The sequence below is a fragment of the Sphaerodactylus townsendi genome, linkage group LG09 (genome assembly GCF_021028975.2).
Source record: "Sphaerodactylus townsendi isolate TG3544 linkage group LG09, MPM_Stown_v2.3, whole genome shotgun sequence".
Lineage (NCBI taxonomy): Eukaryota > Metazoa > Chordata > Lepidosauria > Squamata > Sphaerodactylidae > Sphaerodactylus > Sphaerodactylus townsendi.
Window position 1 is genome coordinate 54,086,896 of NC_059433.1, and position 144,179 is coordinate 54,231,074.

General features: G+C 41.5%; 1 protein-coding gene across 1 annotated transcript; it reads right to left on the reverse strand.

The window, feature by feature from the left end:
- Nucleotides 1-42,011: 42,011 nt before the first annotated feature.
- Nucleotides 42,012-110,157, reverse strand: RB1CC1 (RB1 inducible coiled-coil 1). The gene is made up of 23 exons (XM_048508544.1): nucleotides 109,868-110,157; nucleotides 101,391-101,512; nucleotides 99,375-99,504; nucleotides 98,174-98,300; nucleotides 97,922-98,092; nucleotides 94,138-94,340; nucleotides 90,235-90,670; nucleotides 89,156-89,326; nucleotides 82,412-82,596; nucleotides 81,654-81,840; nucleotides 81,452-81,533; nucleotides 81,096-81,157; nucleotides 78,662-78,765; nucleotides 77,756-77,882; nucleotides 73,166-75,078; nucleotides 61,769-61,922; nucleotides 60,946-61,054; nucleotides 60,612-60,852; nucleotides 57,480-57,534; nucleotides 47,840-47,898; nucleotides 46,565-46,692; nucleotides 44,292-44,362; nucleotides 42,012-43,266 (listed from the first exon to the last, which is right to left on the reverse strand). Exons 3-23 carry the CDS (start codon nucleotides 99,443-99,445, stop codon nucleotides 43,189-43,191), a joined length of 4,734 nt encoding a protein of 1,577 aa, XP_048364501.1. The 5' UTR covers nucleotides 99,446-99,504; nucleotides 101,391-101,512; nucleotides 109,868-110,157; the 3' UTR covers nucleotides 42,012-43,188.
- Nucleotides 110,158-144,179: the final 34,022 nt, after the last annotated feature.

Below are 144,179 nucleotides of genomic sequence, written 5' to 3' on the forward strand. Positions count from 1 at the left end.
GAATAATCGGGAATAATCGGTTTCAGTAATCGGTAATAGTCGGGAATAATCGGTTTCAGTCATCGGTAATAATCCTATTACACGCAGGGGGGCCGTCCGTACATGCAAGGGAACCGTCAGGACATGCAGGTGTGCGTCCGGACACGAAGGGTGGCGTTCGGACATGCAGGAGGGTGACCGGACACACAATGGGCCGTGTAATAATCGGTTTCAGTAATTGGTAATAATCAGTTTCAGTAATCAGTAATAATTGGTAATAATTGGTTTCAGTAATCTGGAATAATCGGTAATAATAGTTTTCAGTAATTGGTAATAATCAATTTCAGTAATCAGTAGTAATCGGTGTCTGAGAAACTGACAAAAAATAAACTATGGGAAGAAAAGATGGAAGATATAATGAAATTATGGACAGTGTATGAAACATGGATGGAAGAAGCCGGATTTAACAAAGAACTATGGAATAAGAGAATAAGAAGAATGAATCTCCTACTGCTTGCATAAAACAATTAATAGAAAGGGGGGAGGGGGGGAAATGAAAAAAATGTATAGATGAAATGAAGAGATTGAATGTAACAAATGCATAACTATTCTATACAATAAAAATCCAGTAGTAATCGGTGTCTGTAATCGGTAGTAATCGGTAACACTCTGGAGGGTGTCCGGACACGCAAGGGGGCATCTGAACATGAAGGGGTCCGTCCGGAAACGCAGGGGGGCATCCGGAAACGCAGGGGGGCATCCGGATATGCCGAGGGGCCGTCCGGAAACACAGGGGAGCGTCTGGACGTTTCAGTACACAGTAATAATCGGTTTCAGTAATAGGAAATAATCGGTAATAATTGGTTTCCGTAATCGGTAATAATCGGTTTCAGTAATCAGTAATAATTGGTAATAATCGGTTTCAGTAATTGGGAATAATCGGTAATAATCGGTTTCATTAATCGGTAATAATCGGTTTCAGTAATTGGTAATAATCCTATTACACGCAGGGGGTATCTGGTCATGCAGGGGGGCAGTCCAGAAACTCTGGGGGCATCCGGACACGCGGGGGGCCGTCTGGACATGTTGGGGGGCATCCGGACACACAGTCTGGTGTCCGGACATGCAGGGGGGCCATCCGGGCACGCAGGAGGGTGTCTGGACACCCAAGGGGGCGTGTAATAATCCGTTTCAGTATTCGGTAATAATTGGTAATAATTGGTTTCAGTAATCGGGAATAATCGGGAATAACGTGTTTCAGTAATCGGTAATAATCCTATTACAAGCAGGGGGGAGCTGGTCATGAAAGGGGGCAGTTCGGTAACTCTGGGGGCGTCCGGACACGCAGGAAGGCCTTCTGGACATGCAGGGGGTGTGTGTAATAATTAGTGTCAGTAATCGGTAATAATCGGTTTCAATAATTGATAATAATCGGTAATAATTGGTTTCAGTAATCGGGAATTATTGGTAACAATCGGTTTCAGTAATCGGTAATAATCGGTTTCAGTAATTGGTAATAATCCTATTACACGCAAGGGGCATCTGGTCATGAAGGGGGACAGTCCGGACACTCTGGGGGTGTGGTGTGGTGATAAAGTGTGGTGTGGTGGTAAAGAGGGTAGACTGATTTGGAGAACTGGGTTAGATTCTCCCAGCCCACACAGAGGCAGGCAATGGCAAACCACCTCCAATATCTCTTGTCTTAAAAACCCTACAGAGTCAGCTGTGATTTGACAGCACCCACACACACACACGGGGTCAAAAGTAGTCCCTGAATTTCAACTGATCTCCAGACCACAGGAAGATGAAGTATCTTGAAATGCATCCATATATGCTTTTCACATCATTATTTATAGCGCAGTCCTAAGCAGATCTGCACTCATTTCAATCCACTTACGTCAATGGGTTTAGAGAAGTATGACAAGCATGTCCAGCATCTCAGCGAAGAGCTAGAAAATGCAAGCACTAGGTTTAGTATACAAGTTTTATAATCTTAGCAGACATGGCATTAAACAAAGAACTTATCTAGAATCCTACATTATCTAAGGGCAAAAATATACATTAAATTGAAAATCCATTATTGGATCTCCTGACTAATTTTTTTTAACTTTAAAAGTAATCAGTGGAGGAAATAAAAGTTTGCATCACAGCCAGTTCTGGGCATGGAGGTTTCTTCCCCTGTGCCATTTTTCTGGTGGAAACTGGGAGACCGAAGGCCAGCCCCGATAGACAGACAAGACATGTATGCTCTCTTTTCCTGTCTTCTTTTCTTGTCCTATTATGACTAATTGCAGCTCATGCAAATGATGTGTATTGATATACATGCGTACCCAGAGGACCACTTCTAGTATTCTTCCATAGACTGTAGTTTATCTCAACAGCGATGCCCCGTTTTACCTCCCACTACAACATGATTTTTTTTTACTTCACAGACCTTGGCTACATCCCACTTTTCTGCTGACTCATGATGACTCACTCTGCATTCAATCAAATGACAGTCATCTCAATTAAAGATTTCTGTAGTCATACCATGCCAGATAACATTACCTACAATGTGGTGCTGAGAAACAGGAAGCACACTGAGTTACAGGTTACGCACATTTTTGCCCCAAAAACATGTTATTTGAGATGTGTGACGCAGCCTCAAAGGAGATGTCAGAAACAGCTGCTTTGGATGTCACAAAGAAATATGAAGATAAGAAGCTAATGGCACTTTTAATTCCTATAGCCCAGCACCTTTATTTTGGCTGGAAGTTGGAACTTCCCCCCCTTCTTGAGTAGATCTACAATAGCCTTCATATCTACAGCCATAGCTGCATCCCTCAAGAAGAAATCAGGCAATAATACAACTACCTGTTTTGAATCCTAGTTCTCTGTTCTTTGTCACTTGTGGTGGCAATGAGTTTTGTTCCTGGCTGGGAAGCCGACTGCTAGAACACTCATTAGCAGGACTGCACAGAAGCTTTAAAATGATATATAGTAGGATCTGGGATTTTCACCATAACTCTTTCTTAATGTTTGTGATTTTAAAGAATCCTTCTCCCTATGTACAGGTGTATCATCAGTTCCAGGAATCTTTTATTCAGAAACTCCATATATATATGAAACTCCACATATATATATACTGTGTCAAAATATGGCCCTTCTGATGGAACAGCCTGATTTTACCACTGAAGATTTTCCACAATTATGTATTATGTGCATTCAGTTATGTATAAATACTTCTCAAGCAGCACTTGAAATTAGAATGTAGACTCCATCAGAGTTGTAATGAAACAATCATAGATGTCAGGTAGGATAAATTAAATTGGTTATTTCAGATTCAACTGTATTGCCCAAGGGCAAGAGTTAATTTCAGGTGACTTTTCTTAATTATTCCACCATGAGCAATATGGTTTACTGCTGTCAGCAACACGTGCCTATCATGTCAGAGTTATATATAGCTTCAAATAATACAAACTATTAACACAGAAAAATAATCATTAATGTCAGTATTACAAGGAGATAATCCCATTTGGACATTTGGATATTTATAAAAATATAAATCAGTGTCATGATAAACTAGGCTGACAACTGAGTCAGGTGGTACATCAAGGAAACAATTTATTCTCTTCTTTCTTGATGTTGATTTCTTGATTAAACTTAACAAAATGTTCTTTTGTATCTGAAATTCTAAAATACCTGGAAAATGTGATCAAGTCATGGCACTCTTCTCCCTCTATTTGAATAGGATCTTTTGTCTAACTAAGAAGGGTTTTGGCATGCCATAAGTAAGGCCTCTACCTTAATCTATATGCTAATAGTGAAGTCTTCCAAATTTGAGCATATTTAAATCCAGTGACTGGCACTGTGAACGGGTAAGAGAGATCATTCTATAAAGGGCCCCAGGTTTGCAGAAACTTGTACATATACATGTACATATACATATATACTTATATATACACACATATACTGATACACACACACACACACACACACACATAGCATTCCAAGGCTGGGACCCAGCAAGGTGCAGTGGTTAACAGCAAGTGGATTCTAATCTGCAGAACAGGATTTGATTCCCCACTCTCCACCTGAGTGGCATGTGTTTCTACACTCCTACATTCCTGCTGGGTGACCTTGGGCTAGTCACAGTTCTTCAGAACTCTCTCAGCCCCACCTGCCTCAGAAGGTGTCTGTTGTGGAGCTTCCAAGCCACCTGGAGTCTCCTTACGGGAGAGAAAGGTGGGATATAAATCCAAACAACTCCTCCTCCTCCTCCTCCTCCTCCTCTTCTTCTTCTTCTTCTTCTTCTTCTTCTTCTTCTTCTTCTTCTTCTTCTTTATTTATTTATGTGACAAAAAGGCAGGAAAGAGGACAGAGTCCTTTCCAAACCAATTTTGGCCCTTGAAGGAAGACTCATTGAGGCCAGGCCTGAGTCTTTAAGATTGCCATTTTCCAGTTTGGGAAAATCATGGAGATTTTGTGGTGGACTCTGAGGACAGAAGGATTTGGGGAAGGAAGATACCTCAGCTGAACATTATGCCATTATGTTCACCGATCCAATCAGTCATTTTGTGAAGGGGAATAGATTTCTGTCATCTGGAGTTCAGTTCTGGGAGATCTTTAGTACTACTTGGAGACAGGTAACACTAGGCCTGGCAGCAACCTCTGAGTGACTTGATATCATCCCACTTGCATGATTCAGCTAAGCCTGGCTGCCTGCTACTCTTCCTATGAAAGCGTGGTATAGCTGTCAGAGTTCACAATAAGACCTAGGAAATCCTGTTTCAAGCATCCTTTCGGGTGGCATAAGTCCGTTTAGCCCTATGGAGAGTTTTCTAGCCACAGGGTTTTTTGGGGGGAGGGGGTATTTTCTGCTTCCCTGTACCACTGGAAAGTGCTCTGGAAGTGGTGTGACAAATGTGGATGTGGCATCATCCTCAGCCTTGGGATGTGGATTAAGCTGCCCATACGATGTATACTTTATATAAGGTAAAACAGTCAAAACTGTTTGGTTTGTTTGAAATGCCAATTCAGATTCACAACCGAAGCTTAGCCAATTGTTATTCATATCTTGCGTATTTTAATAAGGTTTCCTTTCTTACTATGAGTTTTCTGCTGATTTTCTTTGAACCAGTGGTATAAACAAGTCCAGTGTGGTTGCAATCGCATTAAGTTGACAGTATACCTGGTGCAGTGAGTCAACCATTAATCGTCATTGTTCCACAAGCATTTAATAGTCTTCCCTCTCCACCTTTCTTCCATTAATACAGGACGTAGCCTCCCAATCATTAGAGCTTTTCTTGAAACGGCAATTTTTAACAGATTTATCAGAGAAAGTTGATGAAAGTTGTGTTTGCTTTAAAGTTTCTAGGATCCTCTGATAATGAATCACAGTTCAGACTTTTTGCTTGTTTGATGGGGAAGTTATATTCAGACTTGACAGGGGCTGGTTATGTTCTTATCCATTTTGAAAGCCTATGCTCTTGAAACGTGAACTCCCTTGAAACAAACTCATATCTTGTCCTTCAAACAACTGTTTCTCCCTTTTCTCCTCTTCTTTTTTTTTGATGTTTCCTTCCAAAAAATTGGCTTGCCTTAAAATGGCTGACCTTGTTTCTGCAGGACTGGGGACAGCAGGTGACATGTGGGGGATAGAAGAGAACTTGCTGGCAGCACCCACTTATTTGTGGAGTGCTGCAAGGGGCTATCCTCTCTGCAATACTATTTAACATCTATATGTGGCCCCTGGCACAGCTTGTCTGATGACACTCAGCTTGTTCTGCTAATGGATGGCCAGCGAAAGGGAAATGATGTCATGGCAACTACCTTCTGCAGAGAATCAGAGGCTGCTTTTGCATACCTCTCAAAGCCTCCCCTGATATTCTGAAGGTGATGTGGCAATGGGGGGGGTGCTCTCCTCCAGTGGGAGGAGGATAGATGATTATATCCATGTGCCTACCTGTCCTGCAAGTTCTCAGAAACTGAAAGGAATTGGACTGTGTGGGAAAAGGAGGCCAGGGTATGAAATTGGCACTAACTGCCTGGCATCATTGGCTGGAGGAAGCTGCTTGCTCTTTTGAAATGTGGACTGATTATAAGAACCTGGAGGTTTTGTGGTCTCCTCAGAGGCTGTCAAAACAACTGCGCTGGGCTGAGTTCTTCTCTAAATTTAATTTCACTCTGAAGAACTTGCCAGGGAAAAGTAACTTGCTAGCTGATGCTTTGTCCCATCTTCCTCAGCATGCCAGAAAGTGGGAGGAGGTGGTCAATACTGTGTTCACCCCAAAGCAACTAGGATTGGGAGTAGTAACCCACAACCAAGTTTGAGCTCAAAAAGAGGCTACCCAGTCTCCTGAACTTGTTACTCAGGCCAAGGATGGAACTGCTGGATCCCTGATCTGATTGATACTTGAGGCCCTACAGAGGGATAAAGAGACTAAATTGTTCAAGGTCTCCCTGATGGAGAAGGATGACTTGTTATGGTCAAGAACCTGGCTTTGTGTCCCTGAACCTCTCCACAAACAGGTGCTTTCAGTTTATCATGACTCAAAGTCTGCTGAACATTTTGGATTTGTTAAGACTTTCCATTTGACTTGCAGACAATTTTGATGGAAGTATCTCCGCAAGAATGTGGAGGCATATGTCCAGGGGTGCTTTGTGTGTGCAATGGCTAAACACACTCAGGGGAAACCCCAGGGACTACTGAAACCTTTAGAGGCTCCACGTAGACCTTGGGCAGTGATTGCTATGGATTTAATTTCAGATCTTCCTTCCAGTCATGGGAGGACAGTAAACTGGGTGGTGGTAGATATGTTCTCCAAACAAGCCCATTTTTTGAAGCAACTCCATGCACAAAAGTTGGGCAAATTGTCTGTGAACCATATTTACAAACTGCATTCAATTCCAACCAAAATAATTTCAGACAGAGATTCAGTTTTGGCATTATTTTATCAAGTTGTTGGAAGTAGAACAAACTCTAAGCTCCTGCTACCACACAGAAAGTGATGGTCAGCCAGAGAGAGTAAACCAGATGCTTGAGCAATACCTACATTGCTATGTTAATTACCATCAGGATAACTGGACTGACCTGCAACCAGGGGCGTAACGAGGCAGCCCTGGGCAAACTGTAGCCCTGGGCAAAACCTGAGTTGGATGCCCCCACCCCCCATGGGTGGCCACTCCACCACGACCAAATTTTATTTTGCACCAGGACATTGGTGCCTGCAGGGGGTGTACTTTAGACAAATCAGTACCAAAATTTCAGCATGTCATCAGGAGACTGTCCTTATGCTACTCCCCAAGTTTGGTGGGGTTTGGTTCAAGGAGTCCAAAGTTATGGACTCCCAAAGGGGGTACCCCATCCCACATTCTTTGCTAAGGAGATGGGGGCTACGCTTTTGAAGGTCCATAACTTTGGACCCCCTGAACCAAACTGCACCAAACCTTGGGGGTGCCATCATGACAGTCTCCAGATGATACCCTGAAATTTTGGTGCTGATACGTCCAAGAATGCCCTCCCTGCAAGAACATCCCAAAATTTGCCCAAGAATCTTTGTTCTGCATTGAATTTTCTGCATTGCTGTCAAAGGGGGTTGCAGGCTGGGGGGCACATTTCTGAAGGCACAATCTCAAAACTTTCAGCATCTCATCAGGAGACTGCCCTCATGATACCCTCCAGGTTTGGTGCAGTTTGGTTCAGGGGGGCCAAAGTTATGGACCCTCAAAACTGTAGCCCCCATCTCCTATTAGCTCCCATTGGAAAAAATGGGGGGATAGGGGCATTCCTTTTGGGAGTCCATAACTTTGGACTCCCTGAACCAAACCTCACCAAACTTGGGGGGTAGCATAAGGACCGTCCCCTGATGATACGCTGAAATTTTGGTGCCACTAGCCTAAAAACTGTGCCCCCTGCAGGCCAAAAATGGAAAACCACTAACATACCCAAAAACGAACCCAGCATTTTGATGCCCCCCACAAGGTGATGCCCTGGGCAGCTGCCCACCTTTCCCAATGGGCATTACGCCAGTGCCTGCGACCATTTTCTGAGTACACCTATAACAATGCTGTTCATCAAAGCACCAGGCAATCTTCTTGAATTGGTCTATAGACAGGGGAAAATCCCTTAGCTTTTTTGGGGGGACAGTAGAAGGCCCCAAGGATTTACATGTTTGACTGGAGACAATCCAGCAGTCCTGGCCTCACATCTATAAGGCTTTTTTTGTAAAGAGATGTATGAATGCCAGGTGCAAAGATATTCATTTTGTAGTGGGGGATTTTGTGTATATCTCTACCAAGAAGATTAGTTGTGCTCAACCTAGCCACAAGTTGGGTCACTGTTATTTGAGACTATTTACAATTGTGTGTGGGATCAATGAGGTGACTGTGAAGATGAGCTTGTCTGAAACTTATCAGAATATGCATCCTGTGTTTCATTCCAGCCTTCTGAAATGGGTTCCACCTCCCAACTGATGTCACTCTGAACTGGAAGTGCCCCCTTCTCTTCTTGTTGATCAGCAAGAGCACCAAGAAGTTAACTGAGTGTTGAACTGTCACCTGCATTGAGGTCACCTGCAGTATTTAGATGCTTGGAAACATTTTTCCATGAGGGAAAATGAATGGATTGATCCATTTCATGTTAGGGCCCCCCTTTTGGTATCGGAGTTTCACTGTAAATATTCTCTCCATTCAGGGCCCCCTAGGTTGTCTTTTGGGGAACAGTATGTCATGATCAGCCACTGTTTGATCTGCCATGTTTCACCTGCTGCCCGGGATCTGGGCACCTGCTTCTGTAAAGCCCCCCCTTCTTTTCTGAGACCTGTTATCATCTCATTAGCCACCTGTTATTGCAGCTCGCTCAGTAGTGCAGTTGCTTAACTGGCTCACTAGGGTACTTTTGAAAGACTTGGGACATTTCCTCACTCAGGTGGAGTGTTTAGGAAACTTTGCAGTCATAAAAGCATCTTGGAGTCTCTTGGAGAAGTCTGGCCTTGGAGCTGTGCTGTAACCAGTTGGGAATTCCTAATTAGTTCAATCACAACTTCCAAAATAAAGTCACTTTTAAATTGTAGCTTTTGAGAAAGATTTGTGTCTACCCATGACTAATTGGTCTCTGATATTTTCACTTTTGATAGTCCCATAGTCAAAAACTTCTGCTTTTTTCAGAAGTAAGCTTCTGCAGATTCACCAGGCAACTGTTTTCTCTGGTGAAAACAAGCTGTCTCATGTACAAGGTTGTGCTTAGGCACAAAATAATCTTCGGATTTTCTCAGGGCAAGGTCTGCTCTTATCCCCATCTGCTGCACAGAGGAAGATATTGTAAATTTGCTCTGCTTGGAGTCCCATAGCAAAAATTACGGAGCAAACCTGGCCTTCTCCTGCCTCTCAGTTTAGTGGAGATTCTATATCTGGAGAAGAACTGCTTCCAAGCTGACCATCCAGCAGGCTGATTAAAATCAAAGGCAGAGGAAAAATTCTCATATTTTTTTAGCTGTATCACCTATCTGCTTTCCTTTCAAGCTTCAAAGGAAAAACTGCAGACTTTTGAAATGGCTCTGGAGATGATCGAATGACTGTCGAGATGGATGGCAGGATGACTTTTTTCAACAAGTATTTATTAAAGAACATTAAATAACAATTGATGACTTGTTAACATCTCCCAGCCTGAACTCTCTCCAACTGTCTCTTTTTTCTGGCCCTATCTTAGCTCTGCCCCTTAACTCAGACTCTGTCTTAAAAGCCCATATCATCACAATACCATTCTCAATCCATTAAAGACAAGGGTTCAAGGGTTTAGCTCAGTTTAGGATTGCACTGAACGCAGCTCCTGCTTTGTGATTTTGAATTGTTGGCTGCTGCGGTCTTCAGGTGCTTCCTCAAAACTTCATCTATCTATTTTATGTACTAAAGTCTTTATTCTATGAGTATACTGACAGAAATATGTGGTTAACATAACTCTGCTCTTGTAGTTGACCATATTTTAGTAAACACACAGGCAGCCCAAGACATATTTTTGCTTCTACCCAGAGTCTTTAAATATTTCTAATATTTGTTATGAAAAATGTTGGCTGCAAACAAACATCCTAGCCTATAAACTTGTTCATAGAAATATGCACAATAGCTACTTTCAACTAAAGAAAAAGAATTAACTCAAAATTATCCTTGCACATGAATATTATCTGATTTGGATTAGAATTTCAAATATGCACTCATAACTTTTCTCCATGACTTTTCAGAAGCTGCTATTTTTTTCTTCATTCAGTTCTCATTGAAGGGTGAAGAAAAACTGAAGTTTTGAAAAGTTAAGTCTCTGAACTTCCTGGCTACTGCCAAATCATACATTTTAAACTTAGGGCTTTTAGGGCTTAATGAATATATTGTATTTATTCTTCTAAAAGAAGTAGAAGAAGTGTTTGGATTTATATCCCACCTTTCTCTCCTGTAAGGAGACTCAAGGTGGCTTACAAGCTACTTTCCCTTCTTCTCCCCACAACAGATACCGTGTGAGGTATGTGGGGCTGAGAGAGTTCTGAAGAACTATGACTAGCCCAAGGTCACCCAGCAAGAATGTAGGAGTGTGGAAACACATCTGATTAACCAGATAAGACTCCACCACTCAGGTGGAGGAGTGGGGAATCAAACCTGGTTTTCCAGATTTTAATCCACCTGCTCTTAACCCCTATACCACACTGGCTCTCTAAAAGGCACCCAAGAAGAGAATGCAGGCAGAAGAATAGTGGAGGAACCAATCCCCAGTGCAGGGGAAGAAAGCAGATGAAGAGCTTTCTTTTGTAGAAATAAATAACAAGAACCAGCTAGTTAGGGACACAGGCGCTAAGACCTAGCAAAAGAAGGGAGTCAAGTGATTTACAGGCAGCAGAAAAGTCAAGCTATATGAGGGCAAAATAGACAGTAAGAATATTTCATTGATATTTTTCCTCATAAGCACTCAGTACAGGCAGGGAAATGATATTCTATACTACCATGGAATCCAGAATACGCTCCCTGACAATAGTGCTGTGTACACCAACTAGACAGTGCAATTTTCTTTGGTGGCCAGATTCATGATGCATGCCATCTTTATGTGCTAGCTGGCAATCCTCCTTTTGCCCCTGTTGAATTGAAACTCCATCTGCAGGAACTATGGAGGAGTAGCCACTTTCCTGTAAGTGACAGGAAAGAGCTCAACCCTTAACAAGCATGAAGTATTTGCTTAGTTAGATCCTTCCATACTAAGTAGCATATCAGGCAACAAGTGCTCTCCAGCATTTCTGGTCTTTCAGCTTCTTTCCTTGCAATATTCAGTGCCTTCAGGTCTTGCTTGAATGTTCTCCTCCAGTTGTTTCGGGGGCATCCTCACTGTCGTTTGGTATCAGGAGGTATCCACCTCATTGCTGTCTTTGGAACTTGATAGTTCTCCGTGTGAAAGACCTGGCAAGACATTTGAAGTCTGGTTGCAATGATGGTATGGAGTTTGCACATGCTGCTTCTTTGGAGCACCTCTTCATTAGTGATGTGGTCATAATATCCGATCTTCAGGATTTGGTGTAGGTATTTCTGTTGGAAGATGTAGAGTCTGTTGTTAATATTTGTTGATGCCTTCCAGGTCTCATTAGCATTATCTGTCTTGATCGTAGGTACAAGTCTTTGACAATGGTGATGAAGACTGCTGGTACTTCATACAAATGCAGGATCTGCCAGAGGGACCCTTGGTGAATGCTGTCAAAAGCTTTCTTGAAGTCAATGAAGTTGATGGCCAGTGGGTGTTGATGTTCAATGCAATGCTTTATGATGTTTCAGAGGGTGAAGATTTGTTCACTGCAGGACCTCCCACTGTGAACTCCAGCAGCAGTGGTGTAGTGGTTAAGAGCAGGTGTACTCTAATCTGGAGGAATTGGGTTTGATTCCCCGCTCTGCCACTGGAGCTGTGGAGGCTTATCTGGACAATTCAGATTAGCCTGTACACTCCAACACATGCCAGCTGGGTGACCTTGGGCTAGTCACAGTTCTTCTGAGCTCTCTCAGCCCCACTTACCTCACAGGGTGTTTACTGTGAGGGGAGAAGGGAAAGAAGTGTATTAGCCCTTTTGAGTCTCCTTACAAGAGAAAAAGGGGGGATATAAATCCAAGTCTTCTTCTTCTATTACTTCTTCTTCTTGTTCCTCTCTCAGGCATTGGTCAAGGACACTCTGCAATTGCTGGAGTAGGATCATGCAGAATGCTTTCCCAGAGTCTGAGAGGAATGGGATGCCCTACCAATTGGTGCATTCGGAGATATTGCCCTTCTTGGGTAACTTGATTATGGCACCTCTTCACCTATCTTCTGGGACTACAGCCCTTTGCCATCAGTTGTTGAACAGTGACATCATTGCTTCTGCCATTTCCTGCCCACCATGTTTCTGGATCTCTGAGAGTATTTCATCTAACCCAGCTGTCTTGTTGTTCTTGAGAGTCTTGATTGCAGTCGTTACTTCTTCGATGGTAATCTTGCCAATGTTTACTTGGAGCTCTTCTTAGGCATCTTCTGAATTGGTCATATGTGGTGGTCAGGCCTAGTTGGTTGAGGGTTTCTCAAAAGTGTTTAATCCATCTTTTGTTCAGCTCATCTTGGGTGGTTAGGAGCTTTCCATTCTAGTCCCTAATTGGGACATTAAAGCTGTTCCTAATTCCAGTCAGTTCACAGATGATGCGCTAAAGGGTTTTGGGATCATTTCAATCAGCTGCTCTTTGTGCCTCTGCGCCTTTCTGTTTCAGCCAATCCTTCTTGTCTTTTCAGCAGCTTTTCTTAACAAGTCTGTCAAGCTCTGTATACTTTTGGCTTCTTTCTTCCATTTCATCTGTGCCTTTTTCCTGCTCTCATTCCAGTTTTATGGCTTTTCTTTCATCAATCAGCTTCCATGTTTGGTCTTGGATCCAGTGTTTCTTCCATCACCCTCAGCATCTCCCAGTAATGTTTTGGGCACATTCTGTGATGGTGTCCCTTAGGCTACTCCAGAGGACTTCTATGTCTGCCATTTCTCTGAGAAGGTTGGGGTGATTATGCAGTTCCAAGGCAAAGGTGGTGGCAGTGGTAGAGTCCTTGAGTTTCTCTTCTGCAAATGGTTTCTTTGGTATGGACTTTCTTACATTCTGGAGCTTAAGCTTCATTTCTGCCCTGACAAGACAATGGTCAGATCCAACACCTGCCTTTCTGTAGATCCTTGCATCATGCATTGCTGACCTCTACTTCTGACTAATACTGATGAAGTCAATTTCATTGAAGGTTTGCCCATTTGGTGACTGCCAAGTCTTCTTGTGGATCCTCTGATGTTGGAAATATGTGTTCCCAATACACAACCCAGTGTGTTCACAGAACGACAGCAATTGCTCCACTGTTGTCACTGAGCTGAACAGAGGATGTGTGGGCGCCAATCCCATTCTCAAATTCTTGTCAGCTGCCAGCTAATTGGGTAAAAAGGTAAAAGTAGCCCCCTGTGCAAGCATCGGGTCATTACTGACCCATGGGGTGATGTTGCATTATGACATTTATAAGGCAGACTGTTATGCCTCCGGAGGAGCTTTTTATTATTTTCTCATTAAGCATCAGTTTCCCTATAGTTATAATGGGTTTAGTTCTTAGTATAGTCTTCTAAGGGAGGGAATTTTAGTGGACCCTGTCCCTTTAAGAAATCTCACTAGAGGCAGTCTTCCTGTTATTACCCAGTAATCCCCCTGTTTATCTCAGTCAGTCTAAGGTGCCTAGGGTAATTGGAAGGCTGCAATATATATTACTTATAAGGTGTATAGAGATAGCATAAGATAGTTAAGGTGTACAGAAAGCTGAATCCAGATAAAGGACACTTAGGGAACCCAGAAGAAGCACAGACATAGTAGACTTTCTTGGAAGCAGTCAAAGAAAGGACAAAAGTCTCAAGCTTCAAACTGTTCCAGTCAAGCAAGTACTTTATTTTAGTCAGACCCTGGGAGGAGTTCGGGTCTCAATTCTTCTAAGCAATAAACCTTGTTTTTGAACTGTTACACCTTGTTTGTGTGTCTCCCACTCTGTTCCACCCATGAGCAGGGCACCTTTAGATTGTTTTATTTGGGGGACTGAACACAAACTGTTTACACTCAGGATGCTTTGAATTGCCTTCCCCAGTCATCTACACTTTACCCCCAGCAAGCTGAATACTTATTTTCCCAACCTCTGAAAGATGAAAGGATGAATCAACCTTGAGCAACCTATCTGAAACTGACTTCCATTGGGATTGAATTCAGACCATGAGCAGAGCTTGCAGTACTGCAGTTTATCACTGTGTGCCACAGGGCTCCTTTTGGATTAATTATCATAATATTTTAATGAATGGGCTCATTAAAGTTTAAACTGGAATTAACTGGACCCAACTGACAGCAGACTCCAGCAGCAGAACTGGCTAAATAGGGGAGGAGTAGATCACAGAGAAGACTCTGCTCTTCAGCTCTGCCACCCCCCTCAGCCACCCCCAGGCACTTCAATGGCTGACCTGGGTGGCTCCTTTGTGCAGTCATGGAGCCAAGGGAAAGAAGACAAAATCCTCTCTTGTTTCTCACCCACTGTGGAAAAGGGGCCCCAGCTAAGTTTAGGACCATTGCTTCTAAGTGCATGCATATTCTATAAGTTCTGTTCTTTTGAAAATAGTTATTGTCCCATTCCAAATTTATTCTTCAGATCATTTGGTTTAACTGTGGTGCTCCAGCTGTGTAACCTACAAATGTCACAATGAATGTGTTTGGAATGCTGGCGACAGCAGGGAAGGGGTGGATAGGAAGTTTACACTTGGCTAAATAGCCCCCTATTCCACCTGGCATGAAGTATTTGCTGAACTGATGTTGTTGTTCTTTTTTAAATAGCATATATATTTATTAGGCTTTATGTACTTCAGGAAATTTAGTGGAATCAATACAAGCAGCAGAGATGCTCTGGCAGCCTAATACTTACCATGGTGCCAGCAACTAGAAGGACAGCAACTTAATATAAGCCACTCCATATACGGAATTTGATAATCAGATTGAAAATAGTTTCTCAGTTGGCAAAACAGTCAGTAGAGGACACTTGACTGCATCTCCTCAGTGGTTTGTCTTTCATCCCATTTCATGCAATGCCTCAATTGAATGCAGAGCTTCATTTGCACATGAAATATTGTTTATGTGGATCTGAGCTGTCCTGTTCTGTCTCAAACATAGACAGCTTGACCCTGAAACCACAATGGTAGGGAAACTTCCAGACCCTTTTAATGCCTACCATATGCATAGCTTGGTGAGACTATTCAGTTCCAGTAGCTAAATTGATGTTATACACAATGAAACCTATAAAGCAGAGCTGCCCGAGATTTCATAGTACTGAGCCACAGGACTAAAAGGGAAAAGGTAACCTTTGCATAAAGGTGATGGTGGAAAGTGGCGAAGTTGCAGCCAATGTATGGCTGCCTCATAAGGTTTTCGAAGCAAGAGACATTCAGAGGTGGTTTGCCAAAGTGGTGCAAAGGAGTGGGAAGGCTGGCCATGGGGGGAGAGATGTCTGGGGCAAAGCTGTGCCCACTGGCAAATCTATCCCACCATGGCAATGAAGCAAGATTTAAATCGTGCTATAAGGGATTTCACTCACCCCAAAGAGAGTGGAAAGTGAAGGTGGGGCTCCAGAAAATAAATCTGTACAAGAAATCTTACTGCTGTGGTAGAGGCGTGGCTGGGGTGTGGTGGGAGCATGGCGGGGGCGTTGTGGGGCCAGGCAGCGCTGCAGCAGGGAAACAAGGTGCACGCGTGCCCCGGGTTCAGTTCCCCCTTGCTCCGCTCCTGATATTTACATAAATAACTGAGCAACCTTTTGATGCTCTGTAAAAGCATAATGAAAATTCTGTTTCTCGTATGCTCATCTACTCTTTTCCTCTTCCAAGGAGCCTATGTTCATGCTCTTGAATCAAGCAGAGATTGTGACCTGGAATGGTATACAGGAGGCATGTACAGGTCAGTCCTTATCGATATGAGCATGGTTCAGCCAGTGCATGTACATAAGTAGGGCAAGACCATGTTATACTTTTGAGTGATTCCTCTGCAGAGTGCTGGATTGAGCCTATAATTAGTCTAAGAAAATCTGAAAGGAAAAGTTTTAAAGATTTGTGGGAAAGGCTCAAAATTAGCTTCCATAACCTAGTTCCCATAAAAACTTGTATCAGATTAGAGCTTTCATAATGAAACTGGAAATAGTTCCAAAATTCTCATCATCCAAATGTCTGTTTGAATTTTGGAGTCCTGAATAACCTGGCTTTGTTGCTGAACTAATGCAAACCAACTTAAATTCCAAGAAGAATATTATTCTCTATTAAAAACTAAAAGAGTTCACTTTTTTTGGACAGTGCAATCCCAGTTTGTGACACTCAACACTTACAAAAATTACAGTAAACAATTTTCCTTGTTCTTTCTTTTCTCTTTTTTTCTGTCATAAGAAATAACATACAGAACAGTGACCAAATATGGAAAACAATTGACATATAGTGGTTCAGGCCTGTTGGACTCAGACTAGCAGGGACTTCGTTCCTCTCTGGCTTTTGTCTTGCTAAGTCCCTTAGAGATGGACAGGCTTGCAACTTTGCTTTGCTGAGCCATCTCTTTTTCTCTTCCAGGGTTCCGATATAGCCCTGGAATACGGTGAACTACCTACAGCTTCAGGCTGTCCAATAAATCTGGGAAAATTGTGCCTTTTCTTCCTTATATGGGAATATCCCAACTCCTTAGCTCCCCTAGTGGACTCTGAGTTACAGCAGAACCCAGTGAATTCTTCAGTCTGGACTGAAACTATGGTACAGGGCAAGGAAGAAATTGTTAAAATGGGCCAGAAAGAATATTATTTGTCCCATGGGAGAGAACGCTCTGAGGGGATAAATTAACTACCATTTCTCCCAGAGCTGTTTCAGATTGGGAAATTAGTGCAGGAAGAAGTTGAAGCGCCTTCTGTCTGTCTTGCTCTCAATCCAAATCAAACCCCTGTGTTGCTTCAGAATCGAGTTTTCATAGGAACTCATAGCCACCCCAGGTCTGCAACTCTCATTCACAAATACAGGTTACACCTAATGTGTAATGGGAAACTGAACATAAATACTGAGAGGATCTGAAAATCCAGAAGTTCAGCCAAATAGTTATTTGGATGATATTTTAAATCTACATTTCTGAATTGTCCTTTTGGCTTGATATAACTGCAGGCCCACAACCACTTCCTGTCAAATCAAGGTAGAGCAATACATATCCAGTTTTCAGAAGTTTATTGCAAAACAACGGAAGTCTAGCAGACAGATGTTGTGATCTATAAAGATAGCTTCGTGAATATTGCTGTGAAAAGATGGAATAAAATGTTTTACAAATATAAACACCACATTTTTTACTTTTCACCCGACATTTTTTAGCAGTAAGTCTTACTACAAACATCTGATACTTTTCTCATTTAGACCTGTGGTTACAAAATCACAGCCATGGAATGTATTTTAGATAATAAGTCTCACCAGACCATAGCGTGTTGGGTAAAATACTGCATGAGGGGAGAAAGATTGTTCTATTTATTTTTTGAAAAGCAAAGTTGTGATTTGTGCTCTTATTTCATGCATTCAAGGCAAACAATAATATATTCAACTAGTAGAAACCCTGCAGCTGACTTACTGAGTTATGTAACACTTGTCATTTTGTGAATTTGGCACCTAGAATAAAGTCCCAGACAATTTGTAGAGGCATGTCAAAATAGTGGCATTCTACCTTTGAAGGCCTATTAACTTCACACAGAGGGATCTATGGGATTCTGGCAGTTCTGCTGGGACAGTGTTGTTTCTAAAGAAAGAAAATTAATTGAGAGGAAAACATCTGCTTTTCTGTGAGCCTTTTACAGCTGTTTGGTATATTGATTTTACCTCATGGCATTTCTGGATCAAAAGGGTTTGTGCCTTCATTTGCCACTTTCTTTTGTACTGGAAAACAAAAAGGCCATGAGGAAAGAAGGCAGTTTTGATCTGCTTGAAGTGCAAATGAAAATTAATGTTTGGTTGGACTGCTATAAAAACAGGTGCTGCTGTTTCAAAAACTCCACCCGCTCTGTGAGAACTGCCAGAATTCTTCCACCTCTGTAACTCCCTCAGGAAATGTAGCAAAGCCAAGCAGCAGCTTAATTTAGATCTGCTAGAGATGGAAATCCACATTTATTCAAAACATAATCATTGCCCTCATTTTTTGAAGATTTTTTAATAATAAATTTTGAAAGTAAAATTCAAATTTTCTACCTCAGAATTCATTGAAATGGTGTCATGAGCCAGTTCCTGGGCACTGACTCTGATGTAGAGCCTGAAAACACTGCATGCAGAGCTGGGTCCTCATGAGGAAATGCAGGCAACAGAGCCAATTCCAACAGGGGTGCAGCAAGGGGGAACTGTGCCCAGGGCACGCGTGCGCCCTGTGCCCCTGCCACGCCCCGGAATGCCCCAGAACTCCCCTGCCATGCCCCCTGCACCAGCGCATGCCTGGTGTGTAGTGTCCCCTCCCAAGACAATTTTAAAAAACAAGACAATTTAAAAAATCAAGATTAGTGGCCTTGTTCTCCATCCTGCTATGTTTCAGGAAATAATTTTGATGTAATGGGAGGCAGCTGGTCATATATCCTGGTTTCAATCTACCTCAATCAGTTTATCCAATGAATGATTGACATCGTAGTACACACATCCACTCCCAGCTTCTGCAGCTCCCGCAGCATTCTCTCAGGTTTCCTTTGCCTTGGCCTCATTAACAAGTGGTGTTGTATGCATGTTCTTCAGGGGTTCTATTGAGATGCATTCATCCCCCCCAGTTTGAGGCTGGAAGATTGTGGTTCAATTCACCCAGTTCTTGGGCCTATGATTTTCCTTCGCCATGGTGTTCCAGTTCTTATTTAAGACCCTACTAGAGCACATGTCAAGTTCTACGTCAAATGGTATCTCCCCAAACTGCACTTGGTTCAAAAGATGATGAGACACTTTCATGCCATTGGGCTCACTTAGAAGTAGGTTTACCAATCTAGACTTGCTGTAACCCTCTGAGGGTACTATGGGGTCTTGATTTTCCTCTAAACAGGTTGATGCAAATTCAATTAGGTTTATGGATTGGTTAGATTGCAGCTAGGTGGATTTGGACTGTCTAAGTGAGGTACAAGGCCACGTACCATCACTTTGCAGTTAGGACCGGCTTCAAGGGTTACGGTTAGCATCTTCGTTTGCCTTTTGCTCTCAAGGAGGCTGTTCTTCCAGAGAAATATTTTCTCTATGATTCCCACTTGCTCCTGCTTGGGGAGAGTCAGAAAGGATTCTCTGAAGTTGTCTTCTATAATCGCATTCCCTAAGAACGAATCAGTGCAGGCATTGAAAATAAAATACTGTTTCGTCTGGGTTGAGATGTGCTTGAGGAGATGTTATTTGAAGCTTCCAGTTCATTAGTCATATTCTTGGAATCATCCATTAATAGAGATGGGATAGAAAGCATTTGGAGCAACAAAGTTATGAACAGATTTTAAAGTATCCTCTTAAAGCAAGGAACCATTTAGAGTGGAACAGCATTGACGAAATGCTTGCTGAATTAAATAAGATTACCTTCTGGATCTACTTTGTGGCCTTTAAAGATTCCATTGACACCCGATCAATTTGTGTGGTTTCTCTCTGACAGAGTTTTTAAATGGGTTATAGCAAACATCCTCGAATTCCAGGCAAGCTGATGTCCTCTGTACTTACAAATGGTCACACAAACTTTGTTTGGGGAGAGCACAAGGTGACAACACCATCTCGTTTCTTTTTGATTGTAGAGAAGTGCCTTAATTTTGTCAATATCTGAGGCCTCAGGGCTAGCAGAGCATACCATTAAAGTGCCATTTACAGTTGGGCATTTGAAAGAAGAGGCATAGTTACTTTACAGGCTCTGTTGTTTTTCATGTTTGTGAGCATTTGGTTGGCAATGAGGTCAATTTTAGAGTTGAGTTTTTAGATCTTTGCAGACATCCTCCAGAGTTAAGTTGTAAGCTGACATAAGTTGAATGTTTCAAGCTCCCTAAGCAGCTCCTTACTAACACTTCTGTTTCCATTAGCGGGTGGAGCCACAGTGCTCGTGTTATTATTTTCAAATGTCTCTTTATCTGTTGTTTCCACAATAACATTGTCTGATCTGGCAGCCTCATCACTGTTTGGCAAGGCAGAAAAGCAATTCAACATAGGCACTTGGTATACATTAAAAAGTGTCCTATCTTTAATTGTTTGGCAACCAGGTGAGTACATTCCTCAGAGTCTCTCATGCGTTTGTGACTCTGTTTTAATATATTTAGAGTCTTATCACTAAGCCAAAGTATCCAATATCCTCACTTGGTCCAATTGCAATGTTGAGGAAAGGGGGTAAACAAGATTAAGAAACCGTTGAAATGGATATCTTGGAGTATATATTTATCACCCTGGTGGAACTCTTCAAGAATATCAGTAATGACAGACAAGCTTCCTCAAATGACAGTTTGCTTGCTAATTTCCCCTTTCACGAGAGAATGTGCTGAACTCAAGGATGTAGGTAAGGAAGTGGTTCTCGGGTTCAACCCCCCCATTCATGTCTGAAGCTCCGCCCACCCGTTTGTGGGTTTTAAAAACATTTTTAGTGTTTTTCAGTTTTTGGCCTGCAGGGAGCGCATTATTTAGGTTAGCAGCACCAGACTTTCAGGGATTGTTTGGGGGAATCTCCTGATGACACCTGCCAGGTTTGGTGAGGTTTGGTTCAAGGGGTCCAAAGTTATGGACTCCCAAAGGGGGTGCCCCCATCCTCCATTGTTTCCAATGGGAGCTAATAGAAGATGGGGGCTACACCTTTGAGGGTCTATAACTTTGGACACCCTGAACCAAACTTCACCAAACCTGGCAAGTATCATCAGGAGAGTCTCTTATTGATACCACCCAGGTTTTGTGAAGTTTGGTCCAGGAGGTCCAAAGCTATGGACTCCCAAAAGGGTGACCCATCCTCCATTGTTTCCAATGGGAGCTAATAGAAGATGAGGGCTACACCTTTGAGGGTCCATAACTTTGGACACCCTAAACTAAATTTCACCAAACCTGGGAGGTATCATCAGGAGAGTCTCTTACTGATACCAGCCAGGTTTTGTGAAGTTTGGTCCAGGGGGTCCAAAGCTATGGACTTCCAAAAGGGGTGCCCCATCCCCTTTTGTTTCCAATGGAAGGTAATAGGAGATGGGGCTACACCTTTGAGGGTCCATAACTTTGGACCCCCTGAACCAAACTTCACCAAACCTGAGTGGTATCATTAGGAGAGTCTCCTAAAGATACCCTAAAATTTTGGTGCTGCTATCTTAACAATTGAACCCCTGACAGCATGCACCCCCCAAATTTCCCCAGATTCTCCTTTTAAATCCACCCCCTTCGGCATGGATTTAAAGGGAGAATCTGAGGTCCTCAGTTTAGAAGAAGAAGAAGAGTTTGGATTTATATCCTCCCTTTCTCTCCTGTAGGAGACTCAAAGGAGCTTACAATCTCCTTTCCCTTCCCCCCTCACAACAAACCCCTGTGAAGTGGGTGGGACTGAGAGAGCTCTGAAAAGCTGTGACTAGCTCAAGGTCACCCAGCTGGCATGTGTGGGAGTTCACAGGCTAATCTGAATTCCCCAGATAAGCCTCCACAGCTCAAGCGGCAGAGTAGGGAATCAAACCCGGTTCCTTCAGATTAGAATGCACCTGCTCTTAACCACTACGCCACATTGAAAGTGATGCTGTTTCACGGTGGGTGATAATCCACTCCAAAACAGCATCACTTTCAATGTTGTTTAACTGGGTACCCCAGATTCTCCCTTTAAGGTGGATTTAAAAGGAGAATTTGGGCTCTCTAGTTTAAACAGAATTGAAAGTGATGCTGTTTGGGGGTGGATTCCAGCATCACAGCGGCTGCGGGGGGGGGGGGGCGCAAAACTCAGATTTTGCACTGGGCTCCATTTTCCCTCTATGACTCTGCCCAGAGGGGAGGGCAGAAGGAACTGCCAGCTGCCGGCTGGGAGCCCAGCTGGTGGGGAGCAGGGGAGAGCAGGGCGGGGGAGTCTGCCGTCCCCCCCCCCGCCTTGGAGAGCTGCTTTTATAAGCGCTAGGCCGGGGGCGGGGCTTGGGGAGGTGTGTCCATGCTCTAGGGGCAGGTGGGGGGGTGTCCCCACCCCCAACCCCCCATAAAAAAATCTATACCTACATCTCTGGCTGAACTGCACACATTGTGGAAGATCCATGTTTGGATTTTCAACTTTGTATTTGATCTGCAAAGAGAAGAATGGAGAACAGGGATTGGAGCCACAGCATAGGAAAGCGGGGGGGGGGGGTAAATACTTCCTCCCTCATTCAACCTCTCCCATTGGAAATCTCCCCTGGGCTTAAGACAAGCACACTGCAGATACATGGGGTTTTTTTCTTCCTAGGGCTTAAAACATCTGAGAAGGGGGCTTTTCATTGGGAGAAGTGTTAAATTCCAGCCACAGCACAATAGTCCCAATCCATATTATGACACACCACAGCTACTTTTGGTGATTTATAGCCCCATCTGGGGGGGGGGACTGAGGGAGCGGTGCAACTTTGCACAGGCATGTTTGCCCTTCCTGGGGCACTTCTGTGAAGAAGCCAAATGTGACAATGGGCACCCACTCCTCACCCACCACCACTCCCAGAAGTCTGAACTATCGCAAGGCTGTGCTGCCATCTGATGTCAGAAGGGGGAGGGGGGGATTAATGGGCTCTCACTCAAGGTTTAGAACCAGGAGTGCGGCATCATGGTGCCAGAGCTGTCTGACTGGGGTGGGGGTTGCATTGTTTGCTCTCCACATCACTTGAAAGCCCTCTTGGAGGCAGCAGGCTGGTGCTGCAGCTTTGGTTGGGGCTACCCATTATATATCTGGTAATTTTGTGATACAGATCCCTGGATTTTTTATGGGGGCTTGTTCTTCAGTTTACAGTTGATGATGGTGAGGCTCAAATGTTCCCATCTAATGTTCCTATGAAAGGATGAAAGGGACTGTTTGTGATATTTCCAGATAATGGACTGCAGGCCAAGAAAGTTGTCTACCTTAGTCTTGGAGAACAATACTTGGCCATGCGGTCTGATCATCTGACTCACATGGGAGCAGTGGACGTACTCATATATTCAACTCTTAAAATGCCCCTGATTAGATCATACAAATGCTGGGCTAGTCATAAAATGAGCCACGCACAAGTTGCCTACAACTGAAATCAGACAAGCAATTGGTTCAGCTGTTTCAAGATTATTTTTGGCTGTCTTAGCCGACAGTAGGAATGATGTGTGTCCAAGAAAGAACCTCAGTCACATCAAGATTGTATATCGCAGTTGTAAAGCTTGTCTTGTTCACTACTGGATAACAAAAATTTAGCTAAACAGAGACTTAAATGTAGGCTTACTAATAAACACAACTGAATAAATACATTTTCAGCTGAAACCACTGATGTAGTGTCTTTCAGTTTTCAGCCTTTCTATTCAAACGGAAATTCAACAATTACATCATGTTACTGTTGTTCAAAAAAGGCTGGATCTTCTCATCACTGGAAATCGCATTACTGAATAATTCACCTCCTAGTTTTCTGTGGAAAGTCTAGGTGAATGGTTAGAATCACATAATGCTCAGTAACATGTGGATCCGACGAAACTGTGGGAAAAGATATTCTGAAAAGTTTCTTAGATTCTAAGACATGTTCTCTGCAAATTAGGACCATGGCCTACTTTCCTTCACTAGGTGAGGCTTCTGTATTTCCAAGAGGGCCCTCAAAGAAAGTGAACTGAAAACAGTAATTTCTCATAACCATCAAGCCCATGTGACTGTGCCATTTTGTTTCTGTGAATTGTTAACAACAGAAATGTAGAAGTTCTTTTATTTAGAGATTTTATACTTGAAACCTTTCCTTAAATAAAATCTGTCGCCCCTTCCATTGTTGTAAAATATCATGTCATGATTACAGTCATGACAGCTAATGGGGGTTTGCTTTGTCCTTGAAAAATCCATCAGGGGAATGTTAGGATGGCATTTCTGGAGGAGTTAAATAGGTAAGAAGGAATGTTACTTTTGAAGTGGACAAGAGGTTCTGCAGATTCTTCTAACCACAAATGTTGCTGTTTGAAGAAGCTGCAACCACACTTTACATGGAAATGCTGCAAAAGTAGAAGCCTGATTTAAAACAAAACACTTTTGCTCTTTCTTCTTCTTCTGAAAGTGTGGTTTCATTTCATAATTCAAATCAATCATGGTCATGTAAAAATGGCTGCTCTTTGTTTCCTGCACACTGGATGAAGTCCTTTAGATACAGCCACTCAAACTTGGTGGTTTCCCCTGCCATTTATTCATCTTTTATAAGGTACTGGATCACTCCCAAAGTCTTGACTTGGCAACTATGCAGTGGAGACAAAAGTAAACTGTACAGGCCATTAAAACTCCATAACTGAGAACTGGAAACCAATCCATTCTAGCTCCACCATTTCTGATTCTCCAACTGGATCCTGTCTATACATTTCCAGATCTTTTTTCTTCTTCAGCAGAAGTGAAAGCTAGATTTTTTGTAAAAAACAGAGTCACAAAATTACATGGCATACTTGCATGATGGAAGTTGAGCAGAAGATATGCACTCCTGTTTGGCTATATTTAAAGACAATCATTCATGTGTGTGGACAACTAAATGGAAGCAAGATGATGCAATATTCTTTGTGTTTGCGTAGCCAGGGATTGAAAATTGTCATATGAGTCAGTGTCAGCATACCCTGTAGTATGTAGTACCAGGGTCAGTGCCAGCATGTTCTGAAGTGGGCAGCTGCCAGGTCCATGGTTTCTGGAAGGGCCCACTGCTGCTGACGCTCTACTTACTTATCTCTCGTGATGCCTGCACTCACACCCTTCCATTGCTGGCTGTACTTCCACATGTTCTGCCTAACACTGCTGCAAAAGGGCATGTGGGCAGAACATGAAACATTAGTATTCTCGGTGACTGTGCCATGGCATTCCTAACTGTACTCAACATCAACAGGAAAAGGATTTGCAGATAGCCTGGACACCTGTTTCTGCAGGTGGTTGGAGATTTTGTCAGCGGGAAGAAGGATGTGAAAGCACATGGGTGGATGTGGGAATGCCAGCCTCTAGGTGTTACCTGGAGATCTCCAGAAATTACAGTTCATTGCCAGACTCCAGAAATCAGTTCCCCTGGAGAAAATTGAAGCTTTGGAGTGTAGGCTCTATGGAATTGTTTCCCACTGAGGTCCTTGTCCTCTCCAGGTTTCACTCCCAAATCTCTAGAAGTTTCCCAACCTCAAGCCTATCCCCAATAGACTTGCTGCAGAGCTCCCCCTCCACCAATGGCTAGGAGGGACCAGACAACCCTAGGTGGATGAACAGGCAAGAAAAGAAGCCTGGTAGTGGGTGTAGGGTTCCCAGGGCCTTCTCTGCCCAGAGCCCCCAAACAGTGAAACCAGCCCTGTATGTAACTTAGATGACTTCTGCTTTACAGGACTGTAGGAAGTAGGAATACTAGTGTCATCTTTCCAAAAGCATTGATAGAAATGATAGTCAATATTGGGCGTTTTCGCACACACTTTTTATTCCAGAATAAAAGCGAACCGCATTGATTCCTTACCTTTTTAATGTAGTTTCGTCGCTCGATGGCATTCACACATGGCCCGGTAGTCACACATCTTCCACTTGCTTCGCAACTCCCGGGTTTTTGCATTCCTCAGGAATGCAGCGCAAACGACGAATCTGATTGGCTGGCGTGCAGTCCTGGGGCAGTCCGGGGGTGGGGCCTAAGTTACCCTGTGAGGTGGGTGGGGCTGAGAGAGCTCCGAGAAGCTGTGACTAGCCCAAGGCCACCCAGCTGGCATGTGTGGGAGTGCCCAGGCTAATCTGAATTCCCCAGATAAGCCACCACAGCTCAGGTGGCAGAGCTGGGAATCAAACCTGGTTTCTCCAGATTAGATACACGAGCTCTTAACCCCCTACGCCACTGGCCGGGGTGTTTTCTCAGTGGTTCTCTTCTCCCGCTCCGGGAGAAGGCACAGGAATACCTTTGTTCCGTTTCCCAGGAGGACTTTTCAGCACTGGATCCTTGAGAAAGAGAGGGGGACGAAAACAGTGGAATGCCCTCTTCTCTACCCTACTTTAGCAGGATGAGAAGGGAAACGGGGGAAAAAAACCCACACGCATCCCACCCCACCCCCAAAGGAGGTCTGCAGGCAAATAAGGCACCCATTGTGCATGACAGTACAAGAGAATATTCTCTGCTCCTCTCAAAGATGCAAGCCGGGCCTCTTTCCAGCCCTCCTTGAAAATCCGCATCCTTTAAGCAACATCTCCTAGGCTCCGCCAAAGCAAGCAGGCTTTCGCTTTCAGCCGCCCTCCATTCAGTTCCGGACAATGGGAGGGACAAAGAGAAAAGCAGAAAGGGGTGGTGGTTTTTTAAGCACCCTTCAAGAGGCCATCTGTGGGTCGAGCTACAAGGCGTACACGACCGAACGGGATGAGGGGGGGAAGTCGAGTGAGATGCAAAAGGAACAAAGGAATGTGCGCGCGCAGCCAGCACGCCCCGTCGCACTCCCATTGGATGGATCAAATCTCGTCACACGGTGGGCGTAAACCCTCGCTGCCGCCTGATCCACTTTCGCTCCACTTTTGTTTCGCAACTAGGCACCAAATTCTGGGGGGAAACTGCGTTTTCCAAGAAAGTTGCACAAGTATCGAGCGACAGGAAAAATGCGGAACAACGGCTGGAATGTGGAACAGAAAGGGGGTCGGGACACATTTCGGCTTAAGTGTGTGCAAAAAAATGTGTGATACGGCGACGACCTCACATGCCAGATCTGCAACATACGGTGTGTGCGAAAACGCCCATTGTTTAAAAACCTTCTTGTGCTGAGGCTGACACAGCTTGTGGTTAAGGTGTTAAACTAAATCCCATTCCCCAATAAATCTATTTGCTAGGTTATCTTGGTCCAGTTACACACTCTCAGTGCTGATCCTGGCTGCTATTTGGATGATAAATCTCCAAATAATGCTACAGTGACACAAATGTCTCTTGCCTTGAAAGCCCTACAGAGTCACCAAGAGTCAGTTGTGGCTTGACTGCAAACATTTTTTTGATGTCCATAGCAGGCTTGACCAGTGATATGCTGTTTCATAACTACAGCAAAAACCTTTTCTTATTGCAAAATGTAGTCTTAAAACTGAACATCAATCACAAATCTCTTCCTGGATCTCTACCTCTATGATAGAGGTGGGATCCAGCAGGTTCTCACCAGTTCCCAAGAGTGGGTTACTAATTATTTGTGTGTGCTGAGAGGCGGTTACTAATTGGATCCTCTTTTCCATCTCCACGCCCTCGCCTCCCCCTCTCTTCTTCTTTCTCGTAGCCCGGAGCTTGCCAGCTAGTAAGAGGAGGTACCCTTTAACTACTGTTGGGTCCAGGGGACTCTTTACTTGCTTGGTAGGCTATTTATTTTGGCACTCTGTCTGTTCATTTTATGATAAATTGTGATTTACCATGATGCTTGGCCACTTAAAAACTCTGTATTCCTGTATGTGAGAATGTTATGCTAATCTGTGTCTCTAATCCTGGATTAATTAATGTGAAATATTTGCAGAATATACAGTATGGATTGCAAATTCTAGTTCACAATGGATGATGTTCTGGTTTATTTTTTACTTTAAACAGAAGAAGAAGAAGAAGAGTTTGGATTTATATCCCCCCTTTCTCTCCTGCAGGAGACTCAAAGGGGCTTACAATCTCCTTGCCCTTCCCCCCTCACAACAAACACCCTGTGAGGTGGGTGGGGCTGAAAGCTGTGACTAGCCCAAGGTCACCCAGGAATAAAAAGGGAGTGTTAATGACTGATTTTAGGTATTTATGGGGCTAAAGGATTACAAAGCATTTTGTATAAGTGAAAGGTTAAAGGTACTAACTACTAATGCTTACTCAATTTTTTAAAAAGTCATGACCTGTGTATCCTGGCAATAGCCTTGATATCTAGCTCTTGAATATGCCTATGCAGTAGGAATGGTCCATATCTTAGACCACTGCTATACAACACTGAAAGATGCTTATCGGTCTTTACCACGAGCAGCTGTAGGCCATTCTGATCATTGCATGATTCACCTTGTACCTGCTTACAAACAAAGATTTAAAGCCACAAAACCAATAACTAAATCAGTGAGAACTTGGACTGAAGAGGCAAAGTTAAAGCTGCAGGCTTGCCTTGACTGTACAGACTGGAATATTTTTAAAGACACCTCTGCAGATTTGGATGAACTCACAGATACTGTAACATCATATGTCAGCTTCTGTGAAGATCTTTGTATACCAACCAGGAACTTGCGTATATATAGTAACAACAAACCTTGGTTCACAGCTAAACTTAAGCAGTTACGTCGTTCCAAAGAAGAGGCCTACAGAAAGGGTGATAGAATGCTGTATAATCAGGCCAGAAATGTATTAACAAAGGAGATCAGAGCAGCAAAAAGAAACTACTCTGAAAAGCTAAAAAATCAGTTTTCACCAAACGAAACAGCAAACATGTGGAAAACTCTCAAAAATATCACCGGTTACAGCAAACCACCTTCCCAAGCTGAAGGAAATCAGCAATTGGCAGACAACCTGAATGTGTTCTACTGTAGGTTTGAAAACAATCTACAGTCACCTTTCTCCACAACCTCTATCTCAGACGCACCAACAATAGCCAAACTTCCTACAACTGAACCCATTTCATTGGGTTTACAACCCCTGGTGATCTCAGAAAAGGAAGTGCAAATCTATTTCACAGACAGAAGCCTGGAAAGCACCAGGCCCAGACAAGATAACACCTTCTTGCTTAAAAGTCTGTGCTGTCCAATTGGCCCCCATTTTCACCCAAATCTTCAACAAATCACTAGAGATGTGCTATGTTCCTTCCTGCTTCAAACACTCCACTATTGTCCCAGTGCCGAAGAAGCCTTCCATCAAGGAACTGAACGACTACAGACCAGTTGCTCTAACATCTGTAGTTATGAAAACTTTTGAAAGGCTAGTGATGTACCATTTGAAAACCATCACGGATCCACTGTTGGACCCCTTGCAATTTGCATACCGAGCAAACAGATTGACAGACGATGCTGTTAATATGGCTTTGCACTATATCCTACAGCATCTTGAATCGCCAAAGACCTATGCAAGGGTCCTCTTTGTTGACTTTAGTTCAGCATTCAATACTATCAGACCGGACATTCTTCTAACCAAACTAAATCAGCTAGCAGTACCTGAGCATATTTGTAAGTGGATCACAAGCTTCCTAACAGATAGGAAACAGCAGGTGAAGCTAGGAAAAATTACATCAGACACCTGTAAAATGAGCACAGAGGGCCCCCTAAGGCTGGGTGTACTTTCTCACCCACTTCTCTTCTCTCTGTATACCAATGATTGCATCCCTCAAACGATCCATCTGTTAAAATACTGAAATTTGCAGATGATACAACAGTGATTGGTCTCATTCGAGACACAACGATGAAACCGCAGATACAGATCGGGAGGTTGAACAACTAGCCTCGTGGTGCCACTCGGAACAACAATCCTAGAACTGAGACTACACTTAAAACCCATGGGTAGAGGAAATGGTGGTAGATTTCAGGAGAAACCTCCTCCCATCCCACTTCTCCTCTCACAATACCTAGACAACACAATATAAATAGTAGAGACCTTTAAATGTCTAGGCTACATCATATCTCATAACCTAAAATGGTCACCTTAATATCAAAAAATGTCATCAAAAAGCACAACAAAAGAATGTTCTTTCTGCGCCAACTCAGGAAGCCTCAAATACTGCCCAAGGAGCTGCTGATACAGTGTTCTACAGAGGAATCATTATTGAGTCTGTCATCATCTGCACCCCTCTATAACTGTGTGGTTTGGTTCTGCAACTCCAACAAGATGCGCATTAATAGCCACAGACTTCAGAGAATAATCAGGAACTGCAGAAAAACAATTGCTGCTAACCTGCCTTCCATTGAGGACCTGTATACTGCACGGGTCAAAAAAAGGGCTGTGAAAATATTTACTGACCCCTCGCATCCTGGACATAAACTGTTTCAACTCTTACCCTCTAAACGTCGCTACAGAGCACTGCACACCAAGACAACTAGACATAAGAACAGTTTTTTCCCGAATGCCATCACTCTGTTAAACAAATAATTCCCTCGATAATGTTAAACTATTTATTATATACTTATTATATAATTACTGCACTACTTTTTTCATCATTCCTATTACCCATCTCCTCCCACTTATGACTGTATGACTATAGCCTGTGCTGACATTTTATTTTATTTTATTTTATTTTATGATTTTACATTTTATGTTTTCATTACTACTGATTGTTTCCTGATTGCTTACTAGACCTATATGACAATCATTAAGTGCTGTACCTTATGATTCTTGACAAATGTATTTTTCTTTTATGTACACTGAGAGCATATGCACCGGAGACAAATTCCTTGTGTGTCCAATCACACTTGGCCAATAAAGATTCTATTCTATTCTATTCTATTCTATAGGATCCATGTTTTAATGCATTTGTGTCTTAATCTAAAGTGCAAATTATTTTGAGTATTGAATGTATTAGCCCTTCAGAATATAGTTAACAAACAATGGTGATGCTGAATCTTCACTAAACTGTAGTGACCACTCATGATTTCACAGTTGGCATAAAATCCTGTTGTTTCCTATGTGGCTGGTTAGCGAAGGTAGAAAACGGGATAATTCTCCCTGTTGGGCTGTTTTAAAAACATGTTTTAGAAATATGGTAAAGTTCCTTGTTTAAGGAAAGTATCCTTCTTTTGATTTCTAAAAACAAAATTAAGTATTTGAAAGTATTAAGTATTTGACAGGCAGTCAATTAGAGGAGAAGTAGTTGTTTCTGTTGGCAGTAGACGATAGGACTTGCTATAATGAGTTTAAATTATGGACAGAAAGATACCAGCTGGAAATTAGGAACTTTTTTTACAGTAAGAGTTTTTTACAGAAACAGAGAAATTATTAATGCCCCACCCCTGGAATGCCTGACCATGCCCCCATTGTGCCCCACCCAGACCCATTGGTGCTACGCCACTGTTTGAATCCCACCACCATGGGAACCTGTTACTAAAATTTTTGGATCCCACCACTGCCTCTATCACATTTCTACCTGAATTACCAAAGGCAGATTGGCCCTTTAGCTTACCAAGAAAGTTCCTATAGGCTGCTGCCTTGAAGGATCACCAGCAGTTAAGAAGCAGTTAACCAATGCTGCTGGCAATGCCACAGGTGCTGTTCAGCTTGGATTTGTCCAGCAGTGATGATAATGGGCTAAAGTTAACAATTATTACTTCCTTCCCCATGACTGACTGGGTCTGAGCAGAGGGGATCTTGTGCATGGGCTGCTTAGGGCAGTGTGAGATATAGTGAGAGGTGAGCCCAGGTCCATTGGTAACTTCATCACCAAGAAAATCTGGCCTAACTTGCTCCTGGGCTGCTTTCACAACCCAGTCTTCCTCCTTTGGTTATTTCTTGCCTTTCAAAATTATTATCACTAAGAGCTAATCAGACCTTCCTCCTACCATTCTTAGCTTTAATAACTGCCTGGAATGGAGTAGCGTAAAGTGCTCGTTACAAAAATAGGTGTGTTTGTGAGTGAAGTCTTCTAAACAGAATGTGATGCAGCAGCCCTGTTAGCTTTTGTGTACTTTCATGGTCCCCTATTTCTGAGAAGCATGTGGCATATTAGTCCTTCTGATACATTTGGAGATGCTATGGATAAGAATGAAAAGAAACGAATATGTGTTAATAAATCAGAGGAGAAAAAGGGAAAAGAAAATGGGCAGAAAATAGACTGGTGACTAGGAGGAAATGAGTAGTGAAGTAGTGCTATGAACGATAGGTATGTGGAAGAAAATGTGCAAATGACAGGCTTTGAAGTGGTTAATTGCTCAAAATGACCCAGATTTTAGAGTTCTTCGTATGATAAATTCAGTCTACCATACCTTCTAAACATGGTTGTGTTGCTTCAGTGCTGCTGTGGCTCCTTGTTATTTGAATATATTTACCAATTAAGATTTGTGGTGGGCTCAGTGAAGTATATGCTGAGATGTGGCATAAAGAAACTTTCTCTTCAGGCAGACAGTGTGGGTGAGGTTCTTGGGTTCATTTTCCTCTAATTGACAAGTCTCTCTCTTTATCAGAAAAATCCAGGTATTCTCAAAGCAGAAAGAGGGTGCAGGTAGCTACACTGGTACAAAGCAGACTCCAAAACAAAAGCATTATTGTTCCTTTTAGTACATAACCAACCAAATGACACAAAACAGTGTACGAGATTTTGAAATTTCCAGAACTCTTCATCAGCTTGGGTGTTGAAAGCAAAACGAAAGCGGTGATAGTGGAGACAATACACCCTTCTGGCCATGATATTAAGGGTTCGCTGTTCAGAAACCTAGGCCATTTCAGCACGGCCGTAAGGGCGCCTCCACGCCAGCAGGAATTCCGCAGGTGTGGAGGCGGAGGCCGTTCGCATACAGGCATGCGGACGGCCTCTGGAGAGGCCGGCAGACGGCAGGCGGCTCCGCATGGAGCCGCCTCTTCCCCCCTTCCCTTTCCCATGTACCTCTCGTGTCGCCGTCCTGCTGGCCTCCTCAGCCCCGCCCACGCTGCCCTCCGACCTCCAGGGGTCGGAGGACAGCGAGGGAGGGACTTAGGAGGCCAGCAGGATGGCGACACGAGAGGTACATGGGAAAGGGAAGGGGAAACAGCGTGTTCCCGGTGGCGCGGTTCGCACCGCACCGCCGGGAAGACGCTTTCCCCTCAACAACAACCCTTTAAAGGGTTGTTGTTAGGGCAGCCTGACGCCGCCCTGGGGGAGGGGGAGCGCAGTCAGGTCGGCGCTGCTGCGTTGCAGCAGCGCCGCCTGTGCGAACGGTGGCCTGGGGGCGGCGTTTTTACCGCCCCCAGGCCGTCGTTTTTGGCCCGTCCGGAAAGGGCCCTACAGAATGTCTACAGGTCACTTTGCTTTTATTATTTGAATGATGAACTGAGGGACTCTTTGCATATTACAAAGTCACTGAATTTATTGGCCAATGGCAAGAGGGCTTTGAATCAGATGTTCAATTGAAGGTTTGTGATTTCCAGACTTATCTGCACCTTTTTTATTCATGACCAGATGCACAGACAGAAGTGTCTGCTGCCTTCCTCTCCATGCTATTTTCTCCTCCTTGAAGAGCCCTGTGTAACTGCTATCAGATCTGTTGCAAAAATTATATTACAAAGAAGAAGAAGAAGAAGAAGAAAGAAGAAGAAGAAGAAGAAGAAGAAGAAGAAGAAGAAGAAGAGGAGGAGGAGGAGGAGGAGGAGGAGTTTGGATTTATATCCCCCCCTTTCTCTCCTGTAGGAGACTCAAAGGGGCTTACAATCTCCTTGCCCTTCCCCCCTCACAACAAACACCCTGTGAGGTAGGTGGGGCTGAGAGAGCTCCGAGAAGCTGTGACTAGCCCAAGGTCACCCAGCTGGCGTGTGTGGGAGTGTACAGGCTAATCTGAATTCCCCAGATAAGCCTCCACAGCTCAGGCGGCAGAGCGGAGAATCAAACCCGGTTCCTCCAGATTAGATACATGAGCTCTTAACCTCCTATGCCACTGCTGCTCCTTACATGGCTGAACATAAGAGCCAACAACAACTCTGTGTAAATGGCCTCCAAGCCTCCACCGGCACAATTCATCCGGAAACAGCCATGCGGAAACAGACTCTGTTATAGTTCTGGAATCCAAGTTAAATATAGGGTAAAATAAGATAGAAAACAAAAAAGAATAACAAGGAAGAAAGGGGGGAGGCGGCCTCTATAGCTGGCCAACTGCTATCATCCCAATGTCTTGTTATTAACAGAGAGGGATATTAATCAAGTTTGTCCCCCCCACCACCACCTATCACATTTAGAGAACCTTTTTGGGAGGCTAGGTGTACTGCCACTCATCTAAGCCTGCTTAAGAAGCTTTCTCTGAGGGAGATGTCAGGAGCACTTCTCAATGACTCCTGGATCAAGGCACCATCTTCCCGAACTCCCTTCCCAAATGTTTATTGATTTCATTCTAACTTAAAAAACAAGTAAAATGGTTCCTGCTATTAGAGATAGAGAAATAACATCATGGGATGCTAGTTAATCAGTGCTTCTGTTGTAATCTTGTCAAAACTTTCTTTATTCAGAAGTCAACCCTCAAGAAGAAAGTTGTCTTCAGATCAGTTTCAGTGAGGGGACTCTGTCACAAAATGATAACATTGATCTTCATTGAAAATGATTATCCAATAGGTGGAACTCAGCGTTACTCACTTGGGCAAGGGCAGAAACATAACATAAACTGTAATGTGACGTATAAGCTACTCTGTTCACAAGGGCTTGGCCAACTGGTTGGAAAATTAGAATTGGCTATAAAAGGCATGTGTTCATTAAATGTGAACAAGGTGCCATAGACAAAGAAAAATAAAACACTCAATAAAACAGACATGAAGTGGAAATAAAGTTGCTTTTGTTATGACACTTAGTCAGCTGTTGCGTGTCAGAGAAATGTATTTCATCAGGAAGCCGAACCATGCTTCAAGCTAATTTTGTTGCAAGTAATTTTAGTTATGTACTACCAAAAATAGAAAACATATAAAAGGGGACTAACTTTTCCCCAAGAAAACCCAATACGGCTACCAGAAGCCACACAAATACCATATTTCAATTTAGCAAATTTTGTGCTATGCCTTACTCAACAGTGGGACAGACACACAGCATTTACTATTACATTAAAATTAAGATGTGTGTACTAACAGAGTTCACTTTTTTTTTAACAGAGAGGCTTTCTGGTGGCTTGAAAGCAATTACCCTAGTTTGCAAGTGATTTTTAAATTGTTTTGTGAAACATGAAGTTGTTTAATGAAATGACCCTTAATGGTGGACAGACTTTTCTGAAACACAACTCTTCTTCCATTATTGATCTATCCTTGCAGTTTATGGTTGTGGTGTGTTCTAAGACATAGTTTACCAAGGACAATGGTTAAGGGCAGTAAGGTAGATCAGTGCCCCAAATGAAATCACTCCAATACTGTCCGCTATGGTTTCTCTTTTAAAATCTTTTAAAAAAACATTTCAACCAACTTTGAACTCTTCGAAGTTCCATATTAAGTTAAGCAGCTGCAGAGCTCAAATCTTTCCCACTAGATCAGTGTGATTTCCAAGCATTTCACTTGGACTGTGTCACACCTGTGGTTGTTACTCAGTTCCTTATTTTTCAGGCCACCACTGGAGCAAATCAATAACTAAGCGAACAATAATAAATTGTTGCTCTTTTCATTTTCTTTACTATCACTTTATAGCAAAGGCATTTCTTGCCACTAATCAATGGGCAAGATAACAAAGAGCAGAAATCTGTGGTATTCATTCATTTGACAATTACAACAAAATGTTAAACTGGCCTAGACCAGGTAGCTTTGAAGGACAAGTTAACTCCATGCAATTAGAAACCACTTAACAGGACAGCTGAAGATTCTTATGTGAGAAAAAAGTAGGAAGAGTTGCTCTAAAAGAGAAGAACCATCACTGATCCACAGCACCAATAGTAGCAAGGAAATCAGTAGCATGATGAACTGGTATAAATTAAAGTGGAAATAACCATTTTAACACACCTGCAACTGAAGTGCATTACTTCTTTTTTTTCCATTTAATAAGATGGTGAATAACTCAGCTACCCTGAAGAAAAAGCTCACCCTAGAACAATTTGATCATCTTATATGGTCACACAAATGTATTTTGGACTTAGCTAGTGTCATAGCTCTTTTTGGTTACCTGGAATTAAATAATATAAAAATTGGACTCAGAGTGTTGCTACCCCATCATGGATCCAGTTCTCAATAGACTGCATTAGTTTCAGTCAAATCTATAGGTCTCTTGTAGGCTAAGTATTTTCCATTTTCGTGTTCCATTTTGTCCTGATGTTGTTTGAAGATGCTGTTAATATGTTCTATATATAAAGTTACAGGAGGGAGAAAATAGCAATACATATTAGAAAATATCTGGATGAATTCTGGAGTGCTCATGACTGCATCTCATGTTATAAAAAGGATTGTATTCATGGAAAAGACTCTATACAAAGGTATTAGAAGGGGAGGAGTAGCAACACCTTCATTTAGGTTGCTTCAACCTCTGCTTTACAGAATGTCAGGAGGAATTCTGGAGAGCTCTCGTGCCTATGTCTCCTATCCAGTGCCCCAGGACTGATTGTACTCAGGCAATGAACCGTGAAATTAATGAGACAAGAATTCCATGCAGACGGATATGACATCTTCCACTAAGTTTACAACAAAGGGACAAGTTCCTTTTAAAAATGGTGACGTCCAAAAAAGACTACAGAATATTTTTCTTTGTGAATACCTACTAATGTGAGTCATGAAGTATGATGCACAGACACACAACTACAACTGTGCTTGAGAATCAAGGGGTACAAAAATACAAAAATCAGTTCTAAAGTCAAATAAGTCCTCGCTTTGCCAAAGCAAACAATCCACTCTTAGTTCAATTTTCAAAGCCTAATATGGCTGAGGTGAAGATGAACAGGGTTAGGTACTCAGTAAATCCAGTAATAGTATTCACATCACTGTCACCCCATATTAAACTCTCCACTCACTATTTTGAGTTAATGCTGAACACAGATTTACATGTGTTAGTGAACAGCAAATATATCAGGGTCCTCACACCAAAAACTGACCCCTGGCATTATTACAAAGCTTCATAGGGGATGCTAATTTTACAGTAAGGTTGATTCCGCATAGCAAATGTATAATGGATTGCAGTTGTGATAAAGAAACCTGTTTTCCTGTTCACATGTGTTCCATTCAGGCAGCGATTGGAGGCCACAGAAACAATCTGGGGTGCCTTCATGCCTTCACATGGAGACATTTTTTAATGTCCAGCAAAACATGCGTAACTATGCAGGCCTGCAGAAATGAACCCCCATAGCCATGCCAATCATCCCATGATATGACAGGCTGCACCTGCATAGATACGCAGATGCAACCAGCAAATCATTTTTAAAGGATTTATGCCTATTAAAGGTTAATGATGATGATGATGTTTTTAAAGGAAAAGGGGCCTCCCTGAAATGATGTGACAATGGCAGGCAGATTCTCCCTGCCTGTGGATGGTATGGTGGAAGGGAGGGAAATAAAATGCCTTCTTGGCTATTTGTGCAGGAGCAACTCTAACCATGGATTTTTCAAAAGGATCACTAGTTTAGCAATTAAAAAAAAACAGGTTGGGGGAAATGGGGCCGGTTCATTTTGCGGGGTGGAACATGAGTGAAGTCCCCTCCCAATGGATTGTGTGCTGTCCTACAACTGTCTCTTTTGGCCCGTGCAGAATCAACCTAAGGGTTAGTAATTCAAATGGGAAGAAAAAAGATATGATAATGAAGGGGACTGTCATGACCATGAAGTATGTTTTTAGCTCTAGCCTTTAACATAGTTTCCTTCGCTTTGATAGGATAGAAATGGGAATACAAAAACCATTACCAAGCCCACCACACCTCTGTATAGCCTGAAGCACAAGAAGCAAGAAATCCAACATCATCTCTGGTCCAGAAGTTTTCATTTGTTCAGTATGCAGTTGGCATAAAAGTTGTTGACTTGAGAAGTGCTCATCAATGGCAGCTGCTGTAAAAGTGAAAAAAACACTTCAAGACAAGAAAATTGTCAGAAGAAAACCCAGAAGGTTATTACAATTTAAGAAATCATAGATATCTAAAGAAAAGCCACATGCCAGAGGCAAAATGAAAAGTACCTTACAGATAGGACACAAAAGAGATGATAGAAACTTCTTGGATTAACCTCAGAGATAGGAGTAGGCACAGAGGGGAGGGAGAAACAAAAATAAAGCAAAAGGCTTTTATCAATAGAAGTAAAATAATGGATATTAGAGAGAAAGACAAATAATAGACTTCTTGTGGTTCTGGTGGGTTTTCCGGGCTGTGTGGCCGTGGTCTGGTGGATCTTGTTCCTCACGTTTTGCCTGCATCTGTGGCTGGCATCTTCAGAGATGTATCACAGAGGAAAGTCTGTTACACATTGCAGTGTGTAACAGATTTCTCTCTGTGATACACCTCTGAAGATGCCAGCCAGATGCATGCAAAACATTAGGAACAAAATCCACCAGACCACGGTCACACAGCCTGGAAAACCCACCAGAAACAGTTGAATCCAGCTGTGAAAGCCTTCGACAATACAATAGACTTCTTTCCAGACCCAGATCACTACAGAAACAGCGCCTAAACTGAGAAAAGAGCTCTCACATCAAAGGCCAAGTGATATTTGTGACCCAAAGATGAGAAAAGACCCAGAAAACTGATGAAGTGGCTAAATGACAGTACAATTCAACTGCTTTGGAGCAAAACCAGATGAGCCATGAAATAGCAAGTACTACAGTTCTGTTACCTGGATGAATATTTCCTCTTAAGATTGCTGCTGAATTTTACACAATTGCTGGTTGGTTCCACTACCTCCATTTTGATTGTGTTTTTCCCTAGCATAAATCAAACCCATGACTGACATTTTTTATTTTTCCTGTTGTAAAATACATGCATTTTCCAACATTATTTGTATACCAAGGAATAAGTATTTTACACAGGTCCTGTATATAAATTGCATCAACCCCCTCCCCCCCCCACACACATATGCCCAATTCTATTCATCCCCATTCCCACATACAAACAGAATCTTCTTTGGAAAAGCACATAATCTGATGGAATCAGTCAGCAAGATGTCCTAAGATTTGGAGACCTATATACACTTTATTGAGAGTAAGATCCATTGAATAGAACTGAGTAGTATTTTGAGTATACCTAGTTAGGATTGCTTTTGGTCTTCTTAAACTATTAGTTTGATAGAACTCACTACAAAATTGTAACATAATGGTATAGCTATATAATCTAGCTCAGGGGTAGGGAATCTGCGGCTCGAGAGCCGCATGTGGCTCTTCTGCCCTTGCACTGCGGCTCCACGAGCCGAGCCACCGGCCCCATCATTGCCTGCCCTGCAGGCAGCAGGGCAGGCGCACCAACTGCCCACGGCCGGCTGGGCTGCACCGCGGGCTTCCCCTCTCGCCTGCCTTGTTGGAAGTGGGGCGGGCACTTTCCCAGCGGCTGGCAAGGCTGAGCCGCGAGCTTCATCCTTGCCCGCCCTGCGGCGCACCAATTGCCTGCGGCTGTCTGGGCCGCATCACGGGCTTCCCCTCTCGCCCGCCCCGTTCGAGCTGGGCGGGCGCTTTCCTGGCAGTCGGCGAGGCCGCACCATGGGCTTCCCCTCTCGCCCACCCTGTTGGAGCCACCGGCTTCATCCTTGCCCGCCCTGCAGGCAGCAGGGCGGGCGCACCAAATGCTCACGGCCAGCTGGATCGCACCGCACCGCACGGCAGGCAGCAGGGCGGACGCATCCATGCGCTTCTCAGAATGAGCAGAGTAAAAGGTAAAAAACCCCAATATATACAGTGTTATCTTTATTTTAAATGTCAAAAATTATTTGTGGCTCCAAGTGTTTCTTTTCCCATGGAAAACGGGTCCAAATGGCTCTTTGAGTGTTAAAGGTTCCCTACCCCTGATCTAGCTCAACAGTGTCATAATCAGTGGTTCAGCAGGTTCGTACCACTTCGGCAGAACCGGTTGTTAAAATGGTACTTGTAAACAACAAGTTGTTAAATTATTTGAATCCCACTTCCTGCACTAGTTGTTAAATTATGTGAATCCCACCACTGGTCAGAATATTAAAGATCTACAATCCACTTTGTCACAGAAATAATCTGTACAAACAAAGCAATAACTGCTTATTTGTTTGACTTTTTAAAAACAATGAGTACTTCAAAAAACCCCGAGAGAATTAGGGGAAAGCCAGAAGATAATTTCAGCAACCCTGTTAGAATGAGAATGGCTGGCCAATATCACTCAGGAAACTTCCCTTCAGACTAGAGTAATAATGTCAGGCTGATTAGCAGCCAATTTTATCCAAAGAGAAAGAAGTTAACACCTGTTTTCAGACCAGGGACTGAGAAGTACAAAAACAAAAGTGACACACCCCAAACGGCAAGGAAATATTGAGCAACTTAGTATATTCTCCTCCTTGTGCGTGCACTGTTTATTCAAATTATGAAAATACAGATCCGGTTTGGTTGTTGTGGAGGCCGATGAAACAAGGGGCAGTACATAGCAGACAAAGTTCCATAAGTTTGCCAGACTGCAATATCTAGCAAGTATGTAAACAAAATATTTTTCAGATGACTGTTCAGAATCATTACTGAACATGTTAGGGTTATGTTTGACAGAATTTCCATTTTAGATACACACCAAGGTTATAAAATGAAACACATGACAAATATTCTTGAAAAACCAAGGCCATTATTGAATGTTTATTCTAAAAGTATGACTTAATATTACTTGAACAGTTACTTCCTGAAGTTCTTCTGAGAGGCTGGTGTAAGCAATGAATAAAGTTCCATAAGTAGATGACTTTTCAGGAGTAGAGTTTACAAGAACGTATGTTCCATTTTGAGAGAAATTTAGGAAATGACGTCTAATTAACTGGCTTCAGACATTCTGAGAATTCCTCCCAAGTTGGATGTGCATATGCCACAGGCTTCCAGTTTTTCACTTGCCCACAAGTTTTTAGAAAGTGGACAAAGCTAGGTGGGATTTTTGCCCAGCAAAGCTGCTTCTTCTTTTTCTATTTAAATGTTTTTAATTGAATTTTTTGATATAACATTGTAATCATACATATGTAAACACAGTAAAACAAATATACAAGGTATAAATTAATATTTCTTGAATATATTTCATTGGTTTTAATGTTTAACTAAAGGCAATTTTGAAAACAGAACCAAATATTCAATTAAGATGATTTCTCATCTTATGATCCTAGCATTTCATCTTTCTCATTATGTTTCCTCAGCATACTAAAAGCGTAAATAAAGTTCTTTATAGTATCATTTAACAAATTATCTCATATAAACATTATCATTGAGTTTTACAATCAATTTCCCTCTTATAATAGTTTGCTAGAAAGCCATAACTGAAATGTAAATTCCCATATTTTCTCTAATGTACCTACTTCATCATTCCCAATTTTTATCGTATCTATGGGTAAATTCCTTATCTGATGTGCCATTTTGTCTAGAGTATAACATTGTTGTTGTACCTTTTCTATCCATTCATCTTTTGTTGGAACTCTTTCCATCTTCCACAGCCTCGCAAATGCAATTCTGGCCGCTACTATCAAATAGTATAATTAGTTTGTGTGTCGTTGTATTTCAACATTTGAGGAAAACACAGATCCCAGATATATAATCAAAGCAAGCAAAGCTTCTGATGAGCCATGAGAGACTTGATTTCCTGTACAGATTTTTAAAAGGAAAATGTTGCTGTGATTGGAATTTAAGATGTTGCAAAATCAGATGATACGGATGTATGCAGGCTTCACAATGATTTTTATGCTTCATCTTAATTCCATGTAATTTTTTTTACAAAAATTTTGCTGTGGAAGTAACTGCTACCGCAGCACAAGGATATTCGCTATATGACTGAGGGAGACTGTTTGTGACTGGCTTCAGTTCCTGCAGCAGCTATTTTGTGGGTGCACCCACCATGATGTTAGAATCCCAAAGGATTCGAATGACAATCAAGTTACAAAAATCAGCAGAATAGTGAACATATGAAATTTGCTTGAATTGTTATCTGGTTACAAGATTCCACTGTGTGTGTGTATGTGTGTTAAGTGCCATCAAGTTGCTTCTGACTCATGGCAGCCCTTAGAATCTGTCCTCAAAAACATCATATCATTAACAGCCTTGCAAGATTCCTAGGAGTAAATATAAGTCAGCACACTTTCTAATAGTTCTTACGTAACACAAAAGAACAAGGTACAATTAAGACATTTTTCAGACCAGAAAAAAATTTAGCACACAAACACACTATTTTGCCTTGTCCCAAGCAATTTATTTGAACCATTTTATTTATATGCTTTGCTGTGCAAACATGAACTGTCATTTAAATTATTACCTCAACCATACATTGAAAATTGCAGAATGCTGTTTCTTTTGGAATAATACAGGCATTTTATATTCATAAAAATTCTTATACATTTAAATTTTAAATTTACAAGAACAGTCTTAGATAGAACTGCTGTACCACATTGTTGTTTAAAAAGCATGCAGACCATTCAGACATTTACAGTTTCAAATCTTTATTGGTTTAAAATTCTACATGTCTTTTACAATACAATAATTTGTTACTTAAATGACCCTTTTTATAATTAATGTACAATGGATTCTTTTTTTAAACTGAACCTTGGTCATGAAATACAATTTCATCAATATGATTTTTCCAAACAGATTAATACAAGACTTTCTGTGGTTCGGGAAGGCCCAGGTGCTTCGTTTAAATACCAGAACACAGCTCCTCCCCTTCAAAATCTGTGATCAAATGTTCAAAAGTTCTTCTGAAGACTGCAGATATACAAATGACTGATCCAATATCAGCCCATCAAATAAATTTTCTTCTTCTTTTGTCTCATTTATATTAAAGGGCTTTTTAATGCAGTGAAGCAGGTTGCAGCTGTTATCTTTCATTTACTGAGGCAAACTCATGTTGAAGAAAATGATGATTATCCGCATGCAATGAATGCTCCTTTTTCAATAGCTGATGAATTTATACTTATTATAAAGAATCTGTTAAAGAGTGCAAGTACTTTGATAATGATTTCACAAAAGGACGTATGCTGGTAATAATGATAGCTAACATTTATACAGCTAATAAGAACTAATGTGTATTTAACAGGCAATTAACATGGCTAGTAAATAAGCCATGATAAAACAGGATTTGCTTTTTCAGAAAAATGAACTTGTTTGGTCCACACGTCTAAAGTTATCCAGGTAAAAAACTGGAACGGTTAGGCCAGACATTTTGATTAAGTTTTTGCTTCTAAAATAGAACACATTAAAAAAGGGGGGAAAAAACCTTGTGTATTGGGGGGGGGGGGCACTGTCATGTGACCTCAGTATAAAAAGATGATGGCCTGCTACTTGGAGTGATAAATGGGCACTGAAAGCCAAGCCAGAAAAAATGGTGATGAGCTGAGGATTCCAGCATATGTTATACCTTCTTGTTCCATGGCACTGCTTTTACTCTGTAGAACTTTGTACCTAGAGGAACTTTAAATCTGTTTTGTGCCTGAGAAAAACAAACATACAAAAAAAGGTTATTTAGAATGATATATCAGAACCAATCTTCAAAGATCAAATTATACTACCTTCCAACCCTTATTTGCTGAGTTGATGGCTTTGTAATAGTTCATGGTTTTGAAACAGATATTCTAGTGCAGTTCCAGCTGGCAAATCAGAGTACTTATGTACACCGCCAGCAATTATAACAGAACTCCTTTGCACCAGCTCAAGAATGGTAGTTGACTGTACATCAAATGCCCTTGCATTCTCAGTGGCCAATTCTTCTGAGAAGCAAGTGAATTCATGCATTCAAGGAAAAAGATTGCTCTCTGGAGCTAAATCCACCGAAAAGGAGGAGAATTCTAAAGAAGTGAAGTACTAAAAAGGGAGAAAGAGAAACTATACAGCTCCTTTGTTCAAACTGATGGAAACCAACACAATTTTGTGCTTTGCTTTTTTATTTATTTATTTATTTTATTTATTTTGATGAACATTAGTTGATTAGCTATATGCAGAAGCTCAACACATTTCCCAAGTAACTTCCCTGAGATAATGCAATTTCTACATTCATCACAAAGTACTCATAGCCTTCAAAGCTGACCAAGAGAAATTTCATTAATGCAGGTAGCTAACTTGGACTGATTTTATGATATATGGAAGTGCAATGAGCAAATTCACAACTGAATTGACAGTTGAGGTTTGAATTTATTACTTTCAATCAATTTTATTACAATCCTAGATCAACAAACAAAATTTAAAAAAATGTTACAGATAAATCATGTAAGACATACAATCAATAAAATTATTGACCCGTACACATCATAAATGGTAAAATTATTACTTACTTTCAATACTGTGGACTGAAGGGAAATTTTTCCCTCTCCCCAGCCCTGTGGCTGCAAAAAACAGCCCCTGGTAAGTCCAAAGCCATAGCTTACTTCTGAACCATGCTTTTGAATAGGATCCAGATACAATGCAACAACAGTAGGATCATGGCATCCTCTGAACCAATTTTCAATTAACTTTCCTTACCTTTTTAGCCTGGCAATATTCTTTTTCCATTACTTTCCCTAGCACCCAGGGTCTTCTAGATGCACCTGAAGCTAAAAGAAAAATTCCCATTACTCATGGCATGATTATTATACAAAATTACATTTTCAAAACAGTATGGAAATTGTCTATGAGTATAGTAACAAGCCTCTTTTAGTTCTTCTGATATAGTCTGGGATTCATGTCAAGATAGGAAAAACTTGCGCCCTGCAGGACATGAAAGTAACTGCTTCATAGAACACAAAGCTGACAGCATGGGGCAACTATCTATGCTTAAAAAAACCCGTTAATTGTATTTATAAACTATCTCCTAAAACATGACTCAAGATAGTCCCCTGTGCAAGCACCAGGTCGTTACTGATCCATGGGGTAATGTCATAACACAATGTTGACTAGGCAAATTTAGTTCATGGGGAGGTTTGCCACTGTCCTCCCCAGTCATCTGACCTTTACCCCTAGAAAGCTGCGTACTTATCTTACCAACCTTGGAAGGATGGGAAGCTGAATCAACCTTGAGCTGGCTACCTGAAACTGACTTCTGCTGGGATCGAACTCAGATCATGAGCAGAGTACGGACTCCAATATTGCAGCTTACCACTCTGCACTATCTTACATCAATTTTAAAACTTACTATTTAAAACAGTAAAAATGAACAAGGTAAACCAATCCAACACTAGCTTAAATTGTTCTACATGTGTGCACAAAACAGCACTAGCACATATTGTCCCTTGTGACAAATGCCCATATTTGGGAAGTGGTTTCCAGTGAGAGACTGCCCTGAAATAGTTAAGTCCTGCCCAGTCCTGATTGGCTGGAGGAAATTGCCAGGGAGAAGAAAAGGAGGCGGCTGGAGTGCTGAGGGTCTTTTTCCCTTGGTTCGTTCTTGGTCCAAGATCGAGAGCAGAGAGAGCAGATCAGGAAGGGAGATCTGTCACTGCTTGTGTGTTCTGACAAGAAGTCAGATTGCTCTAGTCAGGCTGAGGAGGCTTAATAGAGTGTGAGGGAAAGCCCTGGGCTTGGTGGAAGGTGAATCCGCCACTCAGGTGCTTGGCAGCTTGGCTGTCCAGACTAGTGTCTGTCCAACCCCAGTTCAAAGCCCAGTCAGGAGAAGACCATAAAGGAGGCAGTTAGGCCCTAACAGGGGACTGCAAGGGAAGGTGGCAAGTGTTGAGCCAGAGTCCTTCCAGTCTTAAGACTTGGGTGGTTGTGTGAACTAGAAAGGGTGTGGATCAGAGAGAATCTAGTGTCCGTGTGTGTAACAACTAAAAGCTGAAACCTCTGTGAGAGAAAGCTGAAGTAAATTAGAACCTGTGTGTATAAGAAAGCTTAAGAACCAGAACCTCTTTAAGAGAAGAAGTAAAGTGGCCACCTGCGTGTGACCAAACGGAAAACTTTATTGTAACTGACTGAGTAACCTCGCAAGTAGAAGCTCTTTACTTTCTGTAATCAACAAGCATTTAAAACCTCTCAAGTCAACTGAGAAGCCTTCATCTCTAGTCAAATAAAATTTACAACTTCTGTTTCACGTTACCATCGGTTCCAGTCTAATTTTGTCTGTGTGCCTGAAAAGGGAGGCGTCTGTCTGCATTTAAGCCAAACTGCTCTCTTACAGAATTTCCCCTCCATTTTTGTTAGAGGTTCTTATTTTTTCCCTTCTGGGGAGAGAGTGGGAGTGAGGCAGTCTGAGCTCAAAACCGTGTTACATTTTGGTGGCAAGCGGTGAGATAATATCTCTCCCTCACCCTTGAATACAAGTGTCTCTGTTACATCCCTCAATGCCATTCTCTAGATGCAAACTTCTGTGTTCCAGGCTAACCTGGAATGATTTAAAAATGTTACTGTGTGACAATTAAATACAGTGAAACCTCGGTTTTCATCGCCCACATTTCGGTTTTCGTCGATTGCCTGGGCGAAAAAGTTGATTTGGTTTTCATCCATCGCCTCGGTTTTTGTTGATTTCCATCGCTTGACGTCATTCAGAACTGCGCCAATAGAGGGCGACCCAAGACTGCAAGGTAGATGGCCCCATGGTGCCTCAGTTTTAGTCTGTTTCAGTTTTTACTGGCTCCTGCTGAACAATTACCCACGAAAACCGAGGTTCCACTGTATAAGTTTGATTTGTTTTATTTACATATATTTGGATGCTCCCACATAATCATTACAATTAAAACCTCATGTAATATTAAGAATTAAACCGTAACAATATTCCACGAGAACACACTGGAACATACTTTTATGACACTTACCACACTCACCTGGTCTGAGGTCCAGTGCAGCGAGAGATTCTGAGTGCAAGAAATACAAAGTTGGGCTAACAGTAAATAATACATAGTTGTCATGGCGTTCATCCAAAATAATGAGAACCAAATCGCCAACCTGAAAACTGAATAAAAAAGCAAATGCTCAAAAATAGACTTATTCATTCACTTTTGGTGCAGTATTAAACAGATCTGCCTATGGTGGTCAGAAAATCTTGTGTCACTAGGAATTAAAAGCAGACATTTGTACTGTATCCTGTAAACAGACAAGCGATATTACAAGGTGACAGTTCCAAAAGATCCTGGGTTGGATGCTGCGGATCAAGTCAGTGCATTCTGTTCTTTGGCCTATGATGAAAGCTCCTAATTATGGAATTTTTCCATGAGGACATGGTGTGTTGGGCATGGGAATAACATGAGTGTTTAGGGGTAGTGTGATATGGATTTTATAGGCAACTGTGACTCTCAGCCTGTTTGTGGTTCAGCTTTAAACAGACTGGTAAAATGAATTTTAGTGTGCTGTTAAAAACCTCGAATTCTCCTTTTCTGTCTTGGTTCAGGAAAATATTGTATCTGTCCCATAATTACACAGGAGATGTGAGTTAAAATAATGACAAAGAATGTATTAGTCACAGGCTTTCATGAATGGATCAAATGGCTGTTGTGGGTTTTCCAGGCTGTGCTGCTGTGGTCTGGCAGTTTTTGCTTTTAATGTTTTGCTTGCACCTATGGCTGGCATCTTCAGATATGTCATAATAAGATGTCTTTCTCTCCACAGAGAGAAATAATAAAGTATACAAAATCTATCTGAAATATGAATCTACTGAAAAGCCTCATATTATAAATAATACATTATCTATACATTCTGATTAATTTTTAAAAAATACTACAGTAAGACAAGAAAGAAGTTAAACATAATTGGAAGTTCCCTCTTTCTTTTTTTCTCTTCTTTCTTCCTTGTCTGGTTTTCTTTCTTCTTTCTTCTTTTTTCTTTTTCTTTCTTCTTTTCTGGATATCAACTTTTTTCTCTCTTCCCTTATTATTTCTTTACCCCTCTAGTTTGTTGATTTGTTATCATTATTAATTTTTTGACAGTCAATATATATACAAATGGTTTGAATAACACAATGTAATAATTAACGATTTATAAATGAAATGTAAATTTATTGCACTGTATTAATTTCTTTGTTGACATAAGCAATAAAAATGTATTATTAAAAAAGTTAAACATAATGAAATACTTTCACATAGTGCTCACCAAAACATACTTACTCTCTGATAGCTATTTTTTCAGAATGCCTAAGTGACACTGAAGACATGCTTTGAGACATCTGCAAAAATGATAAAGCATACTTTTATTATCTTAATCTAGCAAGAGTGGATGTTACATGTAGGCACAATGTATCAGGAATGACTTCATAGCACAAGCTGAGTTGAAAAACAAACCCTAGCAAACTTAAATTAACATACTCTTCAGAATAATTTCACCATTGTACACAGTAAGAATGCAATCTCATAGACCTGAAGGTAAGCTTCACTGAACTCAGCAGGACTTCTCTGTAAGTAAATCTGTACAGGATTGGCTTGCAAAGTATCATAGCAACTACTGACAAAGTGTGTTATCCTGAACTGCAATTTTCTTATGTTCTTATGTGATTTGATTATTCGCGTCATGGCTCATTTTGTGGTAGCTCATCTGTCTTGGCTCCCAACCTATTTCTGGGCACAATTCAGGGGGCTGGGGTCTTTCAAAGCCCTGTATTATCCAGACATAGCGTATTCCTAGGACTACCTATTAAATGACTGCCACTATCATTTTCCGAGGCCCTGCTTTGGGTGCCCCTTCCTTCTGAAGTTAGGTAGGTGGTAAACCAAGAGAGTGCCTCCTTAGGCATGACATCAAAACTGTAGAACACTTTAGGAGTATTCTTCTCTCGCCTTTCACTAGCAGTCAAAGGTTTTTTTTCTGTCATTCCTTCAGTGATCCTCCCCACCCTATGTTTTAACTACTGTTTTCTATGCTTTCATGCATGTAATTGGTCTTAAGTTTTTTTTTATCCTGCTTGTTTTAGCTGATAAGAGGCTCTGATAGGACAGATAGGCAGGATATAAATGTTGTAAATAAATAATAAATACAGTTCTACATATACCCCAGCACATGTGGGAACTAGCTCTCAATTGCTGCTTATTCTGATCAGATGCATACTGGTGATTAATACAATCTATGTTGATCATGGTTTAATGTGTGGTAGCTCCACAGACAATTTTGAGAACTGTAAAGCTGGGATAGGGTAGTAAGCTAGACTATTTCTTTTCTGGATTCCATTGCTTGTCATTCAGACAACAATAGCCTGTCCAGCCATTTTCCATTCGCTTCATAATTCCTGCTGAACATCCTGAAATGCTCTGGGGAATTCCCCTATTGCCTGCTCACTTTCCCAGAGAGGTGCCAGAAATAAATTCTGTGTTTTCCTGGAATCTTCCAAGCAGATCATAATCAGTGTGAGGTCATCTCTGGCCAGGCAGTTATGAAAACATCAGACCTTGCTAGTTAATGCAATGCTTTACAGGGCTGGGGTTGGATCCAACAATCTATCAGCAGAATATACTGATGGTTGCGAATTTTTCTGGTATTCCCTGATACCCAACAGTCCTTTCCAGCCCCAGAAAAGTTCATCCCTGGGTCAGTGGAACTCTCCTAGACTAACAGTGGCATGCGGCAGCAGGCTGCTGTGGGGAGGGCAAAGAGGACAAAATCGCCCTTTCTGCCTCATTCGTCAGTAAAGTTTTGCCTGGAGATGAAGGCAGTGATTTTACCTCCTCCATACTGCATCCTCCAAACCTTGAACCATGTGTAAGAAGTTCATCTTAGTGCCACCTTGTTCCACTGGCGTTTTTTTTTTTAACAGTACAACCTGAATATGAGTACATGTGGCCTGAATGGCAGTAGAGCTAATACCAAGAAAGAGGTGTGTGTTTGTATGTATGTGGGCACTAGGAGATGTGGTCTGGAAGCCAAGAGGGTGGCAGCCCGAAAAAGTTTGAAAACCACTGATCTAGATGAAGTGGTTTGAGTTCGTAATCCTAAACACTATGTTCAGGGCCTGTATAGAACTTACATCTTCACTTACTCTTTTTAGAATATCTAACTTTGTTTATGCAACTTAGCTAGTATCTTCCAGGTTCAGTCACAAATAGGACACAGCCCTGAAAAGTTGAGCAGAGTTGATCTGTCTATGTATTGCAACAGACAAGAAAAGGACTCTAAAATAGAATTTGATTAATGGGAAACTGAACCGAAATCCTTGATTTCACAATACATCTGAGCTGATACTACACTTCACAACTCCTCCTTGTTATAAATATCTAACACATAATCAGAGAATTATTATTGTGACATTAATGAAAGGAAGGTTTTGCTGAAGTATAAAAAATTGCAGTCATGGTCTTGGTCACTTCTTTATCAGTTTTAAACCCCGTCATTGTCATGACTAACGCAACTAGCAAAAACTGGATTTAAGCTATGCTTGTTTACTTCTGCAATAATTAATTAACCATTTTCTTCTTGTGAAAAATTCTGTGGGTTTTGACCAAAAAGCTCTCCTAAACCAGAGAAAACATTAGATCTAAACACCCATACAATTGCCATATTGTTGATGTATAATTTAACACAAATCAAGAGATGTAGCAGATTTTCCCATGAGAAATGATCACCCAAAGAGGAAAGAACAACGTACTGCTAATTATGACATTGATGACAAATTAATGCTTCATGCTTAAATAGGATTGCCAAGTGCCTGCAGGAAAAAAATGATCAGTCCCTCTTATAAAGGCTTAATGGTATGTTATGTTACCTCCACGCTTCAGCTGCCCATTTCCGCACATTAAACCTCTGTTAAAAGGACAGGACATTCTTCTCCAGGCCTTTTAGCAACCCTCCTTTTATGCATATTTGGAAGCAAGTTTTATTTACAATAAAAAAGACTTATTTTGAAATGAGATGGGGCAGCGTTAAGAGAACACTTCAGGACAAAAATGAGAAATAAAAAGTTTAATATAAACTCTTTCATTAGCTCATCTCCTCATTCCTATCATTACCATCCCCTATGTTTCAAAATAACTAGGGGCAGAAATTTAAGTCAAAAGTTGGAATTATCGCTAACTAGGATGATTTTAATTACAGCAGAAGAATAGAAAGGTCTTGGCAAGACTGGTTGATTAGTATTTTTCCCCTCGTGTCAAATTAAAGTTATAACTCCTGGATTGGAGGTGGTTTGGGCCCTCACTCAAGGCTGTTTTGTAGGAAGTGGGTTGGTGCTATCAGCCCAGGCATTGCTGAGGGTGGAGGGGCAAGTGCCGCCACTATGGCTGCCCCAACATCCTCAAAACGTTGCTGTTTTGGTCTGGTCTTTTCATTTGGGTTGGCTAAGCTGTCAGTTTGAATTACATCCCTCTTCACATTTCTTTGCACCTATCCCAATAAGGCTACCGCTTCTTACCTCCTGCAGGGTTTTAGCAGAAGTTTCTGCTTTCCGTATGCCAGCACTTGCACTGCAACAGATTGCTCTAACCTATAATCTGCCTGGGAGCTTCCAGGCATAGTTACCCAAGAGCTTGTAGACCTCCTTTAAGGTGCACTGCGCTATCACTTGTGGGTGTCACCACAGGAGGGTGTTCATCATGTGGCAAGGGATCACCTGATGCCAGGATCCATTCCCATGATGTGCCTCTGTTCAATTGCCTGGTTTTAACAAAGCTGTGCTCAAACAATTTTACTAAAGAAAACTGTGTTATTTCTTTCTTATGTCTCACCACCTATTCCCCCTCAGATCTGAAGCGATTATTTAGCAAATTTTAACTACAGAAGCCCTTGAACATATCTGCTTTTGAGCTCAAATATAGCACTGTGCTTATTGTCACAATTATCTCTGATGGAAGTGCACAGAATAAAGCACGTCTTATGGACCCTCATAGACTTATTATGTGCCTTTTGATAACTTATTAAGAATGGTTCATAATAAGCTTTACAAGAATGGCAGACATCTAGGTACCTCAAGCAATTCTGTGAAGTCCCAAAGGGCTGCATTTTGTAACTTCCTCTAGTGAATCTGTACATGATGCTACAAAATGAGATTTTTCAAAGATGAGTCCAAGTCTGTCCATATATTGATGTCATTCAGCTCCTTTTTCTTTTCAGTTAGCTCTTCTTCTGGGATTTTGATAATTACCTACTACCTGTGGTTTGGAACTGGTTGTATACAAAGTTGAACAAAATTTAAACAAGATTGAAAATAATAGTGACTGGCAAACAGAAGGACTTGCAGGAGGCGACAGAAATTCTACTCAAAAAAGAAATTTTAAAAATATAAATAATTTGCATCCTGTCTGCACATCTTTATATATAATATTTAGGGATCAGCTCCTGGGTGGGAAAAAAGTACATTCAAAGAGATTAGCCATGGTGACAATTTAAGATTGCAGAAATCCAAAGGTTTGCTGCAAAATCAGCTTCACCTGCTTAGCCAACTAATCCCTTTCTTGGTACATGCACATTGGATCACTACAATACACTACATAGGGCACGTGATGTCTAGGACTTCCTTTCAGTCTGTTTCCAGATACAATTCAAGAAGCTGGTGTTCACTTTTAAAGTCCTATAGACCTTGAAACAAACACACTTGAAAGACTGTATACTTCGTGAATCTTTATGAATCATGCTTTGCATGCTCCTGACTCTGAGATCAGGTTAAACGGTAACCTAGGAAAGAGCCTTCTTGGTCCTGCCACCAAAACTCTGGAACTCCCTCCCTAGGGAGACTCATCTGTCTCCTCCTGCTGTCAGCTTCCTCTACCAGACGAAGATATTTTTATTTTGTTTGGCATTCCATCAGTGATCTTTCCTTTCTGTCACGTGTTTTAATTGTTGTTATTATATTTTTGTATGTGTATTTTAACTCTGGTTTTATTATTGTCACAATGTGTTTTTGTTGGTTTGATGGTTTTTAAGATGTGGCTTTGTTATGCTTTTAAATGTGCTAGTTACCTTGGGCCGTTTCCGCACGGCAGCGGAAACGGCTGGGTCGGCGCTTCTTGCGCCGACCCGAAGACGCTGGGACCGTCCGCACGGACGGTCCCGGGAAGAGGCGGGCAGCCGGCGCCGCGGAGCGCCAGTGCTCGCACAACCCGGCTTGTCCCTGGGCCTCTGGCGTGTCGCCGAGGCCTGGGGACACGCCCCCCTGGCCCTGCGCGCCTGCTTTTATGCCCGTGTGGGAACGTCCAAGGATTATAAAGGAGTAATCATAAGCTAACTGTACTGTTCATTGACCAAAGGCAAGGAAAGTGTCTGTGCTCTTCTGAACAGGAGGTGCAACATAGCAAGAGAAGCAAATGTAGCTACTGTCATCATGATTGGTTAGTAGTATTCATATTGGATTCTGATGTCATGCCCATGCCCAGATAGTTGAAGGGAATTCTCATTTAGGTCAGCAAAGCACAGATATTAAAAAACCCTGGGGTGTGAGTCCACACATCACAGTTTTGGTAACTGCAACTGGCTCTTTTTTATAACCCAGATTACTAGAAGTCAAGGGGCAAGCTTCCAACCTTCCTGAAATGAAAGTTACTAAAATCACCCCTGCAAGGTACACCAGTTGCAATGTGTAGCTATGTAAAGTACTGGAATTAGACTGAAGCTACCTGAAGATAAATTATCATAAAATATAATTAGAGAAATTTATTAAAATTATGCAAGAATATTTTAATAAGAACAATTTTAATAAGAACAGTAAGGACTTAAAATAACAAAGGCTAAACCAAAAAGGATTAACTACACATTAAATAGCAATGGTTCAAAATACAGATGCTACCATTCCAATTGGATTCTTCCAGTATTCAAAAGGCCACTCTTTCTGGGCATCAGCACTTCAGGCAGCATGTCTAAGCAGCAAGATATCACAAGGTTAAAATGAAGTGTCAAGGAGTTGTGGTAAAGGCATCAAAAACTCACAAAACTAGGCTTAAAATCTTAAATTTTATGGCCAGGGGCTCTGAGTTGGTCAAGGCCCAGTGGCCAATCAGATCCGTGGCTGGTTATGTAAGTAAATCACGTAAGTGAGATAATATGAGTGAGATAATATGTATCCGCAAGCTAAACATGCTCATTTCTCACAGATGACAAGGCATTAAAATAATCTGATAATTAACTGGAACGTGGCTCTGCTGTTCTCAACTTTGGAGACCTAGGGAGTCATTACAGAACTATGTCTTCCTTTCCATATCTGATTCTTATCTCAGTTTCAAAGGTCAGGGAGCTGTGGGAAATATCTTAAAGAGATCACACAGCAAGTGAAAACTTTTTCAAAATGTTTTCAGAGTAAGAATCACTAGGGAACATGATGCAAATAAAATGTTTTGCAGCTGGAAATAAAATATTTTGGGCTAAAATGTTACAGAACCCCATAGAGGAAACGTTTTATTTACTGCCTCAAAATGTTTTATTTGGATTGCGCAGAAAGTCTCCTTGTTAGGGAATGTTAGTATTGTTAGTATTGTTTTTGATATAATAGAATAAATTGTAAGATTGCATTTGTATCTTGTTATCCAAATGGCCAGGGTACAGGACCAAAGACAGAAATCTGGGGATCTGAAGAGAACATGAGATGCTCCTGTCCTTCAAAAAACTAGTGGGAGATCAAGCTAATCCCATTATGGATGCCTGGGTCTCATTTCCCAAGTGTTTCCCAATGTGGAAAATTGGATTGATTTCAGCAAATGTAGCTAAATTCTGAGCCCTGAATTGATCATTAATAGTTTCACTCAGGTTGGATTTCTGACAATTCAGAAATCTACTACTTTTATTTATTTTTTAATTTAATTGCAATTTTAAATGCTTGAGCAGGGCTATTATATCCAAAAGAAGATTGTAGATTGTGGTATTGTGAGTCATATATAAGTCTTATAACCTGCACAACCATTTTTGTTTTATGAAAACCCTTGACTCAGCAGTGGTTAAGAAAAACAATGTCACTTTGGTTTCTGTTATGAGATTGTTGTAGGAGTCATTCTACTCTACTACCTGCTTGGATTCAGTGCCTTAATTGGAGCAGTGGTAATCATAGTGCTCGTACCAGTTCAATACTTCGTAGCCACAAAACTTTCACAAGCTCAAAGAAGTACATTGGTGAGTATTTTTAGGCATACCATTCAATAAGCTTTTTCATTTATTTAGTGATGTATTTATCTGCTACTTTTTGGCAGAAAATCCTCAAAATACCTCAGAGAGACAAAGGCCCATTTCAGTGCATCCAAATATCAGATCAATATTGATCTAACAAATAAAAATGTCAACATGATATACAACAAATAGAAACAGCAGTATATGCAAATTAGAAACAGATAGCCCAGATGCCAATAAAATTTAAATCAGAATCAGCAGAAACTATACAAATGAAAGACCATTCTGCACAAAAGAGACCTGATCTAGAAACCCTCCCAGGGGAGATTTTCCCAAGTAGAGGTACACCTGTTAAGAAGGTTCTGCCTCACATAACTATTTAAATCCCTAGTGACCAGTGAGCCCATAGCAGGTTGATATATGTAATGAGAAACACTTGCAGACCTTGAAGAACTCTGCTCCAAAACTTTTTAAATCTCTATAGGTCAAAACCAGCACTTAAATTACATCCAAAATCAATGAGGCATCATAGTCTCAAAACAGCTAACCTCACGAACAGCTTGGATAGCTGAATTTTAACCAGTTACAGCTTCCAAAAACTTTTCAAAAGCAGCCCCATTATAATATAATTATAATTATAAATTATAATAGTCCAATCTGAAAGTTATCAGAATGTAAGTATATCAGGCTTAAATGTATCCACTAATGATTGCAATATATATATAAGCTTAAGCAGGTAAAAGACATCCTTAGCTGTGGGTTGTTCCCTGAACATCTAGGAGCAATGTGAGATCAAAATGGATGGTCAGGCTGTGCAACCTTCAGGAAGGTGGTGCAAATTGTACAAACCATAGCCATATATTTGTTCTAGTGGGTTTTCCAGGCTGTGTGGCCGTGGTCTGATAGATCTTGTTCCTCGAAGCAAGTGTTTTTAAGATGCACCAAATTTCCAGCACAGCTGCTGGCAACTTTCCTCAGAATAATCCCTAAGTTTGATGATGTTTAGGTGGAGAGGTCCAATTCTATGGGTACCCAGTTTTCCTCCATTTTGGTGTTCATAGAATTGGACCCTCCCACCCAAATTTGGATTTCCAATAGAATATGGGGGCACATTCTTTGGGGGGAGGGCATAAAATTCAATCCTTTGATCCAATCTTCACTACAGATGGGAGTTATTTTAAGAAGAGTCACTGCAAACACTGCAAATGTGGTGCCTTTATTTTAAGAAACAGCCCCTCCTTGAAAAAATTCGACTGTGGCTGTTTCCGCATGGGTAGAAAACAGCACCCTAGGGACAATAAAAACACCATCCCTGGGGCGCTGTTCACACAGCTGGTGCTGCTGCATTGCAGCAGCGCCATGCTTACCTCCCTCAAGCGGTGCAAAAACACTGCTTTCAAAACTCGCTCAATGAGCAAGTTTTTTAAAAAGCAGCATCTTCCACCTGCTGCCGTGCAAACAGCAGCAGGTGGAAGGCGGGCGGCCCCATAGTGCCGCTTCTCTCTACCTCGCTCGGGCTGCTGTCATCACTGTAGAGAAGCCAGGGAGACAGCTACACCTCCTGGTCTCCGTTCCTAGAGGCGTAACCATGGCTATGGGGGCGTGTCCCCTGGCCTCTCTACAGGGACGGCAGCCGAAAGGTGAGAGGGGGAAAAAAGCAGCATGCCTTGTGCGAAGGCAGCCTCGCAGGCCGCTGGGGCACTGGGGCCATTTGCAGAATGGTATGAGAATGGCCACAGGGGGTGCACTGACTGCAACTATGTTGGTGCACCCACGCTCGCTCGCGTGGAAACAGTGATAGACTTTAATGGATTCCCAAAAAAATGGGTTTCCAGAAAAAAGCCAAAAAAGCCATTACTGGTTATGGGTATTCAATTTTTTTTGGCTTTGCTAAAAGTTTTGCCTCTAATAAGCACAAATCTGAAAAAAATCAGTTAAAAATCTGGTGCACAGTTCTAACACATGAGTTTTGTTGTGGCACTGAATCTGTGCAACTTGCCATGAGTGACTGACTCACAGTTGCTAACAGAGCACTGGGATCTGCATATAAAACACTAAATATCAGGTTGGTACTATGAAATGGGGCAGCACCAGCTTTTTGTATGCATTTGAGTTGGGGAACAATTCCATCCTGTGTCTTTATTCTTGACTATGAATTCAGGCTTATTATTTCCTCTAATCAGTGCTGAAAAAAGCTGCTGTATGTATTGTTAGATGAAGTTAATACCCAGGAATATTGATAAAATGATATATCTATCCCCAAATAGGTATTTTCACATATTTTAAGAAACCAAAAGATTGATACAGTAACATTTTGGTTGCTGCTGAACAAAAAGGAGGCAAATTAACAGTAAATCTCTAAGCAGGAAACAGATGAAAACCCATGCAAAATTCGCTTGCCTCAAATGGCTGTTATCACAAAGCAGAGAAAAGACTCATCAATGGAGCAAGACTTCCTTTGGTTGAACTGTCCAAAAGCAGTTCTGCTTTTCTTCAGAGGAGCGGAAGCAGAAACTTGGAGAGTAACAGTCCTGCCCTTTGCTTTACCTTTCTTATTGATCCTGTGGTCAGAGAACGTGAAAGCTTCCTTGTAATGCAGACCACTCTGCAACTACTGAGAGCAATTTGCTATAACTAGATCAGCAATTAGATGAGAATACATTCATATATGAAGATGAATACATAAACTGAGAATCCAAAACACACCTCACAAATAGTTAATAGGAGAGAATTACTCACTTTTTCTAACAACATTATCCTCTGTTTTTCTTCAGACAACATCTGAACATTTTCACTAAAAGAAGAAAAAGTCAAATTTGTTAGCAAGAATTTCTCTGCCTACTTGACATAAACTTGGATCCAGAAAATTGAAAGCAGTGGTCCTCTTGTTGAATGGATCTTCCTTTTTTTCCCAGCAGCTCTCTTTTTCTCCTTAAAGTCTTTTCTGGGGTGTGGGGTTCCATTGGGGACAGTGCGGAATATGGTGCAGACAGACTACAGAACAAAGGAGCAACTGGAATTCACTCCCTGCTTTTCTAACCACTATAACCTACATTTATGTAAAGAGATTTACATTACTCTAAAATAAACATCAGAATTAAATTAACCCTAATATTTTAGGATAAGCTTTTCTAAATTTACTGGACATCGTACATGTGCCACACTGTTAAATGAATACAATCAGTTTAAGCGCCTGGTGAAGTTTTATATGACATTGTTTGGTCACAAGTGCAATTTCACAAGTGGTTAGATGGTTGGTTGTTTTAGTAATACTGTGTCGCTTGCACTGGCTCCCGGTTGAATTCCGGATTGTCTTCAAGGTATGGGTGCTTACCTTTAAGGCCTTACGCGGCCTGGGACCCTCTATACCTCCGGGACCGCAGATTACCCCATATGTTCCTACTAGGCCTCTGCGCCAGCAGAGGCCAATTTGCTGGTAGTCCCCTGCCTCAATGATAAGCTGGTTTCCACTGCCAGGACCTTTACAGCCTTGCCCCTGCCTGGTGGAACACTCTTCCACCAGCTGTCCTGGCCCCCTGCGGGACCCAGAGTTCCTTCGCGAGGGCCTGCAAGACGGAGTTGTCCCACCGGCCTTTGGAGTGTCCAGCCGCTGACTGTGTGCCCCCCCTTCACCCTCCTATGTTTGGGCCTATTACTTCATCTATGTGACCCTATGCTTTTCTCCCCTCCTGGGAGGGTCTAATAGGAATTGCGGGCATTGTTTATTGTTTATTGTTTATTATTTGCTGCATTTTAAATCTAATTTAAATTATTTACAGTCTATATGTATCTGAAATTTTATGTTGTTAACCGCCCAGAGCCCTTCGGGGATTGGGCGGTATATAAGACTGATAAATAAATAAATAAATAAATAAATAACATGTGTCTAGTGACACTGAGTGGGAAAGGTATCTACCAAAATGAGATAATTTAACAGCTACTCTTTTAAAAAAATAGTTCATCTTACTGTTTCTTCATGATTTTGATATTTTTGTGTTTATGCAATGAGGGTGTAATGTGTGCAAATGCACATATACATTTTAGATGTGAATACATAATGTTTGCCTTTAAGCCTAAGAGGTGATGTAACAACAATTAAAGCAAAATCCAACTGAGGAAGCAACATTAATACTTTTAATTACACACAGTAGGAGATTACTTTAACCCTCTATTCAACCATAAACTTCTGTAAATAAATAAGCAGAAGTAAAAAATTACAAAGATGTTTGAGGGGTAGGCAAAAATTAAAGGTGGAATAGCTATATCCATGAAATAAATAAGGCATAACTGCCCACACTGTATTCAGTTAAAATACAAGAATAATTTATTAAAATTTGGAAGGCATTCATTATTTGCTGTAATAAAATTAAGCCATTAGAGAATGTGAGGGAAGAAATTCTTAGATGAATTTAAAATGTACTAGCAATGGACTTGAATTGGATTTACTGTTAAGATACATTCATAATGTATCTTGTACTGTGTACAGTGGAACCTTGGTAATTGTCACCTTTGGTTTTTGCCGGTTTTGGTTTTCGCTGGTCGCCCCCAGCTGTTTTTTTGCCTTGGTTTTCGCCGGGCGCCTCCGTTTTCAGCTACGCCATCTGCATAGCACATGCACAAACGGTGTAGCTTCAGTTTTCGACGGTTTCAGTTTTCGCCGAGCATTGGCGGACGGATTACCGGCGAAAACCGAGGTTCCATTGTATATTAACAAGTGGGAACCCACAATGACTTGTGGGAAGCAACTTATTTTCCCCTTCCCCTCTCCCAAAAGCTCTCATAGCAGCTCTCCCCTGTTTCCTTCACTCCTTCTAGGTTTGTCATCCTTTAGGTGGAGCCTGGAGATCTCATGGAATCATAACAGTTATATCAACCTGTTCACCCAGATTAAGTTCATGTCATTACACAGGACAAAAACCACAGGTCAAGAAAATTAAGGACTGATTTCAATATGCCCTGAAGATGTATAACTTTCTGACGAGTGAAGCTGATGAACTAGAAGAGGACAGTATGTAACACATACTGGGTTACACTCCAATTTAAGGCACACCTTCAGAGCTTTTGGGTGCTCCTTGACCAGGGCCAACTGCCTGATAGGCATGCAGAAGTGGCGGTGAGGAGTGCTTTTTAACCAGTTTCAACTGGTTAGTCAATCATGACTTTTCCAGGGCAAAATTATCATGCAACATTTAGGTTATATAACTGCAATATGTTCTACATAGTGCTGCCATTGAAAAATTTATCGGAAACCTGGTGCAGAATGCTGTAGCTAGGATGTTGATTGGCGTGGGTCGTAGGGACCATATCATTCCAGTATGGTCCATCTACACTACCTTTCACTTTGTTCCTGGGTCGAATTCAAAGTGCTGGCATTGGTCTTTAAAGATCTATATGGCTTGGGACTAGTGTATTTGAAGAACCAACTACTCTCATAGAAACCTACGCGCCAAAAAGGCCATCTTGAGATGCACAGATGAACCTCCATCTTCTGAGATTAGGCAGCTAGCAACCAGAGAGGGGGCATTCTTGGTCATGGCACCAGAATTCTGGAACTCTCTTTCCAGAGACATTCGCCTGTCCCCTTCTGACACTGTTTTCCACTAGTGGGTGAAAACATCCCCTGTTTTGGTTTGAATTTCCTCTGGAGAAGCAAGGAGATGAAGGGAGGAGGAAATCCTGCGGGTCGGGCTGAGTTAACTCCATATGCAAGATACTGCTGCCTTCCAGAACAAGGCAGGCACTAGGATCACCATGGAGCATTGAACTAAAAATAAGGGCCAGGAAGAAGTGGTGGATTAATTCACAAATCTCTTGATATCTTTTGGTACATCCCAAAATGTACGCATTTCAACAAATAACTTCTCTACTTACTTTACAGCCATCATGCTAGTTTCCATTGCAGAATCCATTTTTCCTTCCTCAGATGTATCTGAAGTCAATCGCTCAGCATCTGCTGTAAAATCTGCTGCACAAGCTCCAGAGGGTTCTGAAGTAGGTGGTAAATAAGTTGACAGAACAGAACTTCCACTTCTCAGCTTATTCACTTCTTCTTCAAGTTTCTTCTTCTCTTCAAGTAAACGAGCTCGGTCTTCAGAAAGGGTTTCAATCAGATCTAAGGCCGGCAAAGGTTATTATTTAATATTTATATATATTGCAGAACAATTATGTGGATCCCACTTACAGTGCAGTACAATATTCTGCTTACCCTTATCTCTTTCTTGCTGTTGTGTAATCGTTTTTAATTTGTCACTAAGATCATTTATTATGTTTTCTTTTTTCATTTTCTCTCTCGTCAGAACAGTGTTGAAAGTAGTCTGCAAAGACAAATATAACATTATTTTAAATAATGCAACATGCAAGCACAGAAAATAACAACAATACTGATTTCTACAACTTCCCAAATCACACTAAGGTAACTAAAGAAGTTACATTATTTAATATTTGAAGCATTTGTTCGGAATGCATCCCAATTTGGATTTTCTCCAAAACTATATCACTGATCTATCACTAACATGATATCATGAAGTACAGGAGTCCTAAATCTACTGATGTCCAACAGTTGCTTTGAATACTACAGAAAAACAGTTCTGAAATGACATTATTTACTCGCATCTTAAATAGGGAGATATGGGGATAGATCATGTGTACTTGCCATGGGGGAAATGAATGGGTCAGAAACCTGCATAGGAACCTTTCAAAATGTAAATTGAAATGCAGAGAGATTTCACAACAGCAGTGACTCATTAGGTGCATTCTTATAAAGCCTATATTACTACCAAAGACTGGCTGACAATCTTTGTCATTATAGAGATATATCATTAAGAGATAAAGACAGGTCTTGTTTCATTTATAAAGGACTTTATAAATGAAACAAGGATACCATTAACATCTCTTGGAATTTTGAGGTATGATTGTCTGCCCCCCTAGGCTGTCCCTTCTCATTTCCAAAAGAAAAAAAAACCCAGCAGCTCTAAATTATTTTAATCCTGCTGGTCTCCAACAAGCATGCACAAATCTGTCTGTTTTACCTGCTGTTCTGCAGTGAGTGATGTTCGAATATTTTGCATTTCCTCGTTTTTTCTTTTCTCATGTTCTTCAAGCTGCTCCAAAAACTTCAGTTTCTCCTCCTGGAGTTTTTCTTGAAGTTCAGCAACCAAGCTTGACGCAGATGATTCAGCCGAACTTTAAATATAATCAAACAGCTTAATGTATCCAAACATACAGAGACAAAATCTCAATCTACCTCTTTAACTAAGTACCGTAATCCTAAACAGAGTTAGACCAAGTCACTGAAATCAGTGGGGTTAGAGGGCTGTAAACTTCCCTAAGGATTGTGCTGTAAATACAATGGATAGGCTTGCACAGTGGTAGTGAGCACTGTCAGCTAACTATAATCTGCTAATCTAGTGCCAAAAATAAAAATTTCAGTATGAGGTATAAAGGAAGCCATCATTTTACAGAAAGAAATAAAGAAGGGAAGCCAAGTTCCCAGAACTCAGAGTCTGAATTCAGACACTACACCATACTTTTGTTTGTCCATGGTTGGGACCAAATATAGCTTGCTCTTGTGCTATCCCTTCTACCTCCCCTTATACAATACTTTCCAAATTAACGAAGCCTTCCATCAAATTCCAAATTGACCCTGACATCTGACTGCAGGCACCTGGCAAACTAGAATTTGGGTGAAGTTTTCACACACCAGGAAATTTTAAATACGCTTCATGTTCAAGGGAAATGGGATTTGTGCCTGTCACAGAGGGCTGCAGTGAAATCTGGATATGACTAGTTGAGTGCTCACTATTCTCCTCCTTTAATTTTACTTAAAAAATATTCAGAGCTATGTAACAAACTACCATCTTTTATGTTAACAGCTGTAATAAAATGCCATATTAAAAACTAAGGGGGAAAAACCCAAACCACATATTTCAACTCTTATATTTATAGGCTGAAGGAGAAATGATGATTGTAAACAGTTTATAAGTCTTAAACTTGTTTTCCCCCTCTGTATTATCATTCAGTTGTGTTTTTCCTGAGCTCCTTGAAGTGCTATCCAGCCCCGTATTATGCTGTCATGTACAGCCATGTGAAGTAATGAGTCTGATATTATGATGGAAGAGGTAACCCCAACACAACTGTGAGAAGACTGGAACAAATGCTACCAAGACAACGAAAGACTGTGTGACAAGAACAAATACAATGAAGGCTTAGCAGTCAACCTGTTGAAGTTCTTGAATGCTACAAATAAGGTAAGGAACAATCTGCCTCTCAAAGCAGTGACTATCACCTTCCCTGCAAATAATTGTGTTTGTACTGCCACTACAGTGATCACTTTTCTACATAAAAGAGACACAATTGCACGAACGTTGACTTGTGAATTAAGGCACTGCCAATATTGCTCATTTGTGATCACTACCCCTTGTTTACATAGTAGACAGTTCCCAACATTCTCCCTATCAGTGCAAGAATGAAAACTGGATGACACATTACTCTTGGCAGCCTTTTCTTCACAACCAGATTCCACTTCAGCATCTTAACAAGGACCACATGACACAGAAGGTTTTCCAGGTCTATATTAACAGAGGCAGTCAGTGTTGATAGGGAAACTTTCTGCAGTGTGGTACATACATTATTTGTCATAAAGATTACAAAGAGAGATCAGAACTACCCAGATGGAAATGGTTTAGGTATGGCACATGAAACACATATACCAGCTCTAAAAAATGGGATCCAGGACAGGAATAATGATAGGGTGATGCTTCATTTTTCAACAGATTTCACTCTGGGATTCATCTGAGCAGAGACAAAAAAAGCTTTTTACTCTGGACATGGAAACTACGGGGGCAGATCCAAGCCCACCCTCCTAACAGGTGTGCATGCTTTATTATTGTCCAACATGAAGATTAAGCAGCCATTCCTTACAGAAGCAAGTCCTGCCTACATTCAGGGATGCTTGATTGAGGCCATCCATGGAATCCATGGCTGGTTCCAGACAGTTCTGATGATAGTTCCTATTTACAACTAGCAAAGGAAATGATACAGAGGAGATGCTGCCAATAAGTGCAGCTGCCCGCTAGCAAATTTTTATTACATTAACATGGTTTCAAACTAGCGGCAATGAGAAACAGAAACATTGTTGTGAGAAATCATGAAGCTAATATATATATGCGCACTGGGGAAGAGAAATCCTCTTCATATGAATGACAATTTTGTAGCATTTGCTACTGATAATTTTCCTGCTCAAAAAAACAAAAACAATATGGTCTCAACAATAACTTTAAATATACAAAAACCTTAGCTCAATCGGCAACGAAGCTAACACACAAGCGTTAAAATCCTTCAAAACTGGATTTCGGGTCAGGGGAGGAATGTTTATGTTAGCAGTACCACATTTAAGAGTATCTTTAGGAGACCCTCCTGATGATACCACCTAGGTTTGGTGAAGTTTGGTTCAGGAGGTCCAAAGTTATGCACCCTCAAAAGGGTAGCCCCATCTACTATTAGCTTCCATTGGAAACAATAGGGGATGGGGGCACCCCCTTTGGCGGTCCATAACTTTGGACGCCCTGAACCAAACTTTACCGAACTTGGGTGGTATCATCAGGAGAGTCTCTTGAAAAATCCCTGAAATTTTGGTGTGGCTAGCCTAAAAACTGCGCCCTCTGGCAGTCAACAAAATAAAACTCCTAAAATATTTTTTAAAATACACCTCACTTGCGTATAAGTCAAGGGGGGCTTTTTCAGCACAAAAAAATGAGCTGAAAAATTCGACTTATATGCGAGTGTATACAGTAAGTAGAACTCTGCACATTTATCAGACCTCAGAAATATAGGTCAGTAGCTAAAGAAAAAATGTTAACAGTGTATCAAAAATGTGTAAAATGTTTGCCATCGAAGTCTCTTGAAATACGTTTGAACTAATATTAACTGAAATAATTAGTTTACATTCTCTTTGGTTCTTTCATAGGTCACTCCTACTAGTCTGAGAAGTGTCTTCAAGTAACTTGACAGTGTGAGTGGAAAACAAACACTAGGCATTCTGAGCAACATGTAGGACTCAAAAAAATCACACATCTAAACAAATAAATTTGGGTTACAAGAATTACATGCACTACTCTATTCTTCACTATTGCTGCTAAGTCAGAATAACTCAATAACTTGGGCTATTCTATGCACACTATTGGTCATATTTGATCTACAGAAGTCCCTTACTACAGAATAGACTGTAGCCGAGGTACAGCAGGTGTTTTATCAGGTTAGGTAGGAGGTATAAAGTCTGTTTCTGTTTTGTTAAAGAGACTATACACTGGTTCAGGAAAAGAAAAAAGTGGTCATACAAGTTGCGGCTGAAATCACAGTTGTGTCATTCCACTGTTTAAAGAAGTTTCAATTTTCCACTTGCATTTTAGAAGTTATTTTAAGCAACGCTTCTGTCAAAACTTTTACTCTGTGCACTATTCAGCATGGCAGTTTGTTAAAATAGAATTTTAAGTACATTTAAAGGCTATTAGTAGAACTTGCCTTTTGGGATCATTGCTCCTGCCATTTTGTGCCAGCTTCAGCGCAGATGTTCAGGTGTGATGGCTGCAAATGGCAAGTTCTGCTGAGTTCTTTACATGCACTAAAAATGCTGTGTTAACAAAATGCCATAAGTGGCGCTTAAAATAACTTCTAAAATGCAACTGGAGAATTGGGATGGGAGGGGAAAGAACTGGGCAGGTACTAGGACCGCAGCGGAGCCTTCCACTGCAAAGAACGTCTAGGAAGTGCCTGCAGCTTAATTCAGCATTGAGGTTCTTTCTATGAGACAGGGTATTGTTTCATCTCATGAAATAAACCTGATATCAAAAGGATGTCTTTTACAGTTTGTTTTTCTGAACTGTTTGGATGGTTCAGTACTAATTTTTCTGTGTGATGAGTTAAATCCATGCATATAAAGAGACCAATAAAGTGCATAATTTCAGCTTGTACTCCAGAGGAAAATTATCCCCTCAGTATCAAAGGTATTTCACAGCTCATTGACTGACACTTCTGTTACAATTAATTACATTTCATTTGGAAATCTTATTACAAAATGTACTGTTCAAGAGAAGTCCTGCTTTGCACATTACAGATTACTCTCAAGTAATTTTATGGAATTCAAAAGGAAGAAAGCTTGGCATGATTGTGTATATCACATGTTGATTTGGCCATGCCTTACAAACTGCCTTGATCCCGCCAACTGAAACTATTATTTTGTTTTAAAACCGAATTTGAAACAAGTGGATTCTCTTTTCTGCAGTCTGCTGAGGCAAAAATATTCCATCTGCAACAATACTAAGAGGAAAAAAGTATATATATATTAATCTGTCCACAAAAAGGCTGTTATACATTAGCTTCTTTCTAGACAAATATTTTCAACAAAATTATGTTTAACCAGTGCTTGTAAATTTTTTTGTCAAAATATACTGATCATTAATGGCACAATATGGTACATGCCTCTACATCTGTACCTCACTATATTACATCTCAGCTTGAGATGTCTGAAGAATTAGGACTGTCTTCAGAGAACATCTCCTAGAGTACTTCTGTATCCAATATCCAAGAATTATACAAAAGAGATTGAAAGATGAAAGTTTTCTTCAAATAGGAATCTTGTGAAGAAGTTGTGGTTTTAGAAAGAGAAGGGAAAACTGTACTCAAAGGAATTGTAAGAAACAAACCACCATGAGTAAACAAAATATCAATATAACTATTTCAGGCCATAGGAAGGGAGTCCATCAGAATTTCAACAACAATATATCAACATATATGGAAAATAAAACAATAGCAAACTATTGGATCACTGCATTCGTTTCTCATGCAAGTGAAGTGATGCTCAAAATCTTACAATAAACACTGTTACCATATATGAAATGAGAAATACCAGATGTTCAAGCTGGATTCAGAAAAGGAAGAGGGACTGGTAATCATATTGCAGATTTACATTGGTTATTGGAGAATATGGGAGAATTTCAGAAGAACACCCATTTGTGTTTCGTAGGTTATAGCAAAGCTTTTGATAGTGTGGATCATGAAAAGCTCCTATTAGTTTTAAAAGAAATGGAAGTGTCCCAACATCTAACTGTTTTGATGTGCAACCTGTACTCCAGACAAAAGGCTATGGTTAAGACAGAATATGGAGAACCTGAATGGTTTTCCAATTGGCAGAGGTTCAGACAAGGATGTATTTATTTATCTGTTAAATATGTATACAGATAACAAGGAAAGCTGGATTAGATGTAGATGAAGGTGGAATGAACACAAGCAGAAGTAATATTAACGATTTGAGATATGCAGATACTACCACATTACTGGCAGAGAATAGGGAAGGCTTGAAACAACTACTGATTAAGGTTAAAGGAGAAAGTGTCAAAGAAGGATTACAGCTAGACATCAAGAAGACAAAAGTATTGAATACTGAGGAACTACACAACTCAAAACTGGCAATGAAGAAATAGGCTCAATCATCAACCAAAAGGGAGACTGAAACAAAGAAATCAGAAGACTGAGATGGAGAAGGGCAGCCATGAAGGATCTAAAAAAGATATTTAAATGAAGAAAGATGTCACTGGCAACCAAGATCAAGTTAAGTCATACTACAGTATTCCCCACTGTTATGAATGGGTGTAAAAGTTGGTCAATTAAGAAAACTGACATGAAAAAGTTGGATTCCTCTGAAATGTGATATTGGAGGAATTTTATGGATACTGTGGACTGCCAAAAGATAAATCAGTGGGGTGAAAATCAACTCAAGCCTGGACTTTCCCTCAAAGCTAAAATGACTAAATTGAGGCTATCATAATCATATTGAGGCTATCACATTTTGAGAAGACAAGAGTCACTTGAAAAAATAATAATGTTAGGAAAAGTTGAAGGCAGCAGGAAAAGAGGAAGATCCAACCTGAGAGGACTGACTCAATCAAGGAATCCTTGGCCCTCAGTTGGCAAGAAGTGAGCAAAGTTGTTAATGGGGTGTTGTGTGGTTTCCAGGCTGTATGGCTGTGTTCAAGCAGCATTTTCTCCTGATGTTTCACCTGCATCTGTGGCTGGCATCTTCAGAGGATCTGATGGTAGTAAAGCAAGTGGAGTATATATACCTGTGGAATGTCCAGGGTGGGAGAAAAAGCCATTTGCCTGTTAACAAGTGTAAAGGGTGCAATTAGCAAGCTTGATTTGAATGTGTTGGGTGGGATCCTGATTTGCATGTGTTGGGTGTTTGGTTGGATCTCACCAACACAGGCTAATTACACCCTTTACACTTGTTATCAGGCAAATGGTTACCCCCCCCCCCCCAACATTCCACAGATATATATACACTGGAATACAAAGAATACACTGGAATAAAAATTAGAAGCTTTATTTAAAACAAGTGCAGAGTAATCAGACAAAATAACAAACTGGGAAACAAAGAATAAAATCCTAATCTCAAACCAGGGAGAATAATTACAAACTTTCAGCAACAATTTCAGGCACACGAGAATTAAAAGTATTACCTTCCTGTCTCAACTCTGTCTTGAGTTGTCCAGGCACTCCAGCCCTCCCTTGTCTAAGGGTCCAAATGGTTCCCTGAAACCTGCAGTAAAGTTCCCCAGGAACCCATGTTGGTTCTAACTCATATATTCCTTTTATTTCTAACGCTCCATGTGCATATTATCCTTGACCCAATCAAAACGTAGAAGAGCTTGCTCCAGCCATTATCCCTTCCCTGCTGAAATGACACCGCAATTTACTTCTACTGGAGATGGCAGGCAATTATCTGCAGCTGACCACTAACATTTGCACCTCAGGAAAGGAGAGTCATAGCATTGAAATGTAGAGCAATTAGCTAGCTTGGACATGTCCAGGCAGGCCTGAAACACAAAGAAAAACAAATCTCCATAAAGAGAGAGACTTTTTGACAACCTGCATGTGTGCTCTTCATTCTAGCCTTCCCTTATCCTGTTTAGCACTATCCAACCCACTTGGTCAATGCACAGAAGAAGATGGATTCAAGGAAATGTTAATAGATATGTATGGGCCTCTTGCTTGCTATGATGCATGTGCACATCTTGGGGTAGTGGCAGATGGAAATATATAGCAACAATATGCAACAGAACAATGACAACTAGGATGAGTGAAATACAAAAAGATGTTGCATGCTGCATAGGCATCATTTTTATAAATGTAGTGTCATAAATCGTAACTTAAACCAACACTATAGATGTTAACACCCCATGTGTAATAGTGTACAAATAAATTATAGTAGTGTTACATGTACAGAACAATTTAAAATACATAAAACAATTTCACATATAGAATCTTGTACAAGTCCATACAATAGAGTTACTCATAGACCATATCATAAACGTCTCTTTCCATTGTTTCATAGGTATTATACCATATGAAATCCAAATCTTGATGATCTGTATCGAAAAATACGGTATTACTTCAAACGTCCAGCCATTGAGTAACTTCCAGCGTAACTATCAAGCTTATGCGGCTAATTGAAAGCTTCCGGACTATTGTAACCACAACTGCAATTGATAGCACCTGTATCTATGTTCCTCGGGAATCTCCAAAGCCGTTGGTAATGGACTATGATGGATAATTCTCAGCTCTGTCGGATAATTTCCAAAACGCACGCGTTTGTGCTCTTCCTCAGTGAAGAAATCCTCAATCAATAAGCATATTTAGCCCTATCGGGACTACATTCCAAATTGAATGGTACCAAATGCCCCTATTGGCTATAGGAAATAGGGGAACTTGGTACCATTCAATTGGAATGTAACTTGTAACAATTGATATGCAACATCATTTTGTATTTCATTCATCCTAGTTGTAGTGGCAGATGGAACAAAGCTATATAAGCCCTAAAGCATCTGTCAAATAACAGGTTAGGCACGATCACCTGGCAAGAATAGATAGATCCCAAGTAACTTATTAAAATCATGAAAATAAATGAATGTCAAATTTATACAAATGTAGTAACATGAGTGATCCTGTTCATACAGTCACACTATTGTGTATTCATGAGAGAACTGACTAAACAATGCAATGATACTTCTTAATTGAGGCAGCGCAGAAAACCATCAGGTTGTTGTTACCATATTTTTAATGTAAGTAATTGAATTGCTTTCTATACCATGTATTTATAGCTATTTCTCTAAACCATCACATCTGAACAAGGAAAACCTCATGAAGTTATTCCATTTCAGACAAAGAAAACAAGAAATGCTCAGTAAAACGTCTTCCAACGTATACAAATACTTGCTGAACATTGAAAACATTTGCAAGTATTTTTGCTTATTTGTTTTTCTTTCTACTGTTTATGGCAGCCAGACATTTTCCTAATAAGAGTTGTAGCTTGAAGGTTTTCAACAACAGCTACTCCCTGAACAATTTACATAGGCAAAAGCTGACATTAGTCATTATTGCCTAGGCTCTACCGGATGATTCAAGCTATAGCTTAACAAAGCTGAATACATGAAAACAGAATCAAAGACAGGAAAAGTTAATCCAGTTTCTGCTCACCTGTTTAATTCAAATAATTCAAATAGCTTTAATTCAAATAGCTTTTCTGTAAAGGTTTGAAAATTAAGAAGTAATAGAATTTTTTAACTGTAGATTTTTTTTAAAATCATGTTCATGGAACACAACCGCTAGAACATATCTGCTTTTCTTCATAGCCTCCGCCATTTTTGGAGAACTGTTCATTTTATTTCCAGTATGTAGCACTCTGGACAGTGAAATCCCATGTAGAATTACTCCAGTCTGAACCCACTAAAATTCTACTGCACATGATTTTACTGTTGGGTTTATGGCCAAGGTTTAATAAACCTCTGCAACTGCACTGAGATAAAAGAATATAACATAGCAAATTCCATTAATCAAATACTTACAACTCCTTTATCCAGATACATGTATTAACTACTGTCCCATACTTTTATTCTTTTGTTGCAAGCCCTATGCATGAGAACGCATACAATTGCTATGATTCAGAAGTACTTGTTTGCATTTCTAGGAATTTCTTTCCCTTTCTCTGCAGCACTTTCCACACTGCTGCCACTGAGTGTCAGAGGATGCTCAGGTATTGCACTAGGACTAGGTGATACACAGATGTTGCAGTGAGACGGGAAATCAGACAAATTGTCCTTTCTGTCCCTCTTTCTTTCACACACACATAGACACAGAGAGATCCAGAGCATCTCTCGATCCCTACAAGCTGCTATTAGGGGGTGAAATGCAGTAATGTATGCCAGACAATATTTATCCCATGAACTGTGCTCCATTTGCACTTGTTCAGATCCATGCCATGTTTTTTTGATTAAATCGTTTAAGTTTTTCAATTTCATTACAACCTTCATGGGCTAAAGCCCACTTTGTCAGATGTAATGTTGCAAATATCAAAGTTAAATAGGTGTATATAAATTTTATTTTTTGTTTTTGCTTTTTAAAAAAATCTGTTCACTGTTGCATTGTTTGTTTTTATTTCCCACTGTTTATAATGGACTGCACTTTTGTTTCCCATCTAGTCTGGATGACATTTTCAAGAACCCAGCCACTTCTTCAGTGAACCACACAATGGCCTTTCTTACTGTAGCCCATATCACAAAGCCCTTGTTTATGCAGGTACTGGGACCTTCCGCACAGTCTGGTGGGTGAACAAATGGAAAGGGGCTCTTTCCTTCACTGGGGGAAAAACTCAGTTGGATCCAACCCAACGAGTGCACACATTTGATGAAAATCAGTTGAATCACAGAGCTTGATGGAAATTTCCTTAAGTGTGCATGCGATGTGATGAATGATAGACACAGATACTGACTAGTGAATCACATGTGTGTGCACTCAGCACAAATATCACACATAAGCCGTATATGTACTAATCACCAATATAAGACATTAACAGCAGTACACTAACAGGCTTGGGGCAGAATTAACACTACACCTAATACAGAAATGAAAAGCAACAGGAGAAACTTTGCATTAACTACACAGAAATAAATGCACTAGGGGGAAAGTCCATATTTTCACTCAGATGTATAAACATACACAGTAGCTGTGCAATCTGCAAAACATCAGAATGAAAATAAAAGTCTTCATTCTAAAGCGAACAGAGCTAGTTCAGACAAAGAGAATCTGACTGGGAATTGATACTTATAGAGTCAATAAAGAACTTTCCAATTCGGCATTACTATTTTGATCTAACTTGAAATAAACTGACAGAATACAGATTGCTGTCTCTAAACAAAACAGCCAAATGTCAGACTAACAAATATTAATTCAGATAGATTATTGCTACTTTTCCTATTCATTGTCATTGCAATTATTTTGGGATTTAGCTTAATGGATTTTATACTAGTAATATGTATTTGTTTCATTTTTTTATTAATCAACAAAGTTGCAGAAACATTTTTAAGTGAAATTGTTTTAGAAGTATCCTTTAAAAATGTGAGCATCTCATACAAGCATGACTGGAGCCAATAGCTTCAAATGACAAATACGTAACTAGTCAAAGAGATCTAGGTGAGAACTGATCTTTATTTTATCAGTATTTTCACTGCATTCCTCTTTCTTAACTTCCCTGTGACTGACTTAAATATGATTAAAACAGTAAGGTAACATTGTCATATGAGCAGGGTACTGTTTGTATGAAGAAGAGGAGGACTAGTAGTTTGGATTTATGTCCCCCTTTTCTGTTCTGTAAGGAGATTCAAGGGGGCTAACAAACTCCTTTCCTTTCCTCTCTCCACAACAGACATCCTGTGAGGTAGGTGGGGCTGAGAGAGTTTCAAAGAACTGTGACTAGCCCAAGGTTACCTAGCAGGAATGTAAAGTGGGGAAACAAATTTGGTTCACCAGTGAAGACTCTGCCATTCATGTGCAGGAATGGGGAATCAAACTTGGCTCTCCAGATTAGAATTCACCTGCTGTTAGCCACTATGCTACGCAGGCCCTCTATGAAAATACGAAGGGTATGAAAGTTGTCCTACAGCAATGATCAAAGCACAGAGATAAATTTTCAGATATTTAGCAAGTTTCATACTGGTATGGAATTCTTATGGGGACACTTTAATAAGAAAAAAAGAGGTACTTCAAACCCAAAATGAAGATGATACCCACTTTAATTAAATCAATTCAAGAACGTCAAGCTTCCAAGAAGTAAAGAGAACAGTCCAACACTTTTCGCAATCGCAACATGTCCTTACTAGACTGATTGTCAAAGAGCACAGAATGAATGCCCTGTGTACACCGAAAATAAACCATGTGAGGATGGAATTATGAACCGAGACAGGACAACTAAATTTGCAATCTAAGGACTGTAGCAATAGAGAAACCCCACAGTGCTTACTTCACTGACGGCAAGCATGTATATTCAGCATTGTTGGGTTTTTATTTCAATAAATAGGATAAATTAATTCATACAGTACCTCTGGTTAACCTGCATCTCAAGTTGCTGAATTTTTTCCAAAAGTTCTTTTTCCACAGCTTCCCTGTGCAACTCAAATTCTTTCAGGGCAATTCGTACTGCATCTTCTTTTTCACCATTGAGCTTCTCGACAAGCAGCTTCCTATCTTCCTCACAGTTAGTGACCAGCAGCTGTTTCTCCTCTTCAAGCTGACTCACAGTGGCTTCATACCTTTTCTGCTGTTCACAGAGAGCCAAATTCTCCTCTTTTTGCTTTTCTAGGGTAGTCACCGCCAATTCTAGTTTACCTTGCAGTTCTGTTATTTGTTCTTCCAACCTTTTTTCTGCTTCAAACGCTTTCTGATGCAAAGAAGTTACTTTGTTCAACTCCGTTTTAAGCAAATTTGTTTCTTCTTCATGCCGGCCAATTAATTCTGAAATGCAATAATCTTTCTCGATAGTCATCAAAGTTCTTAGTTCCGCTAATCCTATCTGATATTCCTCATCATTAATTTGAATTAGATGGTTCAATTTATCAATCTCCTTTCTTAAAATGTCAGTTTCCTTGTCAATGACAGATTTTAAATTATCCTGCTGCTGAGTTTTGCTTTTTTCTAAGAGTAGTTTCATTTCATCTGTTTCTGCTTCTTTCAAGGCAAGTTCAACTTCCAATTTGCACCTCAAGTCAGACAATTCAGAAACCTTAAACTTTAGTTCTTCAATCTGTTTCTCTTTTTCTTGGACTTTTACAGCATGAGATTCTTGCATGTGCTCAAGTTGGCACTGATTTTCCTTTTTTAACTTGTCCAAACAATCCCTGTTTTTCGCTATTAGCACTTCAAATTCTTGCGTGTGTCTGACATGAAGACTGGCTTCTAGTTCCTTCAGATGATCTTGCTCCAAACTCTGAAGTTCTGTTTTCAAAAGGTACATTTTTTCATCTGTTTCTATATGAAGCTTTTTCAAACTTTCTAACACACTTTCACGGGATTCCCTTAATTCCTTAATTTCACAACATTGATTCCTCATTTGGCATTCCAGTTCAAGCAGCTTCTCCTCTTTTTCATTCTGTAAACACACAACGGCTTCCTTTTCATTCTTTACGACGGCAAATTCATCATCTTTATCATGCAAAATATCTTCAAGATTTTTCAAGTCTAACTTTAATTTTATAATCTTTTTTTCGTTCTCCTCACTGTCCTCAACTAAGATATTCATTCTGCTTTCATATTCCATTTTTACAGACTGCAGTTCGTTGCGATGCTTATCTTTTAGTGTCTTTTCAAGAGACATTTTAACTTTTTCTATAATATTTCTTATTTCTATTGATGTACATTTTAAAGAACTAGAAAAGTCGCACTGTTCTTTTTCTACAAATGTTCTAAAGTGACAAAGGTCTTCTTTGAAGTTTCTTAAATTTAACTGTGATTCTTGGGTAGCAACTCTACATTTCTCCATGTAAACATTTATAGCAGAATTTTCTAGGACTGCTTCTTTTGTACAGATGTTTGTGTCTTGCATCCGCCTGCTATCAATTGCATTGATAACTGAGGAATACAGAGACTCCACCATCATTTCTGGACTTTGAGGATCACTTATCACATTTGGAGATGTTGGATTTTCTTCTATTATAAATTCATTCACTGCTGACATGAAGTCAGATTCTGGACTTTCTGCCAGTGAGTCCAAGTCTAATGAACCTTGTTTCAGAGAATTGCCTATACTTGGGTGTGCAATTGTTTCAAAATCAAATGTATGAGCATCAATACTGTCAGGAGACAATTCTTCTATTGGACCTGCGGGGCACTCTGGAGGGCAGAGAGGACCCTGAAGGCTGAGTGATGGAGGAGTTCTAGGAGAGGTAGCAATTGTTCCTGTTGTACTTTCCATCCTTGGAGTAATTACAGATTGTGGGGAAGCTTGACTGTTGGAAATCTAAAATATACAAAAAAAGGCAGATTTAACAAACCAGCTTTTCATAATCCTTTACCAACATAACAAGCTGTGGTCCAAAGTTATATAATGAACTCTAAGCTAGCAGTAGCAGTTCTTCCAGACTTTCCCTCCACATTTCCAAAAACAACCATACTCCCATGTACTCCATAGAGAACTACCTCAAAAAGGTGAGGGGTATAACCTCAATACATGCTAGCTAACACTTATGCAAAATTCTTCTACGTAGTGGCTAGGTTGATTCATTTGTTATAAAGTCTTTATGGTAGGCACATGGGTGCCTCAAGGGTTTTGAATGAGATGTACACCTGAAGGTCAATGCCAGAGGCATTCATTCAGAGGCATAGAGGAAGCCAATTTTGATCAGAACCACAGCCTGTGGGGAGAAGGGGCTTAGGCCTCCCACTTCATTCCATTTTCTTAGCCTGAAACAGCACAAGGAGCTGCTATTTGCCCTGCTGGGAAACCATTTATGTATTGAGAGCTACATGTAAATTTCCCTAGTGGAGCAAATTGCAGCTTCCAGAGCTATTTCACGGGCAGGGAAACAATGCAGGTGGAAAAGACTTAACCTTTCTTTTCCTGTGCACCATGGTTCCAAGTTGAACCAGGCCCCCGTGGGAATGGGAACTGTTCCCTGCATGGAACTCCATCTGGACTTTATGACATGTCAACCAGCCTTAAGACTATGTCAAAAACCCAGTTTTAATACTTGCAGCATCATGCTGGGACACTGAACTACAAGCCAGTGTACAGCTTATACATAAGTTTTACAAAAACCATAAATGTGCAAATACATATATGGTTTCAGAAGACCGGTGAACTGTTTGACAGTTACCTGTCGGTTTTTTCCCAAGAAAAATTTCTTCTAAGAAGCAAAAATATGAAAGCTTTACAAGGCTGTAATGCATAAAAATTCTAAAACAAAGTTGTTGTTGTTTTTTTAAAAAAAAAACCAGTTTCCCCCTGGAGTTAAGTTTCTCCATATGCTATTTCCCTCAGATGAAGCTGTAAAAAAATAGCCAGAGGCCCCCTGATGAGATAACAAGGATGTGGAGTCACAACAGATGCTTTTAGAAATATACATCTGACACTTAAGTATGCTTAATTTTGGTAAACCTGAAATAAATATACTAAATATCACTTCAAATAAATTTTGGTATTACCTAGGACTCTTCATCACATAGTTTAACATGCCACAAACTATGGAAGGGGGTGGGGGGAGAAACTAAGGCATCTCTTAGGTCAAGATTTCAACATATCCAATATTTATCTTGTGTTCATGATGGGAAAATGTTATGACAAGATTTCCATGATGTGGAAACACAACTAATGGTGAGATTTAAAAGATTCAGCTCATCCAGTGTTTCCATGAAAAATTCCCAGAAATATTGATAAGATATTTCAGCAAAGTTGTGGACAAAAATGCTGCTGACAATAGACAGCAAAAGTATAATAAAACACAAGGGGCAGATAAGACCAGGAAGGAAGTGAAAAATTAAAGGTCTAGTTCTAATTGCTATGATTTTTAATACTGCACCAAGTTATGATCCTGACACAGAAATTAACATAATCATATTCATCTGCATATCATACAGAAAACAGCAGAGCTTTTCCATGCTGTGAAGGGGCTTTTGTATCAAGCCCCAGAGGATGCTGACCTGGAACAACATACAAGCTCACTATGATTCTCTTCCAGCTCAATTTGCAAATAAAATTGCTTGCATCTGCCACAACGTGGACTGGCTCAGCATCAGAGTGCTATTCAAGCAGACTCTGGCCCTAGTTGTGTGAATGACTGTCAGTTTGTGAGGTCTGAGGAAATGGACAAGGTTATTTGAATATGCAGCCCACCACTTCCAGTCTTGACCCTTGCCCTTCATGGCTAGCAGTATAATCAGAGTTGGGCTGGCTGAAAGGGACATGGTGGTAATAGATGCTTCACTGTGGCAGAGCACACTTCCCACCACTTTAAAAGAGGTAGTTAAGAGAAACTGCCTGAAGAAGGCATCCCTGGACCCAAAGGCCCAAAACATTACTGCCCAGTGACTATTATTCTATTCTAGGGCACGGTGCTCAAGTGAATGGTGGCTATACAGCCAGTCTTGGGGGGAAAATGATCTAGACCTATTTCAATTTGAATTCTGGCTTGACTTTGGGATGGAAATGGCCTAGACTGCCCTGACTGATGACCTCTGCCGGTAGACAGAGTGTATCCTGGCAATTCAACTGGACCTCTCAGCAGCTTGCAATACCACTGATCATTGCATCCTTCTGGACATGTAGGCTGGATTGGGTGTAGGGAACTCCAGAAGACAGTGCTGGTTGTCCCCATTTTATCCTCCATCCTATATAACACCTACATGAAACCACCAAGAGAGGTCATCTAGGGATTTGGAATGAGTTGCCAGTAATAAGCATTACATATTCTAGAGATTATTTTTATAATTGCTCATAATTGATGAGTCTTGCCTTTGTTTTTGTTGTCTAGGTTTGAATATGACAAATATTTCTGCTATGAAATGAACAGAAGCAACACATCCTCAATTCTAAATACATTTCCTTAAAATAACTGAATCTAACTTCAAAGTGACTGTGATTACTATTACAGTGCTGTAGTTAATTCTTGCATATAGTCACATGCATAGCCCAAGGATACCTTTTGTTCATTCAGCAGATCTGTAATGGTCTGTGACATTTCATCCAAACTTTGTGCTGCTTTGACCAGGTTATGTAGAGCAAGTACATGCTGATGGAGAGGTTCAAAATCACAAAGTATGGGAACCCTTCAAATACAAAATAATTTTAACACCAATTGCATGGATGTTATAAAGTAACACACAGTATTCACAAACATACGTAAAGAGCTTCTCTTGCACTTTAGAGTTTCAATGCACATATTTAAAGAATGTTCCATACTTAAAGAATGTTCATGTGCACATGGAAGATTTGCCACTTCCTTTTTCTGACTGACTCAGCTCTGGAGGGTCGTCTAACTTTCAGAAATGGGTTTCCTCAGGGTGCAAATACTCAAGTGGGGGGAAAATGCTGTCAGAAAGCCTTGGTGGCCCAGAAATTTTTTTAATTTTATTTATTTTCTCTTTATATTTTTATTTAAACAAACATTTAATATTGTATAGGAAATAAATACGGTCCAACTTTGACTTTGAAAATAGTAATATTTTACACTTACTGTGCCTTTTTTGCTTTCACCTCTTTCTGAGAATACTTAAATTATTAGAAACCACTGTTTTAAGAAGATGGAATATTAATATTACCCAAGAAAAAAGATTGGGACCAAGCAATTTGAAGGTGAATGAAATAACCACTTATTTCTATAGGTGTTTCTTTCATCTTGTCTGGCAGTTCATTCATTAACATCCCTTTCAACTGAATATGCAAGATTTGAAAAGTGTGTATTTGGAAGACCTAAGTAGTTGTAAAAGAATTAAGTTCCAATTTTTCCAATAAAGGTTCTGGAAAGGGAAATTCTGAGGTAGAAATGGCTCTTTTATTATGTACAAGCATTTAGATAAACTGAATTCCTTGGTGCACTTCGTATTACCTGAGTAATGGTTGGACTTCTGAAGGACAAAAGGACTGCAGAAACTGCAAGTCAGATAATGAGATATCAGGAAGTTCACTATCAAATCTGCGAGGTTTCCGAGTCTATAAATAAATTGTACATATCATAGATATGAATGTCAAAATCATAGAAATTATTGAACTCAAACTGCTACTACATGTGCCTAGAAATACACCTCAATTGTTTATTTTAACTTTTTTATTCAAGAAGGATCCTTCTTTTTTGAACACACTAACAGCGCAATTCTGGGGGGAGGGCAAAAGGACTCTGGATGCAGCATAACCCCTGTAGATGCCACTCAACAAAGCATAAATAACATCTATGTGACCCACGGACACTTGTGCCAGGGATGAAGAGCCAGATGGCCATGCAACGTCTGGGTGTGGTGTTGTGGTGCCGGTACTCCTTTGGCACAGGTTGGAGCCCATGCTGGTGCTGATGGCACATTCTCCAGTGCAGAGCCAACATGTCAGCTTCCTGTGGTCTTTTAGCCCAGGAATGCTTCCTTCTGCTGACATACACTTATGCTGACAAACAGTATGGCAAAGCCCAAGCGGCCTTCCAGTGGCAGGGCTGTGCTGTGCCCACTCAATATCCATCTACACCCCATACATCAATTTGTCTATCTGTAATTTCATCTATGATTCCTGAAAGACTTTAAATAGCTCATTTTATATCAATAACCTTTTTTTTGGGGGGGGGAGTAATTTTATAATATTATAAGCTACCATGAGCAGGATTCTGTAGAACAGCCATATGAATTCCCTAACTAAATACCATTTTTCCCCTTAAGATAAAATGATCAGAGTCACAATATAAAACTAAAAAAAGGACTATAAAATGCAGAAGGCTTTCAAAACTCACAACTCATGTCTCATTTTGAGCTACCAGACAGCCTGCAGTACTGCTTCTCACAAATGTACTGTTATTGTTGTCGATTCCTGCCTGTTCTTATTTTTCCTGCTTCTCATTATCTTTGTTTTCACCATACAGACAAATGTTGGTTTGGATCAACCATCCTTGAGGGAGCCTTTTATCAACATTGGCTGGAGGAAAACTGAGTGGAGTGACAGCATCCACCCCACTGTGTGCCATGTTATGACTGCAATTTATGTAGAACCATGGGAACCCCACACTGGAACTCTCTCTCTCTCCCTTTGAATGTCTATCGCCTATGACTTGCATGCATGATACATAGGACTATGATTGTATTAGTCTGGCTGTTCATGCAAAAAGCAAAGAAAAAGAAAAAAATTCTAGCACTATTAGTCAGTAACTTAGCATGCAACTGTGCAAGATCCTTGAACTTCATCTGATCACCAAAACTCTGGGATACCAATGAAATTAAGAACATCTAAACCTAGCAAACAAGTCCACAAAAATTATGTGTCCACATTATTTGCTTGTAAATCCTTACATATTATTATTTTTTGGTCAAAAATAAGAACTTTATAAAGCCTGTTTGGTTGGCATGAGGCAATTCTTCACAGGTAATCAAGTGAGCAGCTATTCATATACCAGGATTATCTGCCCAAATATTTAATTTGAAATGCACACAGCAGCGATGCTGAAGATCTGCTACTACCACTCAAACAACTTTTGACACCTATGGGTCACTTATTGTGAACACAAAGGCTGCTTCATCAGAAGCATGTGACAAACTGGAAATTATGTTCTCGAAGGCTTATGCCACAATAAATGCTAGCTTGCAACAACAGTCAAAAGACCCTTCAAAACTCTGTCTCTGGAATATGACATTGTGGAACACTACCAGTAGAATTCTTTTAGAGCTAACCACCACTGGATTAATACAAAGAAAAAGTAATTCTGTGATCTCATTCTGTGAACCAAAATGGTAAAGGGTTTAGAGTCCATGCCCTACAAAGAGGCATAGGAAGCTGGGGATGTTTAGTCTGGAGAAGCGTAGGTTAAGGGGTGACACAATAGCCATGTTTAAATATTTGAAGGGATGTCATGTCGAAGCTTGTTTTCTGTTGCCTCAGAGACTAGGACATGGAGTAATGGATTCAAAGTGAAGGAAAAGAGATTCCACCTAAACATTAGGAAGAACTTCCTGACCATCAGGGCTGTTCGACAGTGGAATTAACTGCCTCGGAGAGTGGTGGAATCTCTTTCTGTGGAGGTTTTTAAACAGAGGCTGGATGAGCATATGTCGGGAGTGCTTTGATGGTGTGTTCCTGTATTGCAGGGGGTTGGACTTGATGGCCCTTGTGGTCTCTTTCAACTCTATTATTCTATGATTCATTTTTGGATTAAGCCACTGAAAGAACACACCCTTTTCTCGCAAGCTTGGAAAATGCTAAATGTAACATCACATGTAACATTCTTAGTTTCATGTTACGCTAACCTTCCCCAAACCAAATCCAATGTCTTCACTAAAAATAACACTTACACAAAACGATGGCGGCCAGGCATCAAGACCTCTGAATAAGCGATTTCTTAGAAAAGACTTCCCTGTACAAAGAAAATAATGTTATCTTTTTAAAGCTCACATGCAAAATGATGGATGAATTTTTTTACAGACAACGTGGCACACAGATACATGGTATGGTATTAAGCAGCTTCTAATATGGGTGCTATGTGTTCATATATAAACCTTAATATCTAGGGGGGAAAGCAACAGAGAAAACACTCTGAAAAAATCTGGGAAAAATACTGCTCAATCAAGTACATAACTAGTACTGGGATTTTTGCCAGGGCTTAAATGTAAAAATTGAAACTTTTGAAATAAGCAACACAGATACTTACTAAATAATTTCCCAAAAGTTTCCCTTTTGGTCTTTTCTGCATCATAAAGATGTTTCCCATCTTTTATTAAAGAGCTAGCCCACTGGAAGAAAAAGAAGTTTGTGTTTATATATGACTAGCTACAAACAAAAATAATGTGTCAAGAGATCTCACCAAGTTATCCATGGGTGTGAAATCTAGGTTTCTTATTCAATTTGCTTACCTCCTTGTAGTGTTTTACAAATGTCTTTCTCCTTACGACTTCAACAACAGCCAAACAGTACATCTGAGGGACGTTACTAAGTTTCTCTACAATCTTCACTCGTTCTAGCAGCTCTGTTACAAGACGGAGCAAGGCTTGCAGTTTCTCTCCATCTTGGTCAGCATGAAGCATTACAAAACAGCACCACCTAAGAAGAATAAAGTCTCAATAGCACCCTGGACTGAAATTCACCCCCGACTGAAATTTACAGAATTCTCCATCCGAAATTATTTTTTTCAAGTAGAGCTTTACATATCACACAAATTAACATATTTCATTTATTCTGCTTATGCAACTTTTAACAAGTTAAATTCTGTACACAATACCAAATTCTGTCCTATGAAGAATCCACATACCCATGATTCGATTCTATACTACATTAATATAATGAAGATTGTTCTTCCTGCCACCGAAACATCCTGGTGGCATAAATCCAAATCAAATCTCCCAAATTACTGATAATAGATCAGGGAATCTATGGGAATTGATCTTTGTACTCTGGAGATCAGTTGGAGCCCCACTCTGAAACTGGAAACCATAACTGTATTTATACAGCATTAAGACTATATAAGGTAGTTCTCATGAAGGAATCTGCACCACTGTTCTTCACTCCAGATTTTTCAAACTTCTGTTTTAGTAATTTTTAGACTATTAGTTATGATAAACTCAACCGGCAAAGGCTTTGAAGGATGGAAATGAAGCACTGCAGCAGCACTTACTTCAGTCTGACTTGTAAATTATTTGCAAGTTCTTGTTTGGCAGTAGTACATTTCTGTTTAATGTCTAAAAGTTTCCTGTGGTTAGTTAACATAATCATCAATTGATTTGCATGACTTAAACACAAATCAGGTAATACAGAAGGATCTTTCAAGTTCTCTGCTCTCTTCTGATTAGCCAAAAATCCCTATAAGAAAACAGAAATTTAAAATTCACTACTCTGTAAATAAGAATTGAAACATACATAAACTCAAGAGACATTTTTTTCATGAAGAACAGGACCAAAAAGAATGGGATCATTCATAGTACACATCTTTATTTAACTTTGATCATTTTCTGCAACACCGGACTGCCTAAAACAAACGCTAACTATTTGATGCCTTTTAAATATTAAATAAAAATACAAATAAAACCTGAATGTAAGTATGAATTCAGAAAAAAACTGAAATGTGCCTGAAAAGTTATCTAGATTAGGGATCTAGAAACAGAGCTACAATGTGAATTACATCTTGTCAAATGTCAAATGTCTGATAACTTCTGCACATTCAAAAGGTGGACAGTACTGCTTTTCAGATCATTCAACACTTTGTGCAGAATAAAATAGTGTTCTGTTATCAACAGTGAAGTGGTTCCTTGACAACTTCAAGGATTCCTAGATAAAAAAGATTATCTGTATTATTTTGCATCAGAGTTTAGGCCTGGTTATGGAATAGCCTTGGTTCAGCTAGTGGATGATGAAGGAAAGGGAGAAGGATAGAGGAGGTACAATCCTGTCGATTCTTCTGGACCTCTAAACAGCTTTCAAAGTTGGGACTGGCAAGAACTGTTTTGAGTGGTTTTAATCATATTTGAAAGGCAAGTTTCAGATGGGGGTGCCAGGAAACTATCAGCCTCTTGGATCCTGGAGTTCTCCAAAGTTCCAAACTGTTCAATACTAAAGCCTTTGTATTCCCTGTCTTCTTGTTCTTTCAATGACTTTATCCTGTTGTATTTTATAGGCCTGAAATGTGTTTTTAAATCCCTTGGATTAATTTCTTTTTAGAAAAGTGACTCACAACAGCAGATTTTTTTAAAAGGACTGAAAAGCATAGTAATTTGACATCTTTTATTTATTCAAAAATAGTTTTCCCTAAATTTTTCCCCATCTATGCAGGTACATGTTTACCCAAAACTGGGTGATGCAGGAAATTACATCTGATGTCATCTCACATTTTTAGGGTGCAAACGAAGACTAATTTTCAATGTTACTGTCACCATGATTTCAGTTAACACAACAATATGATTGTTCCATATAGACTACACAAATGGTGAGCACAGCAGGCAGGACAGCTGGCAAACAAAAGGTTTGTCAAGTGATTACGTGAACTGATCTTTAGTGGCAGCTCATCAAATGTTCTAAAGACAGAGCTTTTAGTAGGGGAGAAGATTCGGCTCTAAACACATGTTTTAAATGGCAAAGTTCTAAGGTTTAATACTTAGCATCTCTAGTAAATAAGATCTCAGACGGGGAAACAGAGAATCCCTGCTGCCTAAGATATTAAAAGAAAAACAATTTATTCTCATTTTCAATAAAAATGTAACCAAATATAATAGCCCAATCCAACTTGAAAACTTTGTACTGGATTTAAGAACTCAATGAAACTATTCTTATTATGCATTGCCACCTACTGACCATACTGATCAAAAGATCTAACGCTCAAATTACGTAATAAAAGTCAGTCATAAAAAAAAATAGTGTTTTTTTCTGTAAAAGTCATGCACAACTGGCACGTACACAACGAGGAAAAACATTTTTCTTCCACTAGTCAGAACTGAGTTGCTAAAAGGGTACACTGTTTTGTCAAAGAATGATATTTTAACATTAATGTCCCTAAGCATTTCAACCATTAACTAAATTAAGGCACAAACTGAACAGTGTTAGAATGTTGTGGGTTTTCCCGTTTGTATGGCTGTGTTCCAGTAGTATTTTCTCCTGACGTTTTGTCTGCATTAGTGGCTGGCTTGCCACAGGAGAAAATACTACTAAAACACACCCACACAACCTGGAAAACCCACAACATTCTAGTGATTCTGGTCATGAAAGCCTTCGACGATACATTGAACAGTGTTACATACTGTGTAATTATACTCCAAAATTACTTTGGTCAGGATTCAGATACAGCAGAAGTTTCAAAATCAGTCTAAGATATAAAGAGGATCACACTCTGCTGTGTAAAGTCAAACATTCCACAACATGCCCAAATTTTTGAGTACACCAAAAGTAGCTACCGTATATACTTGTGTATAAGTCGACCCGCATATAAGTTGAGGCACCTAATTTTACCACAAAAAACTTGAAAAACTTATTGACTCGCGTATAAGTCGAGAAATGCAGCAGCTACTGGTAAATTTTAAAAATAAAAATGGATACTAATAAAATTACATTAATTGAGGCATCAGTAGGTTAAATGTTTTTGAATATTTATTTCAAAGAAAAACAGTAAACTAGCTCTGTAAGTGGAAAAGAGGGTCAACAAAAACAATATGGTCTCAACAATAACTTTAAAAGTACAAAAATCTTAGCTCAACCAGCAACCAAGCTAAAACACAAGAGTCAAAATCCTTCAAAACTGGATTTTTGGTCAGGGGAGGAATGTTTATGTTAGCAGTACTAACATTTCAAAGTATCTTTAGGAGACCCTCCTGATGATACCACCCAGGTTTGGTGAAGTTTGGTTCAGAGGGTCTGTAGAGGAAGAGATAACTTCTCTCCTCTCTGTGTGGGTCAGGACCTTGATAATACTCACAACTCGGAGACAGAAAATCCTTTTAAAATATTTTTAGAGGTTTTTATTGGCTTCATAGTCCATTTACTAAACCACAAAATAATGGCAGGTAATCAGTTCATCGAGAGCCAGCAACTTAAAATCAAAACATAAAACACATCCTTGGACATATAAACGTTAAGTCCTTAAGCAAGCAAGCACCAAAACATAGTTGCAAGATAAGCAGCTGTAAGCAAAAGTAAAGGAAGGATAGCTGAATTCCTCTTGAAAGGCAGTTAAGTAAAAATTATCTCTCAAGTGATCTATATCACCCAATCAGGAATTTGAGCCAATTAACCTAAAACAGATTGTATGACTCATCATTCCTATTGAGTGCCAAACATATATTTTGTTAGAGAAACTCCATGCAGCTGGTCCATGGTCTTCAATTAACTGTTGCTTAGTGCTAAGTAAAAACATTGGGTAAAAGTAAAGACAATTATTGTGAGAACGGCAGCATCAGAACTCACAACCCTCATAGCTTTAGCTGGGCTAATAAGGGCAATTCCTCCACAGAGTCCAAAGTTATGGACCCTCAAAATGTAGCCCCATCTACTATTAGCTCCCATTGGAAACAATGGGGGATGGGGCACCCCCTTTGGGGGTCCATAACTTTGAACTCCCTAAACCAAACATCACCAAAATTGGCTGGTATCAGCAAGAGATTATCCTGATGATACCACCCAGGTTTGGTGAAGTTTGGTTCAATGGGTCCAAAGTTATGGACCCTCAAAATGTAGCCCCATCTACTATTAGCCCCCATTGGAAACAATGGGGGATGGGGCACCTCCTTTGGGGGTCCATAACTTTGAACTCCCTGAACCAAACTTTACCAAACTTGGGTGGTATCATCAGGAGAGTCTCTTGAAAAATTCCTGAAATCTTGGTACTGCTAGCCTAAAAACTCCGCCCCCTGGCAGCCGACAAAGTAAAAACCCTAAAATATTTTTTTAATTTACCTGACTCGCATATAAGTCGAGGGGAGCTTAATTCGACTTATATGCCAATATATATGGTATGTGGATTTCAGCCAATGGGTTGGATCCAGTCAGCTTTTTCACTGAATTCTGCATGGGCCAAAAACAGCAGTGTGAAAATGGTTGTGGCGCTCCGCCTCCCTGCTCCCACCCAGGGGCTGCAACTCTGTCCCACCGCCCTTAACCTGGGTGTTGGCCTTTCCAGTCTCAGATGGTTCCAATTGGCCCTGAGGGACAAAAAGCAGTTGCGCCCACAGGACGGCTGAGCAGGGCCTTTGCCCTCAGCCTCCCGTCTCATCACCCTCTCCACCTTGCTCAAAATAAATGGAGTGGGGATTGCTTCATCCCTGTCCCTGCCCCTTTCACACCTCCAGGGCTCTATAGGGAGCTATGGGTTTGCGGGTACCCTTCCCACCATCCCTTCTCCCACCTCTGCAGCCTCTCCCCTTTCTCCACTCTGTTGTTCCCCTCTCCTTCTCCACTCTCCCCTCTACACTACCCAACCACACCCCACACAACATAGTGACCTCCTTTCCCCTCCACTTCCCTTCCTTAAATGCCTTTCCGCCTCCTTAGCTCCTTATCCCTCCCACCTGTGTCACCCTTCCAGCTGTCTTTCCCGTCCTCCGCCACCTCTCGGCCTTCCCTAGGCCACGCTCCCGGATCCTCCTCGGCTGCGCGTTGAGGAAGTGGCCGTTCCGCGTCACAGTCTCCTTCTACCGGCCCGTGCCGTCTCTCGGCCCCAGTTCCATTGCTGTGGCAGCTGGCCCTGCAGCTGGTCCCGGCACCGCTATGGCTCGCCTCTCATCACTCGCCACCGCCCCATCTCTGGCGCTCCAGCAGCTGGTCCCGGCACTGCAGCAGCTCGGCCCTTAGCCGCCCCAAGATGTTCGGGCAAGTGGGCCGCAGCCCCAGAGCCCAGACAACGGTGTAAACCCTTTTACACCGTTTTAAACCATTTTACACTGTTTTCACACCACTGTTTTTGGCACATGTGGAATCCGCCACATTTAGTTTCCTTCTTTACTGTAGCTCTCAACCCAAATGGTTTTTGTACATTCAGATTCCATGATCCCTACCATAGCCTTTTTGCTTGTCAAAGACTCGTGCTTTCTCTGTCACCAGCATGTTCTGCTACATGCTAGACATGGCATCTTTCTTGTTATTGTACTAGCAAGCTGAAGATTGGCTGAAGATGTACTACTACAATAATGCAATTTATGCCAATATGCTTCCAGAGCGTCTTATGGTCTTTACTCAATTGCCAAAATAATATTTTCAAGTGCTGTAAAACGATGCAAATCAGAATTTGAATGGCTGCAGATAAAGCAACATAAAACAGAGTTGCACTTACCTGCAACTGATGTTCATGAAGCATCTTCTGTCCAGGCGCACATTGAGACTGTGCATGTGCAGGCCTGCCATGGAAAGGGCTTCTAGCTTCAAACCACCCAAGGGCACTCAAGCCTTCATTGGAGCTGTTTCAACCACTCTCTGCCTAAACCGTCACGTGCTCCAATGGTACAATTCCTTCTCCCTCAGTTTCTTCTTGGTTGCTGACACAAGGCCTTTCATCAGCATTCTTATAATTTTATCTCAGAAAAAAATTATTCCTGTAGGAATTGTTTCTGGTAATTTTCAGTCTTTTGGACTGTTAATTACAGATCAAATCTATTTTCGACTTTCAGGAGATTCATTTTTATTTAACCTCCTGAAGAGGTTAATACTGCACCAATGGCACAAAAAAGCCTTTTTAAAAAATGCGCCCAGTGTGGGGCAAAGACAGTGTGGGGCAAAGACAGACAACCACAGCCTCTCTCTATTGTACCTCGATGAGGGTCATAATGAGGGTAGATGGGCGTCAAGCTAGCCAATAGTTTATGCCTTAAGGCCCATAAGGGCTTCAAATGCTGCCCTGTAGGAGACGATGATAATATTTTTCTGAACTGCCTACCAGCACCCAGTCAGCACCAGAGAAATTGTCCAAATTGTCACCAGTGCCACTGACAAAAATCTGCACTTGGACCCATGCATACTCCCCCTCAGTTCCAAGGAGCCTCCTGGAACTGATGAACAATGAAAAGCACCTCCTAGTTTTTTTAAGCTTGAAGAAGCTTCCATGGCAGGCCTGCACATGCAGTCCCAATGTGGGATTGCAAAGAAGGCCAAAGATGTACCTATTTTCTTTTATCCCCCTCCCCCACAAAGTATTTGAATCAATTCAAAATGGAATAAAAATCTAAAAAGAACAAGGAACAAACTTTAAGATAGTCAAAGTAGTAACAAGGAACTTCTATTAATTATGGAAGTTTAAGTTTAAGATAGTCAAGGAAGTAATGAGGGACTTTCATTAATTATTATTTTTACTCTCTCAGTTTTTTTTTCTGTTTTGAAATCCAATTCTAGCTTTAACAACAAGAATTTGTTTGTTATTCTCCTGGTATTGGTAAATAGCACTTGTCTGTAAAATGAGTACGATATCATCTACTTGAGCAGTAGTACTCTCTCGTACTCTCAAAGAACTAAAACTAACTTCTTTCTCAAGTAAAAGAGGGTGTATGGGAACAAAAGCTGTCTTTCTGCCTTCTCTGAATCAGAGATGTACTTAACTTTTTGCTTGAAAAAATAACTAGTTACTGAATTTTGTTTCAATGTCTTCTAATGCAAAGCTGTACTTAATAGGAATAACAGCATTTTCTCAGAAATACAGAAGCAAGCCCTCAATATACATACATTAAATTAATCATATTCTATCTTAACAGTTCACCAAAGAATCTACACTTTTTTCCTCCAAACTTCTTTACCTTCAGTTTGGTAACATCAAGTGAAAATATACTAATCCAGGAAAAACACACATTACCTAGCCTAAACAGATCTAAGGTATAACAGTATTAAACTACAATAAATACAATTAAAACAATTTGTATATCTACTCATCATTCATTAGAAAAACTCTGATGTTTACCTGAGCAAGTTCTTTTTGTTCATTCACCAGCCTGCTACAACTAGCTATCATCTGATCCAATGCATAAAGCCGGTCTTCAAGCCCCTTAATGGCCTTCATGTTCTGATTATCTAATTTGGCAATAGTTTGTCGACATTCTGCCAAAAAGGGCTGAATAATCCTTGGATCAAGCTGTAAGACAAAAAAAAAATCTTATTTTGTATTTTTAGGAAAAAATCCTATATAGGATAAATGGTCATAAATACTGAACAAGCTGGCATAATTTCAAAAATTCTACATGCCTTTTAAATCTTCAGATTAAGTTGTGCATTTTCTTCAAGCAATGAAACGTTATTTCTACTTGCCATTCATTGGTCACTATTGTTAGTAACTGAGCTGGAAGCTACCTAGCAGATAGCATGGCATACAAAAATAAAGTATTTTTTTTTCTTTTGAACTTTTGAACTTAACTTAGAGCCTTATCACGGGGGGGGGGGGGATCTGCTGGTGGAAGCGTTATGTGGCCTCACCTGTGGATTTGCCCTCTTTGGAGTACTTACTCCCTCAGAGAAGTGATTCCCCTGGCATGTGGATGCTACCCGCCCCATCCCGGATTGGGTGTGTGGTGCTGCATGGGGCACCAGCATCCCACCACCCCTGCTGCCACCAGTGTAGTGAGAGCACACCAGAAATTCAGATTTATACTGCCCTCTTGGTGGAAGTTGCTGAAGGAAGCAGGTGATATTTGATACACCCCATAGGAGCATGGGAAAGGGGGAGTGCTGCCGAGTGGATACCTGAGTTGGCAGCAGAGTTTTCCCAACCTCTCAGGGATCACCAGCATGAAAGAACAGAGCCTGGCAAGTCAGTTCTCTCACAGCATATATAAAGAGAGTGAATGGAAAGGTGCTTTATTCTTTTCAAGAAAAAGAAGGGCTAGAGAAAGCTGTACCACTACAACTAACAGATCACCTGACTCAAGAGTTTCAGCTAAGAACTTCTCACTATATTACTCAGAGAAATATAAAAAGTCAAGATTGAAAGCCACAATTCATAAATCAGAATAAGATACTTAGAAATTCTTAAATGTGTTAACTTACTCTGTTCATAGAATCAAAACATTTCCTGACCAAGGATTCAACATCATTAGGTCTATCTTGAACATTTATCCAGTCTAATAGGGAGACATTGAAAGATGGTAGGTCACTCTCTTTCAACTCTGCTGAGATTTCACTGCCTTGGACTGAAGGGTTTTGACTGGCTTCCCTATTTTCATTGATTCTTTCAGAAACTGTGCCATCTAAGGTTGAGCGTTCTACTGATTTGCAACATGAGGCCAGCAGTGATTGTCTGTTCATTTTAGACATGTCAGGAGAAAGCACCACTTCAGCCGACTTCTCATTCTCAGTATCTTCACCTTCTGTACCTTCATGTTCAACAGAAGAATCTAGCCGTTCTAAACATTCCCTGTAACTATGTCTGGTTAGGCACTCCAGCAGTGGGATCTTGGCCATTATGGAAACAGCAGCCCCTAAACTTGGAAGAAGAACATACCAAAAATTGTAAGTATAAAACAGAAATAAACTGGTAAGTGGCATTCAAAAAGCACTCTCATTCACGCAAAAGAGGAGGGAAGGGCGTTCTTCACTGATTTTCCTTTCTACTTCAGCCCCCAGCGGCAAACACCACACAGTTCCAGACAAGGCCCAAACATCAGGATGACTTTTCAGAGGTCTGCAGTGGAAAGCGGAAGATAGGAAAGCTACGTTTCATCAGCAAAGCACTGCTGACAATTTGTTGGCTCTATGTCGCAAATTCTGATTACATTAAGTTTTGATTGTGAAAAGATTGCATTCATTCCTGTAGCAGCAGGCAGAATTTAGAACCAACAGCAGCGTTTTGCCTGCCTAAACTTGATTATGGCTCTCTTTCTGGTTGCAAAGGCAGCCTGATTAACCCAGATTGGCCTGCATTGAGTTTGGGAGCTAAGCATGGTTAGGCAGAGTCAGTACAGTAGACTCCCATGGAAGACTGTGGTTGCTATCTCTAGGAAGGCAATGGCAAACCACCTTTGCTCATCTTATGCCTGGAAGGCCCCATGAAAGAGGTCACCATGAGTCAGCTGCAACTCAGTGACATGCTCTTCTTATCTTGACAGCAGCTTCTCAGAGGAACTTCTGGAATGACATGAACATGATATGGGGAACTGCTGCTGGAGGTAGAATGTGAAAAATACAATGACTAATCCCACTCTTTTGCATACATGGAAGTTCTTTCCATCAATGCAAAGAACCATTTAAACCTTACTACTGTTTATCAAATAATAGAATGTTCAGAAAATGGGAATGTGTAAAAGATTCAAGGGTAAGTAGGCAAACCACTTTTCCAAAGGTTGAAGGTATGCTAAAAACCAAATCTTATTTATGACTTTATGTTTTGAATTTCAAAAGATCAAAATGCTTAAAACAACATAAATTAGACAGAGGCCATGACTGCTGATGTTCATAACTTTTAAATGGAGCATGACAACATGGTTTCTGTGACTGTTACTATGCTTTTCATACACACTACTCCAATTAACATACATGATTATGATATTTGTGCTTGAATGTCAACCAGCACCTATGTTTGTTTGGTTGGTTTTTTGGCCTACAAGAACATCTACAAATGATTTGAGAAGAAAGATTCTCAGTCTGTCCTGTTACTAGGAACATCAAGAAAGCCAGTTGCATTAGCTAGACCTCACAGGCTCATTCCGCACATGCAGAATAATGCACTTTCAAACTGCTTTCAGTGCTCTTTAAAACTGTGCGGAATAGCAAAATCCACTTGCAAACAGTTGTGAAAGTGGTTTGAAAATGCATTATTTTGTGTGTGCGGAAGGGGCCATAGTGATGTTCTCCATCACACTCCTGTTTGTCAATGTTTCGAGAAAGGATCTGCAAGCTCACTAAAGTTGCTGACTCCAGCAGGCTTTCGAAACAACACAGTGAGGCTTTGGAAACAACACATTGAGCACCTCTCATCAAACAGACTATTTTATCCAGAGTAGTATCTGTGTACTAGATTCATGACTTTCATTTTTGAACAACCATTGTGGCAAAGGATTTGATAACCAATGCACCCATGTTTTAGTAGTATTCAGTCAGGAGACATGTTCAGAATATTACTTGTTGCCAAAACCTTCGCAACAACGATGTTACCCATCTTAGGTGTAACTTGCATTGTAGGAAAAGATGGATTTGCAAACATTTCAATCAATAATGTTCTCAGCATCACATGGAAGCTCTTATGCAAATATGTTAAATCTCTACTGAATTTACACACTGTTGCTTTCATCTTCATTACCCCATTTCAGCCAAGCTAGAACTGCTTCAATGTGAATCATTTTATAATTTCCAATCATGAACCTTTCTTCATTTCAGTTGCAATGCATGCCCTGAGACTGTATAATAGTGAGTATGTAATGAAGGCTAATGCTGTTATTGCTGTTCCTGACATCTATTATTGTATTTTCCATTTTGCACTGTGATCAGGAGCTACTTGGTTGAATTTCTGTTCTTTTAACAATAAAGCTATCTTTAGTGAACATTCATCTCAGCCAAGAACATACTTTGGGTTTTACATGCCCAAACCTTTGGAAACAAGTGGTTTGCCCATATTTCTTCAAAAATGCATTATAAACATTATTTAGCAACATATTTAAAAACTGTCCTAATCAATAGCTTCAAATGGTATTTTAATATATAAATTAAAAAATACATGGCATAAATATTAAATTAACATTTAAACACTGACATAAGACCTAAATTTTATCTTTGCAGTGCTTTCTCAATTTGCATTTTTCAGAGTGTTGTCTATAAAACAATTAAGATTTTTTAAAAGAAAAGTCTACAGAATGAATTATCACCATTAGAACATCAGAAAGAGCCTGCTGGATCAGACCAGAGTCCATCTAGTCCAGCACTCTGCTACTTGCAGTGGCCCACCAGATGCCTTTGGGAGCTCACACACAAGATGTGAAAGCAATGGCCTTCTGCGGCTGCTGCTCCTGAGCTCCTGGTCTGCTAAGGCATTTGCAATCTCAGATCAAGGAGGATCAAGATTGGTAGTCATAGATCGACTTCTCCTTCATAAATCTATCCAAGCCCCCAAAGCTATCCAGGTTAGTGGCCATCACTACCTCTGTGGCAGCATATTCCAAACACCAATCACATGTTGCGTGAAGATATGTTTTCTTTTATTAATCCTAATTCTTCCCCCCAGCATTTTCAATGTATGCCCCCTGGTTTGAGTATTGTGAGAAAGAAAAAAATTTCTCTCTGTCAACATTTTCTACCCCATGCATAATTTTACAGACTTCAATCATATCCCCCCTCAGACGTCATTATTTAATTATATGTCCTAAAATCCATTTAGATGGGTTGCATCCAAATCAGTTTTCACCAGCTCCCCTATCCCACTACAGACCAACACAATGCAATCCTCTTGATGGAGGGCCACCAGTAGGTATGATGAGCAGCAAAACAATGGGGTTTGCACTGTGCGTAAAGCTCAAGTACTGGTATCCTGGATATAATCCGCACATAATAAGTCTGAAACCTGAATCTGAAAGCTCCTGGTAACCATGCACACATTGGGTATTGGTCTACAGAAAGCTTTGCTAAATAATTAAGTCAACCATAATGGAGAAATTGTATCAAACATGGTACGGACAGAATATAGTCCAACATGGATTCTACATATTTGCATAGTAATGCAACTGAGCCATCTCACTGGTATGATATTTTAAGAACAACTATATCTGGCTTTTATTTTTAAAACTTGCTTTCTTAACAGTCAGTACAAACCTGATTTATTATTTCAATGGGCATTCAAACCCCACAAGTGAGAACAACTACTGAATAAAATTTACTATAAATATCAAAATCATAAAACCTTCATTTTGAGTAAAGTGACTGTGTGGAAGTAGCTTCTTATGATGAGTCTAATGGCAAACCTACTGTGTAAGTTTCAGCTTAATATCATCTATGGAGTGTAGATAATTTGAATATGCACTTTCAAACTTGAAAAGTAGCTTTTGGTAGGAATATGTGCAGTCTTCCAAATTTGCCATGATGGCAGCCCAGCCTTGGTGCTGAAGATGTTCATCATGGACCAGACCTTCACAGAAGGAACAAAGCTTCTTGGCAATCTCATACATCTCCTACGTAATAAGAAAAAAAACCCTCATAAATTAAAACTGAATAGATTGACTTTTACTAAATACTCACTATGTCAAAAAATATGATTCTTTAAGAGTTAATGCCTTAGCCTAAAAAGCATATTGCAATGAAACAAAACAAATGGAACGTCACCAGAGTTCCAAAAACAAAGGCCTCTCCAGCTTTTATTTCTTCACACGTGACATCAGGGGTTACATATCAGGGGTAAGGGGATAGACAGAGAATTAGAGTAGGAATAGCAGAGAATAACTGTGCAAAACTAAAAAGAAAGTGTTCAGTTAGTGGACATACTATTTGTGCTTTTGCTGATAATTCACACCCACTGAGCTTCCCCAAGCAAGTTCTTACTACACAAGACAATATGTAACTGCACACACGCTCTCTAGTTTAAAAAAAAATTAATTTCTTCATATACAGCCCAACAAAATCTTTTTAAAACTGAAATTAGCATTTGTAAAAAAAGGGGGGGGCCTTGTGTGCAAAGTCAGAGGGCTACATATGGCACATGATGCTAAGGTCTACTACATTTATGAGTTACACACTGGAAAAAAAAAACCCTCGATGACCTGTCCCAAAGAGAGGACATGTTCGGATATGGGAATTTACCAAACTCTGAAACGGCAACTGAAGGCACCAGTAGAAAATCCAGTCTATTTGTTCTTAGCTACTCTGTAATTAATGAGTAATGAAACTACATGAAACATGGTGAACTATAATTCCAGGGAATACAGCAGGGAAATATCTGATGCAACAAAATATCTTTTAAGGTAATGACGTCCCACTTGTCTCTTAGTTCCTGGTCTTTTCAATAAACTGACTTCATTCCATATGAGAGCTTATCCTCTTAAAAGGTTTAGAAGTCAGGTTCATCTTATGTATTGACTGACAGCCAGTTCATGACAAACAAGAGGGAAAACTTTCTTATAACAAATCATTAACTTGTGAAGTCTGTTACACACTGTGTAACAGACTTCCCTCTGTGATACACCTCTGAAGATGCCAGCCACAGATGCGGGCAAAACGTTAAGAACAAGATTCACCAGACCACGGCCACACAGCCTGGAAAACACCACAACCAACTTGTGAGATTGTTTACTATACAATGTCATGAACACCAGCATAAGTGAATTAAATAAACTGATGGACAGTGTCTTTTAACAGCGATTAGCCATCACAATTAAAATTAAACTTGTATGCTCAGATTTAACGTAATGTACCATCAATTATCTCAAAGAGAAACAAGAGAATATGGCTAACTCTACCATGGTCTACTTAAGTTTCTATGTAGCAGCTAGCTAGTAGTTCTGACTAAACAGTTGTGTTTTATTCAAAATTTACTAAGGTTTCCAATGCCACCAGTTTTATGTATCCAATAAAGAACATATAAATACAGCAAAGGCAACTAGTATTTAAACTATTGTTTAACCTTACATTGTACCCCCAAACAATTTCCCTATGCCCACTAGTGCCCTAAGGAGATTTTCCCTCCAAAAGTTCCAACTGTCACTACTCTTTGCCTGAGCAGCCCTTTGGTCTGTTAATATTGTGATGCAGTATGAATGTGGTGATTTTATTTTATTTCTTTTCTGTGTTTTTCCCACCTTTACATTTATAATAAATTGTAAAAATGTTCTTCAGCTGCTCAGCTGGGCACCTCTCAGTCAAGCAGAGAAACCGTTCTGAGGGAACAAAAAAATAACCCCTTTTCCTTCTGTCGGGAAAAAAATGAGAAGCAGGAACCAGAACAAGAAGTTTTTATTTACATATGCCAAGAAACAGTTTTTGGCAAAGGAATAGATATTAATAAACAAGAAGCAGGCACTGAGTGGTTACTATATTCAAGATGTTATAGTATCTCATTTCCCAAGTGCTACAGTTTGGCTCAGGTCACTAGTTTAATCTCTTCAAGATGTTACATTCAGTTTATTTTCAATATGCACACCAGTTTTGGTGACACTATATTCAGTTGGTCTTACTGCTGGTTTGAAAAGACCTTCCTTTCTACCCTCAGGTAAATATTTCAAAAACAGTTTCTTAAATCACTATATTCTAGACCAGTGGTTCTCAACCTGGGGGTCGGAACCCATTTGGGGGTTGAACGACACTTTCACAGGGGTCACCTAAGACTCTCTGGATCAATGTTCTCCATCTGTAAAATGGATAAATGTTAGAGTTGGGGGTCACCACAACATGAGGAACTGTATTAAAGGGTTGCAGCATTAGGAAGGTTGAGAACCACTGTTCTAGACAATTCTTTCCAATAGATATGTCTAGCCTACAGTATGCTTAACAAACCAGGAATTCCAGCCAGTTCCTCTCTTTATCTCTACCACTACTCTGATAAGCTGAGTGGGGTTTTCCTCAGAGACAAAAACAATCATGTGTTTATTAGTGGCACTGTTTTTATGAAGGCCAGGGAGGTACCGTGTTTCCCCGAAAATAAGACAGTGTCTTATATTAATTTTTGCTCCCAAAGATGCGCTATGTCTTATTTTCAGGGGATGTCTTATTTTACTGTGTTCTGTTCGTCGGGCATGCTTCCAAACAAAAACTTTGCTACGTTTTACTTTTGGGGGGATGCCTTATGTTTTGCACTTCAACAAAACCTCTACTACGTCTTATTTTCAGGGGATGTCTTATATTCGGGGAAACAGGGTAGTAGTTTCTCCTTTTAATCTAATCCTCCAGTCCCTCACACAGAACAGAGCCGAATCAATCCACATCTGTTCGCCATGTCACTGATCAGAACTCCCTCAAAATCTTCTCCCATAGCCTTTAGAATTCTGCTTTTCACAGTCAGTCAATCACAAGCAGACCTGACAACTCCTTGTGAGCTGCGGTCCTTCTGCAGAAAATAAGGGTAAGTGTTGGTAATCGTCACACCATACAACAAAACACACTGAAATAATTTTTTCCCCTAACCAGATGTAAATGATCTTGTTCACTATATGGTGGACAAACAGGTGCTTTAATTTTTACTAGAGTGCTTATTTGAGTCACCATTAGAATGATCAGAAATATTGCCTTATGAAGGATTGACCACACCCAATACAAAATAAGTTTAGTATATCACTGAGAAGAGCTGTAAACGTTACACTCTGCTATGTACTGAGCGATTTTATTCCCAGCTCCAGCACACCATGACTTAATTTAGGTAAAATCACGCTTTCATATGATTCTTGAAATAGGTATGATTTAGGTAATGTGAAACACACTGCTCCTTGCAGTTAATAAGAATTTGTCATCCCAGGATCTGAACCTGATTTATTAATCACATTCGTGTTTTACTACAGTTTCTCATGATGTATGACTGCAGACACCCTGGCTTGTTCCTTTCTGCAACTTTGCACTCTTCCTGGGATGCAGAAACATCTGCCAAGAGCAGCTTTAAATTAGAACCTCTCAAGCCTTTCATTGCTTCTTGATGGATAACAAGGCAAACAAGGATTTCAATGACCCTCTTCACAAGGCAGCCACAGTTACAATAAAGCATAACACTTGAACTGAACTGTGCTCATCTATTTGAATTCAACCAACTGTTAAAGATTGCAATGTTGCTTACCACAGCAAGCTGTGTCCGTGAAGCTACTGTGTGAAAAACTGCAGGCATCATAAGAGATTCTTCAACTTTTAATTCCATCTCATTTTCTGCTGAAAATGTCGTTTTGGGGATAGCTGGAGGACGTTCACAAAGGATCATTTCTTTGTTGAAGAGAAAAATTGGGTTTGTGTCCTGCGTTAAAATAAAACCTATTATTTCCCTTCTCTTTCCAGATCTCTGTGTGACAAGAATGAAAACAAAATGAATATTTACCGTCCCAGCGCTGTAACTACAAACTTTCCTGTCAGCTGCCATACACTCTCCTCCATTGACAACCAGCACCTGATGTTGAATAGCAATTTTGTACTTTGTTTGAATTGCTTGTTTAAGGTCCGCAACACTAAAATGATAAAAAGATAGTTAAACCTCATTTATGTATATCTCTAACGAAATGCAGATAAATGCCAAACATGAGATACTTAAACTTGTCAGTGGCAAAGATGGACTGCCAGTTCCAAGGGGGAGGGGTGGGGGCGGAATTGGCAACTGAAAGTGGTGCAGGGCCGTGTCAGCAGATTTGCCCACCCTGGGGCACTTGCCCTGGCAAAGGGGTGGATCCGCTAGTGGAAGCCATGGCCCTCCACAGGGGTTAAACATGGAGCTGAATGCCACATTACCATCCTTGGATCCCAACCACTGGTACAGCAGGAATGGTTTGGGGACATGGCTGAGGGAGGAGTCAACACTGGCCAACTTCCACCCAGTCATTTGCCCATTACGCCAGCACCCAGGGCTGTGGACTTACACCACTTTTTCAGCGGCGTAAATCCATTAAGCCCAATAGGGGCTTTCCAGTTTGTTTTTGGCCTCCCCACACCACCAGAAAGCCCCCTCAGGAATGGTGTGGCAGAGTGGCAGTCATGCTTCATCCAGGTGCCTGGCCCTTTGGATAGGGCTGCCCATCTTGTTTCTCAAATACCAATGACATTTTGTCCTTTGCAATTATAGTAGAAGTACAGGACAATCTCTTCTTCTTGCTTTAAAAAACTGCCAGAACATGAAAAATCTAAGAAAAATCTAGAAATATTTACAGTACGTCATCTACGTAAAAAACAACAGCAAAGTGCACTTCCCTAACCATTTCAGATGTTCTTCAAGTACTACAAAAAAGTTGTAGGATTACACTTATAAGTGCCTTCTGAAACCAGTTTTGCTTTAAGTTTAAATTCTAGACATCAGATTGCATGCAGCAATCCATCATTAGAAGGTACTGATGACTCTGGACCTTCAGTTTTTTCCCTCCTCTCCAGGAGCCATTTCAAACCCTAGAAAAGTTGACTGCTACTGCTTTACATAGTGTTTGAAAAACATCAACAGTTTATACAACAACTTGATAGGAAAAACAGTCAGTCACTCTTGGTAAAATTAACCAAGCAACACACCTTCACATAAAAACCAGACAAGAATATCTTACTTTTGTACTGCAAGTTCTGTATCAAAGGTAAGGGTGGTTCCAGTGTTAACCAGAAATACATATAACTTCATGGTGACTTCTTTAGGTTCCTGAAGTTTATACCTTTGACTCTCTGATTATTATTTAGCAACTGTAAAAAAAAAATCAAACCACTGATTTCATGAACACACAATAAAATCACTGTAAACTTAAAAGTAGTTTAAGGCACAAACCAGAGTTGCTGTGCCAAGAACAAAGACATCTACATGTTGCTGACCACAGAGAAGACATAAAGAAGTAAAATATGCACATGGCATGGTGTGTATTCCCTTACAAAGAGTTATGACTACATCCTGGGTCTGCAAGGGATCAAAGAGATTAGTGTGTTGCTGCAAATCCAACAACTGGCAAGCGGTAGCAGGATTTATGAGGCCACTCAACAGCCAGTCTACCTGACCTTTTCTAATCTCTAGAATGCTACAAAGAAAATTCATATCTTCTAGTAATGTTTGTGATATTAGCCCATGTCAGTGTATCCCTCCTTCCTACCACCAAACACTGCCAAACTACCTGGCATCAGGAGTGATCTTCATACAAGTATTAGCACATCTCACATCTCCACTTTTGGAGATGCGAACAGTTTATGCAAGGCACTACATGAGCATTCTCTGGTGAATAGATACACGTGAGACCTTTTTTCCACACATGGAGGCACAGGACTGGATTATCCCCTTAAAATATATCAACAAACCATCTTGTGGCCATCTTGGAGACATCTAGAAGATATACTTTATCTACTTCCCTGTTTTCAGGTTTTGCTCCCTGCAGCATCTACATGGGAAAACTATGGTCCACTTGTGCAGTGGTGGCTGCCAGGTCAAACTACACAGTGGGGAACCCACAAGAACATGCAGGGGTCACCTCATTTCCTCCTCTACCCCCTCCCCTTACTACTTCCTCTATCCTCTTCCTGGCAACTTCCATATTCTTATCTTTTCCTACTTCTTCTTCTTTTCCTCACCCACTCTCCTACTCTTTAACTGGCTCCCACCATCTTCAGCCTCACCCCTCCATTTAATTAGAAAGTTTCACAATAACATGTGAAACATTCTAATTCAGTTCTACTAAAGTCTATCACTTAGCACTGATTTATATAACTGCTATTTTTCACACAACTAATTAACTGGTTAGAAACAGCAGAGAGGTTTTTTTTAAATAAACGTAAAAATTAAAATGCAGATTTAAGTAGAATTGCAAATGTTGCAATATTATGTTTGAAAGATCAAAAGCACAATCATGTAAAAACTGATAAAAATCCATGGCAAAGCCCACAAGCTTGGTACCCATAATCTCAACAAATTTGCCGCCTTCTGTGCAGCAAATGCGAAGAGAAAATTGACAGTGGTTTTCAAAAAAGGTTTCCACCTGCCCATAGGGACATTATACGGTATTATGCAATTCTTCCACCTAAATCCAATTTAAAAAACTTAAAAAGAGTGATTACTGGTTTTATACCCTGCCCTGTCTGAATACTCACGGCAGAATTGTTTTCAATAAAAGACATCAGACTATGAAGACTTAGAAAAAAATATGAAAACACACACAATACATAAATAATTGCTTTGAAGAGAAAGAAAACAAAAACTCCTCCTGCTGCCCAAATTGCCCCATAGGCCCAACAGGCTCATGATGCACTTTTGTGCAGCATAAATTTGCAGGTCTGGGGGCCAGCGTTCCTGGGTTGGAATGTCGGCTCCACCTCTGAGAACACTCCAGCCTATCCCCCCATCCCGCTCCCGTCAATGCCAGTGTTCAAGAGGGTGCTGGTAATGCTCTGCAGCAGCCCTGACTTCTGGGTTTCGCCACCACAAGATGAGGGGTGACTGGTCACCTGCAGGAATGCTCCTTGCATTTAGAAAGGGGGGGGCAGACATATTGGCACAGCCCTCCACTGCTCCCTAAGGGCATTCAGACCCTGGCCCATATGAATTGGTCTGTTAACCTGAATCCTTACTTCCCTGAGGAGAAAAAAGGTACCTTCAGGTACTGCATGGAGGTACAAGGGTCTTTAAAAGTGGCTGGATTTCAAAACCTCTTCTTTTCCTCATTTGACTTTGGCAAGAGAATGAAGTTTCTATTAAACACGGTGCATCAGAGACCTGCGTGGGGAAAAAAGAATGAAGTTGTAATTATTTTTTGCAGTTAAGTACTTGTTCCAGATTACAGAATCCAGCATAGTTGTTTCCTGTTGTCATGTTAAACCAAAGTGTATTTGTGTAGAAATTCCAGTTATTCAGAATTGTGTGCCAATTCTTTGCTACTTACTATGAAAACAAAATGAATATTTACCATCCCAGAGCTATAACTTTCCTCTTCTCTGAAACATGTGTGCTAAAACAAAGGTCCACACACATGGAGCTGGTAGTCGGAAGATAAAGCACTGAAAGATATCAGTAGCAAACTGATCTTTCAGCACTGGTCTATGTCTCAGGGACCAGGAGTCTCATGCACAGGATGGAGTTAAGTTATCAAGGGGGCTACTCAGAAATTACAGAGCACTTACGCAAGCACTGAACTCTGCTTCTCAGGACCATTCCTCTTCTAGATAAAGCAATTATAGCTTTCCCCCACAAGCTATACATGCACAGGATGGAGTTAAGTTATCAAGGGGGCTGCTCAGAAATTACAGAGCACTTAAGCAAGCACTGAACTCTGCTTCTCAGGACCATTCCTCTTCTAGATAAAGCAATTATAGCTTTCCCCCACAAAATCCCAATCTATTCCAAACCTATCTCTTCAACACCCCTCCCCCCACCATCCCTTTCTATATCCTAGGACTGTGTGAATTCTCCATGTGTTTGCATTTACCAATTCTTGTAAGTTTATTATTTTTACTTTTTTCCAAATAAAACTGTTACCTATGATTCCTGAAGATTTCAAAGGAGAAAAACCTATTATAAATAAAGGTGGTAAAGATCTTGCCTCATCTCATAAAGCAAGATCTGTCTCATCAATTTATCACTCTAAAACAGACAGACTACATGCTGCTTTTGGAATAGAATGTCTGAATTTTACTTCATTGCCTTTTCCTTTCCAGGGCTTTTTTGGTCTCACTGGGACTAGAAACTGCAACTATCGGGAGACTTACTACCACAAACTTGCATAACTCATTCAGACTGTTCAATAGCAGTCACTCCACAAAAGTCAGTATGGCATAATAGTTTGAGCAGGGCTCCTCAGATTTTTTGATCCTGTGCAGTGCTTTGAAATTCTGACACACGGTGATAGATACGGCAATAAAATGGCCACCACAGGAGACAGAGAAAGCGAGAGACAACCCACCCAAGTGCAGGGGACAAGGGGAATAATTTTTTTAAAGTACACTAGGAAAAGGAGTGCGAAAAAGAATAAAACCAAAACTCTGGTGATGGCAACTGCTGCTGAAACAATAGTCGATTCCACGTGGTATAAATATAATAGGTTGACAAAGGGAAATATCCCAGTTTGGGGAAGAACTTCACATGGATCCCTTCCCCAAAGTGGGATTGGCCCATTATATTTCTCTCAACCCAGTTTTTTTAAGAAAGTGCCGAAATCACAACCTTTCTGAAAAATCACTGGTTGAACCCACTTCTGTGGGAATGGCATGGGCACCCAATAATTTTATTTTTCCCACCCTGCCACCCGTTCTCCCATCTTATGTCATCTCAGTTTCATTTCTACTGAGCTGCCATCTGGTGTGACAGCCCACCATTTCAGAAATGTCTCCCAAACAGGTTTTCTCCCCTTGGCAGCAAATGTAAGCGCCATTTCACCCAAATATGAACAGCAATGAATTCCTTTTCCTTTTTTTGGTGCTCAGAGCATGCAGCTAGGCAAATGCACACGTTTGGATGTGGCTGGACCATATTGCCTTGCTCCCTTTTGGGACAGAATTTATTGTTTTGTATATCACAACATTAAGGGAGGTTTACATGTGTCTTGGTTCCCAATTTTTTCCCCCCACGATGTAGAAATGGGAGAGGGAGGTCCTGCTTGGGCTCCCGGAGTTGCTGTAGATTCTCCACCAATCAGAACACAGGAAAAAACAGATATTTGCGTCTGAGCATTTGCATTATAAAAAAAACCAACAGCAGGTTCATGCAAAAGGGCAGAAAGAAAATGGATTGTTTCCATCATGGAAAACAGGCACCCCTGCGAAGTACAAAAACGAAATAAAATAGACCGGTTTTCACAAATAACAGATGTAGATTATTATTACATTATTATTATGCTGTGCAGAATCAACCAATGTTATTTAAATCTGCCCAGCCCTTCAGACGTCTAATGGCCACTCAACCATTACTCTGGGGAATCCTACCTGGCCCAACCCACATTCCCAAAACACTTGGTGGACACCGGAAAATGTGTCCATGGGCACCATGGTGTCCATGGGCACCATTCTGGGGTCTCCTCAGAGTTTCTGATAATGATCTGGGAAACCCATAATACCAGGGAAGCTCACTGGGAGACTTTGGGCAAGTCAAACACTCGCAACCTAACTTACCTAATAGGGTCACTGTGAGCAGAAAATGGGAGGTTCTCAGACTAGTACACAAGTAGTATTTGTAGCAATGGACACATCATTTGGATAGAATCTCTGGTATAAAAAATATTAAATCCTCTCTCCTAGAAGGCTCACTGTCCAGGGGTTTTACAGGCACATGTACTTATTACATGGCCATGCTGCCATCTACTATACAATCAGTTCTATGGAATGTACTAATTCCCTGCCTGAAAATGGCATTTTCCCTGATAGAAAGAGTTATTGGCTGACAGATGCTGGCCGTGCCTGGATATTTTCAAAACCACCTTTGTACCAGAATGTAGCAGTAATTGCTCTCTTCCTAAATCTTGGACTATGGGAATCCTATGATCTCTTTCAATCAACTGTGTGAAGGATGGTTTCTGTGACATCATCTCTGTGTTTCCACAGTTTGCCACATGTGACTGATATCCTTGATGCATGACTAATGTGGGGGCATTATGAGGAATGATACTGGAATTAGCATGTAGCAACACAGCTGCAAGTTATGCTGTGAAAATGCCTATTACTATTTTGCCTTTTCCCTGCCATTAGTATTATGTTTGTAAACTTATTCCTTGGGTTATAGCATCTCCAGTTGTTGTTGTTTTTTTGGGGGGGAGGGGGGTTGTGTGTTTATATAAATATTTTTGGCTACAAGTCACAGCTGACTTACCGTGACTCAATAGTGTTTTGATGGCAAGAGACATTCTGAGGTGGTTTGCCATTGCCTGCCTATGCGTAGGTACCCTGGTATTCCTTGGAAATCTGTCATTCAGATATCAACACAGGTCAACCCTGCAAAGTTTCCAAGATCTAATGAGATTAGGCTAGCCAGAACTATCCAGGTTTACTAGTTATGGTAGTGCAAATTCAGATACAGAAACTGCCATCTCAAATTGTTCTGACAAGCTGCTATACTTTTGTTTAATGTTATATTCACTTTTCAAACAGGAAAGCTTCACAATTAACTTTAACTCCAAAATATATTCTGTACCCGAAATTAATATCAGATTTAGCTTACTGAAAAGAGGGGTGAGATGAGAAGTTATAATCTTACTTGTATGCCACTGCTACCACTTATTTAGTATTCCCCTTCTACGGCCATTATATAACTTCACACGTATATCTGGCATTCTCCCAACCGGCTCTGTCTACTGCATGATGTAACAATTTGATTCCATACACCAGATTGGACAAAGCCACCTTTAGAATTGGTTAACCAAGAATATTAACTACATATGGTGAGAAACCAACCAGTTACACAATATTGGTCTATTTTCCAGTAAAGTATTTGTCTGTTTTGTACAACTAAATGCATTTTACAAAATGTAATTAAGATCATACAGTAAAAAGGCAGCATTTCTGGATGAGTCCTAAATATTTGGAACTAATCAAGATTCTACATCATCTCTTTAAAAAGGCAACACAGAGACCATCACATTCAACCAACACATATTAACAGCAAACAGTTATTTTAAAACTTGAATGAGATCCCTTGACCTCCATAGCTTCAGGCACCCCTCGTTATATAGAGATGTTTTCATTTCTATGCTACTCTTATGCAGCTACTGAAGTTTCCTTTGATTTAGTGCACAGCATCAATTAAAACTCAAACAGAATTAGAAATATCCCAGGCAAAAACATAAAGTGATGAAGGCCCAGAAAAAGAAAACTGTTTATTACTGAGGACTTTTTCTTCTTCTTTATTTAATCAAAGACTTGCAAATCTGGAGGAACATGGGAAAAAATTCCAATGACAACTTTTTTCTTTTGAATCAATGAAATACTTTTTAACAAAAGAATTTACTCATTCAAAATAATTGTAAAGATTTTTCAATAAGGCAACATGCAGCACTGAATAAATGAATAATGTGCCATCAAGTTGCAAACCAACTCATGGCAACCATATCCATGAAGCTGCTCAAGGCACAAGATCACCAAGTGGTTTGACACTGCTCCTTGGTGGCACTGCTCCTTCCATCCAAGTACGAACCCTGGCTAGCTCTCCAGCTCTGGCTACCTTTAGGGTAATTCAGGCTGCAAGCATCATTAGATAAATACATTTATTTAATTTTTATCCTGCTCTTTGCCAATCATGCAGCTCAAGCAGTTAACAACTGTTAAAATACACAGGTAAGTAAATACTCTATATAAATATATATAAAATGCTACAAAATATAAAAAGACTGTCTCTCACAAGATAATGTCAATAATGAAGAGAAATCAGCGAGGAAGTGAAGAGAAAGGAAAGGCAGGGAAGAGGGAAAAGAAGAGGGTACAGGAGAATGGAACTATTCTCCTCAACTGTAGGTCTGATGGAACATCTTGGTTTTACAGGCCCCACAGAACTGAGACAAGTCCTGCAAGGTCCAGATCTCATTTGACTGACAGTTTTACCAGGTCAGAGCAGAACAGGCACTGACTGAGAACAAGAAGACATTTTTAAGACCAGGAATCACCAGTAAATAGGTTACCAGCTAAGCACAGTGTTCTTTGAGGAGCATATCAGGAATATATATAATTCCTATGTATATGGTCGATACATACAACATATTTTCAAGAGTATGTCCACTTTTTAAATGTGACTGACCACAATTAACATGTTATTATGTGTATGATGGTACACTACTGAAGAATTTTAGATGTTATAAAGTATAATCCTATATTCAAATATTCTGCCAGTCTGTGAAAATAGATACCATATATACTCACATATAAGCCGAGTTTTTCAGCCCTGTTTTAAGGCTGAAAAATACCCCCTCGGCTTATACAGGGGTCACGGCTTACCAGCTGGCTCTTCAGGCCTCTGCGGAGGCTGGGGGTGTGGCCGGGATGACCTCCCTGCGACCTCCAAGCCGCTTGTTGCTGCCCTCCTCCTGGGCTTCCTCAAACCCCAGGAGGCAGAGGGAGCTCCTTATTTGGGCAGTGACTCCCCCTGATGTCACTGCCCAAATAAGGAGCTTCCTCTGCCTCCCGGCTTCCCACCCTCGGCTTATACGCGAGTCAATAAGTTTTCCCAGATTTGGGCAGTAAAATTAGGTGCCTCGGCTTAAACACGGGGTGGCTTTTACACGAGTATATACGGTATATATTTTGTTTTCTAATTTCAGCTTTGTTCCCCTTTCTCTCACAGATGTCAAAAATTAACATGTGTGTGCTATAGCAGCACAGCATGCAACAGTTTATAGCTTTTATATAAGAAACAAAACCAGCACAATGTAGTGAATAGAATGGGAACCATGAGACCCAGGATCAAATCTCTGCTCTGCCATGGAAGCTTCCTGGATGACCTTAAGTGACTCTCTCTCAACTGAATCTACCTCACAGGGAAGTTGTTGGTGGATAAAATGGAAAATGTGAGAACAATGCTGTAGGCCAGTTTAGATCCTCACTGGAGACAAAAGTGGTAGATAAATATCCAAGTAAAACAGTTTCTTGCGTATAAGAAAGGAATTTTTATTTTTACATTTCATAAATATGCAAAGTAGCATAATTTGATATGATAATCAATATTCATTTGATTTTTTATGACACAGGCTCCTATGTACAGGATCTGTAAGGATTAGCAGAAGCTCCAAGAGAGGATAATTCACTGTAGAAATGAAATACAGGAATTCCTCAATTCAGGGCTGAAATTCTACCGCCCCACCCGCCTTTGTTCAGACAGTATAGATACCTTATTTTCATATCACTGAAAACTCTCCCATTGCCACTGGCAGACAGATTTTAATCTACATTCACCAGATGTTTACTCCCACAAGCAAGGACAGAGTATGCTACTATGGAGTCAATATTACCAACATAATAGAGTAGCTTCCCATATGGCGATGCTGGAATTTTTTACTATATAAATCTATCAATTTCAAATTTATTGGATCAACTGCAGGATATTTCTGTCTTAACAACAGTAACATTGACTCCTTTAAACTAGTATGCAAAAGTAAAGAACTTCATCTATCGATAAACTATGTAAAGCACAATCATGATTTGCCCCCAAACCCACACACCAAGCAATACTTCAATAGTTCCTAAATGCCTTTACCAAGACTACTGCTAGAACAACTTCAGAGATAGCAATTAGTTATTCAGCTGCTACACATTCAACTGATAAATTAAGAAAAATACTGTATTAGCAGATTTTTAATTTAAATTGGATTTTGTAATTATATACTACAAGGCTATATATTCATACAAGGTTTAATTTTTTCAGCAAATGAATTCCATTAATCCACTCAGTATGTCAAGTTTTTTCCTCAAGTTTCCATACAATTCCTTTGGGCAGTTTTTCTATTATCATAGATGCTTAGTGTTGCAGTTGTCAAAACTACAAATTTGTTTGTGGAGATCACAGTAAAAATGCCACTAAAAAAACCCTACAGAGTTGAGAAAAAGGTCTTAATCCCATCGTTCTTTTTCAAATCTATGTACACAAAATCAGCACCTCACCTCTTAAGTCCTAAATTTCAAGAAGTTCATGGAATAGATTATACCAGCAAGAATGAGACTTTATGTAGATAACCATGATTCAAATCTACTCTTACGAACTTGTAATTTAAATTGTGATTTAAATCAATTTGATTTAAGTCAAATCCAATCCACCCTACGTAACAGGGAACCTTTCTTAAAAATGCCATAAACATAATGTAGTCTTTGTATATTTATAATTTTTTTGTGGGAAAAGGGCACATGGTGGCACAACAAAACTGAAGTGAGATTTCTCAACACTTTGAAATCAAAATAATCTTATTCACTCTTACTTTAATAAGAAAATTTAATACTTAAGCTTTTAATAAGTATATAAACATCTGCATGTTAAAATTGACAGGACTGTACTTTCAACAATGACTTTCTAAAGTAGTCTTCACAAAAAGTATTCAATAACTATCTGGTGGTGTTTTACATGCACCTCAAATGTTGACATTTAAATATCCGAGTTCACAGGGCTTCTCAAAGCTGGTGACTTGATGTCCTTAATAAATGCAGTGTCTCTCATGACGAAAAATGTCTCAGGCACTCTAATTTTCAGCAGAAAAACAATATTACAGAACCCATATTATAGATGTTACTGAAACAATTACTATTTCCCAATCTTTTATGTCAAATGCAGCACAGCATATGTATCATTCAAGCCCATCTACTTTCACCTACACTAGTTCCAGTGAGGTCAGCAACATTATTTTGAATTGAATTGCAACAGACTGGCACCTATTCTTTCATACATCCCTACCAAATGACATTTTAATTACCTTAGATATCTATAACAGGTAACAGCATTCTTACAAGTGGAATAGCATGTCTGGTCATTGCTAGTGATCTTGCAAACATTAGAAGTCTTAGGCAGAAGTAACTCAAGGACAGGCCTTGGCTCAAACACCAGAATTCAACTTAAGGCCAAGCCAAGGAAAAGGGAATGAATCAAGCGTAACTGAACATTTCTGCATGGTCTTAAACCAGCCTCACTCATGCCTCAGAATAACCAAAATAGGAGCGAAGTTGGGAAACAAAAACCTCTTGGTTTTTGCCCGTAGAAACCAAGACTTTCCACCCCACAACAATAAACAGAGGAGGAAAGAAAGAATCTCGACCCACGGTGACAGCTTTTAATAACAAGGTACTGTAGGCGTGGCTGGCCAAGTGCAGATGGGCTGAGTCATCCCCCTTGGAGTTAACTTCGGGAACAAAGTCGGGCTTGGTGCCTGGATTCGAAAGAAACACACATTTGGAAGTCCTGGACTCCTCAGCCTCTTCCCATATGGAACCTTCTTCGCTGTCCAGAAAGGTCGCTAGGGTTCAGCGCCACTAACCCATAACAGAATTAAACTCTTTTTTGCCCCCCCCCCCGCCCCGAAGAAGGACGGGCGGGCGTGGGTCGCCCCGGTGACGGTCACTACCCCCACAACCAGCTTACTCGCTCGACGGCAGGCCTCTCTGCCCCCACCCGACTCACCCAATGGAGGCCGCAATAACAGCAGCAACAGCTGGGCGGCCCCACGCACCATCCCCCGCCGGTGGCCGGCGACAGAAGCTCCTCCTCCTCCTCCTCCTCGCTGCGGCTCCACAGGGAGCTTCAGGCCGCCACCCAAGCGAGGAAGGCCGATGGCGGGGGGCGGACTGCTACGGCGGAGGCCCCGACAAGGCGCAGGAAGGGGGGAGACAGCTGAGAAAGGACGCGGGTTACTTCCGGGGCCCCCGCTCGCTTAGCGCAGCCCTGACCGCCGCGGTTTGTTATTGTCGTCACTCTCTTGCTCCGCAATGCATGCCGGATAAGTCACAGGCCGGATAAGCAGAGGGGAGCATGCGAGGACGAGACGGCTAGAGCGGCGTCACCATCGGCTCAAAGCGGGCGGGGCAAAAGGCTCAAAGGAGAAGTGTCTCCGACCCATTATAATAAGCGGGTGTTTGTCGACCGCTGAGGGAGGTTTTTAAAAGCGTGAGCGAAGGGAATTTTTCTAAGTACGCAGTTTCTTAGGAAACTGTTTTGTTGGGCTTATGGTAGCTGCGCGTCTGGTTCCAAGATCGTGTAATGACTAACATGTAGTCAGTTTTGGTACGGTGGGTTTTTCAGGTATCCCTTTGTTTTTGCTTCCTTGTACAAACACACATACCTGTATTGTGCGCATTGTGCACAGTTTTATTTATTTGTGTAAAGTTGCTACGACTCCTCTGGTCACTAGTGTGGGATTGGGCATTAGGGTTGCTAGATCCAGGTTGGGAAACTCCTGGAGATTTGGGGATGGAGCCTGGGAAGGACCGGGACCTCAGTGGGATACACTGTCCTAGAATCCACCCTACAAAGCATCCATTTTCTGCAAGGGAGGTGGAATCTGTAGTCTGGAGATGAGCAGTAATTCCGAGGTCCCGCATAGAGGCTGGCATCCCTACGGCAATGTGGAAGCAGTAGGTATCTATAATGCACCTTCCGCACATGCAGAATAATGCACTTTCAATGCATTTTCAATCCACTTTGCAGCTGGATTTTACTGGATGGAATAGCAAAATCCACCTGCAAACAATTGTGAAAGCGGATTGAAAGTGCATTATTCCATGTGCGGGGAATCCTGTTTAAAGCTTTACTGAAATCCAGGTAAACCTCACTGACAGCATTCCCTCAGTCCAGTAAGCTTGTCACTCAATTAAAGAAGGAAGCAAAGTTGGTCTGGTAAGATCTATTGGGGACAAATCCATACTGACTTTCCCAGATCATCAACTTGTCCTCCAGGGGTTCGCAGATTGATCCCTGGCCTGTAGTTTCCTGAGACATCCCTTCTCCCTTTTTTGAAAATTGGGATAATGTTTTCCCTTCTCCAGTCTTGTGACATGTTTCCCATCCTTCAAGAGACATGTAAGATGATGGACAAAACTCTCTAGAAAGCTCTCTGCAAGCTTTCTTCAAAGTTTTGTGAGAACTCCTGGGTTCATACCACCTGGCCAGGGGCGGGGGGGGGGGGGGGGTTGTACTCATCCAGTACAGTCAGGTGCTTCTCAATTACTTTTCTGTCCATGTCACCCTGCAATTTGGATGCCATGCCTTGCCATTTCTAGATGCTCCTGTATTCAGGAAAAAAACTGAGGCAAATAGGCATGGAGTTTTCCTGCCCTTTCTTTTTCCTCTGTCAGAGTTTTTCCATTTTCACTCAACAGTGGGCCTATTGCCTTTTTATTTTGCATTTGCTCCTCGCTTATCTGAATATTTTCTTGTTCCAGCAAGCCTCCCTGGTCAGTATCAGCATACTGTGAGTTTTGGCCCCTCTGATGACTTACCTATAGTGTCTAGCAACCTGCAGATACTCTTCTCTATGGGTATGTCCTTACCTCCATTTCTTAAACATATTCTTTTTCTTTCTTAGCTCAACATAGAGTTCTCTGTTCATCCATATTGCCTTCTTGTATCCCCTACCACATTTCCTTCTTTTTAGATTAGTGATAGCTCAGCTTACAGGAGCTCTTCTTTTAGGAGGGCCCACACTTCACTCAGTGGCATACCACCAGAAAATGGTGCCTGGGGCAAATACTAAAACTTTGCCCCCAGACCCCCAAAATCATTCCCTCTCTCCAAAATAGCACCCCTACCTCTCCAAAGCAGTGGGTGGGCTAGAGAGTGAGGCAACAGATGAGAGAGCAAGGCAAGTGGGAGAGGGAAGCAGTGATAGAGCGAGGCAGTAAAAGAGGTAGGTGGCAGGAGGAACAGTGAGGTGGCAGGCGAGCGAGGCTGCAGACCGAGGTGGCAGGTGAAAGAGGAAGGGGGTAGGTGCTGGGGGATTTCAACGTCCATGTCGACACCGCCTCATGCACGGTGGCTGCGGACCTGGTGTCATCCATGGCGACGCTGGGCCTCTCCCTGGTAAATTCTGGCCCCACTCACGAGGCCGGTCACACACTGGATTTGGTCTTTGGGTCAGGGGTTGATGTGGTCCCTTATCCTCTATGCGACCAGGGGTGCCAGCGGGTCACAGCCACTTTCGCCCACAGAAGGCTTTCGGATGAGCATTGCACCGCCCAGCTTACCCGATCTAGGTGACGAGCGGGTTTATGCTCGCCAGCGAAGACTTATGGATCCTGATGGATTCCTGAATGCTCTGCGGGATCCTGGAACCACCGGCACTCTCGATGGCCTGGTAGGCGGACTGGAATGCCATGCTGATCTGCCAAAGAGGTTGTTGCTCCCGGCCTACTCGCGGGCCGTTCTCGGCTGGCTCCATTGGTATACGGAGGAGCTTCGCCCGTTTGAAGCGGCTGGGGCGGCTTGAGCGAGTGCCGAAGTCACCGTTGGCGAACTGCTTGAACATCTTATGGGACGCTTATGAGAAGACCTACGAGACGGCGAGGAGAGAACTTTCTTCTCCCTCCTGCGCTCGGCGTCTGCTAGCTGCGCCCAGCACAACTGTTTTTACGCATTATTAGATCCATTACCTCTCTTTATCAGAGGGTTCAAAAGCGATCAGGTGGCTGTGCTTTAGCGAAGCTACTTCCGCAAACTACTAGAATGGTAGGTAGCTCCGCCGGAACCTTCCTGCCACCTTGGAGACAATTGGTGAACTGGAGGCTCCCTTGCCGTGGCACCAATGACTTGGCTGGTGCCATATCCGAGGACGATGTTGACAGAGCCCTAGCTGCTGTTAGGGCTTCTCCTCTGGATCCGTGCCCCTCCTGGCTTATTGGAAGCATGTAGGAATTACGACCCCACCTGTTGGCTATTATTAATTGCTCCCTTGAGCAAGGAGGTTTGTCCGGGTGGGTTGAAGGGAGAACGGTGGTCCGCCCACTCTTAAAAAGACCCGTTACGTTTAGATCCTGAAGTGATCCGACCAATTACCGCCCCGTTTACAGATCTTTCCACAGACAGGAAGGTGGTTGAGAGAGTGATGTTGAAGCAGCTTCAGGGTTTTCTGGAGGGACGCATCGACCTTTGATCCCCTTCAGTCCGGCTTCCGTGCTGGGCATGGAAGACGGGGAACCATTTCTGGTAAACTGTCACAGATACGCTCCATTTTGGCCGAGGCGTTGGGCGCTTTACTGGTGACTTGTTCAGAATCCTCACCGCAGCGTTTGATGTGATGGAATACGATCTTTTTTTGACCCACCCCGCCACAGCGTTTCCAGGGTGCGAAATTTTGTCAACAATGGATTTACCTCGTTTTCTCCGGGACCGGAGTCCAGCTGAAGTGTAGTGCGGGGACCGAGCTTCCAGGTGCACCACTCTATTGCGGTGTGTGCCTCAGGGAAGGCGCTTCTGTCATCCCGCTGTTGGCATCTATATGCGAGCCCTTGCTCCGGCTTCGTACGGAGCTTTGGCTTAGAGTGCCGTGGTATGCGGTACCCAGCTCATTCACAGTCGAATGGAGGAGCAGGCGCCGCCCCTACAGCTCTACAGCATTGTTTGGAAGCGGTTGCTGGTTAGTTGATGCAGAGTGAGTTAAAACTGAATCCGAAGGCGGAAGTCCTTTAGCTAGGTCGCAGGGCGGGAGGGTTTCCAGCCGCTGCCGGTGTGGGAGGGCGCCTCATTGGCACCGGCCCCCTCAGTTCGCGGCCTGGGAGTCCTGGATTCGTCTACTTTCTATGGAGACCAATTTGTATGTAACCCGGGTTGCGTTTTTCCATCTTACGCCAGGCCCGGCGGCTGGCCCCCTCCCTCTCCCAGGCGGATCTGGCCACAGTGATTCTATTACAGCGGTCACCTCCAGGTTGAACTGGCGCAGCTTCATCTCTGGCGGACCTACCAGCGAGACTGATCCGGTGAAACTGGTCAAGCGTGCGGCGGCATAGATCTTTGCTCACGGGTGGTGCCTCTGAGAGATCACATGCGCCCGTGCTGCACCGTCTGCACTGGCTCCCCAGTTGAATTCCGAATGGTCTTCAAAGGTATTGGTGTTAACAACAGACCTTACGCGGTCTGGGACATTTTGCGGGACCGTCTGACCCCATATGTCCCGCGTCGGTCTCTGCGTTCCGACGGAGGCCAATCTACAGGAGATCCCATACCCCTCTATGAGTAGGCTAGCCTCCACTGGGGTGGAGACTACGGCCCACAGCCCCTGCCTGATGGAATACTCTTCCTCCAGCTGTCAGACCCTGCGGGACCTACAAAGAGTTCCGCAGACCTGCAAGACTAGGTTATTCCGCCGGGCTTTTGGGGAGGCCTGACTTGCTGATAGGTGCCCATTAACATTTAACAACTGAGATCCGCTGTCCCCATCTTAGGGGAGTTGGGAAGCTAATAGCTGAACGCATAAATCTGTTTTGAAATTGTTTCTGAATTGGGAGCGCTGTTTTTAACTGATGAATTTTTAGTATTTTATTTGTTACCCACTTGTTTGTATTGTGATTGCTTGAACCGCCCTGAATAGCCCTCTGAAGGGCGGTGTAAAAGTGGGGTAGTAAGTAATAATAAATATACTCCACCACATGACTGCGTTGGGTAGCGCCTGAGTCATAAGACCACCCCGCCTGCCCGCCCACCCGATGATACACCCTTTTCATGCTCTTTTTCCTTTCATGCTCCTTTTCCGCCAACCCGATGATACATGCCTTTTCATGCTCCTTTTCCTTCTAACATTGACATTGGGTGACGGAACATTAATAATTTTCTGACTAATTTCTTTGCATTGATAGTAGAACATATGATCCAACAGCCTTATGACACACCAGAAGCCAGGATTTTTTTTTCCAGACAGGGAAATTCACATGTGGTTGGAAATAGGATGATGAAATCTGTACACTGTGAAGAGAAGTCTGGAACATACTGTGCATTTGACAGACCACAACAGAATCACAAGGATTTGACTAGGGTTGGCTTCCGATGAAGAAACTGGTAGAGCTCACCCATTTAGGCCTCATTTTTGTACTGTTTACTATTAGCGATATGCAAACAAAGATGTTTTGTTGGTTTGTTTAATGGCTTGATTTATTTTCTGGCTCATTTCATCAGTTAAACACAAGAAAAAAACCAAATTGGGTACAGTGTAAGAATGTCAACAATAAGTACCACTGTACCGTGGCTGCTTTAAATCTACTACAGAGAATAAACTCAAGTGAAAGTGATTTAAATACCAAAAAGTGCAAATAAGTGTGCAATGATGAATGATGTGCACAATATAGCACAAATAACAAACAGTGCTAATCACAACTCTCATAACCAGGGTCCACACAGTTCACATCACAGATAGATATAGTTCATAATAAATATTGGTACACATAGAGGATCAAGGCAACCAAGCCATAGCGAACAGCATAAATATTATCTTCATAGGATTAGCCAGTAGTCAGAACTCTCAAGTAGACTTTCCTGGTCGGTTGGCAACAAGAACTTGATCCACAGTAAGGTCACATTTTCAGACCAGTACAAGCAGCTCTGTAGATTGTGCAGGAGTAGTATAAGCATAGAGAAAAGCTGCAAGATAAGGTTGACAGAGTTGGTAATCTGCATTTATATTCACATCAAGAAGAGTTCACTAAGAGGTACAGTGGAACCTCGGTTTTCGTTGGTAATCCGTCCGAAAAGAATCGATGAAAACCGAAACCAATGAAAATCGGGGCAAACTTTTCCATAGGAATCAATGTAAATCCAATTAATCCGTTCTAGCCACTCAAAAAAACATACCAAAAGCACATTTTTGGTGAATAAACATTGTGTTTAATGCTGAAAACAGTAACAAACAATAACACTAGGACCAGCGTCAGAGCCAGTGGACCAATGTCGCACCAGAAAGCCGTCCAAAGAGATCTGTTTCTGACTCCTCTTTAAGGTTTGTCTGAAATGGGGCAAGACATTGTCATTAAACAAGTTGCAGGCACGGCCTGCGACAGCTTTGTCCGGGTGATTTTTCTCCACAAACTCCTGCACCTTACTACAGATCAATGAAAACCGAGACAAATTTTTCACTGAAAAATCGATGAAAACTGAAACCGATGAAATCCGAAGGCAATGAAAACTGAGGTTCCACTGTATAATGAGGACCTATCTATCTAGAACAGGGGTAGGGAACCTGCGGCTCAAGAGCCACATGTGGCTCTTCTACCCTTGCACTGCGGCTCCACGAGCTGAGCCACCGACTTCATCCTTTCCTGCCCTGCAGGAAGCAGGGTGGGCGCACCAACTGCCCACGGACGGCTGGGCCGCGCCGCAGGCTTCCCCTCTCGCCCGCCCTGTTGGAGTGGGGCGGGCGCTTTCCTGGCGGACGGCGAGGCCAAGCAGCCGACTTCATCCTTGCCCACCCTGCAGGCGGGCAGGGCGGGCACATCCATGCGCTTCTCAGAATGAGTGGAGTAAAAGGTTAAAAAAACCAATATATACAGTGTTATCTTTATTTTAAATGTCAAAAATTATTTGCGGCTCCAAGTGTTTTCTTTTCCTGTGGAAAACAGGTCCAAATGGCTCTTTGAGTGTTAAAGGTTCCCTACCCCTGATCTAGAACATAATTATCCTGCCCTTCCTCCAAAAAGTTCAAGGAAGATGTGGCTCTTGCCCTCCTCGGCTGCTGAGGCCTGATCCTTCCCGCCTTCCCTTACCTGGTGTTGTCTGACCTGTGCTTTGCCTCAGGTGGCTGGCTGGGGGTCCTAGGAGCTTGCGCACCCACAGTTTGTCTGAGACCTGGCTGTCCCTAGCAACACAACCTCCTTGCCAGTTCTTCCGCAGCCTCCTCCCCTCCACCTGTCCTTGTCCCTCACTCTCTGCTTCTCCTACCCTGTTTCCCCTAATATAAGACATCCCCGAAAAATAAGACGTAGAAGAGGTTTTGCTGAAGTGCGAAATATAAGGCATCCCCTGAAAGTAAGACAGAGCAAAGTTTTTGTTTGGAAGCATGCCCGACGAGCAGAACACAGGAAAAATAAGACATCCCCTGAAAATAAGACATAGCACATCTTTGGGAGCAAAAATTAATATAAGACACTGTCTTGTATTCGGGGAAACACGGTAACAACTTCACTTATCTTTGCACTCCACCTCCTCTCTTTTCCATTATACTCCACAACCACCTCCTCCCTGCCTCTTCTCTTCCCTTAAATCTTCTTCCTCCCTCCTTCCCCCCAATCGCTGGCCTCTGATTCCCCCTGCCCTCTCCCAACCACCCAGGCCTGTCCTTGCCTGGGATTGGCTGGCCACTCCCAGATCCCATCCCCTGTTTGGCTGGCTGAGCGGAGACTCGCTGGGCTGCAGGCTGCCTCTCCTGGAACTGCCAATGTCACTTAGGGTGGTCCTGGCAGCTGCTGGCCCTTCCCAAGGGCCTCAGGCAAGTGAGGCTATGGGACCATGCTTACCAGCTTCCTGGTGCTCGTCTGCACCTCCATCATTGACCCTGGCTTACCCGGGTTCTTGTCGGGCATCCCACGGCTCTGCCCCCAGGCCAAACCATGCGTCCCAGCTTCATCCGGGCGAGCCGGCTCTGCTGCCCTGCTCTTTGGCCGGCTGGGGCCTTTCCCCCTGGCAAGTTGCGAGTGTTGTGGGTGGGGAGACATTCAGGGAAGGAGGATCCCCTGACTCTGGACCGAAGAGTACATGGAACTCTCTTCCTATAGTAAGAAATTCACAAAGCCTTCTTTTCTTTGGAGACATACAATATGTACTTCCATACATACAGTGAGAAACACATAACACATTCTCTCATGTGTCTTGAAATATTGTAAATCCTCTTTCCTTGTAAACATGAAAATATTTAAAAATATATACAAATATTTCACTCTGGTGCCACCATACAAAAACCTTTGCCATTGGTAAATATGGATACATCTATTTCACATTGTTCTCTCATGGAACACTTCTATCCTTGTAGATTTCATCAGATGCTGAAAAAAATGTATTGTAAACAGAAACTTATCCTCTGAAATCAAGGGGAAATTATGGAAAAATAAATCAGGCCAGAAATGTAGTGAATTGTTGAAAACTGATGAAATGACAAGCCACTGTATCCTGGCTAATAATTTAACAACCGGTCCCCCCTCGCGCCCCCCTCGCCACCCACTTATTTGCTGCGGAGGAATTTCTTGTGGAGATGGAGGAGGCAACGGGGCCTTGCTGCCGCTGCTCTGAAAGCCCCCTCATTCCTCTGGGAGAGAGGGTGACAGGGCTTTTAGCTCCTCAGAGCAGCCGGGCAGCAAGGCACCCGGCTATTCTGGGACTCTGAAAACCCCCTCGCTCCCCATCCAGAGACGTTTCTGGGGAAAATGCACCCGGGGCAACAACTGCCCGGACGGCCCCTGCCACCCCCCCATGCCCCACTTACCTCAATGGCAAGGCAAGTGGGCAAGTCAGTGGCAAGGTAAGTGGGGCGTGGGGGGGAGCTGGTACCGGCAAGAAGTTCAGGAGGCCATGGCTTAGCGCCTGAGCCACCCGCTGCCGAGCCACAGCCTGCACCTGCCTCCCCATGCCAACCCATCTTGGACAAGCTAAGTTGGCACGGGGGAGAAGAGGTATGGGGGCAGTTTTGCAGGGGGCCCCCACAGGTAACATCTTCTCCTCCCCCACACTGACCCAGCTCAGACGAACCAAGTTGGTGCAGGGGAGGCGTGGAAGGGGGTTCAAAATCACACCATCTCCTCTCCCACGTGGACCCAGCTCGGATGAACTGGGGCGGCACGGGGAAGCGTGGAGGAAGCAAAATTGCCCCCACACCCCTCCTCCCCCACGCCAACACAACCAGTTCACCGAACTCAACCAAAAATTAGGTATAGGTTCTGTCGAACCGGTGCAAACCAGCTGAATCCTACCACTGCTTGTGTGATTGGTCTATGTGCCATCTTGTGTGATTTTATGAAAGCATTGGGAGCTGGGAGCTGAGTGGCTTTCAGGTCTGTATATATTAGACCAGGTGTCTTCTATTCCATGGATTTTGCGAGTATGTGTGCATATATAAAAAGAGGGATTCTGCACATGGGTGGTTTGACCTTTCTGGGGCCTTTTTTCCCCTTCAGATCTTTTTTCAGGCCTGCTCACCTTCTATGTTTTGAGTGTTCATCTCAATTGGAATGGACAGCATTTTCTGTGAACTGCGCTCTCTAACTCTCTGGGCTTCATCTCTAACGAGGTTGACATCACAAATCTACCTGACAACTCCTGAGGGTAGCCACTGTGCCTGCTTATATTCTACCAGAATAGGATGATCAAGGCATCACCTGTGCTTTCACAGATCTTGTCTTCTGGTTGGCTTATAATGTCTTAACAATGAGAAAGAGGAATGTGTTTCCAGGCTTTTGTTACAGAAGCAATAATGATAATGATAATAATAATAATAATAATAATAATAATAATAATAATAATAATAATAATAATAATAATAATAATAATAATAATAATAATAATAATAAATACAGTGTGGGGTAGAGGATAGAGTATCTGAGTAGGATGTGGGAGGCCCAGGTTTAAATCCCCACTCTGCTATGGTAGCTTGCCAGGCAACCTGGGATCACTTACACAAACTCATCTTAACATGCCTCACAGGATACTTGTGAAGATAAAATGGAGGAAAAGATAACAGTATAAGCCATGGCTCCCCATTGAAGAGAATGTCAGAGTATAAATGAAATAAATAAGTCAAGAGTATGATTAAAGAGCTTCCAGGGGAAGTGTGGTTGTTATTGGGAAAGGAGGACATAAACCAACATGCATGAGTCTATGTTGTTTGTTCTTGTGATAGGTCAAAGTGAGCTATTTCCCCTCCCTTATCATCCTCAGTGCCATCAGTACATACATTTTATACAAGCTGTCCATGGTTTTGGGTCTATGTGTTTTCTGCATGTCTGTGAAGCAATTGTCAACCAGTTCTCTGGCAGTAAACAAACACCCAGGGAGCTTACAATGGATTTCTGGGTGGAATTTATTTGTCTGTTTTGCAAGTGCCAAATGAAGTCTGTTTGCCGACACAATCAACAGAAGCAGTCATGGCCCTGGCAATCATGCTTTTGCACGGTTTTTACAGCTGCTTTCCACAAATTACTGTTTTATCTCATTGTTTTCTATTTATTCAATGTTCTATTCTGTACAAGCAGGAAATGTCTTTAAAAAGAGGAGGGAAATCCATTTTATTCTTCAAGAGCAGCTGACCAGATAACATCACATTTCTAGACACTCTTTTGCACTGGGAAAAGGGAGGGGCTGAAGAAGTGATTGATGTGGAGTTTCAAATACGCCTGGATAACATCAGATTTTCCTAGACTGCACAATTGTCTTACTTGCTTGTGGTAATAAGTAATGAGTTGTGACTTGTATTAAAGGTCTGTTCTGGCTGGACCCTAAAGACCTTGAAAACTTGCAAAAACACATATAGGTCCTTTCCGCACAGCAAATGTAAAGCGGGTTGCAGCTGGGATAAATTAATCTGGCATGGCCCCAGGCCATTCCCATGGCTGGCCATCCTGCAGCCAGCGAGTTAATTGGCCAGGGCGCGCACCTTTGCACAAAGGTGCATATTATTATTTTTTTAATTTACCTTCCACAGATGCGTTGCTATGAAGGAATGCATGAGTGAACCCCCACAGTCATGCTGTCTGACGTCATGACCCTTTATGGCAACCCAGATGAGCACCGGGATTTTTTTTTAAGTAACGCACATCCGAATAAAGCTCCTCCCTGTCCAGCTGTTCACTCAGAAGTGGCTGCAACCCGGGATTTTAAAAAAGAATCACGGATAGTCCGATTCTTGAATAATCCATTTGGGGGGAAATAACACGGGGCAGACTCACTTTAGGGGTGGGATCCATGTGAAGTTCCCCTCTAGAATGTGCTTTTTTACCGTTGTTATCCCAATATGGCTCTGGAGTCAGTTTTGACAATAATTGCTTAAATTGTATTAGAAATCATGCATTCTTTTTCCAGATGTTTAACACTGGATCTGTGGCCCACTGAATGAGGAGACTTACTCTGGAAGAGAATGTCTAATGAAGTTGGCCAAATCTGAAAATACTTAAATCTGGTGACTGGTTCTATGAATGGACAAGACAGATTTGTCTACAAACCTAGACACCAAATACACCAAATTTACACCAAATATGCATATTGTTCTTCATTCTTGGACTTGGAACAGTTCCTAGAACGTTCCTGTCCTGTGTTTATAGTAAATCAGTTTGCAGCAGGAATCCCAAACCTGCTCATGCAACGAGGTTCACACTCCAGGTTGCTCTGATTCTAAACTCACACTGATGGTGGCAGAAATATCTGTTTCTTCAATAGAGATTTCACCCACACTCAAATACTACATGGCACGTGTAGTATTGTGGCACAGCCTGTGCTATTGATGGAATGTGATTGATTGACATACCCTATGAAAACAACACTTCCTCTCTTCACTCATGTGCTATTCTGGATGACTCAGGTTAGACCTGATTCAGATGTAGGCATGTACTTAAGCCCTAAGCATCTAATTAGCTGTACTATATCAGATCATTTAATTCCTGGCAAGAGCTGTACCTCAACAATATTTTTCGATTCATTGTGGGTCTAGTATTCAAATTACACTATTAGAGAATTTTTGCTTCTAGTTCATTTTAACATGTTAACTACCGTATATACCGGCGTATAAGACGACTGGGCATATAAGACGACCCCCCCACTTTTCCAGTTAAAATATAGAGTACCACCCGCTCAGTACCACCCGCTCAGTACCTGGCGTATAAGACGACCCCAGACTTTACAGATGATTTTCCAGGGTTCAAAAGTAGTCTTATACGCCAGTATATACAGTATTTTACAATATTTAACATTGACAAACTCAATACATTTTTTACCATACGTTAATGCTACATAGATAATTAAAGATATCAATTATGACTCTATAAAAATATCTTACCCAAAGATAAACCAGGTCACAAGCAAGGAGCCCCATTTAGAATTAGTTCAATTCAGTTTCCATATTTATATGTTTTAAAATTGTTTCCTAATAAAATCTAGCTGTCCCACTTGATAAGGGTGCGCATTCATGTGGCTAATGATCTTATAACACCATACAAAGTTATTGGTAGTTGAATATCTTCTTACAATATAGAAAACTGTTAGTTCTTGATAGTTTTTATCTTAAAGTCTATTTCAAAATAGTGATTACAAGTTTCTCATGCACATGACTGTCCGTTTGCCCTCAACCAATACACCCCATCTTTGAACAATACAGTTGAATGATATGTTATTAGTGCTACATAATTTGCTATTGATGTGGATTAGACTATTTCTAATCAACCAAATTAATTCCTTTTTTCTTGCCCTTCTGCAAGGCTATTCTGTTCTGGATCTCTTTTGGTACACTTTGTGGAGAGGCCATGCCCCTTTTTTCCCAATGTGCAGAAACATTCTCCAGGATGCTTTTGGTCAAGTCCAGCAACTGTTCTCCTATATTCTTGGCCATGTCAACCATAACCATGATAGTAGTTTCAATGCTGTCGTTGTGCAATTTAGTGTTGGATGTTGCCTAAATGCAGTTCTGCATTCTCCCTTTAAATGCTGAAAAATGAGTTTAATGTTTCTGGGAAATCTGACCACATGGCCTTTGCAATGCTTTTCACTCTTTTGGGAAACGAAGATGCTATACCACAATCAGTAACATCCTAAAATATCCACTTCCTATGTTGAAAATACCTGCATTCACCTGACGAAGAGATTTTTCAACTGTAGGGAAAAGAATCTGGGAAAAGACTGAGCTTTTCCACTCACTTTTGGTACTTAAATAAATCCAGTTTGAAGAGGAAATATGGAGAATGTACTTGTTTGTGTTATTTCTCACTGAAGCTCAAGGAAGATTACAGTGTAGATCCATACAGTCTATAGTAGGGCATCCAATAAACAATGTAATAGGATTAGGAGTGTGGAAATTAAAAGCAGTGAAGGATAATACATACTTGAAGCTATGTACACTGTTCTAAGTTATTTTGGTTGAGCCTAATGAAAAGTATTATGTAGCTGTTGTGTTTGAATTTTGCTTTATACTAATGCAGTTTCATGCAACCTCTTTCTATTTGAGAAGATGCATTTCTCACTGTGCTTATATGGGAGTGATGGTGAACATATGGCACGGGTGCCAAAGGTGGCACTCAGAGCCCTCTCTGTGGGCACGCACACATAGAATTAGTCATGTGAGGGTGGAAAATCACCTCCCCCACATACACTCATCTAGGCTGGCCTGGGCCACTGAGCACGACATGTAAGCACTGCAGTGAGCAGGGAAGACTCGGCTCGTGGGCCTAGTGCCTGTGCTCCGGGTGGCTGCTGCCCCGGGGGGAGGGGCGCAGAGGGGCCAGAGATGCCAGAGAGGCACAGAGCGGTGCGCATGGGACTTGCTGGGTCCTACAGCAGGCTGGCCCCTGCTCGAGCGGTGGGGCGGAGGAAGAGAGAGCCAACCATTTTTTCTAAACTAAAACTTCAGTATTCAAGTTAAATTGCCGGGTTGGCACTTTGCCATAAATTAGTGGGCTTTGGGTTGCAATTTGGGCACTCGATCTCAAAAAGGTTTGCCATCACTGTTATATGGTAACAGTGAAGTGTAATACCTAAAACCACCACTAGAGGATGCTTCAAACCATAACTTTCATTCTGAATTTTACTAGTTTTCCTCAGCCATTTATGTAAAGAATTGATTCATGTTAAAATTTAGGCACCAAGATATGTTCAACATTTTTGAAATGAAAGACACTCTACCACAATAAAACCTCATTATTAACATGGTGTTTTTGAAGCAAATTCAACTGAAATCAGTAACTTATGTATGCAATAACATAAATATTTTTAATTGTTCGATAAAAGTTGTGTGTTCCTTTCTCTAGTATAGAGAAATAACTTCATGTTATAGTATAGAGAAATAACTTCACATTATTTTAAACAGAAACCATGAGAAATCTTGACTATGTTTTAGGAGAAATCTGTTCCAGTCAGAATTAAAAATGTGTAATTCCGGACCAACTTTTTCAGAACAAGTTTGTTTGTAGTAAACTGCAATACTACTGTGTTGAACTGAAACCTGGTTTTGCCTTACTACCTGAATATCTAGTTACCTTGGTCAGTTTCAGCTACACTGAAACTGCTCATAGAAATATGAACTGTATCTTAAGCATAGTAACACAGCACAATGTACAGCCTTTAAAGTGAATGGACTAATACACTAAGAGAAAATATGTAAATACTTCCCCAAATACTTGGGAGACAAAATCAAAAGTGACTAAATATCAATGTTTCATCCACGCTAACATGTAAAATATTTTTAAAACCTATATTCTGACTTGATTTGCTGGAGACAACACCAGAGTTCCTCAAGTGATTTCTACCACTGAAGTTTACTTGCTGTTTTTTTGGTGCACATAAATCACCAGTAGTTTCCTGAGTCAGGCTGCAATATTGTGCAGAATGTATTGTCGAAGGCTTTCACAGCCAGATTCAACTGGTTATTGTGGGTTTTCCGGGCTGTGTGGCTGTGGTCTGGACACTGTGTGTAACAGACTTCCCTCTGTGATACACCTCTGAAGATGCCATTCACAGATGCAGGTGAAACATTAGGAACAAGATCTACCACACACCCAGGAAAAACCACCGCAACTAATTGTGCAGAATGCTTGACTCATATTGGAGAGTAAATAGCTGACTTTACAAAGCACACAGATATCAGTTAAAGAAAGGCAAAAACCATAGTATATTATTCACCACTATAAAATTAAAAATGTGGAAACGTTTGATTAGCCCTTACTCGGATATGTATCGCTGAAGGGCAACTTATGTCATCGAGGCAAACCTGTTAAAATGAGAAAATAAGCAATGTGGGATCATTTTCCATCTGAGGACTTTTATGAGGATTGCTAGAGAGATTTCAAGAGTTGTCCATACATGCTGTATTCATGTAGAGCTGATAAGGCAACTGACATTTCCAACAGAGAACGCGAGAGAGCATTGTGTATCTCATTCATGCACCTCACTTCAAGTGAAATGCATGAGTCATACTTCTGCATATTAGGCTGGAAGCATGAAAAGATTTTTTGTTTCCAGTTCTCTCTCTTTAGATCCTTAATTAAGTCCATGGATACCAATTCAACTGCAAGATTACCCTTTTTACTCTTCACCTGTGGCCATTTTCTCAAGTAGGCCCCTACCAGAAGTGTGCCCTTTTTGTTCGAAAATCTTTTTTTCTGCATTGCAGCACCTCTTTAAAACATATTTCTTCAACGCAGCTTTTTTCATTTACTTTCCTTTTTCCTTCCCTTCCCTTTAAAAGAGATGGTTGCCCATGGGCAAGTCCTATTTACTTTTAATGTTTATAAGTCCTCAGCAATGCTAGGCATCTTATAAATGCACATTATACCTGTACCAGCTATGCATCTGTAACCCCCATGCCCAGAATGGGTTGAACCTGTAAGGTGGTGGAGACTCAGAGCAGCAGAAAGGCTGCAGAGCTCTTTGGAGAAGACAAGGCTACCAGACTCGGACCTTGATTTCTATAAGCCCTTAACACCTTGTTAAGGGTTTCTTTTTGTGGTTGTAATGGGTGAGAGTTCTCCTGGAAACCTTCATCATGTTGCATCCTGTTCATCAAGCCCTTGGAGTCTTCAGGAGCCAACCCACTTGCAAAGAAGAATTGGACTTGGCAGTATCAGTAGACTGTAACTAGAAGGACTTGAAATGCAACCTGAACAGGACCTTGAATTGCAATGTTAAATGTTGATGTTTAATGTTATTTGTAAAGAGAAGTAAACTGTTTTGTTTAAATTTGGTTCTTTGCAACTCCTTCCAAGTACTGCCCCACAGAACCCACAAGCTGAGGTTACACATCCTCCAAGTATGTTTCCAATGATGTTCTTATTTAGTTATGAGTGGCACTTTCAAATACTTGTAAGAGGCATATAATTCCCCCCTGACCCCTAATTTATGTTTGCCTTCCCTGAAAGCGCCCATGGCCTCTCCCCTTTTCCTACATCCTTTTCGCCTTTCCACCCAGCAGCCGATCTATCTTTATCTGCCCCCCCCTTTCAGGTTTCTCTCCCCCACCCACACAGCCTTCATCTAGAAAAACTACATTCCAGTTTTGTCGTTCCAGCCACTGGGTCAGGCTCACTTGCATGACAGGGAACCCTCAAGGACCTGTGGAGAGGGCACCTCACTTTTTCCTTATCTTCCTTTCCCCATTATTTTCCCTTTCCCTCTTCCTGGCAACCCCCATATCCTCTTTTCTTTCATTATCTCCTTCTCTCCTTCTCAGCCATTCACTAACCTACTTTTTCTCTGTCCTGCCTCCCATCTTCAGCTATATTATTTATTTATATGTAGACTCCATGTTTATCCACTGGGGCGACCCAAACAACTTACATTGTTTTTATCTCCTCCTTTCTATCATCACAAGAACTCTGTGAAGTTGGTTCGACTGAAAGTATATGAATGGTCTAGAATCATCCAAGGTTTTCAAGGCAAGAGACTACCAGAGGTGGATTGTCATTGCCTTTCTCTTTATAACTGTGCTGTTATTCCTTGGTGGTAGAATCATAGAGTTGGAAGGACCATACAAGCCATTTAGTCCAATTTTCCTGCTCAATACAGGATCAGCCTAAAGCATCCCTAATAAGTATGAGTTCAGCTGCTGCTTGAAAACTGCCAGAGAGTGGGAGCTCACCTCTTTTGGTCTCCCATCTAAGTACTAACCAGGGCTAACCTTCTTAGCTTTTGAGATCTGGTGAGAACTGGCTCACCTGGGCCATCCAAATCAAGGCTCTTTCTCTTTAGCACAGCTGTATTCACTGTGTCAAATATTTTAATTCAATCAGGGATCTTGCAACAAGGACTTGTGGAAAGGAGGGTATCTCATTTCCCCACCCTGTATTATTTTATCTTTCCCTGTCCAGAAAGCCCCCATAGCCTCTCCCCTTTTCCTTTCCACCCAACAGCCAACCTACCTTTATCTGCCTGCCCATCTACAGTGTCTATCCTCTCCTCCTGCACCCAGCAGCTTGTGTCTGTGAAAAATATGACCCAATTGTATAGTGCTGGCTGCTGGGCCAGGCACACTTCTGTGGTTAAGAATCCACAAGGACTTGTGTCACCTTTTTGCCTCCCCACTCTTTCTGTCCTCCTGGCAATATCCATTTCTTCACCCCTTTCCCAGACTTATTGTCTCCTTCTCACCCATTCACTAACTTTTCTGCCTCCCATCTTCAGTTATATTTATTAACTTCATTTGTATCCTGCTTTTCTCCACAATGGGGACTGATAGGCACAGGGCAATAGCCCTGCCCTTGAGGCAAAAGCCGGTTACCAATAACCATCCAAAAGCTTCTTCAGTGTTCAGAGTTTTATTTATTAGTGTTCTTTCAGCTGGGAACTCTTCTCTGTTAGCAGGGAGGTTCAAAGGGGCTGTTGTTTGTGTAACAAAATTGATACCCTCTTACAATCATCCCTCCTTGTCTTTTGCCCATTGGCTGGGTCAAACTGCCCATCACGTTACCAATTCTTCTTCCCTCCCTAAAGCCCACCTTGCTTTCTACAATTGGGCATATATTCTTTATGTCATCCTGCCCCGTTCAGAGATTTTGGTTGCTATATCAACGCCTCTATGCCACCCTTATCAAATGTTTTCTGAGCTTCTGCTTTCTTATCTCTACTGAGGGGCCCTGTTTTCCCAAACCTTTTGAAAAGCTCAGGCTGTTTCCACACGGCCACGAGTGGGGTTGGGTCGGCGTACACGACACCGACCCAACCCCCCCTGGGACCGTTTGCACAAACGGTCCCAGAAACAACTGGGAAGACGGTGCTGTGGAGCGCCGTCACCCGGTCGACCTACTGTCACGGTGGCCATCCGGCGTGTCTCCGAGGCCTGGGGACACGCTGGACGGCCGCAGCGACGGTAGGCCGACAATTAAAAGGGGGGAGGGAAGGCACCTTCGAGCCGCTGCCATTCGCATGGCAGCGGCTCGAAGCTGCCATTTCCCGTAAACCTCGCTTGGGAAGCGAGGTCGGAAAACGGTGGCTTTGCGCCACTCGGGAGGTGCGAGGGCAGCGCGGCTGTGCAGCAGCTGCGCCCCCCGTGCGAACAGCTCCCTGGGGACGGCGTTTTTGCCATCCCCAGGGCGCTGTTTCTGGCCCGTGCGGAAAGGGCCTCAGTGTCAGGTTGCCCCATGAGTTTCGTTTCTTCCAACTAAAGTAAGTTTCTGAAGTGCTTGGTGCCGCCAGCAGCCAGGCCTAAGTAAGTCATGCAAATTAGGTGGTAGCAACATCCAGTGGTTCCTGGCCCTGACGAGTCTTCCCTCAAAGGTAAAAAAAGCCCTAGAAGGGGCCTGCCTTTCCCCTGCCTTTTACTGAAAGCAAGCAAACCTGGAATGTTGACAAAACTGTTGTGGTTGGCCACCCATTTCATAAAGTTACAGCCATCCTTTTCACCTTGGGGTGGGGAGTGCTTTTTACCCACAGTGCCTTTAAAAAAGAAGAAGAATTCATATGTTTTTCAGTTTTGCAGGATTTTTCCCAGTCCACTGTCTGGATTCAAGTATCCTTATATTTAGCTGGGTTGAGAATAACTTGTGATTGACAAGGCAGATTGTCTGGACAGTTTCATAGCCAGGAGACATCCAGCAAATCTGACCTCTCTAGACCTAGACATCCTGGTGTTGTATTTGTTTGCAGGAAAAAATACCCAATCTCTGTCCACAGCTGAATAACCAGACAACTACTAAACTGCTGTGTGGGAAGGTGTTTTTGTTGCTCTTAACAGCTTGACTCACAGAGCAGTGAGGGTCAGCTTCAGCTCCGACCCTGTTGTAGGGAATGATCACAATTGCTTAGCATCGAATTCAGTAGGGAGAGGATGACTAAGTTTGCTGTTGCTGGGTAGGCACAGCTTCTTCCTTCAAATGATTTATAGTAAAAGCACAAAGCAATAAAAAGTTTGCTTGCTTCAACGGATCGCTCTTCTTAATGCTATGAGAATGTCCACATACACACTTTCTCAAATGACAGCTAATGACATGGTAGCTTTTTATAAACAAACATCGAACGTGTATGACCTCTTGGAAACTCCCCACACCTGTGTAGTTCATTGGAAGTTATTAATCCCATCTTTTATCATGCTCTTGCCCAGTCTCTCTGACGCAGTTCGTAAGGGGATGTTATTCACTGTTCTTAGAGCAGGAAAATGTAATATGATGAACTCTTGGCCAGAGCACTTTAAAAGAATAAATTACACTTTGTTTGGAAAATGAATGAGAGTGCTTCTGAAGCTCACCAGGCTACTGAAATATGAACATGTTTGGTCATCAAGGAGATGAATGAATGAATAATGCATGAGCTCATTTGGCTGGGACACGTGTCAGCTGCGTTTCCAGTTCAAGAGGGATTTATTAAAATGGGGATTGGCTCCTCTCCTCTTTTCTCATTGCCACACTGTTTATGACTCATATGTCTTTCATGGAAGCTCTATTCCTTTGGAGCCTATGCTTTTTATTTTTCGAGAGGCAGTTGTTCTGAAAAGATGTAATTATTGTAAACATCACCATGTGACATGGCAAGGTTGATGGGCAGGTTACATAGTAAAGAAGTGTGGGATTAGTTCAACTATACATGAGCAACATCGCCCATTTCGAAGCAGTAATGGTGGGTGATAAAATTTACTCCATATTTATTCCTTATCTCAGTACTATTTAGTGGAACTTTTGTCATAATTAAGGGGCTTTCTCAACTCTGTGCCTCAGGGTGACTTAAGGGAACTCTGTGTATCCCTTGGGAGCCTGTTTGCTAAGCTCTTATCCAAATAATATTGCCCACATCCTCTCTGATTGTATGTATTTTTTTTTCAAATGTAGACACATCTTTCTACTCTAAGAAACATTTGGAATAGTTTTCAGTGCATTAAAGCAAAACCAATGAAAACACAAATATAATCAGAACAGGAACATTAAACAGAAGTGTTGTGTAGTAGTTTAGAGTGGTGGGCTCTACTCTAGAAAACAAGGTTTGATTCCCTGTTCCTGTACATGAGTGGTGGACTCTAATCTGGTGAACCAGGTTTGTTTCCACATTCCTTCCCATGACGCTTGCTGGATGACCTTAGGCCAGTGGTGGCGAACCTTTGGCACTCCAGATGTTATAGACTACAATTCCCATCAGCCCCTGCCAACATGGCCAATTGGCCATGCTGGCAGAGAGGCTGGAGAACTCGAATCCATATCTGGAGTGGGTCTCCAAACTTTCTCTTAGAACTCTCTCAGCCCAACAGACCTCAAAGGTGCCTGTTAAGGGGAGGGGAGGGGAAGGGAAGGTGATTGTAAGCTGCTTGGAGACTCAGATGTGGTAAGATATCATCCCAGTGGTATTGCCATAGTTCCATTATGTATGAAATAAGCACTCTCCTGATAACTGGTAGGCATGCTGAAAACTTTGACACTTGGTTTCTCGACAAACTTGATGATGCAGGAGATGATCTCATAATTAGAGATACTATGAATTTGGCCCAGATGTTTTTACAGATGTGTTATAAGATGTTGATCATACCATTCACTTGTCCCCATTCTCTATATTTTAGAAGTGCTAGGAGGTTCATTCATTTTTCATATCTGTATACTACTTCTCAAATGTGCTCCTATATGTGGATATCTAAATCTTTGGATCAGGGCCACATCTACCCAAGACAGATATGGAGAGGCAGAAAGAAAGAGAATTTGGGGGCAGAAAGGGAAAGTGATGGCTTAGGGGCAGAGGGAGTGGCAGGCATGGGTGAGAGGCTAAGAGACAGGGTGGCAGAATGGAGAAAGAATGAGAGACAGAGATGTAGGGGGAGAGAGGAGGAAACAGTAGGGAAAATGCCACACCTCTCAGCAAGTTTCCTGCAGGTTCCACTTGTTCAATATAAAAGAAATATGAGAGTGTGCTTTTCATCCATATGTCAATAATATTCCATCGTTTAATTAATGTAGACGCCTGCATGGGCCCTGAAAGCAATTTCGAAAAAAAGAGAGTACACAAGAATGTTCAAGCAACTAATCCTCAAATTATTGCTGAAGGTATTGTGTATAGCAAAGACTATAATTTTTAAAATACTTTACAGTAAGTAATGCACAGCATAGAGCTGTAAATCATACAACTGGCAGTCAGTATAGTTTATTTATGGAAAGCAACATGGACAGAATACACACTTTATTATGCTTCCCACATCCACAAGGAAGAAGCAGCAACTAGAAGAGTCCCATACCCACCAACTTTTAATAGAGGAAAATAGGGATGTTCGTGGAATAATAATTAGGTATGTGCATGCGTCAAAAAGGAACCAATCAAGACTCAAACAGAAAATGCTCCATTTGTCATATTCTATCACACCATTTAAGTGAAATCAGATTACCATGCTTATCAAACCTTATACAATACCACAGTAAAACTTGCATATTTTCTATATTGTGTGTCATTAAGTTGCAGTTGACTTGTGGGAACCCCAGCAGGGGGCTTTCAAGGCAAGAGAGAAACAGGCAGGAAAGGGGGGGGGGAGTGAACAGGCAAAGAGGAAAGTAAGCATAGACGAGTACATAGGAAATGTAATCTTCCCTCTGCTACAAGTTCTCTTATAGCAGTGGTTCTCAACCTGGTGGTCGGGACCCCTTTGGGGGTCAAACGACCTTTTCACAGGGGTCGCCTAAGACTCTCTGCATCAGTGTTCTCCATCTGTAAAATGGATAAATGTTAGGGTTGGGGGTCATCACAGCATGAAGAACTGTATTAAAGGGTCACGGCACTAGGAAGGTTGAGAACCACTGTCTTACAGTATTCTAAAATTCATAAATCTGGCCAAACTGTTATCTAGAAAAACAGGCAAAATGCTTATAAAACAGTTCCTTCAACCCCCTGATCCCTTGCCAGTGCCTATGCCGATCCCAAAAGAATTAATAGATGGGGTAAATGCCCAACCACAGATACCAGCAGTAGTGCTCAGGCACTGGCCAGTCACTGCAGTCTGGGCATTCTGAACCCTGAAAAGGGCAGCCCTGGGCATGACACGGGGGAGAGTGAAAATCTAGACCTGGAGGAGACGCTTAGACAACAATAGCAGGTAGACTGGAACAGTAGGCAGATGGATGCTAGTATTTTTATGTTTCCTATACTCAATATTTTAGTTACTTCATTTGTTTCTTTTAACATATTTTCACTCAGTTTTTCCTCTAAGGAGCTCAGAATTTTGCTCCTTATCTAAAGTCAGAGGGCAGCTTTTGAAATGAACAAAATTATTTATTCTCAAAGTAGAAATCCCCCCCCCCCTCACTCCAATGCCCAAGACTATTTTAGTTCACTGGCTACAAACGTTGACTTCACAATCATTACCTGGCCAACATTTAATGTAAAACTGGACTCTAGTCAGAAAGGTTAAGAGTGTGGAACAAGGTCAGAAGCTTGACCATTGGCAGACTTTAAGAAAGCACATTGAGCTATCAAGTTGTGAAAGTGAAGGTTATTGTCTTTATTCAAAAGTAATGAGATTATCGGTGAAGGTAGATTGTTGAAGGAAATCCTCTTCAGGCAGATTCAAAGTGCCGCTCAAACTATTAACATCATTTTCTGGGATTGAAACAACCTGGCTTGCCCACCTGGTACGCCACTTATATTCACACAGGACCCAATGCCTTCTTGCTGCTTTTAGGGTTGCCAAATCCAGGTTTGGGAATTTCTGGAGATTAGGGGTAGAGCCTGAGGAAGGCAGGACTTGGGAGGGGAGACCACAAGGGGGTATAATGCCACAGAGTCCACCCTCCAGTCATTTTCTCCAGGGAAACTGTTCTCTGTAATCTGGGGATCAGTTGTAATTTTGGGATATCTCCAGGCCCCATCTGGAAGCTGGCAACCATACATTACATAGAATCTAGTGCTGTTCAGGAGCTTCCAGCAGTCCAACAACTGCTTTGGGGAGGTCCAGGCCCTAGGGCAGAGGTGGGATCCAACCAGTTCTCACCACTTCTCTAGAAGTGGTTACTAATTTTTTCTGAGTGCCGAGAAGGGGTTACTAAAGCAGCCTCCCTGCCCAATAGGGACTGGAGGTGTGTGTGTGCAGCGGCGCCATTGTTTGAATCCCTCCACCATTGGAACCTGTTATTAACATTTTTGGATCCCACCACTGCCCTAGGGGATTGTAAGGGCTTGGTGTAGAACAGGGGTCCCCAAACTTTTTAAACAGGGGGCCAGTTCACGCATGGCCAGAGCCCAGCTGGGGGCCGGACCAAGTGCCGCCCATGGGGGGGCATCGATCCGCCCTCGACCAGCCCCTGGCCGAGCCCCCCACCCCCGCGGTCCCCTTCCAATCCGGCCCTGAAGCTCCGCCACCTTTCTCTCTCCCCCCTTTACTGCCCGGACTGAGCTACGGTCCCTCCGGACGCTTGGAAGGAATGAACAGCTATTGTAGCCCGCTTTGAGGTTGCCGAACCTGGGGTCGGGTGTTAAACCCAGGCCGCCTGAGTTTGGTTAATTTCGAGCCCTGAAAGAATATTGAGTGATTCCAGCGTCGAGGACCATACTGCGGGTAAGGGGGGGAGAGAAAGGCAGCTCTGTCGCCTTTCCCCTTGTTGCATTGGTACGTCCCCTCTGGCCACTTCTGAATGAGCAGAGTCGTCAGCTTGAGGCATTTGAACCTGGGAATTGGAATTGCCAAACTCCAGGGCCGCCTGGTTTAGCACCGATATAAGCAACCTCGACGAATTTCTCCCAAAGAAGGAAAGAACTCTGCAGCTGTCCCCCTTGCTGCATTGATACGGTCCCTCAGCACTTGGAATGAGCAGTGAAATTAAGCGGGGCTGTTTGTAAACCTGGGGGAAGAAAGGAGATGGAGAAGGGGGAGATCCGCTTCTGCCCAGAAGCGGGCCGGATAAATGTTCCTCTCACGGGGGCCTGATTTGGCCTCCGGGTCAGGGGCTTCAGGCAAGGACCCCTGGTGTAGAATATTCTACACAGTTTTTTGGATAATACCCACAAATTCTTTAAAAAGTGATTAAGCGTTCTCTGCAGTGTATCGAGACTTCAAGGGTGCGGCCCCTCACATATCATTTTAAACTAGTTGTCATCTGTTATTGGCTGAACTCCATGTGAAGCAACTTAGAAACGGAGGTTGTTTGAGACAACATTTTTAAAACTGTTTCTGAGCCACGTCTGAAGTGCTCTGCCCATTAAAACCATGCCACTGATACTTTGAACACTACACTAGAGCAAGTCAGAAGCACAAATAACACCTGGAAGCAGACAAAAGGTTTTCTTTTTTTAAAAAAAAATGGCTCAGCCTCATTTTGCAAGCAGGACACAAGCAACTTTATTTGAAAAAGCAAATAAAATCTGTTAGCAGCTGGGAGCCAAGACAGTTGTGTCTGAAATGGACACAAAAAATCCATTAGTAACTGGCAGCTCAAATGGATTGCAAAGTCTGTTTGAAAGAGGCCCTGTATTCCCTCATAATTTTTGCAGCCATAAATCAAAATTAAAAAATAGATAAAATATTGTAGACCACACAGTTGAGAGTTACCCCCAAAGTCTTCAATACATGAATGGATGGAAAGTCTTTATGGCAGAAAAACGTAGGAAAGTAAAGCGCAAGTTAGCTTCATAAAGTATCAGAAGAGATGGTCTTTTAAAAAACATTCTCTGAACCCAACAAACACGGAAGAATTTGCTTGAAACATTTGGTAAATATCAGGGAAGAGATGAGAGGGAGGAAGTGTTCAGTCAGTCTGTTTCCTGTTATAGTTGCATGTTTCAGACATGTAAGTTTTCTGGAGTCTAAGCTGTTCATTTCTGTCAGTGACAGTTATCTTGTATTTGTAGTGCTACACCTCAGATGTTGTTGATTTACTCTTTCTTAGCAAGAATCAGCAACAATGGCTTGCCAAATAGAAGAAAGATTTTTCAAGCAGCACAAAAAAGCAAGTGTTAGTGAAAATCTTGTGACAGGTACACCTCCCACACACATTTTTAGAAGCATTTGTTGCTAGTGATACCTCTGAAATCCTAATATTTCACATTCTGGTTAGCCATCAAGTCTGATGTTTAGTAAATGTGTGATTTTTTTTTAAAAGATCCTGCTGGAAAACAGTCACTGTCATGCAGTCAGTGGACATCATCTTCCAGTTAAGGGCAACATGCTTGGGATGTTCTCCTACTATATTATGAAGAAATTGGTATAATCTTCTGATTAAATTATAACTGATTTTTGTTTCTTTGAGACTGAAAATAGAAACATCAACGGTGGGTATGATGGAAGAATCAGTTTGCATGCCCACCAGCAAAACTGATGCATTTCCAGTTCAACTAGCATTTTCATGAGATGGGATGCTATGGAGCAGGCCAAGAACTGACATGTCCCATCAAAACAATTATTCTGGAGTGCTAAAAGAGAAGCCAGTCAGGGGGGTGGGGCATTCATATTTCCCCATAAACCTTTTAGTCCTCATTCACAAACAAAATTTAAATGCACACAGTTGCAATCTGCATATTCTCTTACTATGATTTTATCTCTCCCCTCCCTGCAACCTGCATTACATTTTCTGTTGATTTATCTTTCTGTCTGCCAAAATGTAGATTGCAAGCTCCTTGCAGGGATTTTTCTTTCTTTCTCATGTCAATCTGTAAAAAGTTCTGTGTATCAATGGCATGACATAAATTACCACCACTGTCATCACCAGCCTCAACAGGTGAGTTACATATACATTGTATAAAAGTTAAATGGGTTGGATCCATAGGTGCCCTGCCAAACAGAGAGTCCTTCTATGACAAAAAGGGCACCTTCAGGAGATACTGGTGATTTTGTTGACAGGGAAAGTTCCCAGTGGCTCACAATCCTAGAGGACAACTGGGAGCAAGTGGAGCCAAGCTCCAGGAGCACTGCTAACGTTGCAGGTGCCAACAGGAGTGTCGACTAACGTGTTTCTGCTACTGGTTGGCAGATTTTGTATATCTCCACATTTATATATTTCTTCATTTTCATAAACATGTATATATTTACATATACATTTATATATTTCCAATACACTTTTAGCACAACAAAATTGAATTATTTAATCAATAGTCAAAAAGAGGAGGGCCGGGAAAGCACTGAAAGTCTTTCTGCTGACCATGGAGTCAAACTGCAGGATCAATGAAGACAAGGGCCAAGTTGGTAGAAACACAGCAGCCCCCTGACGCTTGGACATCTTGCCCACTTGGCACCCCTAGGCTCTTTATTTAGGGCACCAGAGGGTGGGGCAGCACTAGGAGCACCCCTGGTTGCCACGCTGTCTTCATGGCTGGTTGGCCAGCAGCTTACATTGTGCCACAGTTGGCTGGTTTGCCAGCCAACAGCTCAAGGTGTACCCTGGCCCAAGCTGGCGGCTTGGGTCATGCCCAACTACTTGGACAGTCAGCTGGATCAGGACTTACTTGCCCACCAGTGAGGTGGAAGAAAGTAGGGGGTGGGAATTGTTTCATAACTCAGGAGTGATAGACCACACTGTTGGAATCCCCAGTAGTCTTTACCAGAGAAATTTGGTGGATTCCTAGAACTTTGGTAGGAAGAGGTGGGTTCAGATGCATTTCCTGCATTGTATCAGTGAAGAAGTGAGCCCTGAACTGCTCAGTTGGTGGCTCCATGGCATGTCAGGCTGGCCTGTCCAGAGTGTGGAAGCCATTTGGGCCAGCTCTGCCCTGAAAGAATACATAAAAAGTGAGAAGTCTCATTCCTTTGATGTCCCAGGGGACATCATGATGCCAACGAATGGAATGTAGAGGTATTTATGGATATTTACAACTGTAACAGGAACAAAGCAATCGAGAGATCTTTTTAATGTGTTGTTTTATTCAATTGTTTATATTGTTTTTATATTGCTGTTGCCTACCTTGAATCCTGAGATGGTAAGAAGATGGGTATATCTTGAACATACAATTGTGAGCTGGGAAAACTATTTCAATCTAATGCATGCTCTCCTAGTGTCATGATCCAAGTGAGCAGACTGAACCACCCAACTAAATAGGCTGCAGCTGTCTTTGAGAAAAGGAGGCCTTATTTTTTACTTCAATTGCACTCTTTCAATATGTGCTGTATATTTGGAAGAGTAATGTCCATTCCCTTGAATGGCTTCTCTGAGGATTAATCCTACTAAATGGCTCATGAATGTGCTGCATTTGGCTTGAAGTGCAGGTTGATTTGAAGTACCTGAGAGACTCTGCAAATGAACTATAATTAAGAAAGATGTTGGTCCTAATTGTTATACTAATTAAAACAAATATACAGAATAGTTTTTAAAATAATAGAAAATGTAAATCCTTTTAGTTTGAGAACATGACAAATGCATTGAGTTATATTCAGCAACCTTTTCCTTCAGTGTTTTCAATTATTTGGAACTTGTAATGCTGATCGTGCCCTGACCTACATGGCTAAAGCAAACCTGATCTTGTCGGATTCAGAAGCTAAGGAAGGCCAGCTCAGGTTGGTATTTGGATGGGAGACCACCAAGGAAGTCTAGGGTTGCTATGCAGAGGAAGACAGTGGCAAACCATCTCTATTATTCTCTTCCATTGAAAACCCTGATGGTAAGTGGTCTGCAGCTTTACACACACCACATGCTGAAAGTCCCTCAGCATTTTCAAATTTAGACATTTAAATCCTAAATAATTTTCCAGGAACATCTCAGGACCTTAACAGTGACTCAACTTGAATTAACTGTGCTCTGAACTGGACAGTAGCAGAGACTGTATGTGTTCTCTGCCAGGTTCACATACTACTGGCTTAAAAGAAAGAGCAGTTGGGATATGTAGACCCTGGCAATAGGGCAAACAATGGCTGATCTTGCTTGAAAAGAATGGCATGGGAGGGAAAGCTGAAATCTTTCCTTACTCCATATTAGACTCTGGTATAGAATTAGGCCCCACAGTATTTTTAAGGTGAGACCCTCATTATATGTGTGACTGCGAGTTGGATTGAAGCATCCATGTCCCAACTCATAGCATGCATCACATTCAATGAAGATCTTGTCCCATCCTGCAGAAGAGCTTGCAGGAGAAGTTGTCAGAATGCAACGAACAAAACTTCTTCCTCCTCCTCCTCCTTTATATATCATTTGCAGGAGGAAGGTATGACTTCAATTCTCCCTTCAAGTTCCCCTCCCCAAACCCTTGGACAGGCATTGCAGAACAACCAGCTTCCTGGGAAAGGTGGAAATGATTTGCTCTGTCAAGCCATTCTATGATCTGCCCTGCTGACTCCTTTTGCATGGGATCCAGTGCCATGAACTGAAATTCCAGTTCAATTGTAGGAAAAGAGAGAGGTCATCATCCACTAGTTGATTAGCATTAGTTGATTAGGGCTGGGTCTCCGACATTGAGTGGAAATGTCAATCATGACTTCATATGGGATGAGTTTTCATAAGGATGACTCCCAACCAAGCAGAGAACGAAGGAATAAAAATCCTTTCACAGGAAGATATTCATAGGAAAACAAACCCATCTGTCTTCCAGTTTCATGCTGATTTTGACAGTTTGCTGCATTTAGAAATGAAGATGGCATGCAAATATAAATACCACATAGGCAAGCAGACACAAATATTAATAATACATCTTTAATTTAAAGTTTGGGTTCATTTCAACTGCAGAGCTTCTAGCCATCTAGTCTTCAATTTTGTGCCTACATGCAGCTTATTTCCTACTGCAATTTGAGACTGGACCCCCTTTCGGGGGTGAGGCGGTCTACAAATATAATAAATAAATAAAATAAAAAATGCAGGAACAATAGGTTCAATACAACAATACAACAATATATCAGGAACAATACAGGAACAATACAGGAACAATAACTATGGCTTGGGAAAATCCTGGGGATCTGAGGCTGGAGCTTGTGAAGCATGGGGTTTGGGACTGGAATGATGAGGTCGAAGTGGGGAGGAACTCCAGCTGGGTATAATGGCAAACAGTCTACCCTCCAAAGCAGCCATTTGCTCCAGGGGAATTGACCTTTCTCAACTGGAGACCAGTCGTCATTTGGGCACATCTGCCGACTTCAACTGGATGTTGGCACCCATAGTCAACAGACAGTTGCTCTTCACTGAATAATAATTTTGATGCAGAATGTTTTCTGTATATCATGCCTTTCTTCAGTATCAGCAAAACAGTAACCTTTGCTTAAAACTGCAGCAGTGGAAACAGGAAAGAGAATAAGGGAAGGAGAATAATGAATGGAAACAGGAAAGACAATAAGGGAAAGCAAAAAAGAGATTGACAAATTTCATTAGCAATTACTTTTTGCGTAGCGGCACAAGTATTTCACGGGTCTTTAAATATTACCTAAAAATTAAATTCAAGAGACAATATACTTAATTAGCTTCAAAAGAACATACACCAAGTTATCTTGCTAAATTATTTAATTCCCACCCCCCCATTGCTGGATCTGTGATGAAACAATGTTGAATGACTCATATTTTTTAAAAAAAACTTTAAAAACCCTAATTATACTGTGGTAATTATTTCTTCCATTGATTTGACACTTTCCATGTCAATGAAAAAAAGTTTAAATATCCTAAAAGCATTTCAGGTCCAAAATTATCAATTTTGCAGTAGAAAGAAGCCTTGCTGGTGCTTGTTTCAGATCAGAGCCATAGGTCTTAATCTTTCTCTGCCTTTTCCCCCTTGATCCACAGTGGCTCTCCAGGCTTTCCAGTTGCCCTGCAGTATATCAAATGCTGAAAAAAAAATTTTTAAACAGAAACTTATCCTCTGAAATCAAGGGGAAATTATGGAAAAATAAATCAGGCCAGAAATGTAGTGAATTGTTGAAAACTGATAAATTACAAGCCACTGTATCCTGGCTACTTTAAACATACAACAGAGAATAAATCTGTTTTCAGATTAACATAATCGGAGTCCACATCGTTCACATCCTACATAGATATTATGTCCCCCTTCTTCCCCGAGCCACAATTTACTACTACCACCACTACCACCAGTAAAATATACTTTAGAAAAGATGGACTGAGATTTGGGTTATTATTATGCTACTGATAGTACACTGCACAGCTGGATGACCTTAGGCTAGTCACAGCTTTTCGGAGCTCTCTCAGCCCCACCCACCTCACAGAGTGTTTGTTGTAAGGGAGGAAGGGCAAAGAAATTGTAAGCCCCTTTGAGTCTCCTACAGGAGAGAAAGGGGGGGATATAAATCCAAACTCTTCTTATTCTACAATGGAGTTATCAGACTCCGCCCCAGTAATGTAGGTATAGATTTTCATGGGGGGGGTTCAGGGGGTGGGGCCATGGCACCACCTGCCCCTTGGGCCTGGCCACACCTTCCCAAGTCCCGCCCCCAGCCACATTGCTTATAAAAGCAGCTCTCCAATGCCAGGGATGGCTGCCCCCACCCCCCACCAGCTGAGCTCCCAGCTGGCAGCCGGCAGTCCCTTCTGCCCTCCCCTCTGGGCAGAGGCATAGCTAGGGAAAATGGAGCCCAGTGAAAAAAAATCTTTCAATGGTGTTTAAATTAGGGAGCCCAGATTCTCCTTTTAAATCCATCTTAAAGGAAGAATCTGGGGTCCCCAGTTAAAACAACAGTGAAAGTGATACTGTTTTGGGATGGATTTTACCCCACCCGGCATCATTTCAATGTTTAACTAAGGGACCTCAGATCCAACAAATCCATGTGCACCAAAGGGGTGGATTTAAAAAAAAAGGGAGAATCTGGGGGAAAATTGAAGGAAGTGCCTGTCAGGGGAGTGCAATTATAGCAGCACCCAAACTTCAAGAGTGTATCTCTGAGACTCTCTGATGATACCACCCAGGTTTGATGAATTTTGGTTCAGGGAGCCCAAAGTTATGGACCCTCAAAGGTGTAGTCCCCATCTACTATTAGCTCTCATTGGAAATAATGTGGGATGGGGCACCCACTTTGGGAGTCCATAACTTTACAGAACCAAAACTCCATGAAACTGGATAGGCTATCTGTCAGGAAGGAATCTAAATCCTTAGTGGCATTTTAGCAGCTTCATCACGCCTCCCTGCAGGCCATAAAAACCCACTAAAAATACAAAAAAAACACAAACGGGGAGCGGAGCTCCGGACATGTAATGGGGGTTTGAACCGAGCCCCTTACCACCATCTGCTCCACTCCCATTATATTTGTGGGTGTTTGTTTAGTGTCACGAGCAGGACTCTCAGCTCAGTTAGTTCTGGCTTTTTCCAGACAAATGATTTAAAATGTTTTGCAAATGTTTTAAAAGGAACCATTTTGTTTTTTTGGTCTGCTTATCATGGAAAAATTAAGTGTTTCTGGTGAAAATTGTTTTTTTTAATTTTTTAAATTTTCTCTGAGGCATCTTCAAAGCTATGGAAACTGTCCCCATAGCTTCGAAGATGCCTCATACAAAACAAAAACAAAGAAGAAAAATGACACGTTTCCATAACTGGCAGGAAATATTGAGTTTATTCATGTACTTCAATCACTGAAATGGCAGGCAATCATGAGGAAACATCTGTGGGAAACATTCAGCAAATGGTGGATACCACAAAGGATGGAGAATCCTGAAGCAGCAGAAAATGGCGGGCATGGGTGGTGGAAAAAACAAAAATGAGAGCTTTAAACTTTTTTTGGGGAAATAAACATTTCCTGCTCTCTGCATAGCAAGCAGGAAGTGTTTTGAAAATTTCAGGAAAAAGATTGCTAGTTTAGTGTTTTTTAAAAAACTGTTTTAGGCTAAAATAGATGATTGTCAAAACATTTTGGGGGAAAAGTTGTGTGGAATTCCTCCCCCAAACACTTCTTCCATCCTGGAGATGTTTTATTAGTGTTGTGTGGAATGGACCCCTGTTTGCTCTAACTGTAGACTACATGATTTCATTTGTACTGAAAACAGTTGCTCCCATCCCTCTGTCTTTTTGCTAATTGATATTGTCCACGCTGTCCATGCTGTGTGAACATAAAAGCAGGAACCTGAGAGAGTACCTTATTTCTCATTTGCAAGCAAAATGGAACCTCATGGTTGAAATGTAAAACCAGCCAGGCCACTGCTAATCAAGCCACTGTGGTCCTCCATTGTTTGCCAGAATGAGTGGAGGGCCGCCAAGTTCCTCTCCAGACTCCTATTCCCTTGATGAAGTTCTGATGGGAGGCAGGATTTGCAGAAGAGGCTTCATCAGCATTCATCAGATAGCTTGGAGAGATCTTTAACAAATTTAAATGACTAAAAATGCTTGTTTGGATTAGAGCAGGCAATGAAGGATGGGGAAATTGGTTCCCTTGATTTTGAAAGAAGAACAATGCACACATGACTCTACTTTTAGAAACTGGCTCCGCTTACCACAGGAGAAGTACTCAGACCCTGGCTGTTAAGAATTCTGAACGTTCCTAATGAAGCTACATTTTTTTTAAAAAAGCATTTGCAACAATCAATGGAAGTTTGAAGTAATTTGCTTTCCTACTAACAGAAAGAGCCACTACTAGCTAGGAACCTTTTATCTTTTTGTTTTCTTGTTCACCTGAAGATAGAACTATATGTTTATCATAAGAGACAAAAATAAATATTCTCCAGTGAATTAATGTGAATGTTCCTGCCACACAGTGTGGTTATGGCCACTAAAATAGCTTCCGGCAGACCAGCTAAAAAGTCCTTCTCTTCCCCATGCTGGCCAAGGTGACTACTTTGGACAAAAAGCCACATGAATGATGGCTGCAGTTGGTGAAAATCTCCCATCCCTCCCTCCGTCACCGGCAGGGCCTCCTATGTTAGCAGCTTGTCTGCCTCCATATCATGACACTGGTATTTCTTGGAGATCCCCCATTCAAACACTTGCAAGGGTCAAACACTGCTTAGCTCTGAGATCTGATGAGATCAGGCTAGCCTGGGCTATCCAATTAGGGCCACAGAAGCTACACACAATATTTTCTAGTAGTAATACTATTCATAGTCCTACTAAGTGCTTCAGCTATGAGTCACGAATAAGTACAAAGAGAAAGACGTGGGGAGAAAATGGCTGCTATGGAAGATGGCATTATATCCCCACTGAAATCCTTTCCCTTCTCAAACCCTGTCCTCCTTAGGGACCCCCCTCCCCCCCAAAAAAATCTCCAGATATGTTCCAGGCAGGAGGCTGAGCCTTGTGAGTGCCACTGTGATGCTTTGTTGTCCCCTGCATGGTCACCTCAGCCACCAACCTCAGGCTTCTCCCCTGAAGATTCACTGTCATAGGCAGGGCTACCATGGGGTGGAGGACAAATGCCCCAGGCACAGGTGTGGAGGTGGAGGGCTCGGCTCCCCACCCTCTCAGACCCCCCATGCCCCAAGAGCAGTCTCCGCCCAGACTGGAGCAGGCTGCTCTTTTAGCTTTTAAAGGTAAGTGAGGTGTGTGGGAGAGGGGCACAAGCCGGCCCTGCCCCAGGTGCCAGTTTCCCACCTACAGCTCAGTGATCCAGTCAGAGGGGAATGCAAACAGAGTTTGGAGTCAAAGGTAAATGGAATTTTTTCTGTAGTAGATTTCCATCAAGTCTTGGTTGCAACCCTTTATAGACCAGCCATTCTCAACCAGGGTTCCGTGGTACCCTGGGGTGCCATGAGCATGTCCCAGAGGTACCATGGCAACACTACATTTTGGTGCTCCACCAGAAGAGGGTGCCCAGCAAGAGACATGGAGGCTGGCCCGTAGGGGCGGGAGCCTGCACTTAAAGGTCAGCCCAGCCTGTGCCTGGGAGTGGGGTGGGAGTGTGTAGCTTACAGAAGTAGGGGCAATGGGGAGGGGAAGGTGGGGGTGGTGGCAGGGGTACCGTGAGATATGAAAAGTGAGGTCAAGGGTACCCTGACCTCGAAAAGATTGGGAAACACTGCCTTAGACTAAACACCACAGACTAAGAGCCCTT

What these genes read in the sequence shown, in the direction of transcription:
- RB1CC1 (XM_048508544.1), bottom strand. Translation starts at nt 99,445, where the DNA reads ATGAAGTTATATGTATTTCTGGTTAACACTGGAACCACCCTTACCTTT. An exon ending in ACAGAACTTGCAGTACAAAA is followed by an intron (nt 98,301 to 99,374) that starts GTAAGATATTCT and finishes TTATCATTTTAG; the next exon opens with TGTTGCGGACCTTAAACAAG. An exon ending in GTTTTGATTCTATGAACAGA is followed by an intron (nt 89,327 to 90,234) that starts GTAAGTTAACAC and finishes TTTGTCTTACAG; the next exon opens with CTTGATCCAAGGATTATTCA.